Source organism: Megascapheus bottae, chromosome 30 (genome assembly GCF_031878675.1).
Source record: "Megascapheus bottae isolate mThoBot1 chromosome 30, mThoBot2.hap1, whole genome shotgun sequence".
Taxonomy (NCBI): domain Eukaryota; kingdom Metazoa; phylum Chordata; class Mammalia; order Rodentia; family Geomyidae; genus Megascapheus; species Megascapheus bottae.
Window position 1 is genome coordinate 103962 of NC_143538.1, and position 116639 is coordinate 220600.

Genomic DNA, 116639 nt, shown 5'->3' on the forward strand with positions numbered 1-116639 from the left:
GGTTCATTGGAGACTCTCAGTCTCATGAACTTCAATACCCGGACTGGCTTTGAACCTTGATCCTCAGATCTCTGTCTCCCGAGTAGCTAGATCATATCTGCAATGATTAATCAGCAAAAAAAAAAATTGAAGTGGAACTGTGGTTCAAGTGATAGAGTACTAGTTTTGAGTGAAAAAACCAAGCATGAGTGTAAGAGTTCAAGAGAGAGGAAGGGAGGGAGCGAGGAAAAGAGAGAAATAGAGAGAACGCGCAAATAAAGATGCATTGTATACAGGGAGACATGTCTGCACATATCCTAAAACGTAATAAAAATGAGAAGAGAGAGATTGGGGAATTGAGAATGAAGAATGAGTGTCATTAACCGAGACCCATTGCATTCATAAACTGCTTTGTTGAATGATAATTCCTCTGCTTTCAGATGATTTTTTATTTAAATAAAAATAAGTAGAAAAGAGAGTTTGGCCTAGTGGTAGGGTGCTTGCCTAGCGTGCACGAAGCCCTGCGTTCGATTCCTCGGCACCACATACATAGAAAAAGTCAGCAGTGGTGCTGTGGCTCAAGTGGAAGAGCTCTAGCCTTGAGAAAGCCCAAGGACAGTGTTCAGGCCCTGAGTTCAAGTCCCAAGACTGGCAAAAAAATAAATAAAAGTAAAAAAGAAATATAGTACAAGGAAAGGAGTTTCTTTCGCCGTTGGTGGAGAGGTGAGGGCATGGTAGGATAAAAGTATACAATATGAATATATCAATATATGTGCTAACAAAGCCAGGTGCTGGTAGCTCACACCTGCAATCCTAGCAACTCTGGAGGCTGAGATCTGAGGATCATGGTTCAAAGCCAGCCTGGGCAGGAAAGTCCATGAGACTCTTATCTCCAATGAACCACTAGAAAACCGGAAGTGGAGCTGTGGCTCAAGTGGTAGAGCGCTCGCCTTGAGCAAAAGAAGCTCAGGGACAGTGCCCAGGCCAAAAGTTCAAGACCCACAACTGACAAAAGAAAATATGTGTGTGTGGTGTGTGTGCGTGTGTGTGTGTGTGTGTGTGTGTGTGTGGTGTAGGATAGCAGTGAGACTGGAACAGAACAGCTGCTGTCGGCAGGCAGGGAGTTGTGGGAGGGGATCGAGGAGGGAATCTCAAGAACTGCAGGAAAAGATCCTTTGAGGCTTGGGTTTGATGATGGGGTGGGCAGCCCAGCTCTGGCATGAGCACCCCTCAAAGACAAAGGAGTGGAGCACCTGCACCCAGCACCCACACAGGAGCAGCCCGGCTAGGCCTTCCTGCCAGTGAAAATGGTGACAGGAAGAACTGGGTTTTCTTGTCCAGGTCTGTCCCAGCCACTCCTCTAGCCATGGCCCAGGAGATCCTGTGCCACACTGCCACCTTCTCCTGTACCGGCTATGACCCCATCTCCTAGAACACTGACCCAGGGCCAGCCGGCCAGCCTGCCTCCCTCCCTCCCTCCCTCCTCCCTCCCTCCTCCCTCCCTCCTTCCCTTTCTCCCTTATTTCCTCCCTTCCTTCCTTCCTCCCTCCCCGCCCCCACTTCCTTTCTTTCTTTTTGTGCTAGTCCTGGGCTTGAACTCAGGGCCTCAGCACTGTCCGGGAGCTTCTTTACTCAAGGCTGGTGTTCTACCACTTGAACCATAGCACCACTTTAGGCGTGTGTGTGTGCGTGTGTGGTTTATTGGAGATAAGAGTCTCACAGATTTTCCTGCCCAGGCTGGCTTCAAACCACGATCCTCAGATCTCAGCCTCCAGAGGAGCTGGGATGCCAGGTGTGAGCCACGGTGCCTGGCTGGTGTGACGTGCTTTTAACACTGGGACTCCTGGGGCGCAGGCTGGCTGGATCAGCTGCGTGGCCCAGAGGAGCTCAGGGAGCACTGGCCTTGCTTCGGACCACCCCGTTGTCTCCCCTGCTGTGCTGCTGGGACTCGGCAGAGACTCCAGTCTGTCATCCTAGCTACAAAGGAGCCCAAGATAGGAGGATCACAGTCCAAAGCCAGCTGGGGTGGGAAAGCCCAGGAGCCAGCAAAAGCCAGAGGTGGAGGGGTGGCTCAAATGGTAGAGCACCTGGCCTCAACGGGAAAGGCAAATGAGAATGAGGCCCTGAGTTCAAGTCCCAGTGCCAGCACACACACACACACACACACACACACACACACACACACACACACACACACACCGCCAACAACGAAAAAAGGAGGTAGGAGTCACGGTCACATGGTAGAGCGCCACCCTGGGTTCAAGCTTGGGGTCCCCACGAATGGTGACACCGGGGCCCTCCCGACTCTCCACAGGGGTGGAAGATGCTCCGGGCTGCGCCCACACCCGCAGAGGAGCCCAGGTCGCCGCTCCGCGATGGAGGAGCCCAGCCCCGGGCCGGTGGACGTGGACGTGGACAAAGGCCTCACGCTGGCCTGCTTCGTCTTCCTCTGCCTCTTCCTGGTGGTCATGATCATTCGCTGTGCCAAGGTCATCGTGGATCCCTACAGCGCCATCCCCACGTCCACGTGGGAGGAACAGCATCTGGATGACTGAGCCGGGCCTGGCCCCCAGCCCTGCGGCCCCCAGGGCGCCCCGAAACCCCAGACTGGCAGGGGGTGAGAAGGAAGGGGTGCATAGAGCACTGCCTCCCCCACGTACAAACAACAGCACAAAGGCAGGCGGGAGGCACAGAACAGTGGGTGGGTGCTTTCAGTTAAATGGGAAGACAGCTCTCTTTTCCTGCTCCAAATAATACACACATGGCAGAAGCACACAGAAATAGGGCGATCCAAGGAACAAGGGGCGAGCATGGGGGGGCCCGCCCCTCCCCCCATTCCACACGGCCTCTTCCAGTGTCTCACAGACTTTCCTGCTTCGGCTGGCCTCGAACCCACGATCCTCAGATCTCAGCTTCTCAAGTTAGCTGGGATGGCAGGCGTGAGCTGCCGTGCCCAGCCACCGCTGGTTTTAACAGCAGGCATTCCAGCAGCTGCCGGGGTCTGGTTTGCTCATGATTTCATTTGGGCGTCACTAACCTCTGCTTGTACTTTATCAAGGGAGCACTGTTCAGGAGATGCATATTGGACCAGGAGACCTGGGTTCCAATCCTCCTCCTTCAGCCATCCAGAAGCTGTGTGACCCTCGGCAAGTCGGCTCCCCTCTCTGTGCCTCGGCTCCTCACTGGAAGACAGGAAGGAAAGACTTGATTTCTTTGTTGATGTCGTTGTGTATTTATTTCATGTAGACAGAAATACAGGCGAGTGCTCTGAATGTGGGGGTGCCACGGTGGGGGAGGGGAGGTGGCTGCTGGCTCTTCTGTGTGGGTCCCCCCTCTTCTCCCACCCACCCCCCCAACTTTACTCACCTGCATTGAGAACCTTGCAGTGAGAACACTGACCCAGCGGGCACCATGGCTCCTTAATGTCACCCCAAACTACTCAGGAGGCTGAGATCTGAGGATCACAGTTCGAAGCCAGCCCAGGTACAAAAGTCTGTGAGACTCTCATCTCCAATGAACCACAGAAAGAGCTGGAAGGGGCGCTGTGGCCCAATTGGTAGAGTACCAGGCTTGAGCAAGAGTACCCAGGACCAGGACAGGCACACGCGCGTGCGCACGCACACACACACACACACACACACACACACACGCGCGCGCGACGCCTGCAGCTGGGGGAACCATCCTCAGGCCTCCGGTCCTGCAGCCCCAGGTCCCCAGGGAAATGAGTTCCCAGAGAATGGTCACCACCCAGTCACCCCAAAAGTGGGGAAGCCACATGACCCAGCAGCACTCTGGGGTGCAGCCAGCCGTTCCTGCCCCCACACTCCGTGGACTGCACGAATACCCAGGCCTGAGCCTGCATGGGTGGGGGATCCAGACCCCCGCCCCGGGCCCCGCACTGGAACCCCGCTTCTGGGACAGCACAGGAGGCCGCTAGAGCCTCACCGGGGAGGTGGCCTCCCTCTGAGCCCCCAGCACAGACCAGGGCTGGAGCACTGGGGAGCACGAGGAACTGGGGACCAGCCCACACCACAGGCTGGATCTCTGCGGGGTGAGACCACGAGACTGTGGATCTCCCACGTGCAAGAAGCCCATAGGGAGACACCGATGGGCTCTGCCCGGACGCGCCGTAGTCCTGGTCAACGTTTTGCCCATGCATGGATCCATCTTAGCTCATGGACCCTTTTTTTTTAAAGATGAGAAGAAATAAACTTCAGACCTGGCGGGGAGAGCTGGGGAAAAGTCCACCACCACAGCAGGGATTTTTATTTTGTGCTCATAAACCCTTTTTCCAGGTACAAATGCTTCTTCTTGCTTGCTTGCGTTCTTTTTATTTTTGTGTCAGTCCTGGGACTTGAACTCAGGACCTGGGCTCTGTCTCTGAGCTCTTCAGCTCAAGGTTAGTGCTCCACTTCCAGTTTTCTGGTGGTGCATTGGAGATAAGAGTCTCATGGACTTGCCTGCCCAGGCTGGCTTTGAACCGCAATCCTCAGATCTCAGCCTCTTGCATAACTGGGATGACAGGCGTGAGCCGGCATAAACAGGACATGCAATTCACATCCATGATGTCGCGCAGGCTCCACACATGGACACCTCTCGTGTTGTGTCAGGACAGAGGTCAAGAGGACAAAGAAATAAACACAGATGCCAGGGTGTGGTGGCTCGGGTCATCCCAGCCACTCAGGAAGCTTAGATCTGAGGATCGCAGTTCAAGGCCAACCTGGACAGGAAAGTCCAGGAGATTCTAATGTACAGTGAACTAGCCCAAAACCAGTAGTGGAAGTATGGCTCAAGTAGTAGAGCACCAACCTTTGTTCACTCAAGGGGCAAGCCCCCAGGACTTGAATTCCAGCCTCAGTACCAACACACACACACACACACACACACACACACACACACACACCATCATCATCACCGCCATCATCATCATCATCATCACCGCCATCATCATCATCATCATCATCATCATCATCACCGCCATCATCATCATCATCACCATCACCATCAGTCTGGTTACTTGGGAGGCTGAGATCTGAGGATCGGGGTTCAAAGCCAGTCCTAGCAGGAAAGTCCGTGAGACTCTAATGAACCCCTCGAAAACTGCTCATGGAACAGAGCCCAGGCCATGAGTTCAAACCCCAGGACTGACCCAAAAAATAAAAAAGGGAGGAAGGGGAGAGAGCGTTCCCCGTGGCTGCCATGTGGAGAGATGGGGTGGAGGGGAGACTGTACCCTTACTGTCCTTTTCCTCTCCCACCCCCTTTCCTGCACACACACACACCTGCGACCCTGGCCCGAGTGTCATGGCAGCCGGCGTGGCTGGATCCTGGAGGACCGCCGGCTGGCGGTGCCTGCCTGTAGCTCCAGCTTCACCCTGTTGGAGGAGGCTGGCCCTACACAACTGTTACCAACGCAAAAAGAGACTAAGGTGTGGCCCAAGTGGTCGAGCACCCACCTTGAGTGAAAAAGCTAAGGGAGAAGGTGAGGTCTTGGGTTCAAGTCCTCGTACTGGGACAAAACAGAACACAATGTGTGAGGGAAGATGGGACAAATGGGGTGACGTAGACAGGCCCTGGGCCTCCATCCCCCTCTGTGTCCTGGGGCTCTCTCTTCATACCCCCCCCCCAAAACCCGATAAGTCCAGGCCTTCCTGCTTCATAGCCTGAGGACCAAGGTTCAAACTACCATAGCAACCACAGGACCTTTGAACGGGACCTGCACCCCCACCATCCCAGCCAACACTGGGGAAACGTGAAGCATCCCCGCTGTCCAGCCAGCGGCCCCGAGAGGCCCCAAGGCTCCGTCCAGTGTTACGTAGGGGTGGGTGAGGTTGTGCTAACATGCGTGACAGAGAGGACACAGCTCCCCCTGACCCCACCCCACCCCACAGCATGGACACACGGACACCTCTGGACTCGGGGCCTTTATTGCAGCTGCAGGACACGCGGGCCCGCGCAGGCGTCACACGGGAGGCGGGAGGCCAGGCAGCACCTTCCCACGACACTGGCCAAAGCCCACACGGAAGCCGTCTCCTTGGCAGTGACCTGGAGGGGGGTCAGGGCAGAGGGACAGGGTTAGCCTTGGATCTGGGGACTCCCAGGATCCAGCCTCTCTGTGAAGGCCAGGCCATCCTGAGAACACTGTAGCCCGAGTCCCAGGCCTTCCCCAGAGGGTCAGGGTCTAGAGATCAAACTTCAAGTCGTCCAATTAACCCAAGCCAGGCATCCTGAATTCTCAGATCCCGGGGGCCCTACAGGCCTCAGTTTCCCCATCAGGAAGTGGTCTGGTGGAGGCTCTGCTATCTGTGCTCACCTAGCACAAAGCCATCACCTGTTAGTTCACCTGTTCAGCTCCCTCTGAACAACAGTGCCCCTAAGGAAGAGAGGAGGAGCCTGTCCACTGGCCTGCCTGTCTGTCTAGTATCTGTCTGTGAGGAAGTCCCGCCTTTGGGAGCAGCAGCTGTGAACAAGAGGCATCCAATACCTATCAGGTTCTAAGAAAGCCGTGCAGAGGAGGAAGGGAGGTAGTGGGGGAAGCCCTGTCCGCTGGGTTTTGACGGGTGCATAGGAGTTCACCCTGTGGTCATTGGGTGTGGTGAGGCTGCCTTGCAGATGGCAAAGCCTCTGGGTGTACCAACTGGCTAGTGTGTGACTCGGTTTCCCCATTTTCCTGTCACTGTTGGATGTCCACATGCAAATAATCAAGGAAGGGCTTACCTGGCATGCCTGTAATCCCAGCTCCATGCCCTGAGACTCTGATCTCCAGGGAGCCCCCAGAAAAGCTGGGGGCTCAAGTGGAAGCCCAGCAGCCTTGTGCAGAAAAGGCAAGCCAGCGCCCAGCCCTGAGTTCAAGCCCCAGCCCGAGCACTAAAACCAAAGCAATTGACAGAAGGTCTAATTCAGGGGGCTGGGTGCCATGCTCAGTGCCACAGAAACATAAAGGCCACCACAGGTGTCCCCAGGGTCTAGAGGTGGGACTCTCAGGGTCCCAGCAGAAGCGGGGTGCCTGGGTTAGGAGAACCTGGCCCAGGGGCAGCTGAGGGCTGCAGTTCACAAACTGAGCACCAGGTGGGGTGAGAGAGCAACACACCGCAGGGCACAGCGGGCTGGCCTGGGTCAGGTGGTTTTTCAGTCCTTGCTCCACTCTGGCCAGGGACTTCCCTGGTTCCAGTCCTGGCTCTGTTCCTTTAACATCCCCACCAGCACTGGGATTTCATCTCAGGGCCTGGGCGCCACCCCTTAGCTTTTTTCCCCTCAAGGCTGGTGCTCTACCACTTGAGCCACACCTCCATGTCTATTTTTCGGTGGTTCATTGAAGAGTTTCTCGGACTTTTCTTCCCCAGGCTGGCTTTGAACCAGGATCCTCAGAGCTCAGCCTCCTGAGTAGCCACAGGTCCCTGGCACTGCCATTTTTGTGTTCTTGAGGTAAAGTATGGTTTGGGGGCCCTGCTCAGGAGACAGGGGGTGTCACACCCAGACCCCAAGCCTGATGCCCCCTCTCCAATTCCTCTCTTCCCACACACAGCCCTCGGGAGGAGCAGGAGGAGGCAGGAGAATCTGAGTTCAAGGCCAGCCGGCCCCGGCAACATTAGCAGGACTTCATCTCAAGGAAAAAGAACCAAAAGAATGCAAAAAGGAGGAGGGTGCGGTTCAAGTGGTAGAGGACCTGCCTGGCGTGCACAAAGGCCAAGGGGTTACTGGTTCAGTGTTCTAGTGAGCCCCTCCCTCTTACATGGAACTTCCTTCTGTACTGTTGTTAATACATAATTCATGAAAATAGATATTCACGCTGTAATTTATGCCTCTCCTATGTCCAAGTTTTGGGTTGTCTCGGTGCTGGTACTGGGACATGCATTTAAGGCTGCACATTCTTTTTTTCTTTTCTTGCCAGTCGTGGGGCTTGAACTCAGGGCCTGAGCTCCGTCCTTGGACTTTCTCAAGGCTAACACTCTACCACTTGAGCCACAGCACCACTTTCAGCTCTTCTGTGTGTGTGTGGTAATAAGGAATCGAACCCAGGGTTTCGTGCATGCTGGGCAAGCACTCGACCACTAGGCCACACTCCAGGCCCCATTCTCACTTGATGTTCTGGCTCCAGGCTAGTGCTCTCTGCCTTGGAGCCACGGTACCATTTCTGGTTTTCTGGTGGTTTGTGGGAGGTGAGAGTCTTGGGGACTTTCCTGCCCTGGTTGGCTTTGAACTGGGATCCTCAGATCTCAGACCTGTACCTCGAATCTCCTCTTAACAGCAAAAAGCAGAAACGGTAGAGCAGCATCCTTGAGCACAAAAGGCTGAAAAGCAGAGCATGAGCTACTGATTTCAAGTCCCAGCACTGGTACACACGCGCATGCGCACGCGCACACACACACACACACACACACACACACACACACACACACACACACACACACGCCCAGGCACAGGGGCCTCACCTGTGATGGTGACTTCGTCCCCGTCCAGCAGAAAGGTCCTGCTCTGGCCCTCGCCCAGGGCAATAGGCCTCTCCCCCTTCCATGACAGTTCCATCATGGAGCCAAAGCTCTCAGGATCCTATGGAGGGGACAGAGGGGGTGGACGGCCTGCCCGGCCCATGAGGGAGGGGCTGGGGACCTGGGGGAGGGGGAGGAAGGAGGGGGAGGAGGGAGAGAAGGAAGAAGGGGAGAGGTGGTGGGAGAAGAGGAAGATGCAGGCCTGGGCTGGAGTGTGGGGAGCAGTGGGGTGCACCGATCCACTCACCGGCCCGCTGACTGTTCCAGAAGCCAGGAGGTCCCCGGGCCGGAGATTACAGCCGTTGACAGTGTGGTGTGTGAGCTGCTGCAGCATGGTCCAGTACATGTGCTGTGGCCAGGGAGGCAGAGTGCGCATGCGCCTCCTGAGATGGGGACAGCCCAACCCCCCACGGCCCCATCCCACCCTCACCGCCCCAGCCGCCTCCCTCAGGTCCCCCACACACATGACACTCAGGCTCACCCCTGTCACCCCAGCTACTCAGGAGACTGAGCTCTGGAGGATGGCAGCGCCCAGCCAGCCTGACACACACCTCCGGCGAGTCAGCAGAGAAGATGTGTGGGGAGGTAGACAGGGAGGCCCTGGGTTCAAACCCCAGTACTGACACGTAAAAAAGGAGGGAGGGGAAGAAGGAAGGAAGGAAGGAAAGGAGGGAGGGAGGAAGGAAAGGACAGGAAGCAAGTGAATGTCCCAAACCCAACGAAGTTGATGCGGTGGAATACCACATGGTGATGAAAATACGTTCACCACTGATCTAGAATGAATAATGGCCACCCACGCCCCCCCACACACACACAGGCATGTGGGGACATTGCTTTGTGAAAACCCCTTGGTCTGCACACTCAGAAAGGATGTATTTGTGCTTTAAACTTCAATTGAAATTTTATCTAAGGGGGGCCATGGTGGTGCAAACCTGGATTCCCAGCTACCCAGGAGATCCGGGCAGGAGAAGGGTGGCCAGAGGTCTGCCTGAGCAGAAAGAAGCACAAGACCCTATCTGAAAAACACGCTAGAAGCAGAGAACTGGCTACGAAGCCCAGGAGCTCTGAGCGTCAATTTCTGGGAAGCATCAGAGTTCAATCCCCAGTACTTTTTTTAAAAAGATAGTGGCTCACACTTCTTATCTCAGTTACTTGCGAGGTTATGATGGAGAGAATTACAGGTGGAAGCCAGTATCAGAGAAAAAATTAGTAAGATTTCCCCTCCCCATCTCAACAAATGAGCCAGCTGTAGTAGCATGGGGTGTCACCATGAAAGAAGCCTTAGGCAGGCCATGCAAAAATGCCGAAAACCAAAACAAAAACCAGTATTGCCTCTCCAAATAACAGGAACCATTTTTCCCTTCTGGCCAGGGACGCCTGGCTTCTAAGAAACAGCATGGGCTTCGAAGCTTGCCTTAAAATTGGATCTGCAGATGGTGGTGGCTTGCTGCATTCCTTCTCCTGTTAAAAGACAGAGAAGACTCAGCCAGAGCTCAGGGCTGGCGCTCAGCCACTCCAGCCACAGCCCCACGTCTGGCTTTTTGCTGGTTCATTGCAGATAAGAGGCCCATGGACTTTCCTGCCCAGGCTGGCTTTGAACCACCACCCTCAGATCTCTGCCTCCTGAGTAGCTGGGACGACAGTGCCCAGCTAACACGTCGATTGTGTCGATTGTGAGTGTGAGCTTTCACACACATGTAGAGGATTGCAGCGGAAGCCTGCCTGAGCAGGGAAGACCTTGAGGCTCTTATCTGCCACGTGGGGTGTGGCTCTCAGTGGTAGAGCACAAAACACAAAACAAGGCACTGGATGAAACAGTCCACACACCAGGGGGACAGGGGCGGGGTGCCAGGGGAGGAGGAGGCATCAGGGACATGATGGGGGGCAGGGCGTCAAGGGCATGACAGGGGAGGGGCCTCAGGGGTCAGGGGCAGGAAGTAGGGTATCAGTGACAGGAAGTGGGTAAAGCCCGGCAGACCCCTGGGAGACAGTGTGGAGACAGGATTGGGGTGCTGGGCGCCATGATGGGAGCTCTGGGGTTGGTCAGCTCGTGGGGATCAGTTTCCTGACCTGGCCTCGCGCCCCCACCAGGGACACCGCAGTGGCCCATGAACCCGGGGACACCACCAGGCCCCACTCCCGCAAGCCCCATGACACCACTGGCTCCCCACGAACCTTTCAGGGCCACGGCGAGCTGGATGTCAAAGGAGTAGGGCCGGTCGTGGCACAGGTAGGGCAGGGGCCTGGGGACCTGGAGGGGAAGCTGGCACATCATGTCTGCAGCCTGGGCCTGGAGGACGCCAGTGCCACCCCCTCCCTCCCCTAGGGACTGCAGAGGGCAGGGAGGCCATTTACTGGGGGCCATCATGTATTACGTCATGGCATGAGCCTGCCATCCCAGCTCCTCAGGAGGCTGAGATCCAAGGATCACGGTTCAAAGCCAGCCTGTGAGACTCTTATCCACAAAGAACCACCAAAAGCCAGACCTGGCGCTGTGGTTCAAGTGATGGAGCATCAGTCTTGAATATAAAAGCTTAGGGACAGCGCCCAGACCCTGAGTTCAAGCCCCAGGACCAGCACAGATGAAAAGCAAGGCACGTGTGCTTACCTGCTCAGGGTTGGGCAGGACGAAGGGCAGAAGAGCCTCCATGGGGACCACCCACGGGGAGATGGTGGTGGCAAAGCTCTTCCCCAGGAACGGGCCCAGGGGGACATACTCCCACCGCTGGATGTCCCGAGCTGGAAGGAGAAAGGGGTGCTGGCCCCGGGTGCCCGGGCTCTCCCCAGAGCCTGGCACGCCGGCCCTGCCAGGCTGCCCCGAGAGCCAGGGGAGGAATCGCTCTGTCCCAAAGGGCAGAGACCCTCGACACCAGGTCACAATAGAAAGATGGACAAGCTGGTGGCTCACGCCTGGTGGAAATGTGAGGTTGGTGGTTCAAAGCCAGCCTGGGCAGGAAAGTCTGTGCGATTCTTATTTGTAACTGGTACATAAACTACCAAAAAGCCAGAAGAGGTACTGTGGCTCAAGGGGTGGAGCACTAGCTTTGAGCACAAAAAGCTCAGGGACAGTGTGCCCGGGCTCTGAGTTCAAGCCCCAGGACTGGCAAAACTAAAAAAGGACAGATAAATGATGGTGACAATGACACAGAGGAACGGGGGGAAACCCCAAAGCCCACCTAAACCCTAGGACCGACAGCACATGTGGTGTGTTCACCTCGGGGCCCAGCACTTAGTACGTGCTCAGTGAACACCAGTGAGAAGCTGGCGGGTGGTCAGGCCCTCAGAGCCGGAAGTCCATCTGCCACCCACACTCCTGGCCCCAGCCTCCCGCCACCATTACCACTCCAATCGTTCATGAGAACCATTCCAAAGATATGCTCGTGGGCCCTGGAGATGGGGACTGGCTCCCCAAACTGGTTCCCTGGACCTACAAAGAAGGCCTGATGGGGGGATTGGGGTGGGGGGAGAGGGTCAGGGTCTAGATCTGACCAGCATGGCCCCAGGACACTTGGCACCTAGAGGTCCAAGGTCACGGAGATTTTCCAGTTCTCCCTATCCACAAGGGGCCAGGACTGCCACTGAGCCTGGCCTGAACCCATGGCAACTCCATTGGGGACTGCAGCCACGCAGCCATGCAGGGAAGCGTGGCGAAGGCATGCCAGCACTCGGCTCCTCCCAAGCTACCACCAGCGACATGCCAGCGTCACTGCCACTACCACCACCTCCCAGACAGCCCTGCTGTTCTTTCTCTTGGCCCTCCCTCCTTCCTGCTCCTGTATACCCAGAACTAATGCATCTCCCCACACAGCTCACCATTTCCAACTCAATATCCAGGCGTTTAGAGGCGCCGTAGACAGGAGGCTTGGCTGAAATGACAACAGCACAAGGGCTGCCAGAGTGCCCACGGCATGGTGTAGGCGGCTGAGCGGGCAGGGCCAGGCTTTGGGAATCACTTACAGTTGTCAGGCCTCATCTGCCCCGAGGGCCTTCGGATTGGGGTGCCAGATACCACTACAGAGGAAGCCCGGCCATGGTAGCCCACGGGCAAGTGCAACCTGGTTCAGACACAAGCAAAGGGGACAGGGCCATGGAAGGGGTTAGCATGCTGCAAAAGAAACTTGAAAGACACACACAGGCTCACGCCTGGAATCCTGACTACTGGGGAGGCTGAGATTGGAGGATTGTAGTGAGAGGCCAGCCTGAGCAAAAGTTCATGAAACCTTATCTTAGGCAGAAAGGAAAAAGAAGAGAAAGACAGACAGACAGACAGACAGACAGACGCTGGGCATAGTAGTATAATATAGAAGTATCTGAGACCCACGCCATCCTGGGCAGAAAAGTTCCTGTGTCAGAGGAAGAGCCTAGCATGGCGGGATGCGTCTACCACTCTGCGAATGGCAGGAGGCGTGTGGTGGAACGTGGAAAGTACCCAAGCCGACCAGGCAACAAAGCAAGGCCCTATCTCACACAACAACCAGCACCCAAGCTACCAGGATACTGAGATCTGAGGACTGTGGTTCAAAGCCAGCCCGGACAGGCAAGATCCATGACACACTCTTCTCTAATGAACCACCAGAAAACCGGATGTGATGCCGTAGCTTAACTGTAGAGCCTTAAGCAAGAGAAGCTCAGAGACGGGCCGGGAGTTTGGCCTAGTGGTTAAAGTGCTTGCCTAGCATGCATGAAGACCTGGGTTCGATTCCTCGGTACCACATACATAGAAAAAAGCCGGAAGTGGTGCTGAGGCTCAAGTGGTAGAGCTCTAACCTTGAGAAAGTCCAAGGACAGTGCTCAGGCCCTGAGCTCAAGCCCAGGACTGGCAAAAAAAAAAAAAAGAGAAGCTCAGAGACGGTGCCCAGGCTCTGGGTTCAAGCCCCCAGGACTGGCAACTACAACAACAAAAAAATAGGAAGCAAATATGAGCCAGGCACATACTTGTAATCCCAGCACTTGGAAGGCAGGAAGAAGAGTCTCAGGAATTCCAAGCTGGACTAGAAGGACCTGCTGAGACCCTGAATCAAAACACTAATGAAAGCTGGGCACAGGTGCCCACACTTATAATCCCAGCTACCCGGGAGGCTGAGATCTGAGAATAGCGGACTTCTGTGAGACTCTGATCTCCATTTAGCCTCCAAGAAAGGCAGAAGTAGAGTTGTGGTTTAAGAGGTACAGCGCCAGCCTTGATTGGAAAAGCCATGGGAGAATGCAAGGCCTTAAGTTCAAGCCCCACTGCACACACACACACACACACACACACACACACACACACACACACACAAATTCTGAAAATGGTCAGGCAGCCCTAGCTATTCCAGAACCCCAGCCGGAGCCATGGAGACACACCAGTTGGGCATGAGTGCGTTTTCCTTTCCCCGGAACATGATGCCAATGTTGGTGGCGTGTTGTCGGAAGGAATAGAAGTCTGTGTAGTCTCCTAAAAAAAAAAAAAAAACAAGAGCACAGATCATCAGAGCACCCCAACTGAGAAACCCCAGAGTGAGGCCAGGCCCTTTATTGTATTTTTGGCCGATACTGAGGGTTGAACTCGTGGCCTGGTTGCTGTTTCTTAGTGTGTCTATTCAAGGCCGGTGCGCTACCCCTTGAACCATAGCTCCACTTAAAGCTTTTTCTCACACGCTTTTCTGCCCAGGCTGGCCTTGAACCATGATCCTCACATCTCAGCGTGCTGCATAGCTAGAGTAACAGAGGGAGAGTTACCAACATCTGGTAGTTTGTGTTTAACTTTTGGTACTGGTACTGAGACTTGAACTCAGGGTTCTGGTGCCATCCCTGAGCTTTTGTACCCACTTGAGTCATGGCTCTGTTTCCTAAGTTTTGCTGACTCAGTGGAGATAAGAGCCTCATGGACTTTCCTGTCCAAGCTGGCTTTGAACCGTAGTCCTCAGCTCTCTTCCTCCAGAGTGGCTTGAGATGAGAGACAGGTCCCCCAGCTCTCAGCCCCCCCCCCCACACACACAATGGTCACACATTTGTTTAGGCTGTGCCTGTAACCTGGGCCACTTCCTTCTCCCTTGCCAATGGGTTTCCATCCTGGCACCTCCTCCACGAAGCCCTCCAGACTTTCTCTAGCTGACTTCTCCCTTATCTGACCTCTCCTCCGGTAAGCCTTCCTTCCATGGGCCTTCCGGCTCCGTAAGGTCACAGCCACTTTGCTCCACTCCATTCCGTCTCAGGCCTTGCTCAAATAGGTACACACTTAGTGCACAGTAGTTGATGCATTAAATAGTGGGGAGAGGATTGTAGGCTACCAACTCCCTCTCCCACTGCAGAGTGAATCACTGAAATCTGAAGGAAAAGCCACTGGGTACAACTGGCTTGTTGGGTATCTGAAATTTCCCATAAAAAAAGAGGAGGTGCCACGCTGTGGCTCAAGTGGTAGAGCACTAGTGTTGAGCAGAAAAGCTCAGGGACAGTGCCCAGGCCCTGAGTTCAAGCCCCGTGGCTGACAGTGACAACAAAAACAGGAAATACAAAACAGCCAGGCACTGATGGCTCACACCTGTCATCCAAGCTACTCAGGAGGTTGAGATCAGAGGACAGTTCAAAGCCAGCCCGGGCAAGAAAGTCTACACTAATCTTATCTCCAATGAAGAAGCAAAAACTGCAGAAGTAACACTGTGGCTCAAGTGGCAGAACACCAATCTTGGGTACAAAAGCCAAGTGAGAGCACTCAGGCCCTGGGTTCAAACCCCAGTAATGGACAAACTAAACAACAGCTGTGCTGAGAGCCAGAAAGCTGACCCCACAGCCTTCTGGGAGAGGAAGAGGTACTGAGCTACATGACCAGCCAGGACCCCAAGAGATCTGGAGTTTCCCAGCCAGGCCCAATGGGCATGCTTGGGCTGAGACTCCACTCCCAGCCAAAGCCACACTCGCTGATCTGCCAGGTCACGGGGACCGGGAGACCAAGCAGCCAGCGAGATTCCATCCACGTCGACTTAGCAAGGAAAGCAGCACTCACCAATGGTGGTGGGAAGGTGCATGGTGGCAGAGGTCTGGGAGACGAAGGCCCTGAAAAGCAGAATCAGAGGTGTCAAGGTCAAGGTTGTGGGAAGGAAGGGAGGGAGGGAGGACGGAGGGAAGGAGGGAGAGGAAAGGGAAGAGAGCAGAGAACGGGCAGCTGGGGTGGGTGGGAACAGAGAAATGGCAGGCCTGGCAGATCAAATCTAGGCTCCAGGTAATTCCAGGGCTGCTCAGGCCCAGACTCAGGCCAGGATGGCCCCGCCAGCCACCCAGCCCAGCTCCCCTGGCCTCACCTCTTCCGAAGCTCTGTGTCTTCTCTGAGCCTGGCTTGGCTGGTAGACAGCAAGTCCTGCAGGAACGCCCTGGCCTCCTTCCAGGCGGCCTGGCCCAGGCCCATGAAGCTATTGAGAGTAGGCTAGGCCAAGAACAGGAAGAGAGGAACTGGAGAAGCCTAGAGCCCGCACCCCACTCCCCACGCCCTGTCCCCTGCAAGGGCCAGCCACTCCGTAAGAAGGTCTGTTTCTTCCACAAAAGCTCTGGGAGGCCGGGCATGGTGGCTCACATCTGTCATCCCAGCTCCTCAGGAGGCTGAAGTCTGAGGATTGTGGTTCAAAGTCAGCCTAGCAAGAAAGTCCGGGAGACTCTTCTCTCCACTGAACCATCAAAAAGCCGGAAGTGGCACTGTGGCTCAAGTGGTAGAGTGCCAGCCTTGAATGAAAGCAGCTCAGGGGCTAGGAATGTGGCTTAGTGGTAGAGCGATTGCCTAGCATGCTTGAAGGCCTGGGTTCAGTACCACAAACACAGAAAAAGCCAGAAGTGGTGCTGCGGCTCAAGTGGTAGAATGTAACCTTGAACAAAAAAAGCTCAAGGACAGTGCCCAGGCTCTGAGTTCAAGATCCAGGACCAGCATTAAAAACAAACAAACAAACAAATGAGAGCCGGGCACAGTGGCTCACGTCTGTCATCCTAGCTACTCGGGAGACTGAGATCTAAGGATCATAGTTCAATGCCAACCGGGCACTAAAGTCCATGAGACTGTTATCTTCAACTAACCACTAGAAAACCGGAAGTGGAGCTGTGGCTCAAGGGGTAGGGCGGTAGCCTTGAGCTGAAGAGCTCAGGAACAGCGCCCAGGCCCAGAGTTCAAGTCCCATTACCAACAATAACAACAAGTGGGAATGCGCTGTGTCGCCCGGCCTACCTCACGGAACACATGCTGGTGCTGGCAGAGGGCAGGCCCGGTGAAGAGGTGTGCAATGGCACTGAGGTCCAAGATCTGCTCCCCAATGGCCACCCCAATCCGGGGCTGGGGCTAGGAAGAAGACACGGTCAGTCAGGAGCTGGTGGCTTACCTCTGCCATCTTAGACACTCAGGCTAGGATCTGAGGATTGAGGTTCAAAGCCAACCCCGGGCAGGAATGCCCAGGAGATCCTTCTCTTCAATGAACTAATCAGAAAACGTAGGGGCAGGAGTTTGGCCTAGTGGTAGAGTGCTTGCGTAGCATGTACAAGACCGGGGTTCAGTTCCTTGGTACTATACACATAGAAGCTCAAATGAAGCCAGCCTGAGAGAAAAAGCCAAGGGACAGCACCCAGGTCCTGAGTTCAAGCCCCAGTACTGGCACACATTCACACACATTAAAAAAAAAAAGAAAGGAAGAAAGGAAGACATTGTGCTCAGTACAGGGAAATCAGATCTATAGCTCCCTCTGATACCCTGTTGAGGACCGGCCTGGAGAGGGGACCGTGAGCCGGGTAGCATGGAGCACAGCGCCTGTCTCTGCTTCCATGAGAGAGGAAAAACAAAAAAGATTCTGTGTTTCCTCAAAGGGAAACAAACAGCCCTTGGCTGGAGGAAGAGCAGGCAGCCTGGCCCAAGTCTTGTACCGAGGTTAAATTTCCCAACCAGCCAACATTGGTAGTGCACCTCTATAATCTCAGCTGCTAAAAAGGCTGAGATCTGAGAACTACAGTTCAAAGTCAGTCTGGGCAGAAAAGTCCCTGAGACTCTTCCCTCCAACTCTGCAGCAAAATGTCAGAAGTGGAGCTATGGTTCAGGAGTCACAGCACCTGCCTTAAAAAAAAAAAAACCTTGTGTGAGTGACAGGGCCTAATCCTCAAGCCCTGAGTTCAAACTTCACAAAAAGTATCCCTGGCATTGCTTAGATACCTGCACTGATTCTATTGCTCTCCTGGGTGGCCCAGGCCTTCTCTTGAACCAGGCACTTGTGTTGCAGGTCACAGAGTACTCCACATACAGTGCTCAGGGCTGGAGGCAGAGAATAACCAGCTCCCTTGAGGTGCTGGTACTGGAATTTGAACTCAGGGCCTTGCACTTTTACTTGGCTTTTTTTTACTCAAGGTTGGCGTTCCACCACTAGAGCGAGCTACACCTCCATTTCTGGCTTTTTGCTGGCTCCCAGACCTTTCTGACCTGGCTGTCTTTGAACCTCCAAACCTTCAGCTTGGATGACAGGCCTGAACAGCCAGCACCCTTGTGAGGGTGTGAGGGTGTACAGAGTGTTCTGGAAGCTGATCTCATTGGCTAGGTGACAGGAAGCCTCTCTGAGCTTCAGTTTACCAACAAGTAGGGGGCTTTGTGAAGATTCAACCACAAGCTGCAAACCTCTCAACACAAGCACTCACGTCCGCCCAGTGTCACTCACAAGGCTGCGATCTGAGAACTGAAGTTCAAAGTCAACCTGGGCAGGAAAAGGCCACGAGATGCTAATCTCCAGTGAACCCCCCAAAAAGGCAGAAGTGGGGCTCTGGCTTAAGTGATGAGTGCTACCTTTTAGCAAAAGAGCTCCAGGATAGCACCAAGGCCCTGAGTTCAAGACCTAGGACCTGCATCCAAAAAAATAGATGAAAAATAAAATAAGAATGATAAAACAGATATAATCCTAGCTACATGGAGGCTGAGATCTGGGGGTCCTGGCTAGAAGGCAGCCAGCCTCGGGTGGGGAGGGAGACGGTGTGCCCTCACCCCACCCCTACTCCAGACCCAGTGTCTCCCAGGGTGAAATCTGTGAGCAATCCACAAGGGAAGGACCCGCCTTGGCCGCCAGCTCACACCATTCCTTGTGGGAGATTCAGCCAAGGCCAGAATAGCTCCAATGCTTGGGACTTTCTAGAAGGGGAGCCAAAAGGCTAACTTTCCATCCCCATACTTTCTCAGAGGCCAGGTGGAGGGGGCTCCTCTCCCCACAAATCCCTAATAGCTGCCTGGAACATTCTAGCAATAAAGGAGTAGGGCAGTGTCTGAGAGCCTCTGGCCACACACCCAAGAGGGACCTCGATTCGATTCCAGATCTTCCAGGCAGGCACAAGAGTCTGTCTTGTCATCCTCTCTACCCTCAGGATAGTGGGGGGAGGATGGGGGGGTCTTGTCTGCTGAGGGCCAAGGGTAGGGGGTCACAGGTCAGAGGGTGGTTCTGCCCACAGAGCTGGGTTGGCTGGCACAGTTAAGGTTTAACAGGCTTTGATTGCAGAGGGGCTGCTGTGGTTGTGACATACACCAGGTCAAGACCTCTGGTTGTGCAATCGAAGCATTCACCCCAGGCAGAGCCACAAAGGCCAGGCCACTGGGGGATCTGGAAGGAAGCAGGAAACAGCTCTTTCTTCTAACTCCAGACCTAGCGGGCATCCCCCCCCCCCTTGCTCACCGATACCTCTGAGGGGTACCCGGAGTCTGGGTGCTATGACTTACAGAGCTGAATCAGGAGGTTATCGGGGGGGGGGGGGGGGGGAGAGAAACACACACACACACACACACACACACACACACACACACACACACACACACACTTGCATGCATGCACACGTGTAGCAATGCACACATCCATGGCCGGCGCTGGCCGGGCTGGGGAGCCGCTGCCCCCGGCTCTCCCCCGGCTGCCCGCCGCTCACCTGGCCCGCCGTGGAGAAGACGCCGTACGGCAGGTTCTGGATCGGGAAGTCCGAGTCCGCGGGCACCGGAACGAAGGACATGGTGGCGGGAATGCACTGCGCCCTGGCTGGAGGCGAAGGCGAAGGCGACTGCACCGGGCCGGGGCTGGCCGTGTCTCCGGGTCGCGTCCGCCCCTCATTTCCATAACCACGCCCCCTTCACCTCAGAGAAGCCCCGCCCCGCGCCTCATTTCCAGAACCAGTCCCCAGACCTCGCCTCTGCCGTGCCCACCTCCACTTACCGAAGCCCCGCCCAGTCCATGCCTCATTTCCATAATCTCAACCCCCATTCCATCCCCCCAACCCAATAGGCCACGCCCCCACACGGGGCCACGCCCACCTCGGGGGAGGGGGGAATCATGCCACTCCTACCAAGGAGTGACCTTGTCGCCAGAGGCTGGGGTGGGGTGACAGCTGCCGGCTGCCCCCTCCAGGGGCATGAACAGTCCTGCATGAACAGTTGCGGTATCTGAAGAAGGGACCATACATCATGTCTGCATGTTCCCTAAATGAGAATTACAGGCTCGTGTCTCGCCTGTCACTCCAGTCCTGCTTCTGTTTCTGCCTCTGCTCTCGGTGATGATTGCTAAGAGCTGACAGCACACATTGTAGAGCGGCTGGAATAGTGTGCATTACGAGTGTGCGCGCACAATAGAGAGGGAAAAACAGTAAAGGGAGCTTAAAGGGTCAAAAAAAATAAAAAGAGAAAGGTCAGGGGCTGGTAGCTCACAGCTGTCTTCCCAGGCTGAAATAGGTGTACTGGTTCACAGCCTGCCCAGACAGACAAGCCCGGAGAGGCTCATCTCCCATTAACCAGCAAAAAGCCAGAAATAGAGCTGTGGCTCAAAGAGTAGAGCACCAGCTTGGAGTAAAGAAGCCCTGAGTTCCAGTGCCCTTACTGGCACAAACAAAACAAGAGAAGGGAAAGGAGGAAGAGGAGGAGAAAAGGGAAAGGGCAAAAGAAAAAAAAATCTCTAAAAAAAACGTTTTCAATGATTGGTACTTACAGCGAATTTGCCTTGAGACCCACTCTGATGAGAATAAGCCAAGTGTTCAATTTAGGGCAAGTCAAATGATGTCTTCTTATCTCAGAAACAAAGACAATCAAGGAACTAATACTAGAATTGCAGTCTTGGGGCCAGCAGTTTGGCCTACTGGTAGTGTGCTTACCTAGCATTCACAAAAACCCGGGTTCGGTTCCTCAGTGCCACCTATATAGAAAAAACTGGAAGTGGTGCTGTGGCTCAAGTGGCAGAGCATTAGCTTAAGAAAGCTCAAGGACTGTGCTCAGATCCTGTGTTCAAGCCCTGGACTGGCAAAAAGCCATAGAGTGAGCTCTAAGCCACTCTGCTGAGGATAAGCTCCTTTCAGGAAAAACATGGCCTCGCATGGTTTGCCTGAGGAATGATTTAAGTGGCATTATCCAGCTGGAATCCTTGGAAATGAGGGGCCAGGGAAGTGTACAGCTGTGGCATTTAAGTGGGAAGACTTAGTTTTGTGACCCTACCAAAAGAAGAAAACAAAAAAAATGAGCACAGGACATTCAACAGTGGTTTCACGCAACATTGCTGATTTAAAACAGCTTCATGATTAACTATCCATGTTAATACTTTGGATCTCAGGTAAATAAACCTTGGTTAAGTTTCATAACCCTTGCTCAGGACTGCCTGCCAAGGCTCACCAGGGACCTCTTTTGGCATAAATTTTACCGAAGCTTTGCAAATGTGTCTTCCGATGTTTTTATCAGCAAGGGCAGTGCTGGGATTTGAACCTGAGGACTAAAGCAGGAAAGGACTGAAAGACTATAAAGCACTGAAGGAACTACCATTTGTAACTTCAGATCTGCTGGGGGGCAGGAACATGCATATTTTGAGATGTTCTCTGTATTTGTTTGGGTCTTTTTTTTGGTTATTGTTACTGTACTTTTGGGGGGAGGGGGGACAATCCTGGGACTTGAACTCGGGCCCGGGCACTGTCCCTGAGCTTCTTTTGCTCAAAGCTAGAGCTCTACCACTTGAGCCACAACACCACTTCCAGCGTTTTCTGTGTATATGGTACCAAGGAATGGAACCCAGGTCTTTGTGCATGCTAGACAACCACTCTACTACTAGGCCACACTCTCAGCCCCCATTTTTTTTTTTTGTCTTTTCCTTTTTTATTTTTTGGTATTGTGATCAAACCCAGGATGTTGCATTTGCTAGGTAAGTGCTTTGCTAGTGAGCTACATCCATCCCCCACTGATTGTATTTCTAAAGCCAACTACGGTCTGTCACTGTTAACCAGTAGATCTGCAGTAAAGATTTGGCTCACCAGTGTCTGCTATGAAAATTCTTTCATGGACCAGGCCTGTGATTGCAGCTATTCAGGAACTGGAGATCGGGAAGACTGCAGGGAGAGGTTCAGCTCAGGCCAACTTTGCAAGACCCCATCTTCATGGTAAGTTGGGTGTGGTAGTGTGCACCTGTGATCTCAGCCACGGGGGAGGCTGCAGAAGGACCACTATGACCTGAAGCTGGACCTGGCAAAAATGTGAGATCCTACCTGAAAAATAACAGGCATGTGAAGGCTATTAGAAAGACAGAAATAGAGGCGGGGAGTGTGGCTTAGTGGTAGAGTGCTTGCCTAGCAAGCATGAAAGCCCTGGGTTTGATTCTTCAGTTCTACATATACAGAAAAAGGTAGGCGTGGTTCCGTGGCTCAAGTAGTAGAGTGCAAAAGAAGCTAAGGGACAGTGCATCCCAGGTCCCCAGTTCAAATCCGAGGGCTGACCAAGAAAAAAACAATAGAAAAGGCCAATAGAATTAGAATAGTATTATGTCATTTACAGGGAAATGGATGGACCTAGAAAAATATATGTTTAAATGAAGTAAGCCAGGGCCAGAAAGACAAGCATGTGTCTTGTGTAGAAAACATACACACACACACACATTGACTGACAATGGATGACTCACTCACGGAGGAGTACAAGGACCAATTAACAAGAGGGAGTAGAAACATGAGGTTTTTTTGGGGGGATGGAAGGCATGGGGGGACAAGAACAGAGGGAAGAAAGCAATTGCAGCCATTATGTAAAAATGGAACTATGTAATGTGAAGGCAGGGATATGAAGAGCTGACAATGGTCTAACCTCACTTAGACGGAGGGACTTGTAATCTCTGTGTGACTACTTTGGTTGGTACTTTATCAGAACCAAGTGATAATGGCTCCTTCCACCTATTAAGTAATCAATTCCATTTAATAGTAAACCATTCTTGTATATGCACATTATAGAACATATGTGTGTGTGTGTGTGCGCGTGTGTGTGCATATACACAATAAACAATTTTAATCCCAGTGCTAGTGGCTCACACCTGTCATCCAAACTACTCAGAAAGTGGATCTGAAGATCATGGTTCAAAGCCTGCCTGAGCAAGAAAGTCTGTAGACTCTCAACTCCAATTCATCAGCAAAAAGCCCAAAGTGGTGCTGTGGTTCAGTGGTAGATCTGCTAGTCTTAAGCACAAAAGGCCAGGGACAACACTCAGGTCCTGAATTCAAGCCCCAGGACCAGCGCTCTCGCGTGCATGCACACACGCACACCTCCAAAATCAAAACACTTTTTTTTTTTTTTTGTCAGTCCTGGGCTTGAGCTCAGGGCCTGAGCACTGTCCTTGGGCTTTCTCAAGGCTAGAGCTCTACCACTTGAGCCTCAGCACCACTTCTGGCTTTTTGCTATGTATGTGGTACCGAGGAATCGAACCCGGGTCTTCATGCATGCGAGGCAAGCACTGTACCACTCACTAGGCCAAGCTCCCGGCCCTCAAAACACTTTTAAATCAAGAAATTCACTTTTGTAAAATAAATACTTCATGTTTAAACCAGGGGACAGAAGCACCCCTCCCCCCACAAGTCTTTCTACTCTTCCATTCACCCTCTCACTGTTTAAATGTCTCCAATGTGACCTGATCAAGATTTCTGTGAATGCTAACTGGCCATGATGGTGCTGAGCAGACCCACACAGGAGGCCAGAAAATACCACTCACCATCTCACCACTCACTATCTCAGCAACTGAAAGAGGTTCTTGGAATACAAAGCTATTTGTGATGAAGTAGTCATGAATGCTTGTGAAACGCTTGGAAGCACTCTTAAAAAATTAGGAAAATTAGTAAGAGCAAACTCAGGAGAAAAAGAGTGACACGGGGAACATTCCAATTTTCCATTTTATTTAATCAAAGACTGGTGGATAAACATAAATACAGCACAATTACTTCAGATCATTCTTCATATTGTATCACAGACCACTGAACGAAATCTGAAAGAAACTTGCAGTCAGCAGTAAAATGCATTCAGCTTTTTCTTCCCTTGCTCAAAAAAAAAAAAAAAAGAAAAAGAAAAAAAAAAGAAAAACACACAACCTTAAAATCTCACTAGCACATACTCTCGTGTGACAAATGATTCTGACATAAATAGTGGTGCAAAGAAACTATGCTAACGTATGTATAACCTTTGTTAATGGGGGAAACAAACCAGAAGCAGCCATTAATGATTAAGATACATTCAGTTACCGATAAACTAGCTGTGCCCCGGGGGGCCTGCTGGAAAGAGGGCTGGTGTGGCAGAGAAAAGCTCTATCTACAGGAACCACGAGGAACAAACTGCGGACAGCGCATGCGTGTGTAATACTGGAACCCAACACAGCCCTCCAAACTCACGCTTCCGGGCCCGCTATGAGAGCTCTCTGCACACAACTCAAATGAAAGTAATCGTGAAAGGGTAATACTTGCAAAGTTTAAAGTCTTTTCAGCCACAGAAACTGCAATGGAAATAAATGTTCAGAGTCATTTTCAAAACAAAAACAAAAATCTATTCTTCTGATGACGTGCATGATTAAAGGTCTATGCAAGAGAACGCTGCTCTACCTTCCCCACGACTAGAAAAAAACCTCAAGGCAGTTTTTAGTTTGCAGATGGTCAAAGGGTTTTGTATTCCAGCAGGAGCTCAAATCTTCTGGATCTTTTCACCAACAACTACTGGATTTTCTTTTCGGATTTTCTCAGCAGCATCAGCCTTGTAATTGTAAGAGCAGTTGTGCACATCGGAGTAGCGATGCACACCACAGTAAACATTTCCACACCGGCATTCAAACCCTGCAAGCAGCCAACACGCGCGAGTTAGGGGAGAGCAGTGTTCATGTTAATTAGGGCTGAATCACCCTGGGTGATGTTGTTTTGTTTGGGTGCCAATCCTGGGACTTCAACTCAGGGCTTGGGGCCTGTCCTGGAGCTAGTGATCTCCCACGAGAGCCACAGCTCTCCTTCCAGCTTGGTTGTTAATTGTGCAAATGTTAAGTCCCTAAGAGGGCAGGACTGCTTCCGAGTTCATGTTTCTCAGCCTATGATAGGGCCACAACTTCTTCCTGTCAAAACTATACTAAGTCCAACAATTAAAATAAAATAAAAAAACCAAATAGCCACGCTACAATTTTAAACCATTTTGCATTACAGAATGTCTTCGATTATGTCAGCCCCAATTGTAAACAGTACCAGAAGAAAGTAAGCTAATCTGAGACTCCGATCTCACTGGCTAGCGCTCTACCCATGCAGCCATGCTTCCAGCCCCAGCCTCGACTTTTCAAAGCAGCCTCCACTCGGAGGCAGGAGTCCAGGCCCCCACCCACCTGTCTATGGCCCGGCCCTCACTCCTATCACATTTTATGACTGAAATCAATCAGTCACATTTTATGACGGAATATAGAATCAATGCTTTTTTGAGTTCTTTATGGTAACTCAGGAAGCAGGGAATGTGGCTTAGTGGTAGAGTGCTTGCCTAGCATGTATGAGACCCTGAGTTCGAGTCCCTGGTACCAATACACAGAAAATAAAAGGAAAAATAACTATTAAAAATTGTTTTAAAAAACCAGAACCACAGTAGCCATGGTGACACCATCATCGCACCGTTGTTCTTTTTAAGGTCCACGTAGAACTGGAACGTGGTACCTGACACTTCTGCTCACTGGCTGGCATTCTAGCCACGGAGCCACAGGCCCCATCTCTGCACTTTAAGCCACTTCCCTGGACACTTACCAGTAAGGCCCACTTTCTTCCTGCACATGAAACAGCGGTTCTTTTTCTGTTTTGGTTTCTCGAGAGACTTATTTTGCTCTTCAGATGGCTGCTGTGCTGTATCTGCTAGCGAAGCTGCCAAGAACAGGAGAGCGAGGGTGAGTGAGTGAGGTTGCTCCTGGCAGTATTTGGGGCCCTGCCCCGCCCTGGGCCTACAATCCCCAGGATAAAAAGGGGTTCGTCACTCCCATGGGAAGGTGTTCATCCAGCCCTGGGTTTCTACAGCACACAAGTGGAAGTTCACCCCAAGTATATAACCGACGTGAACAGAGCCCTAGATGGTAGCTTTTTTTCTTTCCTTTAACCTGTACTCCCTGTTTCATAATTATATACTTGACCCCCCCCCCCAAAAAAAACCAGGGCTCACCCCAGGATCCTTGAAACTGAAAAGTAAATTCATACGCTAAGGTACTAAACAACAAGACGACTCATTTCCTCACAACTGGCCCTACCTGGTCCCTTAGGCCCCACCTCTGACAGATTCCCACATGACAGGGTTGACATTGCTCTCATTCACCTCTGCCTCCCACCAACCCCTCCCTCTGCCTTACTCAAGCTGCTGCTGTCTGAAGAGGCAGCTTCTCCAGGAACACCCTGAGCTCTCAGCCCACCCCCCGGGCCTCTCTCCACCAATCCTGAGCTGCTCACACTGCAGCCAATCATGTGCCTGGAATGAAAACCTACACGCATGTTTAACACTCGGCCAGAGCCAGGCGCCACTGGCTCACACCTGTCATCCTAACTACTCAGGAGGCTGAGAACTGAACATTGCAGTTCGATGCCAGCCTGGGCAGGAAAAGTCCAAGAGACTCTTATTTCTGAAGGTGGGGCTGTGGGCAAGTGGCGGAGCACTAGCCTTGAACCAAAGAAGCTCAGGGACAGCACCCAGGCCCCGAATCAAAGCCTCAGGGAGGAGGAGGAGCAAAAAAACAAAAACCCTTCTGATGAGACCTAAGGACTAACAAACCTGGGGCCAATGAATGTCAAATATATGCCCCGAGCTTACCTGAAAAGGTGGCTAAAAGCCTGAATTTACGGGCACCATTTGAATCCAGGGGCTATGGTATCAAGTGAATGAATGCGTGAACGCATGAATGCATGAATGCATGCACGCATGAATGCATGAATGCATGCACGCATGAATGCATGCCACACTGCCCTGGGGCTGCCAGCTCCCCATGAGAGACCCCCAGACCCCCGCTAACTTAATGGGAACCCAGCTAGGCCAGGCCTAGGCCCCTCCCTGGGCGGGTGGAGTGTTGGCTGAACTACCCACATGGAGGATCACACTCAAGAGGAACAAGGCCCTCCGCTCTGGGTCCTGTGGGAAGAACAGAGAGAGCCAATCAGCGCAGGCGCACACACCTCTCCTCACACACCACCTGCGTCGTGGACAATGAACCATCTCACCGTACCCTAACTCACCACCTGTCCACATAATGCAGGTGCCCTGCCCAGAGACCAGGTGGCATCCCCTGATCCTTGAGGGCCACACTGAGTTTTTCTCGGTTCATTCTGGCCGTGTGTAGAACCAGGGACCTATCCATGCGAGACCCTAGGGGCTTTCTGTGGAAGCCGGCTATTTCTCCACTCCACTGCAGGGTGGAAGGTCTCTCACACTTACCTGCCTGGGCAGGCTTTGAGCCACGATTATGCACAGGTGTGAGACACCAGCACCTGGTGCTAACTGGCATTTCTTCAGGAGCCACCTTGACAAGTAATGGCGTCCTTAGTGGGAAAAGTTCTTATGAAGGCTCTCCAGCACATGACCACCCTCAGCCCTGGGGAAATCTCTGGAGTGCAGAAGGCTGGTGTCTCACGGCTGTTCTGGAACCGTGAGAGACAGCAGGAGGACATGCGTGGATTTCCCACTGCGTCCTCTAGTCCAGGAGGAAACATGCACGCATGGCCAGGCTTCACTACTGTGCCTTGGATTCAAGTCTGGCACACTGTGAGTCGTCCAGCTTGGCTGTTCTTTTAAGACACTTTTGTGATTCTCTTCCATTCTTCAAAATCGGAAGAAATCCCTCATTTTCAGCCATGCTATGTTTTGCCAAAAGAGTCCCAACCATTGCTGAGAAGTCATGTTTAGACAATTCATCTCGTATGGATGAAGTCCAGAACCTTCCGGCTGGGCGCCGGTGGCTCACGCCTGTCATCCTAGCTACTCAGGAGGCTGAGATCGGAGGATCACGGTTCATAGCCAGCTCAGGCAGCAAAGTCCATGAGATTCTTATCTCCAGTGAACCACCAGGAAACCAGAAGTGGTGCTCAAAGTGGTAGAGAGCTAGCCTTGTGTGGAAAAGCCCTATCTCCCCCCCAACACCCCCCACCTCAGCTGAAGGTAAGCCTTACATGTGATGTGCCAAAAGGTTCACTTATATGGAAATTACAAACACTAGGTCTTCAGGAAATTTAACGTTAATATTCCTTTAACCTAAAAGTCATTCAAATGATCCATGAAAAAAAAAAAAAAAAAAGGCTCTGAGCTTTTGAAATACACTACAATTTCTCCTTGAGGGAGCCATGACTGCCCCCTGAATTCATGGATTCAGGGAAGGTGGGAAACAGTAATGTTCTCTGTATACCAGAATGATATAAAGGCACTATCACCTTACTAGCCCACACTCGTCTTCACACGTATTTTGCGAGCCCTGTGGCTTGAACTCAGGGCCTGAGCACTGTCCTTGGGCTTTCCTCAAGGCCAGTACTCTACCACGTGAGCCACAGCACCACTTCTGGCTTTTTCTGTGTACGTGGTATTGAGGAATTGGACCCAGGGCTTCATGCATGCTAGGCAAGCAATCTGCTACGAGGCCACACTCTGCCCCCCCTTGACCTTTACATATAAAATCTCACCACGAACGGTTTAAATAACATACCATGAATAATATACCCCTCCGAGATTAGCAGCCTTTCTTCCTTCTCACTTCACTCCCTCTCCACCTGGCTCCCCGTTCTGTTCTGCTCTGCCATCCTTCCCCTGCTTCTCCTGGTTCTCATCGATGCCCAGACGCTCTGAATCCCTGCCCTGACACCAGTCAGACCACCCACTTTGGATCCTCTTACTAACTACCAATGACCCACACCATCCTGAAAGTCCATCGCTTACATTGTCACTTGCCAAACACCTCTGCCAGCCTCCCGGTACAGCACAGACCCACACAGCCTCTACAGTGCAACCGAGAGCTCCAGCCCCACTCCTGGCTAATTCCCCAATGCCAGCCCAACATTCAACCGACTTTGTTGTTTTTCTACTTGTGCTCTTAAAATATTACTCCATCCCTGCTCTTCCTTAAAAGTTCTACTTAGGGCCAGGAGTACTTGCCTAGCATGCACCAAGACCCAGGTTTGATTCCTCCATACCATGTACATAGAGAAGCCGGAAGTGGTGCCGTGGCTCAAGTGATAGAGCTCTACCACTTGGGCTTGAGGAAAGCCGAAGGGCAGTGCTCAGGCCCTGAGTTCAGTTCCCAGGACTGGCAAAAGAAAAAAAAAAGTTCTACTTAAGGACTGGGATCATGGCCTAGTGGTAGAGTACTCGCCTCCTGTACACAAAGTCCTGGGTTCGATTCTTCAGTACTACATGCACAGAAAAAGCCAGAAATGGTGCTATGACTCAAGTGGTAGAGCGCCAGCCTTGAGAAAGCCCAAGGACAGTGCCTAGGCCCTGAGTTCAAGGCCCAGGACTAGCAAAAAAAAAAAAAAAAAAGCTGATTATTTTTTGGTCATTTATAGTAATATGACCGCAGTGTAGATCCATTTGAAGAATCTACACAGTTATGTGAAACATTTGTGAAGCTTGAAATTAGGAAAATTAGTTAAAATTAGTTATGTCATTTAAATATAAAAAAAACCTAGTATCACAATAAAAACCCAGCCATCCACAAAGCAGGCGGTGCCTCAGCGAGAGCCGGGCCAGGAGTCCCATGTGACGTAAGGCACACGCATGTGCATACCTTGCAGATCTTCCGTTTCTGGTACTGCTTTGTCCACAGACGAACTGTCCACTTGGGAAGACGCGACAGACTCTGATAAAAGTGACTGATTTGATACAGGGCTAGAAAAGCAAAGATGGTTGCATTTCTTATTTCTTTAATGGAAGAAGATTTTTTTTTTTTTTTAAACTTCAATTTGTCTTGTCTTGTTCTGAAACAGACTCACTATAGTATCTGGACTCGTGGGCACAAATGAAAACACCCTTCCCTCGGCCTTCTGGATTTGAGGACTTATAGGCATGCGCCAACGTGCCTGGAAAGAGCTTGATGTTAAAAGCCAGGCATGGGTGGCTCATGCCTGTAATCCTAGCTACTCAGGAGGCTGAGATGTAGATAGCAAAAAGTCCATTAATCACAGAAAAGTGATGAAAGTGGAGGTGAGTTACTAGCCCTAGGCAAAATGAGCCTAGGGACAACACCCAGGCCCAGAGTTTAAGGCCCGGGACTAGCAAAAACAATTTAAAAAAATAAAAAGATAAATAAAAGATCATCTCCACACATGAATACTAAAGTGAGGTAAATACAATTTATTATCGAATCTACAGACACATGCTGGTAACTTAACATCATCACAGAGCTTTGAAACCGGAGAGCAATCTGCATAGGCCATCCAAAGCAATGCTGCGTGTCCTTCAGGCGTTACATGAAAACGAGGTGACAAGCCCTACTCAAAGCTGTCCACGACGTTTCCGCCAGACAGACCTGAGCAACTCCAGCAGGCCGGGAAAAGTGGAACACAGGGCACAGACTCACCGTGCTTAACTGGTTTCTAACAGAATAAAATGTCATTTAATCAAGTATTTCTGAATGTAGCTGAACTTTGACACCCAGTTCAAACACATGAGTACTGAATCATAGTACAGTATTACACAAACTGTGACAAGAGCTGTTTTTTTTTTAAAATACTTGCTGACTACAATTTTACAAACTTCAATATATATATATAATATATAAATACGTATTATATGATACATATGTATTACACATATTACACATATCATATATACATATGTAATAGAGGAAGAAATAAAATGGGATGTGAAAGGAAATCTAAAGCCAAGAGCTCATGCCTGTTGTCTAAGCAAACTCAGGCTGGGCAGGCTGTGACTTTCATCTCCTACTATCCAGCCACAGGCTGGAAGTGGGTGTATGGCTCAAGTGGTAGAGTGCCAGCCATGAATGAAGTAGCTCAGGAACAGTACCCAGGCCCTGAGTTCAAGCCACCAGAACCTGTCTCTCCCCCAACCCCCTCTCTAAAAAAGGGGGAGAAAAACACAAGACTTCAAAAAACATGCTTTTCCAATATTAAAACAGCAAAAAGCTTTTTCTAACCGTTGGTAGATATAATTTTAGGCCAATTAATTGGGAGAAAAATCCTCTTTTCTATGCAAGAAATGTGCTTCTTCCATCTTTTCACCTTGAGAGAATTGTTTTTCTGGAAGGTTCCTGCTTTGGCTTGGCTCTTATCAATTACATTTTAGTTACATATATCCTTTTCCTGAGCACTTTGATATAGATATCCCATTAGAAGCTCTTCAATTACATCCTGGTTAATTAAGGCCCATCTCTTTGCAGACTGTGAACCTGAGCTCAGCCTATAGGAGCCGGGGGCGTGGCCTGCTGGGTTAGGAATAAAAGGGCGCAGCCTGGCTGCTCTGTGCACTCGCCTACCCGATTTCTGCAGGCACCCCTCTGCAGAGATAAATTGACTTGTTGAATTTCTTTCCACTTGATGTCTTTATTCCTGTGTGACACCCCAACATCACAAGCTGTTCCTAACACCATCCTAAAATGGTTTTGCACAGTGTCTGTCACAGAACTATGGAAACTAGAGCCCTTTCTTCCAACCGCCATGCCAAGCTGCCCTTACCTTGGCTGCACAGACGAAGATGTGGAGTCCAATGCTGACTGCGCTTCTGGGACGCTGCCATCCGTGCACTGAACTGGTAAAGATTCAGACAGACTATTGACAGAAGTCGCTGCAATGCAACCACAGCCCACGTTAGCCACGCCACACCTGAGGCAGCCCACACCTGCCCAGAAAGATCAACACACATGCCACGAAACACAGTGCAGGGACTACAGACTCGTTTTGTTGTTTTTGGTAAAAAGCTCAGCAATAGTTGTTTGAGGATGAGAATTTATTTTGCAGTGTTGGGGCCTGAACTCGGGGCCTATACTGAGCTACAGTTTGGCCCCTGAAATAAGTTTTAAAAAAAAGTAAACACACACACACACATATATAATTTATTTTGGGCACTTGAGCTTTCTCAAGGCGCTAGTACTCTACCCCTTGAGGTACAGTACCTCTTCTCGCTTTTTCTGTGCATGTGGTACTGAAGAATCGAACCCGGGGCTTCATGCATGCTAGGTAAGTTTTCTACCACTAGGCCACACTCCTGCCCCTGAAAAATATTTTATTTATTTAGCCAGTCCTGGGCTTGAGCTCAGGGCCTGAGCACTGTCCTTGGACTTTCTCAAGGCTAGAGCTCTACCACTTGAGCCTCAGCACCACTTCCAGCTTTTTTCTATATATGTGGTACTGAGGAATCGAACCTTATGCCACTGCTAAAGACCAAAGACCACCTTGATTTCAAGTAAACCCCCAAATACACCCAGGAACCGTGTATGTCTTACTTGTGAGTCACCCCACAGTGACAGAGCCAACGTCTGCTAAGCTCTGCTGTGGCAAACCCACATCTCTTCCTTTCAACAGCTACAGGGCAGAGGAGGGAGCCACACCGCTGCAGCCTCTTCCCCGCCTTCCTTTCTAAGATGGCCAGCACTGCATCTCTCTCTGTTCTCATAAAGCAGCGAGAGGTCTGTAGCACAGCCGCAAGACAGGGGTGAGCTCTCAGGTGTTCGGAGGACGGACACGCTGACTGCATGGGACTGTGCCATGCTGAGGGATGACGGACAGATAGACAGACAGACAGACAGACGTGTCGCTGTGACAGGGCTACTCACCAGGTGGGCTTATTCTACCATTACTACTGTTCTGTCTTTGAAGATGTTCTTTGTAGCACACTGAGCACATGCCGTTTGTGCGAGGGTTCCCATAAAATCCGCAGCCAGTGGAACACAGCATAGGCGCCTGGCTGTGATTGGTCTCTTGAGCCATGCTCCTCAGCTGCACACCTGAAACGTGCACACAATCAGCAAGGAACCCAAACCAGGGCTTCCGCCAGACCCCTGAGCCAAAGCCACTTGATTTCTACAAGAGGAAAGCTGGGCACCAGTGCCTCACACCTGTATCCTAGCTACTCAGGAGGCTGAGATCTGAGGATCATGGTTCAAAGCCAGCCAGGGCATAAAAGTAGGTGAGACTCATCTCTCATGTACCACGGGAAAACCAGAAGTGGTGCTGTGGCTCAAAGTAGTAGGGAGCTATGGCAAAAAGAGACACCCCCAGACTTCCACCTCCAACCCAGTGGACATGGGGGGGGGTTCACACACAACGCGACGTCAGTGAGGACAGGACTGTAAGTATGGTTCAGTTCAAATCCTGGTAAAGACGAACAGGCATTATAGGCTTTCCTATGTGTGCCACTAGCTTGGCCTGGAGTTCTTACGTTGAAGTGTGGCTCGCCCTGGTGGAATACAGTAACAGCTGGTAAAGATGGAGAGCAAGGGACAGAACACCTCCTGGCTTTGGAGAGCCACTCAGCTCTGGCAGAAGCTGATCACCAGTTCCAGAACCAGACAAGGCTCTTCTCAGAGCCTCGAGGCAATCAGAGAATGGTCAGAAAGAGAGGAAGGGTGTGTAAGGGTGTGTGTGTGTCTGTGTGTGCATGTGTGAGAAAGACAGAGAGAGACAGACAGACAAGACACGGGCAGAGTGTGTGTGTGTGTCCTGGGACTTGAACTCAGAACTCAGGGCCTGGACACCATCTCTGAGTTCTTTCCATTTGTGCCACTGGCTTTCTGCTGGTTAGTTAGAAATAAGCCTCTCACGGACTTTCCTGGCCAGGCTAGCTTTGAACCTTAATCCTTAGCTCTCAGCCTCCTGAGTAGCTGGAATGACAAGCGTGAGCCGCCGTGCCCGGCTTTATAATGTTATTGCTAAGGTGTTAGGGGGCTAGCACTCCCTATGTCAGGCCGTGAGCACACCTCTCATTTGGACCGTGTCTCCTCCCCTGGCTGACCCCCACCCACGAGCTCTACAGTTCATTTTCCACACAGTGCCATCAAACAGCACCACTGCGCTTGCTCACCCTTCCTGTCCCCTTGAGAAATGTATTTTTAGGAAATTTAAACACTAAGAGACAGCACCAGGTCCTGGAAGCATCTGGAAGGCCAGCAAGGGCAACCATCAATCACAGCAGATGGAGGAGCCCATGAGCCATCGCTCCCACAAAGCAACGGCTCCTTGGAAGTCAGGGCCTGGGCACTGTCCTTGAGTCTTTCTCAAGGCTAGAGCTCTACCACTTGAGCCACAGCACCAATTCCAGCTTTTCTATATCTGTGGGAATTAAACCCAGGGCTTTGTGCATATTAAACGAGCACTCTACCACAAGGCTATACTCTAGGCCTGGTACTAGACTTTTCTTTCACCTAAATTGAGAAGGCCATTGCAGGAGACAGAACTTACAGAGAATTTCAGAACCAGGTATTAGAAAGTACTTGTCTAGATAAGAAAGGGAAAAAGCACACTTTGTATTTCCATTAAAAAGCAACATGCTAGAGTGGTGGTATCAGTCTGCAATCCCATCATGGAGCAGGCTGTGGAAGGCCAAAGAATGTTCGAGAATTTGAGGCCAGCCAAGTTTGGGGTACATTCACAACCTCGAGCTTTTTAAAAACCAAACCAAAGTCCCCAAACTGCACGGACTGTACTCAGACCCTTAGACAGGCAAGTCACCTTAGAATCCATCAGCAGTGTGCCACCAAACAGTAAGCTACTCAGATCTCCATGCCGATTGCACGCTGTAAATATGCAACTAAATCACCATGATGGAATCGGGATTGGAGGAGTCGTTCCTGACAAGACACTGGTTTGTAGCTCTCTCTCTCTCTTTTTCTTTGGTGACAGCCGTGAGGCCTGAACCCTGGGCTGTCCTTGAGCTTTGTTCTTTAAGGTTAACTCTGTACAGCTTGAACCACACCTCTGCTTCTCGCTAATGTTTGGTGGTTCACTGGAGATGAGTCTCACAGGCTTTCCTGCCTGGGCTGGCTTTGAACTGCAATCCTCAGATCTCAGCCTCCTGAGTAGTTGGGTTGACACGTGCGAGCCACCAGCGCCTGCCTCCCCTCTCTCTAAATTAACCTATGTCTAGTTGTAATGGGTTATAAATGCTCAACGAACTGAAGATAACTGGCAAGCCCAAGTGATAGGGCTGGGTTTCTGCTGGGAGCTGGGGGAGGTGTCTGGTGGTTCTCAAAGTGTAAAGCTGATCAATTGCTTATTAATGGCTAGGCTTATAGGTCAGGCACTTCTGTGACAGGGACAGGAGATGGCACCTGTCACTGCAAACAACTGACAGTATTCATTAGCATGGACAAAGGAAAGGGGCCCAGCGGTCTCAAAGATTTTCCATGTTTCTAGTGAGATTAGTAGTGTTTTTTTGGTTCTATTCTGGTATTGAGGCTTGAACTCAGGGCCTCATATGGCTTTTTCAATCGAGGCTGGTGCTTTACCACTTGAGCCATAACTCCACTTTCAGCTTTTTGCTGGTTAACTGGAAAAAAAAAAATATCTCACGGGCTTTTCTGCCTAGGCTGGCTTCTAACCACACAATTTTCATCTCAGCCTCTTGAGTAGCTGGAAATACAGGTGTGCGGTAATAGTAATATGTACAGTAGATAGTGAATGAATCAACAGAAAAACCTCAGTAAGTCAGTGAACCCCAGTTTTCCCAGTAGCCTTTGTACCGTGGTACAAAATTCTTCAGGAACAAGAGATCCATTCAAAGCAAAGAATGAACATTAGAATTAATGTTGACAAGACACAAAGGTTTTATGTGATTCCGAGTCCTCCTTGCAACTTTCCTTGGCAACTAGCAATTGTCAAGATTTGGTCTAATACAAAAGAACAGCAACTCCATTGTTTGAAAAGGTTATTTAAATATTCCTTTTCCAACTAGAGGACCAGATTTGCTTTGTAACACTGTACATATAACTCACAAGAATTTTGCCATTGAACAAGGCTCCGAAGAGATTTGTTAAAATGAATTGACAATGCCACTCTTATCACTAAAGAACTCACAAGAGAGTATCTGCAAAAAAAAACCTTTGAAATGAATTAGTGTTAAATTTAAATTTGTTTCAGATTAATCTGTAATATATCAAATCAACAAATGCCACTACATTTTCATTATACCCAAAATCTCTTCAAATGCTCTAGGAAATATAAAGTCATCAAAGCGAAAAGAGAAGTCATTGCTGCTGCAAAATGTAGTTAAGCAATCCAGACATAGTATTAATGGGCAAACACTCATTTGTATAGGGGAAGAAGAATGAGCATGCACATGTGTGTACACATGTATACACACACACACACCTTCCAGACATAGCATTAAGGGTGCCTATAAACACTCGTGCACACATATACTCACACAACCCAAGCATAATATTAAAGGGAAAATATTCACTCTTACAGCACACATATATACACATGCATGCGTAAATCCTATTCTTCTATTGTATATAACCCAGATATAGGAAGTGGCACTGTGCCTCAAAGTGGCAGAGCGCTAGCCTTGCATGAAAGCAAGCTCAGGGACAACACCCAGGCCAGTTCAAGCTCCACAACCGACCCCCCCTCCCCCCAAAAAAGATACACATACAATATATTAAAAAGTATATAGTATCTGGAGACTTTGAATTTTATTTTATGGAGATGGGCATGGAATAAAATTTTTTTTTTTTTGGTCAAGGGTGGGGGCTTGAACTCTGGCCCTGGGTGCTGTTTCTGGGCTCTTCAGCAAAGCTATTACTTTACCACTTGAGCCATAGTGCCACTACCTAGGAAAAAAAAAAATTAAGGGCTGTTCCTCTTTGGCAGCAATAAAAACAAAAGTTTCAAAGCATTGGCCTACACCCTCAAATACAGCACACTATCTACTAATGGCATTGAAATGAAGTCAGGCAGGAGGCAAACGAACTTTCCCAGTGCAACTGCACAAAGGTGAGCAGTGACAGGTGGAAGATACAGAATACTTCCAGCAGGCACAGATCAAAGTACAATGCTGCCATCAATCATTTTCATAATAACACTATTAGCCTGGCGCCAGAGGTTTATCCCTATAATCCTGGCACGCGCACACGCGCTCTCGCACTCTCTCTCTCTCTTTTTTCCTTTTTGCCAGTCTTGGGCATGAGCTTCTCAGATTTTTTTCTCAAGGCTAGAACCTTACCACCTTAGCCACAGCACCACTTCTGGCTTTTGCTATGTATGTGGTACCAGGGAATCGAACCCATGTCTTCGGGTAGGCAAGCACTCTACCACTAAGCCAAACTTCCAGCCCAATTCTGGGTCTTAAGGAAGCTGAGATCTGAGGATCATGGTTCAAAGTCAGCTGGGACAGCAAGGTCTGTGAGACTCTTGTCTCCAATTAACCAGCAAAAAAGCCAGATGTGGAGTTATGGCTCAAGGTAAAACATTAGCCTTGAGTGAAACAAAACAAAACAAAGCAAAACAAAATCTGGACAGTGTCCAGGCCCTGAGTTCAAGGCCTAGGACTGGCAAAAACGAAAACAAAAAATCCAAGTAAAATTAAAATTCAAAGCACACAGTATGAGTATTCCTCTAAAGCCACACTGCCTTGCACAGGACACACTAACAGGTGATAAGGATTTCCATGGCTTAGGGGAGAATTCCATAACTAACTGGGAGAGAGACAGACAGAGAGAAACAGCAACCACATTTGTGCATTTTAGACACAAAATGTACTTTTTGTGGGAGATTCAGAAAGATTCAGCTGGAAGGACCAAAGTCCAAGGCCGGCCTCTGCCCATGAAGTTCCCAGGCCCCTCTGGAATGGGGGGCTGGACATGGGGTGTGCCCATTACCAGAGCCATGAAGGGAAGCCTAGATACAGGCTGGCTAAGGGTGCATTCCCTGGCCAGCCAGAAGGCAGGGTTCAAACTTCAGAACCACCAAAGCAAATCACCAACCACACGAAAGTTCTGGTTTATGGCATGTGACACAATATGCAAATCTCTAAGGCAACAAGGAGACCAGAAGCCAGTCTACAGGCCAGTCCCTGGCCTACAGGGCCAGCTGGGGGGTGCTGGAAGGCTCGGAGAGGGCAAAGGAGAAGGGAAACACACTAAAACTCATTCTCCAACTCTCTCACATAGTTCCTAGCATCCATGACTTAATTTCATTTACCCTGAATTTAAATCACTTGTGAATCTTAAGATACTGTATAGTTTCAGGTTTTGTGTGTGTGCGTGTGTATGTGTTTAAGTCTTTTTACCTAGTAAGCTCTTGTCAGTAGAAAAGCACAAGCCAGGAGTGGGGGCTCGTGGTAGAGGGTTTGCCTAGCATGCATGAAGACTGAGGTTCGATTCCTTGGTACCACACATACAGAAAAGGCCAGAAGTGGTGTTGTGGCTCAAGTTGTAGAGTGCTAGCCTTGAGAAAGTTCAAGGACAGTGTCCAGGCCCTGAGTTCAGGCCCCAGGACTGGCAAAACAAACAAACAAACAAAAAACCCATGAAATTAAACACTTAAATTCCTACAATAAGTGAGTGCAATACAAACCAGACTCCAAGGGCAAATCCATGCCAAATGAACTTATTTCCCTTTTCTTCATTTCCTAGAAGTCAGTCAGTTATCCGGCTGTAATAGTTTCCCCTGTGAAAAATCTCACATTCCAACTGAGTTTCTACCCTTCCTATCTGAAGACTGGAACTCCCGATTCACTAGTTTAACTCTCCTGAAACATTTGTCTCACCACTCCGAAGGAGTATCCAGCCTAGCACTCACAACGTACTCCAGTATGGGAAGAGAACGGTCCTGGAATGAGCTGAGCGCCAGGGCGAATCCCACCTCAGCTATGTTCCTGCGCTAACACTCAGAATCGGTTTGACAATGCCGGAAGCAGGCTTGTGCTCTGCCTGAATGAAAGAAGACTGGCTCTGGCGTTCACCTAGCACATCAAGCCTAGAAAGAAGGGTTTACCTCACAAAGCTCCTTGTTCACCAAATGGCGACCAGTTCCACGGTCTGTGGCAGGAACTGCGCTGTGTTCCTAGAGAAGTTGTCTGCACCGCTCTCTGGGTCAAGGGCACTTCACCTTGACACTAGGCCACGACCTCATTTTCTGGCTAAATTAAGTTTCTTCAAATAGCCTGGATGCCTAAAATGAATTGTTGTTTTTTTAAAAAAAAAAAATCTTTCTTTAAAAAAATCAATTACATTGTTGTTCTATGTATTTGTGTTAGATTTTTAAAAAAAAGGTTATCTTTCAGTTACAAAAGGGAAATAAGAATATTTAATAGAAATGGTTTTATACTGTAGTATTTATTCATTTTAAAAAAGAAAAACGGAGACAGCATTCCTTGAGAATGACTAGCTTCTCAAGAGGCTGAGATCTGAGCATCACGGTTCAAAACCAACCTCGGCACTAAAGTCCATGAGACTCTTATCTCCAATTAACCTTTAGAAAACTGGAAGTGATGGCCGGGAGTTTGGCCTAGTGGTTAAAGAGCTTGCCTAGCATGCACAAAGACCCGGGTTCGATTCCTTGGTACCACATATATAAAAGCCGGAAGTGGTGCTGAGGCTCAAGTGGTAGAGCTCTAGCCTTGAGAAAGTCCAAGGACAGTGCTCAGGCCCTGAGCTCAAGCCCAGGACTGGCAAAAAAAAAAAAAAAAAAAAGAAAAGAAAACCGGAAATGGTACTGTGACTCAAGGGGTAGGGCGGTAGCCTTGAGCTGTAGAGTGCAGGGACAGTGCCCACGCCAGTTCAAGTCCCATGACCAAAAAAAAAAGAAAGAAAGAAAAAAAAAGATGACTAACAGCAGCCATAATGCAGAGCGGCTGACACCTGGCCAACTTCAGTTTTTAAATTCACCTCAGTCACATTTAGTTGGGGGACATATTAATTTTAATTTGTCTGTCATGGGGCTTGATCTTTGGGCCTGGGCACTGTCCCTGAGCTCTTTAGCTCAAGACTACTGCCTTACCCCTTTAGCCACAGCCCCACGTCCAGATATTTCTGCCTGGGCTGGCTTTGAAGCATGATGCTCAGATCTCAACCTCCTGAATAGCTAGGTTACAGGTGGCACCCTGAGAATAATTTTTTTAAGTACTTCCAATGTTGAGGGTAAAGAATAAGGGTAAGATCCTGAATTCACACCCCAGTGTGTCAGGAAAGGGAATATTACCTATTACAAGACTTGTGCATCTTCTTAAAAAGATAGTTTAGATGTGACACAGCAGGTTTATGTTTTTACATTAAAAATCCATCAGCTAGGCCCTAGTAAGTAGGACCTGTATTCTTCAAGGTCACTTTCATTTATGGATGAACCTTGCTGACACTGATAAAAATCTTAATTTGAGATTTTTAATTTCAGAGGGAAAAAACACCTAACAGTGAGTCAAAAACATAAATTATACTTTATACCACCACCATACAAGGTGATAAGAAAAGTCCTTCTACCCTTAAAAAAATAAAACACAGTTGGGCACTGATGACTCATGCCTATAATTCTAGCTACTCAGAAGCCTGAAATCTGAGGATTGTGGTTCAAAACCAGAATAAGCAGAACAGTCCCTGAGATTTACATCTTCAGTAAACAACATAAAAAAAAAAAAATCCAGACATGGCAGGGGGGGTCAAGTGGTAGATGGCTAGCATTGAGCAAAAAAAGGTTAGGGACAGTGGCCAGACCCTGAGTTCAAGCTCCAGGACCAGTACCAAAAAGGAGGTGGGGGGAAAGGGGGTCTGGGAGCATGGCCTAGTGGTAGAGTGCTTGCATGAAGTCCTGAGTTTGATTCCTGAGTACCATGTACACAGAAAAGGCCAAAAGTGGTGTGGTAGCTCAAATAGTAGAGTGCTAGCCTTAAGAAAATCCAAGGACAGTGCCCAGGCCCTAAGTTCAAGCCCCCAGGACTAGCAAAAAAAAAAAAAAAAAAAAAAAATCACTGGAAAATTAACCAAAAGCGATTGAGAAGTAGCTAATTCTCTTTGTGACTGCATCAAGAGAGATTTTTTTTGAACAAAGTAGATTTTTGAGACTGCATAATATATCCTTTTAAAAAAAATCGTCCATCAAAAAATGGTTCCAATCTGACACAGGTGCTTGAGATTGGCATTTGCTGAGGACAGAGTGACTCCCAACGCTTTCCAACCCACTTGCCATGTGGACACTAGTTGGGGGGGGGGGGCGCACAAGGGCCTGTGTATGTATTGACCATGTTATAGTTCATAAGGAGAAACCCCTCCCCGCCCCCCAAAAAAAGAAATCCGGGGTAGTGCACAGAGCAAACAGACCAGTAAACGGGTTTACGGGAAGCCCTGGACAGACGCTACTCACTCTGATAAAATAGGGGCTTTGGGTTAGGGTTCCTACTGTACTGAGGAGGCTCTGTGGTTCTCTGTATAGCAGTCCCCACTTCCCTAGGTCAGCTTGTCTTTCCTGCTGTTGCTTGGGCTGAAAGACAAAAAGGGTGGGAGTTGGCTAACATGAAGGTAACACCTGTGTTATTACAGATCTAAACATCTCATCCCTGAGATACTAAACTGCATAACCGAAGGTCAGTAAGTCTCCACTGGCTGTGAATCTTATCAAGAAGAGCCTTGTAGCCAGGGCCCAGCACTTGAGGCAGGAGGAACGCCAAGTCTGAGGCCAGCCTGGGTTACCTAGCAAGACCCTGTCCCAAAAGTATTTAAAATAAAGCCAAGCACCAGTGGCTCATACCTATCATCCTAGCTGCTCAGGACACTGAGATCTGAGGATCATGGTTCAAAGTCAGCCCAGGAAGCAAAGTCTCCAAAGAACCACCAGAATACTGGGAGTGGGGCTATGGCTCCACGTGGGAGCAAGCTAGCCTTGAGCACAAAAAAAAAAAAACAAAACAAAAAGCTCAGGGACAGCATCTAGGCACTGAATTAAAAGCCCTAAGATCCACAAGGAAAAAAAGAAAAAATATGTTAATGTGTACAGGGGGATATTGTATACTCAGGACTTGAATATTTACCTAAAATGAGCTAGAAGTTCAGATTGCCCCACTGGGATTTCTAACTGGATAGTAAGCCACTTACTGAAAAGACCCATCCTTTCCCACTACCAGCGGGCAAGTGTTACTAATCGATCCTTTTGTCTGCATGCTTGGTTCAATGCAGGCTCACCCTGGAGAAGCCAGGTGAAAAGGAAGGCCCCCACGGAGAGTGGCTGAGGCCTCTGGCCAAAAGCTCCATGGGTCACACTGGCTGTTGATAGCACACCTCGTCCACATTCCCAACATTAAAACATGGCTAGGAGCTGGAGCTCCATGACCTCATGCTGGACGAGAGGTGGAAGCCCCAAGTTCAACCCCCAACACTGCTAAACTAAACATTTAAAAACTATGGTTGTTGGGGCCGGGACTTTGGCCTAGTGGTAGAGTGCTTGCCTAGCATGCATGAAGACCCGGGTTCAATTCCTCGGTACCACATACATAGAATAAAGCCGGAAGTGGTGCTGAGGCTCAAGGGGTAGAGCTCTAGCCTTGAGAAAGTCCAAGGACAGTGCTCAGGCCCTGAGCTCAAGCCCAGGACTGGCAAAAAAAAAAAAAAAAAAAGATTGTTTAAATTCAGAGCTTCAACCATCATTCACTGTGCAGCAATTACTAACCAATGTACTGCTTCTGAGATCTGTCTTTCCTTCCAGCAATCTTTTCCCAACAGAGCAGCCAGTAATCCTGTTAAAATCTACCCAGCAGCTCACCTGCTGCTTCCTCAAAATCCTCCGATAGCCAGTGCTGGGGGCTCACACCTGTCATCCTAGCTACTCAGGAGGCTGAGATCTGAAGATCACAGTTCAAAGCCAGAGGGGGAACAAAAAGTCCGAGAGACTCTTATCTCCAATGAGCCACCAGAAAATCAGATGGGGTAGAGCGACAGCCTGGAGCTGAAGAGCTTAGGGACAGCGCCCAGGCCCAGAGTTCAAGCCCCAGGACCGGTGTGTGTGTGTCCTCCAGTAAGTTTCCAGCCTCACATAGAGGCTGACCCACTCCCAACAGCGACTCCGGGGTTCCTTGTTGCTTGCTGCCTCTCTTGGGGAGCCGCAGCTCATACACCTTTGTCCAGAGTCTGTCCAGGCTGCAGGGTCTCCCATGGCCCAGCCTCTCCAGGCCTTTGCTCAACTGAAGCTTATCAAGGATGCCTTGTCCCTCCCCCGATGCTAAGTTTAAGTTGCTCCAGTTCCTAATACTTTCAGGTGATATTTTTCTTTTAAATGTCTTTGTCCTAAATATACCATCCTTTTTGTGTCTAACTTCTGAAATTTTACCTCCATTTCAGCAGGGATTGTGTGTGTGTGTGTGCGCAAGTGCAAGCATCTGCATACACACAATTGTCCTGGGGTTTGCACTGAGGGTCTGGGCTGTCCCTGAGCTTTTCACTCAACCACTAGAGCCACAGGCTCCACTTAAATATGAGTCCCCTCCTGGACTCTTCTGCTCAGGCTGGCTTTGACCCTCGACCTCAGTCTCCTGAGGATCTAGGATTACAGGCATGAGCCACTGGTGGCCAGCAATTTGGTCCATTTTATGCTTGGCAGATGCAAGCCATTTACTATTCAGGGCATGAAGGAGTAAAACCAACCTGCCATCAGTGACAACATACCACCAAACTAGCAGCTAAACCATCTACCCTTATTCCAAGACAAAAACAAGAAAGTTCCTTTCGAGGAAACTGAGTTTGCTCTTTAAGCTCAACGTCTGCTGCTTGTGGGAGTGTAATCTGCAGACCATGAGGCCTTCTGACGTTGTGTGCAGAGGTCTAGGAGTAAAAACTATTTTCATAAGAACAACACTAGCATCCAGTCAGGCATGGCGACACACACTTGTATGTCCAGTTATTGGGAGCCTGAAGCAGGAAGATCACTTCAAGCCCGAGCAACAGCAGGCAGTCCTGTCTCAAGGATTAAAAAAAAAAAAAAGTGCTGGGTGTGGGGTCATACCTATTACCCCAGCACTCAGGCAGAAGAAGCTAAGGAGGAGGACTGGAATGCAAGTTCAAGGCCGGCCTACATTATGTATGTATAGCACAGTCCAGACCAGCTTGAGCTACACAGCAAAAGACCTTGTCCAAGAAAATAATGGAATGTTAATTTGTCCTTTTGACTCTGTTGACATTTGTGTGAACATGTCAAAGGAAAAAGAGCTTTTGCATGTATGTCAATGCACACACGTGTGTGTGTGTACACATACATGTAACAATACACTCTAACAAAAGGCCAGCCCTTGACAAGGTATCAAAATTATCCGTTTTATTAAATCTTGATGATTATACTCTGCCGTATTATTCTGGAATACTGGCCGCTCCGGGTAAAGTCTTCATTCCATCTAGTTTCCAATCCACCTACAGCACACTGAAATCTGAACCTCTGGAACAATCCAGCGCATGGTTCCTTGATCTCCCAATTTCAGAAGGAGGTTATCTCATAAACCCATAACCCATGGTCCCCTCAATACAGGATGAAATCTGGAAAGTGAGCAAGTAGTAATAGGAAAGATTGTAACATTTAAAAAGATCAGCAATTATAGTTATTGTTCAGGGTTGCACTTGCAAGCACTTGAAAGTTTTTCTTCCAAAACACCAGTAGAAAACCGTTTAACACTGTGGGCATATAGCCTGTCACAAGCAAGCAGCTATACAGCTCCACTTTTTTTTAACTTAAAAGTCATAGATGATAAAACAAATAAATGGGCATGGCTGTGCTCTGAAAGAACTTCTGTTTATAATCAACAATGCCAAATATACAGATACTCGAAGAAAAGGTGGATGAATAATTGAATGATGGCAAAATTATGTTGGTTATGTTGTTCATCGAGGAAAGACAAAACAAGATGCCACGATGGTAAACCAGCCCTGCTATGCTCGCTCCAGTTTTGTGTTCAGGGCTCAAATTGTAGACTAGTGCCAGTGGCACTAGCTAGACACTGAGATCTGAGGATCCAGGTTCAAAGCCAGCCTCTGGGCAGCAAAGTCCCATGGGACTCTTATCTCCAATGAAGCAAAAAGAAAAGCAGGGGGTAGGGGTGTCAGGAGTTTGGCCTAGTGGTAGAGTGTTGGCCTAGCATGCACGAAGACCTAGGTTTGATTCCTTGGTACCACATACATAGAAAAAAGCCAGAAATGGCACTGTGGTTCAAGTGGTAGAACTCTAGCCTTGAGAATGCCCAACGACAGTGCTCAGGCCCTGAGTACGAGCCCCAGGACTGGCAGGGAAAAAAAAAAAAAGCTGGAAAGGAAGCTAGCCTTAAGCCATAAAGCTCAAGACCAACACCCAGGCCCCTGAGTTTCGAGCTGGAAGACCTGCACAAAAACAACCAACCAACTCCACAAATTGCCTCAAAGCACCATAACCACAGCATATAATACTCTAACCACACGGTTATTTGCCAAAAAGAGCTCACAAATCTTCATACGGCACTCTATTTTGGCACAAAGGAACAGCTTAATGAAACACACAGCACACGCACTGAGAAGAGGCACATTGGGACAACTTGGGCTGCAACAGGGCCCAGAGCAGAGCACAAAGGCGAATGTACAGTAGCCTGAGTGGTCAGAGCCAGGCTGCTTACAGGCGGGGCGAGGCGCCTCATTTCTCTTCCCCAGGACTTGGGGAATGGATGGGAGGGAAAGTCTCCACAGAGAGAAAACTCTGAGGCCTGCAGCTTATCACAATGGTGGCTCCAGTCTCAAATCCAGGCAGCTGGATACCCAAGACATAAAAGGCTTCCTCCACAAGCTCCTCAGTGCTCCTTGGCCAGGGCTCATCTGCAAATTCCTCCATTCCACCAAGGAGAATACATTTTCTGGATTACGAGTATGAGGGAATGGTATCCAACAAAGATCCATCAAATCTAGATAACTGCTAACAAAACCTCACCAAATGCTTACATTTGGCATTTATACACCACACAGGATCGCACATCAACAAGCGGGCCTTCGCCCGGACAGTGTACACCAGCTCCCATGAGTACACTGTGTGTATGCCTGCAGTTCATTTCCCAGGGGAACACCACATTTAGGGGACACGAAACCCCCTAGCTGAGGAGAGCTGTTTCTAGGAAAGGTTGGTGGGAAATGATAAGGATACATCATGAAAGTACCCAGGCTGAGAAGTCCGCATCTAAAATCAGCAGGCCACAGGAATCTCACCACCCTAGAATAGGAAGGGAAACTTAATGCAGAAATACCACCTTAATGAAGGTGATATTAATGGAAGACCGTCTTACAGTCTTTTCAGAATGCTATGCTGTGGCTTTTCATCAAAAGCCACAATGAAGGGGCCGGGAGTTTGGCCTAGTGGTAGAGTGCTTGCCTAGCATGCATGAAGACCCGGATTCAATTCCTCGGTACCACATACATAGAAAAAAGCTGGAAGTGGTGCTGAGGCTCAAGTGGTAGAGCTCTAGCCTTGAGAAAGTCCAAGGACAGTGCTCAGGCCCTGAGCTCAAGCCCAGGACTGGCAAAAAAAAAAAAAGAAAGAAAATGGTCAATACAAAGGAAACATTATTTTTAAAGAACTTCTAAGAAATCAGAAATGCTGTGGATAAACAAAATGCTCCCACTGGAAGAACCCTCAGCTAATTAAAAAAATCATTCAGTTCATGAACCACCCCACCCCCAAATCATTCAATTGAGGGTATTAAAGAAAGTAAACTATGCGATTTGTGGGTGGAAAGGGAAGGATCGGGAGAGGAGAGGATAAATGACACTGTGAGGAAGGAAATGTACATACTATCTGAGGAATGTAAATGAAACCCCTCTGTACTAACAATTACGTAGATTAAGTACATTTTAAAAAATTAAGTAAATTAAAAAAAAAAATCATTCAGGCCAGGCTCTCGTGGCTACCTACTCAGGAGGCTGAGATCTGAGGATCATGGTTCAAAGCCATTCCGGGCAAAAAGTCTGTGAGACTTTTTCCAATGGACCACCAGAAAACAGGAAGTAGCACTGTGGCTCAAAGTGGTAGAGTGCTAGCCTTGAGCAAAATAACTCAGGGATAGCGCCTAGACCTTGAATTCAAGTCCCATAACCAACACAACAAAAGATCATTCAGTTGATGTTATTCCTCCTAGCAGCTGATACAACAGATAGGACTACTTAAAAGGCACAATATTCTAAAGAAGGAAACAAGTTAACTACTCAGGAGAAACCACCTAAATTTTGACCCACATAACACAAAATCACTTCCTCTTGTAGCAGAATATAATGTCTACATGTTTCCCACAAGGAGCCAGAGTTTAAGAACTAAATCTTAAAGAACCTATACCTGTATTTCATTCACCCTTATCACCCTTGCAGTCTTTCATAAATGTTTGATTCTAAATGTGCTTTTGTCCAAGGATCACTGAGGCAGAGGAGGGAATGGTGAGGAGGAGGAAAACGGCCCTAGAGCTCTGCCACAAGTGGGACAAGGGGTGTGTGGGGAGGGGGGAGGAGTATTTTACATGCCAGCTCTCTGAAAGGTTGTTATCCGAACCAAAAAAAAAAAAAATTCAAGTGGCTAACATGTTTGGAGAGTCTATTCTAATCTCCTTGACTGAGACAGAATGTCAAGATCAAGAGCCAATTTAAAATGGGTCAATATACAAATGATCACAAATACTTTACAATCTAACCAGACCAATTAGGCCAGGGAGGCAGCACCAACCAGCAGAAAAGAGATATTCTGAGCAAACAGCCTCTGAAGTTTCCCAACACACACACACACACACACACACACACACACACACACACACACACGTGCGCGCGCGCTCGCGTGCAAAATCATCTCAGATGAAAGGAAATGAACAAATTTACTACTATACAATTTTTCCTCACACGCTCAGTAGTCACAAAGCTTTTTCCTATGTTGATATCTTTTCTCTCCAATCTCATTGTAAAAAACTCAAAAGTTCCATGAATCATGTTCTGAAGGCTTCCTTCACCTTGCATTTTATTTGGACACTAAAAAAGATGAGTGGAGGAAGTGTATCACAACAATGCCAACACAACAGGAGAACCAAATTAAGCCAGTGTGACAAGTTTACTTGAAAGGCTAAGAAGATTACCAAATTTATTTGGCTAGACTGTGAGTTGAATCTTGAACTACAGAGGCTTGGATTATAAAATAAGGAAAATTAGAGTATTTCTTCCCCAGAGCTTCTGGAAGACAGATTATCTCTGCACACAGGAAGCTGCTTAGCTCCTGGCCAGTTCACAAAGAGAAGATACAAGGCAAAACCTTTATCTCTTCCCTGCAGCCAACACTCATCTATTTGCACCACATCTGTGCCTCTTGCACAAGAATCTCAACTTTCAGTTGGGAGATAATGGCCTGTAATTCCCAGCTACTCAGATCTGAGATCTTTTTGCTGCTTTGATCAGCAAAAGAAAAGCTGCACTGGAGGGGCTGGGAATGTGGCTTAGTGGGAGAGTACTTGCCTAGCATGCATGAAGCCCTGGGTTCCATTTCTCAATGACACATCAACAGAAAAAGCCAGAAGTGGCATTGTGGCTCAAGTGGTAGAACGCTAGCCTTGAGCAAAAGGAGCTTAGGGACAGTGCCCAGACCCTGAGCCCAAGTTTCAGGACTGGCTAAAAAAGGTTGCACTGGTGGCATGATAGGACACCAGTTCTAAACAAAAATCTGAGCAAGAGCCCCCAGTACCAGCATACATTACATAAATAGAAACACACACATATACCAAGTATCCACTCAATATGCTCTTCAATATGCTTTATATGTTCTCACGCACTGTTTCTAGATACTTTTTTTTTTAATGGCAGTTTAGTGAAGTCTCACAGACTTTCCTACCCAAACTGGCTTCAAACCTCAATCTTCACATCTCAGCCTCCTGTGTAGCTGAGGAGAACAGGACCTAGCAAGATACATTTTGATTTTCCTATGGCCAACGTTTATGAAATATTGAAGAGAAAGCCCACTCAAGATCTTAAGCATACCACACACCACGCAAATTTAATACCTGCTACTCTGTGTGTCCCTGACAGTTATGAGATGTTTACATCATTATCTGTGCACTCCTCATCCCTTCTCATCTTCTAAGAGTGGAAAGTGAAAAAGGCTATTTAATTTAGTGGTTTACTCCTAAAAATCCATGAGGTAAAAAAGCAGGGAGGGGTAGACCAGAGAAAACAAAAACAGAAAAAGCCTTTCCGATCAGATTCTTGAGGTGATCATTTTCAAGGTGAGAGAAAAATATTGGGTTTTTTTTTTAAACAAGACTATCAATGTTTTTAAAATGAAAATTGGTAAGTTTAAAACATCTCCAACTGACTTTAGGAAATGAGAGCTCTTTTCTTTTATTTTATTGTCAGTGGTATAGGGCTTGAACTATGGGCCTGGTCCCTGTTCCTGAACAATTCAGCTCAAAGCTGGGCTCTATCACTCAAGCCACAGCACCACTTTCTGCTGGTTATTTGGAGATAAGAGTCTCACCTTTTTTTTTTTTGTTTTTTTTTTTTTTTTTGGCTTGGGCTGGCTTTGGACCTCGATCCTGAGATTTCAGTCTCCTGAGTAGCTAGGATTTTTTTTTTTTTTTTTTTTGCTGGTCCTGAGGCTTGAACACAGGGCCTAGGCACTGTCCTTGGGCTTTTATTCTCAAGGCTCACACTCTACCACTTGAGCCACCGCACCACTTCCAGCTTTTTCCATGTAAGTGATGAGGAATTGAACCCAGAACTCCGTGCATGCTAGCAAGCACGCTCCCAGCCCAAAGTGTCTAATTTCTATTAAATCATATTCTTCTTTTTTCCACTTTTAACTTGTCCCAGGCTTGAACCCAGGGGCTCAAGCTCTCATTTGCCTTCACATAGCTTTCTCACTCAAGGCTGGCACTCTACTGAGTCACACCTCCACTGCCAGCGTTTTGTTGGTTAACTGGAAATGAGATTTTCTTTGATCTCAGACTCTTGAATAGTCCAGATTATAGGCATGAGCCACCGGTGCTCCAGCCCAATTTTCTGTAGTAATATCAAATGCCACTGTCCTAAAATACAGCTTTTATGATTGGCAAAAACCCTTATTTTAGCAAGCTGAAATCAAACAGCCATCTAAAAACAAACAAAATAACAAAACCCCATCATCTTTGGCCTCACTATAATAAAAATCAATCATGTACAGTCTAATGCCTAGAATAAGTTTGAAAAAGATTTAAGGCCACTAACATTAGTTGTTTTATTACACAAAAATCTTATTAAAAAAAAAAAACATACCGCCCACTCCACCTTCCATATTCTCCTACACACCATTAGTGTAAAAAAAAACAAAAAAGAATGATTGTTGTCCTTAATGTACTATGTTGTCTCTCATCTCCTTTGCTGTCCCTTGGTTATCTCATATTGTTACAGTATCTCACTTTGTTATCTGATATATTGAATTTATTTGTATTTGGTTATTTGAAATTTGATAGGGAAGGGGGGAAAACCAAGACGGGTGTGGAGTGTGGGGGGGGAGGGAAATGGGTACCAAGACATGTGAAAGGGTATCAATGTATGTGAATTAATGCACCTTCGATCTGGCAAATATCATGTAACCCTTTTACTAATTACAATAAAAAAATAAAAAAATAAAATAAAAAAGAAGAAGAATGTTTGAAAGTCTTATCATGCTGACTTCTGTGCACCTTCAAGCATGTTAGCTTAAAAACCTTAAGTTCGATGCCCATTCCATAGTTCCAGACTTAAGTCTCTACTCACACAGTGAAGGTTGAAGAGCAGACAGCTGTCCTGTATCTCGACACAGACATTAGCTTCCTGCCTTCCCTATCCTCATAAGCAGCTACTTAAAGTTTGAGTTTTATGCAAGAATACATTTTAAAGCCTTCAGTGTTTTACTGCAGCAGACTTCAGATTCATTCCTGTAACACATTTAACATGAGACAGAGTTGAGACAGTTAGAATTCATTTGGCACTACATTTTAATCAGGTCAAGTTTAAAGTTTCACCAGTACTGCTATATAAAAAGGAGTGTGATAACACTACACCCAATGTGAAAATGTAACAATATACAACTTTAACCCACAGGTTTTTCTACATGTAACCACAGAGTGATTACTGTGTGTGTGTGTGTGTGTGTGTGTGTGCGCGTGTGCGCCCGTGCACACACGTATCTAGGCTCAGGGTCTGGATGCTATCACTCAAGGCTGCTTAACTATCACTTGAACAACAGAGTTCTACTCCAGTAGTTTATTGGAGATAAGGAGTCTCAGGGACTTCCCTGCTGGTTTAGAACCACAATCTCCACCTCCTGAGTAGCTAGGATGACAGGCTTGAGTCACAGCTCAGGGCTAAGGGAGATTACTTTTTATCTGCAGCCAACTAAGCAAAACTAGGTAATTTTTTGTTTCCTTAAAGTTTATCCATTTATTTAGAATAATCAGCCAACAACTAAAAAAAACACAGCACCCTAATCAGTAAAGTGCTGCAGTGTCCCAAGAACAATCTTCTTCCAGCTCCTTACTGGGGAAAAACAAAACAAAACAAAACAGGTTTTTAACATTTCCAGTAAGTAAAGATCTGTGGCATATCTGCGCAGATTTACCATTCTGTAGTAGAACTGCTGTTATCAAAACCAATCTCGTTTCAGTAAAAGACAAGACTGCATTTCCATAATTATGTTGTGCAAAGGGCTTGGGTTTAACAAGTCAATTTATGTGTGCAATACACCTGGGTCAATCGCCCTTTTATCTCCCCCAGAATTCCATAATTCTTAATCCAAACTCAACTTCTAAAATGTGCCAGTCCTGGGCTTTGAACTCAGGGCCAAGGTTTGATGTGAGCTTTTTTGCTCATGACTACAGCCTCAGCTCCACCTTTATCTTTTTGGCAGTTAATTGGATACAAAAGTCCCACAGGCTTTCCTGTCCAAGCTGGTTTTGAACTTCAGATCTCAGCCTCTAAGTAGCTAGAATGACAGGAGTCACTGGCACCTGGCTAAAAGTTTGTAATTTAAGAAGTAAATTACAATAAGACAGGAAAATTCTTACTGCTTCGTTTCATTAACAATTATACAGGCAATGACACACACACACACACTCACAGTAACGGTTTGTACTGCAGAAATAAAGAGTTTAAACAAATCAACTTTTTCAAGTTATACGCTAAACAAAATGAAATACTATTTAAAAATTTGACAGAGGGCTGGGAGTGTAGCCTAGTGGCAGAGTGCCCGCCTAGCATACATGAAACCCTCCCTAGGTTTGATTCCTCGGTACCACACATAGAAAAGGCCACACATAGTTAAGGCTAGAAGTAGTTCTGTGGCTCAAGTGGTAAAGAATTAGCCTTGAGAAAATTCAAAGACAGTGCCCAGGCCCCATGTTCCCCAAGCACCAGGACTGGCAAAAATCAATCAATCAATCAATCCATCAACAGATTACTCTTAGCAGCTTATTACTATAACCTCTGTAATCTAATTTTTAAATATCCTTCTCCTGTTCTATACATAATCCATAATGAAGATCAGAAAACAGAGCTTAAGACATTTCCATGGTTTCCTTTTCAATGGTTATTCGTTCCTCAATGCTAAGTAATTCTGAGGCAGAATACAATAAAAATGAAAACTCAAACACTCTTTGATTTCTATATAGGAAAAGCCTTAGGATTTCATAAACATGGCATATTACTAGCATGGTTCAAAAACACCATGAGAAATAGCATTCAACGGCTTCAATTTCACTTGTTCTGAAAGTATTATCTAATGCTAAACTATTGCACATAAGATGTTATAAAAGATGATTAAATGAGTTTATTCAAAATAACACGTTTACAATCTACTTACAGCATACAAATACCAACTAGGTATCATAATTCTAATCCTCTTAAATGCCAGTTTCACAGAGCATCTGGAATGAAGTGCATTCTTACAGCATACACATGGGCAGACAGTGCTATGATCAACTGGGATTTTGAGATGTTATACATTTGTTCAAGACCACAGAGCAGGTGAGCGATACAACTCTGACTTGAAGCCATACCTACCTAGCACCAAAACTTGGTGCTCTTACAAGCCAAGCTAGACAGATCACATGATCCACTATACTGACCTATCAAGCCATATCTGGAACTGGGTATCATATGCTAAGTACAATACTGACCAAGAACCAACCAGGATACTTACAAATTTAGGACAGCTATGATCTTTTATAAGAAACAATGATACGAAACAGGAGCAAGTAACCCAACAAAAGGAAGAAATGTAAAAAAACATGAATACTTTTTTGGGGGGCTAGTCCTGGGGCTTGAACTCAGGGCCTGGGCACTGTCCCTGAGTCTCTTTTTTCACTCAAGGCTACTGTTCTACCACTTGAACCACAGTGCTACTCCCAGCTTTTTCTGAGTAGTTTATTGAAGATGAGTCTTACAGACTTTCCTGGCCAGGCAGGCTCCGAAATGCAAACCTCAGATCCCAGCCTCCTGAGCAGATAGGACAGGCTTGAGTCACCAGTGCCTGGCTGTGAAAGAGAAGAAAAACTGTTGCAGGTGTTACCTCCAGTAGCACAAGAATACACAAATCTCAGGAGACACACCACTGCCCAGGCTGGAGTCTTCCCCGCTGAGGCTTGCCCGAGCTCTGCCTGCGAGCATGGAGTTTGTGCACTAAACATCTGTCTGTAACTGCATGACTACTGCATCACCGCAGTAGCAAGTGCTTGTGGCAAAATGACGGGAGGATATCAGAACTTTCTGTGGATGACAATTTGGTAAATTGCCATTTGGTAATTGTCATTGATAATACACACCGAGTCTCAAAGTCGCCCCCAAATGACTTATTACAAAAGATCGCACAGGTTGGACAGGTGAGCGCACACCTGTCCCACCAGGGTGGAGCCCTGAGTCACATCACAGATGAGGGCGCCTGCCGTGGACCCCGCAGAGGGGACACGGGGCCTCTGCACATGGCACCTGATTCCCTCCAAGAAGCGTGTATTCAACACAGGCCTCTCCCTGACAGCGGCTCACATCACACTGCTACCCACTCCTGCCGCACGAGGCCTGCCTCGCCCGGGCCCACGGCCCTGAGAACAGGGGGCTGTAAGCACCCGGAGCCAAGCCCACCCAGTGCATGGAGGGGACAGGACCGTGAGCTGGCAACCCGCTGTGGGTGGAAATGCATGCGTGGAGGGGATAGTGAGGAGAGGGCCAGCGGACAGGGAGTGGCTGGCCAAGGGGACAGGTGTCCAGGTGTTTCCCAGTACAGGGGGTACACAGGGGGTACATCAATCATTCCTATTGTAATGTGCTACAAATTTCAATTACGTCCAAATAAGACACCTGGAGTCTTGGAACTTGATATTCAAAGGCTTCTGAATATCTGTATTTCTCATCTAACAGCTATACTCAAACTGGAATCTAAGAGCAGGACTACAAACCATAAACCTCAACCTAGAGTGGCAGTGTTTCCTTCCAGAGGCATTGGGAAGGAGAGATTGGGGGGGCAGGAAGGGGGAGGGGGAAGAGAGAGGATGGAGAGAGGAGGAAGAAAGGGTGAGAGGGGGGAGGAAAGGGGGAAGGAGGGAGAGAGAAGGAGGGAGGGAAGGAAGGACAGAAGGAAGGAGGGAAGGAAGGAGGGAAGAGGGAGGGAGGGAAGGAGGGAGATGAAAAATGCAAAGGCAAGTCCACTCAAGTTCAACCTTTTTCCTACAAATGAGAGTGTTAAATAGTGGATATAGTCTTTGGGGAGGTTAAGGAAAAGAGAAGCAGTAACTTCTTTAGTGGGAAGGGCAAACAGAGGCAAAGCTGCAAATTATGTCATTGGCAGAACAATGGCTGGAACTGTAGGCTGGCTCCTTAAGTGAGATAAACCAGGTGCTGAAAGATGAAAATAGCTCGGGTTTCTGCACATATATGGAAACTAAAATAGTAATAATGTAATCTGATGACAGAGAGTGACAGCGAGCATTCTTTACACACGCATGCACACAGCATAATGAGCCAGCACCAGAAGGCGCATGCCTCAAATCCCGGAAGTTTTGGCAGAAAAGTTGGTGAGATCTTCTCTCCACTCACAGCTGGGTGCAGTGATGCAGGCCTGTCCCCAAGATAGAGAGGCCAGCTGGGGCAGAAAGTCCACAGGGCTCCAACTCAAGTCAACGAATCAGTGCTGCACATCTGTCACTCACAGGAAATCAAACAGGGGAAGACCAAAGTCCAGCCACACACCTGGGCCCAGGAAGCAAAATTTCTCTCAAAAATAAACAGGACAAAGCAATCCCAGCTACTTGGGAGGCTAGGATCTGAGGACTGCAGCATGAAAGTTTGTGGGATTCTGATCTCCAATGAACCAAGCACAAACCCAGAAGTGTGGCTATGACTCAAGTGGCAAAGCACCACCCTAGGGTAGAAAAACTAAGGGACAGGCACTTAGGCCCTGAGTTCAAGCCCAGTAATGGTACATACATACACATACATTCACACACACACACACACACACTCATTCACACACAACCCAGACACACACACAAAATAAAAAAAGGGGGGGAGGTTGCAAGCATGGCTCAGCAGTACAGTCCTCAGAAGGCAATTCAAACACCAGTACCACCAAATACAGTCAGAAACACATTAAAAAATGTTAATGAGGCAATTTACTCCCTGAAGTAAATACTAACCTTTGGGCTTCATACACTCAAACCACCCATATCAGAACAAAAAGATAAAATATTATATTTGAAACAGAGCTAATTCTCACTGCTATCTGCACGTATCACAGACTTGTACTCAAAGGCCCATAGTTATTTTGCCATAGCCAGGAAGTGCAAACAAACAAGATATACACGCTAAATGGATAAGCAAAATATCCACACAACAGAGTACTATGCAGCAATAAAGAAGAATGCACCACTGAACATACCATACAACGGTTTTATTTGTAAGAAATGTTACCAAAAAAAAAAAAAAAAAAAGCCAGGCAAGGTGGCTCACATTTGTAATCCTAGCTACTCAGGAGGTTGAGATCTGAGGATCACGGTTCAAAGCCAGCCCAGGCACTAAAGCCCATGAGACAATTATCTCTAATTAACCACTAGAAAACTGGAAGTGGTACCATGGCTCAAGGGGTAAAGAACTAGCCTTGCGCTGAAGAACTCAGGGACAGTACCCAGGCCCTGAGTTCAAGCCCCATGCCTGATTAAATGAAAGAAAGAAAGAAAGAAAGAAAGAAAGAAAGAAAGAAAGAAAGAAAGAAAGAAAGAAAGAAAGCAAGCCAGCCTGACCAAAAAAAAAAAAAAGAAGAGAGAGAGAGAGAGAGAGAGAGAGAATGTAACAACACAGAGGGACATCCAGGGCAGAGGCCTGGCTCCCACAGGATTAAAGGGAGATTTTCATCTGCATTCACCCCTATACTAACGTCCTTCCTACCAGTAATCTCTGTAGAACGGGTGAGGAGTGGGGGGGCACTGATCTGGACTGCTTGCGCCTGTTCTCTTTCTGCATCATCAGTCAGTCAGCAGCTGGCTAACTGACAACACTCTAGATTAACATCACAAGGTGGAGACACATCCTTTTAAGGTTTTCTTATTTGTACTGTATTATCTTCAAGGCACCCACAGGCCATTTAAGAAAATCAAACTCAATCCTCCCCCCAAAACAACACAAAGGCAGTATTCTCTTTATACCACGCTACTGTGTATCTTCACTATTTCTAATGCTAAAGAAGCATAAGTAAGCTGGCCAGTTTGAAGTATCTCTTAATTAGGAGGGGGGGGAGCAAAATACTATTAATTCTGAAACTAGTAGAATCAACTCTGAAACTACTTCAAAGTCAAGAAAAGTGAATCTAAGCCAGGCACTGACTGGTAGCTCATGTCTGTAATTCTAGTTACTCAGGAGGCTGAGATCTGAGGATCATGGCTCAAAGCCAACTGGCCAGGAAAGTCAATGAGCCTGTATTTCCAGTGAACCACCAGAAAACCAGAAATGACACTGTGGCTCAAGTGGTAGAACGCTAACTTGAGCAGAAAAGCTTGGGGACAGCGCCCAGGCACAGAGTTCAAGTCCCATGGCAGAAAAAAAAAAAAAACCCACAGTGAATTTACATTAATCTGGTTTCAACCCTGCATAGAAATCATCTTGATATTAAGTCCCTCATTCATGACACATGTACAGACTGACGACTCTGAAGCGACCATCCCAAGGCCAGACGTCCACCTCTTCTGCTTCTCTGTATAGTCTAAGGGCCACAAGACAAACCCCCAGCAATGGGCTCTGTAACCACACCTCACCTACCGCCCTTCAGCAGGCTGGCTGGACCAACAGCTGGCTCAGGCCAACGACCAAGAAGGGGGGATGCCTAAAATTTCAAGAGGTAAGTTTTTAAGATTGGAGTTTTCCGAAATGATGGATCAATGAGACATCCCGTGTAAACATCAAATGGGTGTTCCTCTAAACTGAAGAACAGCAGCAGGAGCCAGCCAATTCTCTGGCTCAGCAAATTCTCTGGCTCATCACCTGAGTACCGAATCAACCCTGCAGAGTGCATCTGAGGAGAACACAACCTGACTGGGACAAAGAAATTCCAGACATACACACTAACCACAGGAAATTATGGTGACTTCAGAAGGTGGTGACTTGTCAACTAAAATTAGGCCAAGGATGCGCCATCAAAAGTTATCGTTGGGTCAAGCTAATCAGCTTGGTTCTGATTAAATGTCATATAAAAGATGGTGGGTAGCTCATATCTCTCATCCCAGCTACTCAGGAAGCTGAGATCTGAGGATTGTGGTTCAAATCCAGCCCAGGCAGTCAAGTCTGTGAGCTTATCTCCGATGAACCATCAAAAAACTGTAAATGGAGCTGTGGCTCAAAGTGGTAGAGCACTAGAGCACTAGGCCTTGAGCTGAAGAGCTCAGGGACAGGACCCAGGCCCTGAGTTCAAGCCCCACAACCAACAAAATAAAGGGTTCATTTAACACGCCACCGTTCTGATTCACATGACTTGTCTGTACACTTGCATATTCATCCACGTGTATTTCAGGACACACCGTAAGTTTGAACTAAGTGACTGCAGGCACAGGCCATGATGTGGCTCTCGTGGACATCACCAAATCACACTGTGCTCACACAGGAAGTCATGATGCTGAAATGACAAAACAGCCCCCACCCCAGAAGGTATTAGCTATATGAATTAAAATCTCAATGTTTCTTTTTTCTTTTTGCCAGTCCTGGGCTTGAACTCAGGGCCTAGGCACTGTCCTTGGGTTTTTCTCAAGGCTAGTGCTTTACCACTTGACCCACAGCACCACTTCTGGCTTTTTTTTCTGCATACGTGGTACCGAGGAATCGAACCCAGGGCTTCATGCATGCTAGGCAAGCACTTTAACCACTAGGCCAAGCTCTTGGTCCCTAGAATGTTTCTTATTAAAGAGTACTGACAAATCCGTAACGCTTACTGTGATTTTATCTAAAATACTGCACTCGATTTTTATAATAAGAGCATTATAAAAAAACAGATTGACCATTTTACTTAAATGAAACTCTTGCTGAAAGCAAATGAGTAAAAGGTCCTGGTAACCCATTTCCTTCAAAGGGGTATTTGATTATCCTGACCCAACAATCCAAATTATTAAAATACATACGCCTTCTTTATTCATGGATTTATTACACTGTCATGACCATGCAGGAAGAAGAAAGAAGGAAGGAAGGAAGGAAGGAAGGAAGGAAGGAAGGAAGGAAGGAAGGAAGGAAGGAAGGAAGGAAGGCAGGCAGGCAGGCAGGCAGGCAGGCAGGCAGGCAGGCAGGCAGGCAGGCAGGCAGGCAGGGAGGGAAGATCTGCTGAAGTATTTCTTTTCCCTACATATATATCTACCAAAAAGCTACTGGGTTGAGATTGTAGGGAGCACAGAGCAGACAGACAGAGGGTAAACAAATACAGCCCTGGACACTGTGAAAAATGAAGTACATAGTTTGTGGGTGGGGTTGGGAGAGAAAAACTGGGAAAGAGCAAGGAAAGGGTGACACTGGTTAAAAAGAAATGTACTCCTGACCACTTATGTAACTACAGCCCCTCTGTACATCACCTACTAACATTGTGTGTGTGTGTGTGTGTGTGTGTGTCACAAACACCTGAGACGGCCCAGAAAAACAACACCTAGCAAGGACAAGAACCTGAATGCAAACCCCATGACTGCCATGCTATCAAAAAGAGCAGGTTATGCTGTGCTTTAAGTGAAGGCATCCAGTAAACACCTTAGATGTGCTGAAAGGAGGCACAGTTGGCAGGAAGGCCCAGGGGTGGGTAAAAGCACACAAAGAGACCCCAGGGTCCAGGAACAACCAGGAGGGGGACCCCAATTCACACAAGCCAGTAGGCCTCTGAGTCAAGCGGTCCTAAGGGGCTTGCAGCATGTTCCAGGAGAGGACATGTCCCAGCCTGGCTGGCTGCCCTCCTCCAGTCTTGTGTGCCTCCTCCTCTTCCTCATCTCATTCCCATACGAAACTTACCCGCTATTTATTCCAAGTTACAAAGACAGCTTTCTTCCTTCCTTTTTATCTGAATGACCTTGAAGGTCTAAACCTTTCCTTGCCTCAGCTAACCAAGAACCTGGGATTATAGGCCAGGAGTGTGGCTTAGGAAAAGAGTGCTTGCCTAGCATGCATGAAGCCCTGGGTTCGATTCCTCAGTACAACATACACAGAAAAAGCCAGAAGTGGCTCAAGTGATAAAGTGCTAGCCTTGACAAAGTCCAAGGACAGTGTCAAGTCCCTGAGCTCAAGCCCTAGGACTAAAAAACAAAGAATCTGGGATTAACAGGGGTGCCTGGCTGGTTTATGAAATCTTCCTTTGGGAGTTACTTCCTTTGGTGACTTTTCTTCCTATTTGCCAGATAGGGTCACCCTAGCACCTTAAATCGAAACCAGGGTATGAAGAGTGTGTGATCTTCACTTGTTTGGCAAGGGAGGGGGGGTTCGTTATTTCTCTGCTGTTTTCCAACAGACGATCAGAGGCTGGGGCTGTGATTATCTTTAAGACATTCCAAAACTTCAGAATGCTATTAGCAATATCTGAAGCTGGCTGGGCACCAGAGGCTCACATCTATACCAGCTACTCAGGAGGCTGAGATCTGAAGATTGTAATTAGAAGCCAGAGCAGGAAAATCCATGAGACTCTCATGTCTGATTAACTACAAAAAGCCAGAAGTGGGGCTGTGACTCAAGTGGTAGAGCACCAGCCTGGAGCACAAGAGCTCAGGGGCAGCTTTTCAGACCCTGAGTTCAAGCCCCAGGATTAGCCAATTAAAAATAAAAAATCTTGAGGATATCTGCTCAGAGGTGTGGCCCTGATCACAGCCATCCTGCCAGCACACTAGATCAGGTGTCAAGACTCTAAGTCATACCTTTCTCCAAGGCTTTTCTGGTCATCAATGCTTTTTGTAAAATACCATAAAATTAACTGTTCAAGAGAATTTCACTCTATCTCCTTACATGTCTTGAAACAAATTTACCCTTCCATTAACTTTTTTAGTTTTTTTCCTTCTTCTTCTTCAACAGAACTGTCTTCTTTTTTTTTTTTTTCCCTGATCATGGTAGGTGGGGCTTGAACTCTGGGCCAGGGCACTGTCCCTGAGCTCTTCAGCTCAAGGCTACCAACCCTATCCTTGAGGATCAGCACCACTTCCAGTTTTCTAGTGGTTAACTGGAGATAAGAGTCTCAGGGGGGCCAGGAGTTTGGCCTAGTGGTTAAAGTGCTTGCCTACCATGCATGAAGACCCGGGTTCGATTCCTCGGTACCACATACATAGAAAAAAGCCGGAAGTGGTGCTGAGGCTCAAGTGGTAGAGCTCTAGCCTTGAGAAAGTCCAAGAACAGCACTCAGGCCCTGAGCTCAAGCCCAGAACTGGCAAAGAAAAAAAAAAAAAAAGAGTCTCAGAGGGCATTTATAAGGAAATGGAAAGACTGAGAAAAATAGTATTAAGTCAAGTAAGCCAGACTCAAAGGAACATAGGTTCAATGGTTTCTCTCATTTGTCATAATTAGTATAAACTCTCCTAGCAGAGGTTTACAATAAGGCAAAACCTAGATTCATAAGGCCATTTAGGATGAGGCTAAATGAAAGGACCTCTGGGATATGGAAACAAGAGCCATATAATGTGTGATTGTTGTTCTTAACGTACTATGTTATTTCTCAACGCTTTTGTTGTCTCTTGGTTATCTCATATTGTTACAATATCTTACCTTGTTATCTGGTATATTGCATCTATATTTGTTTATTTGAAATAGGATAGAGAAGGGGGGAAAACAAGATGAGGGGAGTGGGTGGGGGAGGGAAATGGGGACAAAAACATGACAAGAGGTAGCAATGTTTGTGAAGTATGCACCTTTTATCTGGCGAATATGATGTAGCCCTTCTATTAATTACAATTAAATAAATAGTCTCAGGGACTTCAGTGCCCGGGCTGGCTTTAAACTATGATCCTCAGATCTCAGCCTCCTGATTAGCTAGGATTACAGGCGTGAGCTACTGCACCCAGTTCAAAGCTGTCTTTTATTCTGCCACTTTCACACACATGCGAAAAACTTGGGTCTTCCCAACAGCACACCTCCGACCACCATCCCATAGTATTATTTTAGCTCTAGCGTGGCTTATCCGCTCAACTTGATAAACTTGACTAAGTTTACACTGTGCAGATGTTTCTCGTTGTCTTTGTCCACACATCAGTGGGTAGTCCTTTAAGACATGTTCTCGTCATGATGTAGTCCACGTTGACCTCAAACTTGTGACTCACCTGCCCCAGTGTTCCATGTGCCAGGGGGACCAGCGTGGGTCACAATCTACACCATCAGCAACGCACTTTTCCAGACTAGTATTAATCCTTTCCAAGAGCAATGCCCTCGCTTACTTCTTTTCTTGGAGGGTTCTGGGGTCCTGGTGTCCTGAACTCAGATCTTTTTGAATGCCTAATGGCTTTGTAACACTTGAGCCATACTCCCCTGCCCAGGATGCTTTCATTACTTTTTTATTATCACCCAGGCCAGTCTGGACTGCTATCCTCCTATTTATGCTTCACAAGTAACTGGGATTATACAAATGTGCCAGTTACGCTCACCTCTTTCACTGGTTGAAACAGAATTTCAAACTTTTTGCCTAATCTGGCTTGAACCACAATCCTTTCAATCTAAACCTTGGGAGATACCAGAGTGACAGGTGAGCCACCCTACTCAACTGAGCCCCACTTCTTAAAGGTTTCCTCTCCCACCAGTTCCACACGAAAACCTCTGGGGAGCACTTCAGATGTAAACCCCGAGAGTCCATCTCCAAAGCCCAAGCCTTTCAGCATGTCGTAACCCCAAGGGGGGAAGGAGTGCTAGATACCAGGGACAAATTATGGTCACTGGTTATTCAAGAGGCCTTTCCCCAGGCATAGTGCCACATGCCTGGGGGAAAAAATCCAGCACCCAGGAGGCCAAGGAGGAAGAGGATGGAGTTCAAAGTCAGCCAGTGCTATAGCCTGAATGTCAGGCCAGCCTTGGGCACAAAGCAAGACCAGATCCTGGGGAGACACACACATGCACTGGGGTTCCAATTCTTGCTTTACCGCTTTGAAGCGATTTAAGTAGGAGAAGCTCCCAAGTTGTATGATTTGAATAAGGCATGGCCACACGTCTCAGTCAGACATACAGATAATCCACAACGTATGGTAAACAAAGCCAAAGTGTGGAGGTGTAATGGGCACACAGTGAATAGCAGGTGTGGCCCACGTCACTATTTCAGTTCACCATCCATCTGAAGACAGGCAAAGCTAGGCGAATCGTGTCTACACTTTACACACACTGGGTTCATCCAAAAAAGGCAAATGTATTGAACTATTATAATTACTGAAGCACGGAAGTATGTCTCAGAGGAATTAAACGGGAAGACTGTAGCAGACAAGAGGTATGTGGAAATAGAAAGGCAGAACCAGAGGCTACTGGGAGAAAGGCCCATGGGCATGGTGCCAGCATGAGAGAATGCATGGGTTAGAAGGGGCAGGAGTTCGAGATAAAATCCATGGCTAGAGAATAAAATCCAATTCTCTGACTGGGCAAGCAAGGGCTGTAGGTGTATTCTCCAAGATAGTAGCCAACAGTCACATCTACTCCTGAGCATTTTTTTTTTTTTGGAGGGGGGTGGCCTGTCCTGGGGCTTGAACCCAGGGCCCTGGCACTGTCCTTGGGCTTTCTCAAGGCTAGAGCGCTACCACTTGAGCCACAGCACCACTTCCAGCTTTTTTTGTGTATGTGGTATGGAGGAATTTTCCTGCAGTATGGGGGTGACTATAAAGACAAGGGGATCTTCAGAAACTACACGAGACGATGACATCACCAGCAAGTGACCTTTGCCAAAAGACATGTGTCCCAGGAATCCACTTATAGGAAGTGTCAGGCATGTCAAACTGACAGGAAGCTGGCTAATCAGGGTTGTGTGAGGAGGCAGGACACAAGGAGTTCATGCTGAATGCTTTGACCCATACCCAACTTGGAGGCAGTGACAAGTGCCTGTAGTCCAGTCCAAGCTATTCCTTACACTGACTGAGACAGGAGGATCCAATGAGGCCAGAAGTTCAAGGCCAGCCTGGGCATACAAAGGCTGGCTGTGTTTAGGGGCCTAGGGATGGTGGCTCCTACTTGTAATCCCAGCCACTTGGGAGGCTGAGATAGAAAGATCCAGTCCAAGCAGACAATTCTAACTTGGAGATGTCCAGCTAAAACCAGGATGTGGAGGCCTGGCTCAAGTGGAAGAATGCCAGCTGTGAGCAGGAGAGTTAAATGAGAGTGAGAAGGCCCAGCTCCCTCCCTAATAACAACAGGCAAGCAGAAGGGGAGAAAATGGCTTAGGGGATGCTCAGCAGCAGGAGGCAGGGCTGGCCTAGCTGGCTCCAGACCCAGGGTCAGATCTCAGTAGGACTGAAGTCAGCGTGCTATGTTCTTTTTTTTTTTTTTTGCCAGTCCTGGGCTTGAGCTCAGGGCCTGAGCACTGTCCTTGGACTTTCTCAAGGCTAGAGCTCTACTACCTGAGCCTTAGCACCACTTCCGGCTTTTTTCTATGTATGTGGTACCGAGGAATCGAACCCGGGTCTTCATGCATGGTAGGCAAGCACTTTAACCACTAGGCCAAACTCCCGGCCCACGTGCTATGTTCTTATCTAAAGTTGCAGTTTCTTTTTTGAAGGTACCAGGGTCTGAATGTGAGTTCAGAGTTACTCCCTTTCAAGCAAGAAAATAAAGCCTTTGCCCTCATTTATATCTGTTTAAAAGAAGAACAGAATGAAGAAAGGACAAAGGAGGCAGCAGGGCTCTGGTCACTGAGCAAACACACCCGGAAACATCTCACAGCCTGGGACTTGTGTTTTCTAGCTTCCTGATCGCCTAAACTGTCAGCCATCTTCCCTCATTCAACTTCTACAGGGCTTGTTTACTACAGCAAGAAGGTGCAATGTAGTAGGTAGTAAAACACTGGCTTCATGAAGAGGAAATACTCAGAGTATCTTAAACCATTGTGTAAAAAATTAAAATGGTGGTCTATTTTACCTATCGGAGATAAATAAAATATTCTTTTCAAATTCTGGCCTATATTATATAAATTATAACAAAGTAGCCTAACATTTTGAATAATAAACAAACTGTTAAAATTTACTTTGGAGCCAGCTACCAGTGGTCTGTACTCCTTGCTGTTAATAAGGCTGAAATCTGATGATCAGTTCAAAGCCAGCCTGGGCAGGAAAAGTCCATGAAATTCTTCAATTAGCTACCAGAAAACTGGAAGGGGCACTGTGGCTCAAGTGGTAGAGCATTAGCCTTGAGCAAAAGAGCTTAGGGACAGCGTCCAGGCCCTAAGTTCAAGCTATCAACAACAAAATTCGACTCTGGAGGGTAGTATGGTATTTTCTTTATCAAAAACAAAACAAAAAAACTTTCAAGTGGAAAACACAGCAAAACAACAACAAAACAAACCCAGCTGCTTTTATAAAGCATGGATTCCCTGGCCTCAGAACTGGAATTTGAACTCTCAACCAGGAGATGTGAAGTGTTGTGTGAACCATGAAGGCTTATGTCTCATGGTGCTGTGTTTCCGCCCATGCAAGCTTGGGTGTAGCTAGGATTACAGGTATATACCACCATTTTCAGCCTTCACAGAATTCTACCTTTATCTGCAACTGAAATTAACAACCCAACCCACTTAAATAAATATAAACGCTGGTAATATTTGCCTATACTTCAAACATTCTAATCATAGAATATGTTCCTTTACCACCCTGCTTTCAAAGGACAATGGAGGTGTTCTGGCTTTAAGACAGGATGGAGGAGGGATGGCAGAGTAAGGTAAGTTAAAAAAATGACTAGCACCCACAGTTAAGATTATCAAGGGGGCAAAAGGAAAGGTTTCCTCCCCACCATTTTTCTTAATATTTTTTGAAATTTTAGTAAATTGTAAGAAGAGGTTACAGTGCCCTAAGGCCTGATCCAAGTCATTCCTCTCACTATCTCCCATCTTCGTACCTCCCATGCCTTTCCTGAAGTTACTAGTCTAATTTTTACAGAATGCACACTCTTCCTTCTCCTCCTCCTCTCCATTCATCTTCCCCCGCACCATCTCCCCCCTACATACTTGAAAGTTTTGAGCAAAGAAAAACCCATGAATACACAGTCAAACTAGAAATGTAGAACAATTAAGGCCTGGCACCTGTGGCTCACACCTGTAATCCTACCTTACTCAAGAGGCTGAGATATGACGATCCCAGTTCAAAACCAGCCTGAACAGGAAAATCTGACTCTTCTCTCTAATGAACCAGAAAAATGCCAAGTGGAGGTGGTAGAAGAGTACCAGGCAAAAAAAGTTTGAGTACCTAAGTTCAAAACCTTAGTAGCACAAATAAATGAATAATGACAATTAGGTGGCCACTGCAGTAAGACATGTATGAAATCACCCTGCACGCCAAACACTGGTGGCTCGCACCTGTCATCCCAGCTACTCAGGAGGCTGAGATCTAAGGATCACAGTTCAAAGCCAGCCTGGGCACAAAATTCCACGAGACTCATATCCAATTAACCACCAGAAAACTGTAAGTGGCACTGTGGCTCAGAGTGGTAGGGTGAAGGGCTGAAGAGCTCAGGGACAGTGCCCAGGCCCTGAGTTCAAGATCCGTGACTGGCCTTCTAAGGTGGATAAAGAAGTGGACAGAGCTGGGCGCTGGTGGCTCACACCTACAATCTCAGCTACTATGGAGGCTAAGATCTGAGGATCACAGTTCAAAGCCAGCCTGGGCAGGAAAGTCCATGGGACTCATCTCCAATGAACCACAAACAAAACAAAACAAAAAGCCAAAAATGAAGCTGTGGCTCAAATAGTAGATCACTAGCCTTCAGCAAAAAGCTCATAGACAGTGCCCAAACCCTGAGTTCTAGCCCCAGTACACATGCACATGCATGCATGTATGCATACGCATGCATACACATACACACACACACACACACACACACACACACACAAAACCCACAGAGGAAGAAAAAAAAAAAAAAACAGGCCTGGGTGTCAGGAAAGACAGATTCTAGAGATACTAAGCATTTACAAATAGCCTGGAATGAAAGAACAGGGCGAAATCCAGCTTCTCTCTGGACTTAGGATTCAGAGCTTGAAACCATGCACACACAGGGCTCATTAAAAGCAGGGGAGTGGAAATTACTAAGAAGGGCAGAATGAGAAGAGTGTTAACTGTTCTGCAGAGGAAACTTCTGTGCAGGCCCCCATACAATACTGCAAAATCAGCCCGGAAGAGACCAGGGCAGCAGGTGTGACGAGGCCACCCTCCACCCAAAAACACTGCTAACACAATAAAGTCTAATGCATCCCAGCACATGTGGGGGGAGGTGGCTGTACATGCATATGCCAGTCCTGAGTCTTGAACTTAGGACCTAGGTACTGCCTCTGAGCCATTTTGCCACAGCTCCATTGCTGGCTCTCCTGATGCTAACTTGACGGTGAGAGTCTCACAGGCTTTCCTGCCTGGGCTAGCTTCCAACCACAATCCTCAGATCTCAGCTTCCTGAGTATCTAGGATGACAGACCTCGACCCAACAAGTCTGATTTTCTTTGCCAGTCCTGGGCTTGAGCTCAGGGCCTGAGCACTGTCCTTGGACTTTCTCAAGGCTAGCACTCTACCACTTGAGCCATAGCACCACTTTTGGCATTGTCTATGTATGTGGTAACTGAGGAATCGAACCTGGATCTTGATGCATGCCAAGCAAGCACTCTACCACTAGGCCAAACTCCGGGCCCTCAACAAGTTTTTGAAAACAAAATCCATTCAAACAGATGCACAAATGAGCCTTCATAAAGTTACCCACTAATATTTACCTACTTTCATAAAGAGGCCACACTGACAAAAAAAAATCCCAAACTGTTAAGTGCACCTAGCAGACAGAACAATGAGATCTTTTTTTTTTTTTTGGCCAGTCCTGGGCTCGGGCTCAGGGCTTGAAAACTGTCCTTGGACTTTCTCAAGGCTAGCACTCTACCACTTGAGCCTCAGCACCACTTCCGGCTTTTTGATATGTATGTGGGGTGCCGAGGAATTGAACCCGGGTCTTCATGCATGCTAGGCAAGCACTCTACCACTAGGCCAAACGCCCAGCCCCAGAACAATGAGATCTTAAAATACACTCAGTTTCTGTGGTCTTAGTTCTTCCAAGTTATAGCAATTTATTACTCAGTACACTTTATCACTGGGAGGAAAAAAAGACATGTGGGGACATGAGGACACCGACACACACACACACACACACACACACACACACACACACACACCACTCAATGCTTGCCTTCTACATGACTTCTACCATTTTTCTGTCTCTATTCTAAAATAATAACAGACAACTATCATTCATACCTTTCTCCAACATTTAGGTCAATTTAAGAGTTCTCCAAACTAATTTTTACTTTTCCTCTGAAGTCAATCAACTAGTAAGAGTTGCAGGCTCCTGTCCGCCAGAGGCAGGTTTGGCAGAGATTCAGCAGAAAGAGCCCACTAAGGGATGTCATTCTGGAAGGTTCACTGCTCCCTGGAGCACAAAGAGCAGGTAAACCTTTACCTTGGGTGGCCATTAAATGTAATCAACATCCAAACTCCAAATGCTTTTACTAAGATTATTACATACAATTATCTCCATCTCTAACTGGTAGCAGGAAGATTAGATTTTGCTGAAGAAAACAAGCTGGAGGCACAGCTAGGTGGAACGTGACTTATATAGCAATGCACAAAGGCTCCAGTTTGAGCCCACCATACACACACACACACACACACACACACATATGTTTTCTCAAGCTTCAGACTATTGAAGGGGCTGGGTGATCCTTAGCGGTTCGATACTTGCCTGGCATGCAAGCATGCCAGGGGTTTAGCTTCAGAGGCCTGCTAAGCAAAACCAAACAAAAGTAACAAAAACCAGAAACACAGAATAGTGGTGTGATACGAATATGGGTAAACTTCTCCCTTCTAATCCAAAGGTTAAAATAATAAAATGAAGTGAAATAAACCTGCCAGCTGCCAGCCTTTCAGGAGGCTGAGATCTGAGGATCACGATTCAAAGCCAGCCTGGGCACTAAAAACATAACATTCTGAATTCCAATGGACTAACAAAAAGCTGGAAGTGGAGCTGTGTCTCAAATGGTGAAGCACCAGCCTTGAGTTTGAGAAAGCTAAAAGCACAGTGCCCCAGCCCTGAGTTCAAGCTCTACTACCAACACACCCAAATACAACTTTCCCTGGAAAGAAACACCATGACACCTCTCAGCACAGAGAGACTAAGTTCTCAGTACACTGGAACTCAAGTCTCCAGAATGTGGGTGAAGTGATGCCGATTCTAAAATGAATACAACCATTTCTTATTTTGGCTTAGTCTGTGCCTCGACACTGCACACACTCAATTTACTAACTAGTATTTATCTTCAATTTTGCTTTAAGACAATTTTAAAATGTGTTCTGCTGTGACAACTACTTTATGCCCTGGTGGCAGTAACCTTTGCAAAACAAAAACAGCAACCTTGCCCCACATTGCAGGCCAGTCCCGCTTGTTATCTTTCTGCATCTAACTGAGAACCTATATATACATACTGGGAGTGTACCCATGTGCCATTTTTCAATCTGCGATCAAACACATTTTCTGTTTAAGTATATTCTGTTTAAAAACCCACGGGCTGGGACAGTGGCTTACTGGGAGAGTGCTCACTAGCCCTGGGTTTAATTCCTCAGTACCACATATACAGAAAAAGCCAGAAGTGGTGCTGTGGCTCAAGTGGCAGAGTGCTAGCCTTGAGTAAAAGAAGCTCAGGGACAGTGCTCAGACCCTGAGTTCAAGCCCCAGGACTTGCAAAACCAATAATAAATTAATCAATTAATTAAAAAAATAAAAGCCCAATCCCGCAGTAGGCAACAACAAGGGCTATTAGAGCATTACATGCTCAGAGGTGGGGGTTGCCAATGTCATGATTCCTCAGAAGCATTCCTTCAGGTGTGTGCAAGTGGGCAGAGGGAAAGTAACACCAAGAGCCACCAAAATAACTACACAACAATATATGCAGTGACTTGCTCAAGTGGGTAAAAGCCCACTTTTCCTTCAGCTAATTTCAGTACCCACAAAATGGACTCAAAGCCCTTTGCATCGTGTTAATGGTGTTTCAAACAGATAATTTATTTAGGAAACACTAGTGACTAGAGGCCACTTCAGAGAATTCTGCTTTACATCTTTGCAATGGAAATCGGTGCAATCTTTTTTTTTTTGGTCTGTTGTGGGACCGCTCTACAGCTCAAGGATACCACCCTACCCCTTGAGCCACACAGCAGCTTCCAGTTCTCTAGTGGTTAACTGGAGATAAGAGTCTCACAGACTTTGGAACCTGGCTGGCTTTGAACTTCGATCCTCAGATCTCAGCCTCCTGATTACAGCCTCCTAGGATTATAGGTGTGAGCCACCCCACCCAACAGGTACAATCATTTTGCAAGGCAATTTTACCAGAAATTATTCACATCCTCTGAGTTATGTTTATAAAAGAAAGAAACCTGTTTGAAGAAAGGAAACTATTTTACAGATCTATTTAGCAATATGTCCAGTGAAATAGGAGCAAAGTAATGGAAACTTTGGAACCTAAGAGAACAAAGATTCATTACAGTCCTAATCAACTTAAGACAAGGGTAGGGCTACAACAATCAAAACAAACTTAAACAAGGATACCACAACTTCGGGGAGGGGGAGAAATATACATGCATATATAAAACTGCCCTTATTCACAATTATCAGGGCTGGGAGTGTGGCCTTAGTGGTAGAGTGCTTGCTTAGCATGCATGAAGCCCTGGGTTAAATTCCTCGGTACCACATACACAGAAAAAGCTGGAAGTGGTGTTGGGGTTCAAATGGTAGAGCTCTAGCCTTGAGAAAGCCCAAGGACAATGCCCAGGCCCTAAGTTCAAGTCCCAGGACTGACAAAGAAAAAAAAAAAAACAATTATTGGGAAAATGTAAAAATAGGGAAGAAAGACAAGAAGGTGAGACTTGTATGTGACTCTTAATATTTTATAAAACTGGAATTGCTTAAGCAACTGCTATAGCTGAAAAGCATTAATTTAAAGACATTGCCTATGAAGTGAAACAAGCTGCAGAGGAAATGCAAGCACCCTGGTTGAAAATTCCTCACAGGCATTCCTATCTATTCTTGAAATGAACTTTTACACCTTAACTTCTTTCTACTAGACCAAGAGCAGGCAGTAACATCATGCAAACAGTTTCCAAAGAAAACTTGACAGTAGTGAAACCACCAAATTATTTCTTAGTAAGAAATGTCTGTACATTCATATACTTTTTTTTCCAGGTCTGGTAGCCCATCTATAGCTTCTAAAACTACAAATACTTCATTTCCTGTTTCAAAAGAATGTTCATTACTTATCTCCACCTTCTTGGAAGAAAGGAAAAGTTTTTGGGGGAAAAGCAGTTTTACTTTCTTCATACAATATGAATCAATGATCTCCTTTTAAAATTTTTTTAAACAGGACTAAAATTATAAGCATATTAAAAATGTCAATATATTGCGGAATTGAGAATACACTCATTAAAAAGAGAGATGAAATAACAGGGGTTAAAAATGAAAGCAAAATTGACATTTCGATTCTTTAAAAAGGAGAAAATTAAACCTACAACCTTGATGGCTCTTTGAGCAACTTAACACCTTTGATTTAAAGAAAATGACACATAGCCCCTCCTCCAGGTGTCACTTGTAGAAACTGACAAATGACTACTTCGACGTCTAGCCCAAGAGAAAGCCTGTCCCTGGAAATGACCTTTAATTCAAAGATCGCGGGTGACATTCAAAGTCCCAAGTAGAAATACTGATCAAAGAAAGTCAAGTTTGAGTCTCTCAACACCTATTTCCTGTCTAAACAAGCCCTTTTGTTCTGTCTGCCTGCTTAATTTTAATGTCCAGTTTATCACAAAAAAAAACAGAAACAACAACAAAACCTACTAGGCAAAGAATCAGAAAAGAGCACAAGCAAAAAATAAATAAATAAATACAGGAGCATTAGAAGATTAGAACAAAAATCCTACCAATAAAACCTCCACAATTTTCTGTCTGCTTCACCTCAGATTAACTTGGAGCTGGACTCCAAAGCAACCAAACCTGATTACCAAGCCCCGCCTTCTCCAACGCTAGTGGCCGGGGAGGGGAGTCCCCGCCCAGTGAGTGAAACTGATAATGGTGATTGGATATGGCTAATATCCATTATTTTAAAGAACTTTTCCTTGCTAGCAGGTTAGGTTAAACACACTAAAACCCCCTGGATAAGCAGGTTTCTTAAAGAAACAGTAGAGAACGCTTCCTTTTTCCCATCCTGTACGATTTGCTTTCTCTTTTGTCTTAGGTGAAAAATAAACTAAGGAATGTTAATGAAAAGCATACAGGAGCTGCTTACACATGAAGTTTAGTGATAAAAACTTTTAAAATATGTGTTCTGAGTATAAGGCATTTGATATTTTTTGCAGGGCCATGAAGTTAAGCTTTAAAAACAAAGATTCCTGTTCTGGAGTTCAGTTTGAAATTTTAAAGCAACTACCAAAACAAAAAAAAAAAAAAAGAAGGAACCATTATAGATTTTTCTAAGACCTACAGAAAGAGCATGCTTTAAAGTAAAAACATACCAGCAACTAAAACTTCAAATCTAGAATACTCATTTCCAAACTCGATCAAGTCCTCAAACTCTTTATCAAGTCCTCAGGAGTCCTGATATCTTTTCAATATCACAACAGAGTAAAATCTTCAGTGACATCAGAGACAGATTGTTTCCACTTAAAAGTGAGGAGAAAATTAAACAGAAATACCACTTCTGTGGACAGCTGGGTGCTCTGCTGCGGTGAATGCCAACTGATACCAACTGAGATGGAAAAAGAAAAAAGTTTGTTCTAATGGCACTGCCTAAGTAAAAGATTACTTATTTTATTTTGTGGTGCTGGGGGCTGAACTCAGGGCCTCACTGTATATGAGCACTCCAGCTCTAGGTAGAAGCTTACAAAGGTTTCCTTCCCAGCCCCCACTCCCTTTTAAGGAGGAAGGAGCCAGGCAGGACTAATTAATAATCCTAGCTGTTGGCGATGCTAAGATCAGGAATGGAGGTTTGAGGCCAGCAGAGCAAAAAGTTCACAAAACCCCAAAGACCCCATCTTAACAGAAAAAATCTGGGCATGGTGGTATATACCTTTTGTCCCAGCAATCCTGGACAAAAAGCAGGAGGCTATCTCAAAAATACTCAAGAGTAAACCAGGAATTAGTGACTCATACCTGCAATCCTAGCTACTCAGGAGGCTGAGAGGAGGATGGCAGTTCAAAGTCAGCCCAGGCAGAGAAGTCTAGGAGACTTTATTACCAATTAACCACCAAAAAAATCTCCAGGTGGAGCCTTGGCTAAAGTGCGCTACATTTGGGGCGTTGGGGGTGGGGGGGGATGGCCCTCAAGGATAGCACCCAATCCCTGAGTTCAAGCCCCAGAAACAGCACCAAGAAATAAAACAGAAACAAAAAAAAAAAAAAAAAAAAACCCACCCGATTATTTTTTAGAAACACAGGTACTAACTTGCCTTGTTATCTGACTGATTCAGCAGCATCTGTTTATTTAGGTGAAGTGTAATTTTCACCTCTACCCAAAATCGTTAACTGTTCATACAAGTAAGTACAATAAAGGCAAATTAGAACAAGTGCTTTGAAATGTTTTCAGTTAAGTTTTACGCAGTATGGAATTCTAAATTCAATTTAGTTTTCAAAGTTCAAAATCTTACCATTTCCCTCGCCGCCCCCCCCCCCGAATATTTATGTATTAGAACACAATCCAACACAACTATTTTGAGCACATAAAGACATTGTTGTGACAGAATGAGCATTCGTGGCATTGCAGATAGATTGTGAATGTGGAGGAAGACTCTGCCGAACCAAACACACACAGCCGCAACATGGACTGCCACCCAGGTACACACACAAAGCACCAACTCAGAGGCCTCTCCCAGGACCTTTCCAGGACTTCCTATCTAAACCGGGGTTTCTTCGCAGTGTGACCCTCCTTACAAAGCGACATTCAAAGCAGACGAGGAGCAATCACCAGAAAAATCAGAGGAAGAAAAACATGGTAAATGAACCCCCCAAAAATGTGAAAGGTTACAGGAAGGAGGGTGGGAAATCTTTTTAAGGTTTGACACACACAGCATCAGAAGACAGTTGTAGGACCCAAATGAACCTCTGCTCTGAGGTCATTTTTTTTTTAATTTCCAAGTTAATTATTTGCATCATCCTCCCTATAACCATACCACTATTATAATAGTAAGACACATCTACAACCCAGAGAAAAGAAGAAAAGATGTGCCTATGGATTGCCAATAGTTTACAGATCACAGGATTTAAATTTAGGTAATATACAGATTAAAAGTTAAGAACAACCTGCTCAGCTATGTTTATCTCTGCACTATTCACAATAGCCAGGTGATGGAAACAACCCAGATGCCCTACTGCAGATGAATGGATACAGAAAATGTGGTATATATATAAAATGGAATTCTACATAGCCAACAGACAAGATAAAATAATGGCATTCGCAGGGAAGTGGATGAATCTAGAGTGAATCATGTTGAGTGAGACAAGTTAAGACCTAAGGAACAAAAGGCACATGGTATCCTTAATATGTGGCTATTAGATCCAACAGTACAAGAGCAAGGACTCAATATTTGCATACCCAATGCTATGGACATGGTATTGGAAATATAAACATAACTACATAGACATAAAAACCTATGACTCTATAGACATAATGTTTTATTTCATAAATTAATGTGTATCTATGAAATACAAATCCTTAGCCTAAATTTGATTATGTTCTAAAAACTAAGTGCCAGTGATTGTATATAGAGATTCCCTTCTTGAACACTTGTTTATTAAACATGTCATTTGAAATATGATGTAAAAATCAATGTTAATAAATTCTTTAATAAAAAAAAGTAGCCTATGAGATTAGACTGGGTCACTCTCTCACTCACATCTTAGAGATGGCCCTGACCGGTCAGCATGATTCTTGATGCTAGGCGCAGAATAAAACTTTGTTTAACTTCAAAAACAACCAGTTAAGGACAGAAGAAAGTAGCAAAAATAGAAGCGATACCCAGGCCGTAAAACTACAATCTGGTTTACATGAAAACAATATTGCTTTGTAGGAACAAAGAGCCTGCATGGAAACTTTCAGACTCTCTGATTAGATGTGAGAATATCATTTTCTGAAAGCCTGGATTCAAAAGACATACTGTCTGTTCTTTCCGGGAGTCAGGACTTATCAGTTAAATATAACTCACTCATTCGTCACTGGACAACTTAGTGTCACTTTATTCTTTTAATATGTTATTGTTATTAAGGTACTGTACAGAGAAGTTACCATTTTATAGGTCAGGTAATTAGAACATTTTTTGTGTGTGGATGTTACTCTTCATTCTGCTTTTGACTAAAAAGATCCAATATGTACAGCTAGCTATGTGTGGTGTCTCAAACCTGTAATCCTAGCTACTTGGGAGGAGGCAGAGACAGGGACTGAAGTTCAAGACCAGCTGGGGAATAAAACATTCAAAGTCCCATCTCAACCAATGGCTGGGTGGAGGGGTACACACCGGCTATGGGAAAGCGCCATCACCAGATTCACGGGCGTATGCCTCTCATCACAGGGACCTGGAGAAGCAGGGCAGGACAATCACAGCCCAAATGGTCAAGGAATAAAATGAGTTCCTACTTCAAAATGACGGGCTGGCAATGTGACTTAGTGGTAGAGTGCTTGCCTAGCATGCATCAGGCCCTCAGTTCAATTCCTGAGTACCACATAAACAAAATACCATAAATAATAATAATAATAACCAATGCAGCTGGGCTACTCACCCTACCTACTCAGAAGCTGAGGTCTGTTTGAGGATCGCAGGTGGAAGCCAACCTGGCAGGAAAGTCCGTGAGACTCTTTCCTCCACTTAACCACCAAAAAGCCAGAAGTAGAGTTGTGTGGCTCAAGGGGTAGAGCACCAGCCTGAGCACAAAAGCTCAGGGACAGGTCCCAAGCCCTGAGTTCAAGCCCCAGAACTGTCACTGTCTGTCTGTCTGTCACACACACATACATACACACACACACGGGCTGGAGATAGACCTCAAGTGATAAGAATGCCAAGCAGAAGAATTCCATTCCCACTGTCACAAATAATAACAGTAATAATAAATCCTTTACAAACCATCAATCCCTAATACCTCAACTACTAGGAATAACGTTCGGCATACTACACGGAGAACAGGGAAAGGGGCTCAGATAACCAAGCCACTAACCTTGGCCAGTCCTCAGACACGCCCGATGGTGAGTACAGCAGGTGATGGGAGGACTTGACATGGCAGGGTCACCTTCCTCTTGGGATCAGCAAGAATGACTCCCTGCCAGGGCAGGGAGCAGGGTCTGAGGCCAGCCTGGGCCAAGAGGCAAGGAGCTATCTCTTTGGGCCTTGTGGTGGGAAGCCGTAATCCCAGACAGACAGGCAGGATGAGAGAGCACAGTCTAGGGCAGGCACCAGGCAAAAACTGTGAGACTTTACCTGAAAAATAACTAAAGCTGGGGGCATGTGTCAAGGAGCAACCTAAAGGCCCTAAGTTCAAGTCCTAAGACAATGTCAGGAGGCTGAGATCTGAAAATCACAGTTCCAAGCCAACCCAGCCAGACACAAAAGTCTGTGAGACTCTTACCTCCATTAACTACCCAAAGGCCAAAAGTGGCACTGTGGTTCAAGTGGTAGAGCACAACCCTTGAGTGAAAAAGCTCAGGGGCAGTGAACGCCCAGGCCCTGAGTTCAAGTCCCAGGACTGACGCTCACACACAAAAATAAATACATATTTGAGTTTGTAACTCTTGGTGTGTCCCTTCTAATTTGTTATCAAGAAAACCGCAGAAGGCATGCATGGGGAGTGGAGGAGTGCAGTGAGGGCCTGCTCAGCAAAACAGGAATGCAGAGCAATCGTTTAAGGCCACATACAGATTAAAAAAAAAAAAAAAAAAAAAAAAAACCAAGGCTGGGAAAGGGAGAGAGCAGTCCATGTAAGACACAGTAAGGTGCTTTGTTTAGGGACTGGAAAGATGAATAAGGTTGCCAATAAAGAAAATCGCAAAGAACCAGGGACCAGGGCATCAAAGGGAAAAGCAGGCATCATCCTTGCATACGCCTCACGCGTTGTTAACGCTTAATGATAATGTTGACACCCAGTAAAACTGCTAGATACAGGAAATATTGGCAGGCTTTTATTTCTCTAACTGCCTAGGACTGAAAAAAATAAAAGGCGAAAGATTTTTCTATGTGCTTTTTTGATATTTAAAACCAAAGACAAAAGAGTTGAATAGTCTCTTATCCATTAAAAAATAATACTCAGCTACATGCTGGTGGCTTGTTCCTGCTCACCCCAGGCTGAGATCTGAGGCCAGCCAGGCCAGGAAAACACACGCTTTTCTTCAATTAAGCACCCAAAACCCAGAAGTGGACCTGTAGTGCAAGTTGGTAGAGCTCCAGCCTCCAGTGAAAAAGCCAAGCAAGAATGCAAGACCCTGAGTTCAAGCCCCAGTATTTACACATCACCCTCACACACACTCTGGACTAGCACTGCCCAAATCAAAACTTCTCTGGAACTGCATGGATTTCCAAATTTCTACTTAGTCACATTAATGATACATTATATGTAACAACCTGTGCAAAATAGCCCATTACTTCAATATGTACCCATTTTTTAAAAAAAACAAGATATTCTGGTTCTTGTTCTGGACTAAAGATCAAGTACACAGCAGACACTTAATGGCCACATTTCTACTGTCAGAGCTGGCTATTTTTTTTTGCCAGTCCTGGGCTTGAGCTCAGGGCCTGAGCAATGTCCTTGGACTTTCTCAAGGCTAGAGCTCTACCACTTGAGCCTCAGCACCACTTCCAGCTTTTTTCTATGTATGTGGTACCAAGTGCTAGGCAAGCACTTTAACCACTAGGCCAAACTCCCAGCCCTGGCTATTTTCTTTTCATTTAAATAAATCACTGTAGCTATCAGAAATGGGACCACATATTGGGATTTGTATTTCTTGCTGCTGGTGTCCTCTCTCTCCCTCTCTCCCCCCCCACTCATCCAGTGCCTCCCCCTCCTTCCACCCTCCCCCCAATCCAGTGCCATCAGTGATAGCCACACAGCTTCTGAGCATTGGACATGACTGATCCAGGTGAGGAATGGAGGTGTGCATGTGCCAAGTATATGTGTGTGAGTTCTGAAGCTTGAACTCAAGGCCCAGGCACAGTCCCAGAAATAAATGCGATTACTTTTAATTACCTCCAAGTGGTAGGGCTGCTTCCACCTCTCTCCTGCCCCGTTTGCTTAGATTTTGTGATCCAATCAGACTGCTTCAGGGAACTTTGTATTACTTTGCCCCTTGGTTTTTCATTATGAATTTTCAGCTAACGCTCTACCACTTAGGCCACAGTTCCATTTTGGGCTTTTTGCTAGTTAACAAGAGATGAGCATCTAACTGATTTTCCTTCCTACTCAGGGTGGGAACTGGGATCCTTAGATCTCAGCCTGCTAAGTAGCTAGGATTACAGATGTAAGCCATCAGCACCCAGCAGGAAGGGAATTTTTAATATTTCATTAAATAGCCACACATACATCATACATACATACATCTCCCAAACAGAAGTTGGGAGATGGCACACTGGAAAACACAGCTATGAAAGAAGAAATGAGACACTGAAATAGATTACATACACTTAATGAACTGCAATTATTACACATTTTTACAAAAGAAAATAGCCAAAATACTCTCACAGAACCAACAGGATCTAGTTTTTATCATAAAGATTCAAGGAAATCACAATTATGTAAAAGAACATGTTGTGTTAATGAAAGTTTTCAAAAAAAAAAGAACATGTTGAAAGGTCTTCTGTAGGAAAAAAAAAAAAAAGCTGAAAATTCATAATGAAAAACCAAAGGGCAAAGTAATACAAAGTTCCCTGAAGCAGTCTGATTGGATCACAAAATCTAAGCAAACAGGGGGCAGAAGAGAGGTGGAAGCAGCCCTACCACTTGGAGGTAATTAAAAGTAATCGCATTTATTTCTTTTATGCCAGTACTGAAACTTAAACTCAGGGTCTGGGTGCTGTCCCTGAGCTTTTTTGCTCAAGGCTAATGCTCTACCACTTGAGCCACAACTCCATTTTCAGATTTTTGCTGTTTAACTGGAATTAACAGTCTCTCAAATTTATCTTCCAGCTTCCTTAGTGAGGACTACAGACATGAGTCACAACAGCCCTTGGCTTCAGAACACTTTTAAATCTGAAAATTCTTTCTTCATTGATTTAATTGCCTGTTTTCCCAAAAAGATCCAACCTCCACGACACGAAGAAAAGATCCTATCTTGTTAGTAACTATACCCTCAATGCCTTGTAATGTCTGGTATGGAGCAGGGGACACAGACTTGTAGAATAAAAATTGCAAATGCAAGGACTCTTTACACAAATGTGTAATGCACGCTGAGGGTGTGACTCAGTAACAGGGTGCTTGACTCAGTCAGTGTACATGAGGACTTGGAGTTGGTGCCTGGCAACCAAATTTCAGGATAGGGCATACATTGTTATGTTCAGTGGTATTGAATAAACAAAATACAATAGAGTACAGGTACATTATAATACATGATATAGGTCATTTTTATCCTTTTTATTTTGGGTGGCTTGAAGGTATTTTGTTGTTTCTACCAATATTTGACTGAGGGCTTGAAATCAGGGCCTTGAGTTTTCACTTAGGGTTTCTACTAAGGCTGGTGTTTTACCACTTGAGCCAGGTCTCAAGTTCATCCTGTTCACTGGATCACTGGAAGGAAGACTCTCTCAGATTTGTCTGCTTGGGCTGGCTTTGAACTAAGGCCCTCACATCTCAGCTTCCTGAGTAGTTAGGATTATAGGTGTAAGCCATGGGCTCCCTATCCTCTAGAGAAAATTGGAAGTGAAACTGTGGCTCAAAGTGGTAGAGCGCTAGCCTGGAGGAGAAACGCTCAGGCCATGGGTTCAAGACACAGGATTGACCCTCCACCCACCCCCCCATCCTCCCAAAAAGTGACATTTTAACAGAAATGTGGCTGCCTGCTGCAGAAAAAGGGACAAATTTAAGAGGATAAAGCTTTGCTTGTTTGTGGACATCAAGATGGCCTGACAAGCAAAACCCAGGAAAGGCAAGAAAGATCCTGAGATGCAAGCAAGCCCCACTTGTCAGTCTACATCTGAAACACATCTGAAACACGGCTGTTCAGAACTGACAAGTTCTACAGGGAGATCACATTCCAGATGTTAAAGCCAATCTAGAAAAAAGGAAAATATCCCAGTAATGATATGTTCCGTTAGGACATGCTGACAACACTGTTTTCAGTGCTTTTTGGAGTTAAAAATCTGGCAAAAAAAATAATAATAAAATCTATTTTACCTGGTTTTCTTTGTAATGTGGCTATCAGAAAATAAACTACTTCCAGAAGGGGCCATTCTTGGCTCGAATTTTATTTCTATTGACAACACTGGTCTACAGTTCACAAACCCCAAGAAAATGTTTGAATATTATTTTGTGCAGTGAAGAGTTATTTAAATGTTCTGAGCCTTGGAGAATCATTATCTAGTATATACATTTAAATGATGGCTCTTCACTAAGCAGAGAGCACTGTAGGGAACAAAAAATAAGGCTATGATTCCAATTACATAAGTAAATGGAACTACATCAAGCAAAGGTGCTAGCTGGACTCTGATGTTCATGCATATATCCGAGCTATTTAGGAAGCTGAGATCTGAGGATTATGGTTCAAAGCCACCAAGGGCACTAAAGTCTGTGAGACTCTTTTATTTCCAATAAACTACAAAAAAGCAAAGCTGGAAGTGCAACTGTGGCTCAAATAGTAGAGCGCTAGCCTTGAACACGAAAACTCAGGGGCAGCTCCCAGGCCCTGAGTTCAACCCCCACAATCAGCACACACACACACACAAAAAAAAAAAAGTGGTAACAGATACCTCTGAGATGAACTTTGAAGATAGAGCCAGGCTACCACTGCATAGAATTAACTTCTAAGCCAGGTGCCAGGGGCTCACACCTGTAATCCTAGCTAGCCAGGAGGCTGAGATCTGAGGATCACACTTCAAAGCCAGCAAGGCAACTAACACCCATGAGACTCTAATCTCTAATTAGCCACCAGAAAACAGGAAGTGGTGCTGCGGCTCAAGTGGTAGAGTGCTAGTCCTGAGCTCAAGGACAGCCCAGAGTTCAATCCCCACAAGTGACAAAGAAAAAAAAAAAAAAAACTTCTAATAGTTTAGAAAAAAACACCGAAGTTGTGTGGTAGTGGCTCACACCTAGAATCATGACTGAGACCTGCCAATCTGGGTCTAAAAATACTCATTTCCACTCAACCAGGAGAAAAAAAAGCTGGAACTGGAGGTGTGGAAAAGTAGCAAAGTACCAGCTGCATGAGCAAGTGGGAAACCCCACTTGAGTTCAAGCCCAAGTAGCAGCATGAATATATAAATAAATAAATCAGAAACAAAGGCAGAGAAGACCAAAAATACATATCAAGCATCGTAACAGTAGATCTCTACGGTGGCATTAAAGGTGGAGTTTGGGTTATAATCCATCCCAAAATTAATAAGCTCCCCTCCTCCATACACACACACACACACACACACACACACACACACACACACACACACACACACACACACGGCTGGTGCCTTTATAATCAATTACAAAAAAAATTTTTTTAAATACAGCCGTACAAAAATGAAACATTCTATTATTTCTCTTGCAAGATGCATATTACAAGTGTTCTATTCTCAAGCTACTTAGGAGACTGAAATCTGGGGATGCCAGTTCAAGCCAGCCCAGGCCCTGAGTTCAAGCCCCAGGACCAACTTGTGTATATATACATGTGTATGTATGCCCACACACAGGTCTATTCTCATGCCTTCGAACAATTTCAAACTGTTCACATACTATCTTTGGGAAATTAGGGAACTATGGCTTCATTGTTTACATGGAAGCACTGAGGCAGTTTCAAACCTAAATACTTATTAATATGTGGCTCCTGAAATACCAATTACACATCTCCCTCTAGAAGTTTTCTAAAAACATACAGGACCTACTTGTGTAGTGTTGCTCTAGTCCTAACATTCTGCCACTTGGCAGCTGATGCCCAAGGCAGAGCGAGTGAAAACCTGGGAACACACACACATTTCTTTCGCAGGACGCTAAGACAAAGGAGAAGTATGTCCAGTATTCTACCAGACTGAGGGGAAGAGAGGGCCAAAGAATGGCTGACTGCTCTGTAAAACATCAAGTGCTTCTCCAGCTGAAGTTGTTGCACTAAGAAGAAATACAAAAGTTCTACAATGGAATTTGAAGGAAGAGAGATTCATCAAGGAACAAAATAACAGGGAACTTTGGTTTCTTACACAAACATTTAAAAACTAAACCAATCACCAGGGCCTTAAACAATATGGAGAAAGTTTGCCCATGTGCCAGTTACTGGATCTTGAATTTGAGACCTCCTATTCTCACTTAGCTTTTTCACTCAAGGCTGACCCTCTACCACTTGAGCCATCCCTCCACTTCTTGTTTTTTGCTGATTAAAGAGGTTTTTTTTTACAGGTTTTTGTACCTGAGGTGGCTTCTAAACACAATCTGGGACTTGTCAGTAGCTAGGATTATAGGCTGGAGCCACCAGCACCCCGCAATACAGAAAATCTTAAGGACTCTCACTTATTCCTAAATATGTTCATCTATTTGACTCCCGACCAGCTAAAAGCATCTCAGGCATTCTACCTTAAGTAGAGAAACACTTGCACCACAAAAGCTGGCAACAAGAAAAGTTCATAGAACACACTGATAAAGGCAAAACAATTAAAAAAAAAAAAAAAAACTAGCTAACCGCCCAGGAGTAAAGATTAGCACCATGTAACATAGTAATGAAATGAACTACATCCAGGCACACACTATTTTTCTAAAGCTCAAAAGCAAAATAAAGGGACTTCACTGTTTACAGGTACAAATAAATGAAAACACACACACAAGTTATTTTTTTCAAAGGCAAGAGAGAAAGAAACACCAAGTCCAATAGGGCAGAATGTTTACCTCAGAGCAGGGAGCCAGTGGCTCGCTCCTGTAATTCCAACTACTCAGGAGGCAGAGATTTGAGGATTGAGATTCAAAGCAGGCCCAAGCAGGAAAGGCCAGAAGACCAATTGACCAGCAAAAAATCCCCAAGTGAAGGTGTGGCGTGGCTCATGTGATTGAGTGCCAACCCTGGGTGAAAATACTAAGGCCCTGTACCAGTGCACGCACGCATGCACGTGCACACACACACACCTCAATACTAAAAAACAGGAATCCTGGCCAGGGAAGAAAACTCCTCAACAGACTCAGCACTTTGTTTTTGCTCCATCTCAGTGGTTTTAAGGGGAGGAGTCATGATGTTTTATTGCTTCATCTTCTTATATGACATCAAGCTGTGTGTTCTATCGTGGTATTAAATACATTTTTAGTGCTTTTGAAAAAAAAAAAAAAAAGCTTTTGAGGTGCAGGTGACACCCGATCAACCGGCACAGATTTAAAGTTCCAAACCTGATATTGTGAGAATGCTCCAACAGGAAGATTATCCCTACAGTCAAGATAATAAATATTTATTAAATCCATCCACTCACAAGTCTTCCTCCTGTATATATGTGATCCCTGACTTCTTAGATATGTTCTTAAAACGTTTAAAAAAAAGAAGATTGGGACGACAACCCGTTTTGAAATTTTACACACGCTCACTCTACAAAATCTTTTTCCCCGGGTTATGTCAACAAGTGTCCCGAAAGCGGGGACACGATTAGTACACGGTTAACCTTAAAAAAAGAGTTTACATTTTCACTTAAACACAAAACGACGTTGTTCTGGACCAGGCCTTTGGCGCGGGGGTCGGTGAAGCCCTCCGGACGAAGGCCCGCGGCCGGCCCCGGGCCCCGGCTCCCCGCACCCCGCGGCCCCTAACTTTGGTAAAAGTTGTTCCGGTGCGACATTTTAACACAAAAGAGTCACAGCCGCCTCACCCCGGGCCCCGACCGCGCGTGGACGGGGCGGACCGGGGACCAACTCGCCAGCCGCCCGGCCTCGGGTGCGGGGAGGTCGGGGTCAGGGCCCGGGGTGACGGACGCGGGGACCCCGCGGCCCGACCCGGCCTGCGGCTGCAGACGGGGTACGCACGGGAGCGGGGACCCCACGAGAGGCCCGCGCGGCCCCGGCACCTGCTGCGCCCCCCACAGCCCTGCGCTTCCGGCCGGGACGCGAGCCGGGCCTCGCCACCGTCCGGAGGGGAAGGGCGGGCCCGGCGCCCCAGGGAGCCGCCCCGCGAACCCAGCCGCGCTCCTCACCTGGCGGCGGCTTCCTCCGCCTGACGCGCTGGCCGCCGCCGCCGCCGCCCGGTCGCCGCCGGTGAGTGGGGGACAGGTGAGGCCGCCGAACGCCCGCTCGCTCCCGCCGCGCCGCCGCCGCCGCCGCCGCCGCCGGCCCCTCCGTCCGCTGTTTATTAAACTTTTCTGTTTGGTTGTTCGGCCTGTGACGTCACTGCGGGAGAGGGCCCCTGATTGGCTAACGCCCGACGCTTACGCGACCGCTCCAGCCCACTGCCTAATTATTACCGGCCGGGGCGGAGCTACCATCTGGAAAAGGAGAGGGGGCGTGGCCAAGGCTCGGAGCTCGCTGCTATTGGTCAGCGCGGAGCGGAGGGGCGGCGCCGAGCGCTGTGGGCACGCACCGCCCGCGCGGAGCGCAGACCCGGGTGGACGCTGGTGCGGCGCGGGCGGCTCTCTGCGACGTCCGGAGGCTTGAAGCGGCACATGGGTGCCCCGCCGGGCCCTCACCGCCCCTTGCACGCGCCTCCGAGGCCTCCCTCCCCTAGTTTGTGCAAGCGCAGTCCGCCGCGCGCTCGGCCCCGTCCGGAGCAGGACTCGGGAAGAGACGCGGGACAGGAGGCAAGTGTGCATTGCACGCGCATGTGCACTGCGGACCCCCCCCTCTCCATCGCAGCCTCTCCGGCGGCGCGGACCCCACTTCCTACCTGCGGGGTGCAGGCTGCATTGCTTCTCCTCCCGGAGCAAGTAAGGAGGGAGACACAGCAACCTTCCAGAAGTTTCTCCGCCGTCTTTCCTCCCCTCCCCCCGCGCGCCCCCCGCCCCGCGGCAGCCCAACAGGATGCACAGGTGGTTCATTCCTACCCAGATTGAAGAAAGAGGTGAACCCTCTCATGAGAACCCTATTTTTGCTAGTCATGGGATTTTTAATGTAAATTTTTATTTTTAACCTTTTTTTTTTTTCTTGTCAGTCCTGGGGCTTGAACCCCTGACCTGGAGACTGTCCCAGAGCTCTCCTGATCAAGGCAAGCGCTCTGCCACGCTGAGCCACAGCGCCCCTTCCGGTTTCCTGGGGGTTCACTGCAGATAAGAATCCCTTGAACTTTCCTGCCCAGGCTGGCTTTGAACCATGATCCCTCAGATCTCAGCCTCCTGAGTAGCTGGGATGACAGACCTGAGCCGGTGTATCCTGAGGGCTGAGTTCTTTGGTTCTCATACATGTGGTGAGGGCTCTTCAGAAGTTTAGGATTTTGAAAAGGCTAGGAGCTGGAGTAGTTGGTTTCTTGTTCTGGGCAGACTGGGACAGGGAAGGAGTTGTTGACGGTGGATCCCTGATTGTAGAGATCATATTTCTTTCTCCTTTTGGTCCAAGATCAGGACTCGAACTCAGTGTCTGACACTTTTGCTCACTGGGTGCTTTTCCGCCTGAGTAATGCTCCCAATCGCAGGCATATTGAATGCATGAGCTTGCTGGAATAGGATAGGAATTCTCCCAAGAAACTCTCCCAAAGTACCAGTATCCATGGCTCACCCCTGAAATCCTAACTACTTAAGAAACTGGGATCTGAGAATTGTAGTTCAGAGCCAGCCTGGGCAGGTGTATCTGACAGACAATTATTTCCAATTAACCGGAATACAGAAAAGCTGTAAGAAAAACATCTGTAATTCTAGGTACTCAGGAAGCTGAAATCTGAAGATCACAGTTTAACCTACCCCCAAGTAGCCTATATGCAACTAACTAGGAAAAAATGCCAGGTCTAGTAGAGAAAAAAACTTAGGGATAGCTCCCAGGTCCCAAGTTCAAGACCTAGTATGTGTACCAAAGTGGGGGGAGAAAAGGGCTAATGCTAGCCCAGTTCTGGTGGCTCCTGCCTGAAATCTTAGCTGATCCAGAGGCTAAGATCTGAGGATCATTCAAAACCAGCCTGTACAGGAATGTCTGTGAGACTCTTATCTCCAGTTAGCCACCAGAAGACCAGAAGGGGCACGGTGGTTCAAGTGGTAGAGTGCTACCAAAACAAACAAACAAACATAGGCTAACTCACAATTAGTTATTAGGTTCATTATAATAGATCTTAAAAAGCAAAATTGAGTAGTTGTCTGTATTCTGTGGGAGATGGAAAGCCATTATAGAGTAAGAAGGGAAGTGAATGGTACATGATAAACAAGTACATAGATACTTGTTGGTACTAGAAATAACTTTTGCAGCCCAGGTTTCTTTCTTTACAGCCTAGTACCTAGTTATCAGGTGACAGAACTATTCCGGAAGAATGCAGCGTTATGTCTGAGCTCAAATTCTTGAATTCTTGCACAGTCACTTTTTTCCTCTTCCTTTTTCAAAGCCCACTGCTCTGTCCATAAATCTACAAAATATTGTCCTAACATGTGTGCGTGTGCATACAGGTGTGTGCACATAGGCATGCTAGGTCCTGGGGCTGAAATACAGGGCTTGGCACTGGCCCTGAGCTTCTATGCTCAAGGGTAAGAATCTGCCACTTGAGCCACAGCGCCACTTCTGGCTTTTTCTGTGTATATGGTACCCAGGAATTGAACTCAGGTCTTCATGGATGCTAGGCAAGCACTCTACCAGTAGGCTATGTTCCCAACCCTTACTGGTTATTTTCAGGGTGGAATTTCACGGACTTTTCTGGTAGACTGTGTAAGGTCCCAGCTTTACAGTTATCATCAGGGATAAAAACAGAGATCAGTCACATCCTTTGTGAAACATGTCACCCCAAACCACTGTGGCCTATCCAAGGGCCCAGCTTCAGTTCATGTGCTGTGTTTGTTTCCTTAGAGCCATGTCTTCCTGACAGTGGACTTGACACCAGCAACTGAACACCAGATGCAGAGGGAGCCGTCATAGGTCCGATCAAAACCAAAAAGGTCCTTTTTCGTTTACAGAGCACCCCAGGCCTTCCCCAAACTTGGATGGGAAGCAGAGCCTGGATACAAGTTCTTGAGATTGTGTGGCTATGAGCCCCATGTTTCTCCTCTGACCCTCTGGCGCCCCAGTAATTGGCTGGTGGTAAATGTGCTCCTTTACAAAGTGCAGGAAAGATGGGGTACTCTCCTTGGAGCTAGGTTGACTATCTGAGCCTGGCAGCTTGGAGGGTGGCGGGGGTGGGGGGGAGAGGGGGGCAAGGATAAGTGTCATTAGCTCAGAGTTTCAAAAGAGTCAGCCTGCAGACTTCCCAGACAAAACCCAGGCTAGAACGAGCTAAGAACACAACTCACTGGAATGCTGCCCAGAGGCCAAACAGTGCCAAGCACTGAACCATGAAAATTCCCGCTGGCACAAAGCAAAACCACTTCTGGGTGAAAGGTTAGGAGAGTTCTTTCAGATCCTAGCCAAAAGGACTAGACAACTTTAAAAGAATTCCCAGTGATATGGAGGCATGATAAATGGGGTGGCATTGATCAAGATGCATTACATCCCATATAAATGGACACCTTGAACTGAAACCCCTTTGTACAATTACTAAATATAATAAATAGCTGGGTGCCAGTGGCTCATGTCTGTACTCAGGAGGCTGAGATCTGAGGATCAAGGTTCAAAGCCAGCCCAGGCAGGAAAGTTGTTGAGACTCATCTCCAATTCACCAGCAAAATAGCCAGAAATGTAGCTGTGACTCAAGTGGTAGAGTGCCAGCCTTAAGTGAAAAAGCTAAGGGATGATGCCCAGACCCTCAGCTCAAGCCCCAATGCCAGCACAAAATAAATAAATAAAAGGAGTTCTATGGCGTGAAACAATAAGAACAATCTAGAAGTTAGGGTCTGGTACTCATGCCTATAAACCTAGCTACTCAGGAGGTTGAGATCTAAAGATCGAAGTTCAAAGGCAACACAGAGAGAAAGGTACATAAGATGTTCCTGTTCATCAGCAAAAAGCCAAATGTGGAGCTGTGGCTCAAAGTGGCAAAGCACCAGCCTTGGAAGTGAAAAATCTAAGGGTCAGCACTCAGGCCCTGAGTTCAAGCTCTAGTAAGGACACAAAAACAAAACAACCCAAGCTGAATTTCAGGAAACATGGAGACCCTGTGTGTTTGTCCCTGGGGTCTTGGCAGGTGTATATATAAGTGGCAATAGGGACAGGTGGCCCATGTCAAGTTCCACTGGACAAGAGACCAGGGCCACAGCTCCCAGCTCATATCTAACTAAGCTCTGGGAGGAATGCAGTATGGAGCCATAGCCAGTCTCCACCCTGCCCTGGAGTGCAAAGCTGCCCTCTGGACCCCACCAGCCAAGGGGAGGTGGAGTCAGAAGACCAGATGTTTGCCTGGATTTGGGGAGCAAGGGCTGGCAGGGTTCCAGACCACAGACCAGTCCTTCCACACAGCAGGTGATTCTCCCTCCCCCCCCACACAGCCTGAGCCGAGGAAGGCACAGACTCCTATTGTGTGACCAACTGTCTTGCTTGTTGTGCATGCATGCGCATGTGTGCGTCCTGGGGCATGAACTCTGAACTTGGGTGCTGTCCCTTATCTTTTTTTCTCAAGGCTGGCACTCTACCACTTGACTACAATTCCACTTCTGGCTTTTTTGATAGTTGATCGGAGATTTAAAAAAAAGAAAAAAATGTGTCATGGACTTTTGCTGCCCTGGCTAGTTTCCAACCGCAGTCTTCAGATCTCAGCCCCCAAGGAGGCATGTGAAAAGGGAACATTCACTTGGCTTCTGTAGATACTGGGCTTGAACTTAGGGCCTCATGCTCCTGCTTTATCGCTGGAGCCATAACCTCTGTTTGTTGAATTTTGCTATGTAGTTGAAGATTATAGTCTCAGATTTGTTCTGCCTGAACTGCCTTTGAACTCAGATCCTCAGATCTCAGCCTTCTAAGTAGCCAGGATTATAGGCATAGTAGAGCCACCAGGCCCTGGCAGAAGTGAGCCATGTGAAACACACAGGCAGGTAGGGCTGGGCCCCTTGAGTGTGGGTGCTACCTAGTTTTTGCTAGTCATGGCTGCTCTGAAAAGACCACACACCTGGGTGTGTGAGCGAGTGGCAAGTGATTAATTAGCAATGTCCCTGACCCAAATACTTCCTGATTCTAGCTCATTAGTCATGCACATACATGAGGAAGTTGATTTAGGAAAAGCCTTTAAAATCAAATAGTACAGGTCAGGCATGTCGGTACATGACTGTAAGCTCATTATTCAAGAGGAGAGGGCAGGAAGTTCAAAGGTTGAAACAAACAAAGCTCAGAATCCCAAGTCCGGTAAACTTAGTGTTCACCACATTGGAACTCAAGGATAAATGCATAAAAATGGCAGGATGAAATAAATAACACCAGTTTCTTTTTCTATTTATTTATTTATGTACATGCACGTGTGTGCATGCATGTGTGCGTGTGCGTGTGCGTGCCAGTCCTGGAGCTTGAACTCAGGACCTGGATGTTGTCCCTTAGTTTTTTCACTCAAGGCTGGCGCTCTACCAGTTGAACCACAGCTCCACTTTTGGGTTTTTGTGGGTTCATTGGAGATAAGAGTCTCACAGACTTTTCCTGCCAGGGCAGGAACCACAATCCTCATATTCAGCCTCCCTGAGTAGCTGGGAATTACAGGCATGAGCCATCAGTGCCAGCAACACTGCCATGTTTGAAAAGTGGAAAGTCACATTGAGAGATCCTGAACCAGTGCTGCAGGGAGTCTGATTTCAAGCAAGGGATAGGATGCATTCAGAAAACAAATATATGAGGTCACGCCTATAATCCTAGCCATTCAGGCAGCTAAGATCTCAGAATCAAAGTTCAAATTCAGCCTGAGCATACAAATCCAAGAAACTTTGTAATCAGCAAGAAGAAAGCCAGAAGTTGAGGCATTGGTTCATGTGGTAGTATGCCAGTCTTGAGCCAAAAAGCTGACAGCACAGGGCCCCAGGACTGGTACCCAGCACATACACCCCCTCATTATTGTCCATAGAGTTGTACGCCAAGTTTCTGTGTATTTAGAGCCTCCTTTCCATTAACCAACTGAGCACGTCTAGTATGCCCCCCTCCCCTCTGCAGGGGTGTGCAGACTAAAAGAAATTGGACATCGGGTTGGGAGTGTGGCTTAATGGTAGAATGCTTGCCTAGCATGCATGAAGCCCTGGGTTCAATTCCTCAGTACCACATACACAGAAAAATGGAAGTGACGCTGTGGCTCAAGTGGTAGAGCTCTAGCCTTGAGCAAAAGAGCTCAGGGACAGTGCCCAGGCTCTGAGTTCAAGCCCCATGATGTACACACAACACACACACACACACACACACACACAGCCATAGTATAAGAGAAACAAAGAGGTGTCAAGTGTGAGGGCCTCTTTGGAAGCCATGGCTGGTGTGACTGATGTCAGGCCCTGAGAGCAGCAAGAAGGATGTTAACCCTGATGGACTGGGGCCCGCCCTGGGCTCTTCACTCACCTACACCTGCCTTCTAGCTTATGTACAAACCCCGTGTTCTCACTTAGCCCCACCCTCACCTGCCCTGTGGCTCACCTGCCACAGTTGTCTCTGCCTACTAACCCATTAAATATTTCTATGTCCTTCATCTGTGGAGGCACTGGGCTGGGTGCTGAGCTTCTGTTAGTAAATAAAACAAGCATACATTACAAGGGAGGAGAAGATACTGACCAGCCAATAATACACAATGGGATAATGCCTAGAATGCCATAAACACCTTCAGCAAACTAGATTGATGGTCAGATGTTCGGCCTAGTGGTAGAGTGCTACCCTAGCATGCATGAAGACCTGGGTTCAATACCACCTATATACAAAAAGCCAGATATGCTGTGGCTCAAGCGGTAGAGCTCTAATCTTGAGAAAGCCCAAGGACCGTGTTCAGGCCCTGAGTTCAAGCCTCTGTCTTGCAAAAAAAAAAAGTTTTTAAAAAAAAGTTAAAAAGTTAACTTTTTAAAATGTATTTTGGTGGCTGGGAGTGTGGACTAGCAGTAGAGTGTTTGCCTAGCGTGCATGAAGCCCTGGATTTGATTCCTCAGTACCACATAGACAGGAAAATCCAGAAGTGGAGCTATGGCTCAAGTGCTAGCCTTGAGCAAAAGAAGCTCAGGGACAGTGCCCTGGCTCTGAGTTCAAGCCCCAGGACTGGCAAAAAATTATTAAAAAAAAAAAGGAAAGAAATTTATTTCGATAAAGCCAGGTTCTTCCCATGACAGGAACTCAGGGCCAGCGAAAGATAAAATGAAAGAATAAGGCCTTTGCTCTTCAGTGATAAAAACAGAAATGTGGCTGGGAATGAGGAGAATCTGGAAGAGGAACAATGAATGAACAAACAAGATGGGAGCTCCTAGAGCCAGGACCTTGAACTAGAACAGCGGCTACAAGAGTCACTAGCTGGAACCAGGAGTGTGGCCTAGTGGTAGAGTGCTTGCCTAGCATGCATGAAGACCCAGGCTCCATTCCTCAGTACCACATACATAGAAAAAGCCAGAAGTGGTGCTGTGGCTCAAGTGGTAGAGCTTTAGCCTTAAGAAAGCTCAAGGACAGTGCTCAGGCTCTGAGTTCAAGGCTCAGGACTGGCAAAAAATTTAAAAAAAGAAAAAAGAGTAGCTAGCATTTATTAAATGTTTAATGCACACCAGGTGTTTGTATTTACAAACACTCATGCAATCCTTCCAACAATCCTGTGGAGTCAGGGCTATTATTATCACCCTTGTTTTTCTTTATATAGGGAAACTGAGTCACCAGAGGATTATAGTAGCTTGCCCAAGGCACAGCTAGTAAGTGGGAGAGGCATGAAGGCATCCGACAGGATCCTGGGTTTTACCAACTATGCTTTGCTACAGCTGATTAAACAAAGCTAATAGCTGGTAGGAGTCAGGCTGGTAGGTTCGAAGACACCTGCTGTAGGGGATATGGAGTGTATGTGTATGTATATGTGCATATGTGTCTGTGTTCAGTGTGTGTGTGTGTGTGTGTGTGTGCGTGTGTGTGTGTGTGTGTGCTTGCATTTGAATCCATCAGTATCTTGGCCTGGTTTCAGATTTTTATTTTTTTTTTATTTTATTTTTTTTGGCCAGTCCTGGGCTTGAGCTCAGGGCCTGAGCAGTGTCCTTGGACTTTCTCAAGGCTAGAGCTCTACCACTTGAGCCTCAGCACCACTTCCGGCTTTTTTCTATGTATGTGGTACCAAGGAATCGAACCTGGGTCTTCATGCATGCTAGGCAAGCACTTTAACCACTAGGCCAAACTCCTGGCCCCCAGATTTTTATTTTAAATAAATAATTATTTTTGTACTGTTCCTGGGGCTAAAATGCAAGGCCTGGGCACTGTCCCTGAGCTCTTCAGCTCAAGGCTAGTAGTCTACCACTTTGAGCCACAGCACCACTTCCAGTTTTCTGGTGGTTAATTGGAGGTAAGAATTTCATAGACTTTTGTGCCTAGACTGGCTTTGAATCACAATCCTCAGATCTCAGCATCCTGAGTAATTAGGATAACAGATTTGAGCCACCAACACGTGATTGGTTTTGGGTTTTTTTTTGTTGTTGTTGTTTTTTAAATAGATAGGTTAATAGATGTAGATATTGTCTTTAAGTAGTTGTACAGAGGAGTTGTAAATCAACAAATCAGTTTATGAATCCAGTGTATCTTTTTGATTGCTGTTGGTTGTGGGACTTGAATTTGGGGCCTAAGCACTGTCCAGGAGTCTTTTTGCTCACGGTTACTGGTCTACCATGGGAGCCACAGCTCTATTTCTGGATTTTTTTTTTTTGAAGTAAAGAATCTCATAGCTGGGCAATTGTAGCTCACATCTGTCATCCTAGCTACTCAGGAGACTGAGATCTAAGGATCCAGGTTCAAAGCCAGCTTGGGCAGGAAAGTCCATGAGACTCTTATCTTCAACAAACCACCAGAAAACTGGAAGTAGTGCTGTGGCTCAAAGTGGTAGAGCACTAGCCTTGAGCTGAGGAGCTCAGGGACAGAGTCCAGGCCCATCCCCCCCATTTCCACCCCCCCTCCCGCACCCCGCCACCCAGCCCCAAGCTGGCAGGTCCACACAGTGCACCTAACAATACTTCCTGAATGCTTCAGACATGTAATCACCTGCCTGCCTGCCCTGGACCTCATACTGTTGTTTACGTTCCATTAGCTTGCTCCCCCAGCCATATGCACCCCAAGTAAGTGCTTCACACTGAACAACCAAGGCCGGCCTGTGTTTCTTCACTCTAGCTATTTAGGAAAAAGAAAAACCTGTTCATGAGACTTATCTCCAATGAACCAGCCAAGAGAGACAGGCAAAGCCCTGAGTTCAAGCCTCAGTATGGACACACACACACACACACACACACACACACACAGAAGTGAGATGTAAAAGGGGTGGGGTGGGAGGTGGCCCTGGACGCTGCAGGTAAGACCAGATTCCACCATTACCACCCACAAAGTCTGCCTATTCAAAACCTCCATGGCACAGCCTGACCTTTCTGTGTCTCCCAGCACCTGGATCCTGCCTGACCTGTAAGCTCACCTTATCTTGCTAATGACCATAATCGTCAGATACTTTGCCAGCCTTGACCCAGCCTCAGTAATGACACTGAATGAGAGCTTGGCGTCAGACTGAGACAGAAAGCTTCTGGACCCAATGTTCACTGGGAAGGAGGGAGAGCAAAACTAGTTAAGAGTTCCTTGGGCCTCCTCTTCTAGAACTCTCTACTTTGGGTAGGGAAGGGAGCATTCTACAGATTCCGGACTACAGAGAATGCCGTTCTCACAATCTCACAATCTCACAATCCAAGCTTCCAAGGGACATGAGGAAGCAAGGCAAGCACTTCCCAGATGTGTCTTGTGCCAGGAGACACATTGTTGGTGTTGGTGTTGGTCATGGGACTTGAACTCAGGGCCTGGGTGCTGTACCTGAGCTCTACAGCTCAAGGCCAGCAGGCTACCACTTAAGCTATAGCACCACTTCCGGTTTTCTGTGGTGAATTAGAGATGAGTCTCATGGAGTTTAGTGCCTGGGCTGGCTTTGAACCGAGATCCTCAGACCTCAGCCTCCTGAGTAGCTAGGATTAAAGGCTTGGCTTCTCACAGACTTTTTGTGCCCAGGGGGGCTTTGAACAGCGATTCTCAGAACTCAGTCTCCTAAGTAGCTAGGATTACAGGCATGAACCATCAGTGCCCAACTAATGTATTCATTTTTGTGCCAGTTTAGGGATTTGAACTCAGGGCCTGTGCTTTCTCTTGGCGCTTTTACTCAAGGCTGACATTCTACCACTGGGGCCATAGCTCCAACTTTGGCTCTTTGCTTGTTGAGTGGAAATAAGAGTCTCAAGAATTTATATGCTCAGGGTTGGCTTGGAACTCTGATCTTCAGGTCTCAGCTTCCTGAGTCGTTGGGATGACAGGCGTGAGCCCTGAGCTGGCTTGTTCTTTCTAACATGCAGACTCGGCTGGGTCGTGCTTGCTGCAAGCTTTGTTCCCCACAGGATGGAGTCACACACCTTGTCAACTGGCCTTTTCTGCTCTGTTTACCCTAAACCAGGATTGTGACCATCTAGGAATTCTGGACTTATTGTCTCAATCTGGCAAAAAAAAAAAACACCAAAACTGGAAGGAAAGGACATCAGCTCAGGGAAAGACATGGAGAGCTTTATCCAGATGGTGGTGGCTCATGTCTGTCCTAGCTTCTCTAGAGGCTGAGATCTAAGGATCGCAGTTCAAAGCCAGCCTGAGCAGGATATCTGTGAGACTCTTTATCTCCAGTGAACCATCAGAAAACCAGAAGTGGAGATGTGGCTCAAATGGTAGAGCACCGCTTTGAGTGAAAAAGCTCAGCACCCAGGCCCTGAGTTCAAGGCCCAGGACAGGCAAAAATAAGAGGCAGAAGCAAGGCTAGGAATGGGTAGTCTCATGTAGCCTCATGGGGCCCCCACTTTTCACAGTCCTGCCCTGGCATCTGGACTCTTCCAGAACAGGGGTACAGGCTCTACCCATCACCCCCTCTCAGCTTTCTCAAGGAAGAAAAGGCAGTGCAGGCTCCATTATCTACATCCCTGCCCTTTTTCCCCACACCCCAGGAAGAGGAAAGAGGGTCTCTTCCTCAGGGCCTGGGCACTTCAAGGCTTGGGCTTCTACTCCTTGAGCCACAGCACCACTTCCATCTTTTTCTGTATATGTGATACTGAGGAATCGAACCCAGGGCTTCATGTATGCTAGGCAAGAACTCTACCACTAGGCCATGCTCTCAGCCCCACAGTTCGAAGTCACAGGAATAGTGACTCTCAATTTGTGTTGACTTGCCCACCCTTTCCCTGTACCTGGATCGTCCATCTGGGCCTCCTTGGTCAGCCTGGCAAACTCCTGCGTGACCTTCAGAGACTCATCTTGCTTTCTCATCTCTACTGCCCAGGGAAGAGTAGCCACTGGCCAGATCAAGTTCCTCTGCAGTTCCATGTCCTAACACCAGGGGATGCTGCTGCACAGCCTTTTGAAGTCAGGTTCTAGTACTGTGTGTGTGTGTGTGTGTGTGTGTGTGTGTGTGTGTGTGTGTGTGTGTGTGTGTTGGAGAGTAGTGGTGGTGGTAATTTGCCAGCTCTGCTGAGCCTTAGCAAGAACCCTAATGCCCAGGGACACTGGGGGGTGTTGAGTACCAGTTGGCAAGCAAGGATACGTACACGAAAATGTGGTTGTATTTATTTGTATCCACCAGGGAATTCTTTAAAAGTATGAATCATTTTATCATTCTGTTTTTAGATGGATATGCTTGGGGTTTTTTTTTTTTTCTTTTGATTTCTCAGCCAGTTCTGGGGCTTGAACTCAGGACTCAGGCACCTGTCACTGAGTGTCTCTCTGCTCAAGACTAGCGCTCTACCACTTGAACCACAGCGCCACTTGTGGTTTTCTGGTGGTTCATTGGAGATGAGAGTCTTATGGCCTTTCTTGCCTGGGCTGGCTTTGAACTGCAATTCTCAGATCTTCCTCTCACTCTCGAGTGAAGCCCAAGGCAGATCTGGCTCCAGGCTGCTTTCTGAACCATCCATTGCTCCTTCCGGTCCAAGGGCTAGGGAGCCCACCCTGAGCAGATGGGAGAATTCACCGTGACCTTGAACTCATGGAGCCTGTCCCCAGCCAGGGCACCCAAGTCCCCAGAGTCACCAAGAGTTTGAGTTCTCTGCCCCTGCCCCTGAGTGTGCCCTCCCTCCCCTCCCCTGCTTGCTTTCTTTGCTGTTGGTAATGGTCCTGAGCTTAAACTCAGGGCCTGGCCTCTGTCCCTGAACTCTCAAGGCTACTACCCTCCCCCTTGAGCCTCAGAGCCACTTCTGGTTTTCTAGAGGTTTATTGGAGATAAGAGTCTCATGGACTCCAGTGCTTGGGCTGGCTTTGAACTGTGATCCTCAGATTTCAACCTCCTGAGTAGCTAGGATTACAGGTGTGAGCCACTGCACCCCGCTACAGCCTTTTTTCCCCCAGTAGTTAACTGCAGATAAGAGTCTCACATGGGCCAGGAGTGTGACTTAGTGGTATAGTGCTTATCTAGCATTCATGAAGCCCTGGGTTCAAATCCTAGGTACCACATACACAGAAAAAAGCTGGAAGTGGTGCCGTGGCTCAAGCCTTGAGAAAGGCCCTGAGTTTTTTTGCTCCGGTACTGGAGAGAGAGAGAAAGAGAGAGAGAGAGGGGGGGGGGGAAGGGGAGAGCCTGACTTTGGTGCCTGGGCTGGCTTCAAACTGCAATCCTCTTGAGTAGCTAGGATCACAGATGTAAGCCACGAGCCTGGAGAGCTTTACTTTATTTATGTGATAAGTGAAGTGACCTGAGAAATGAGCAGTGAGAATAGAAGGTTCTAGAAACCCCGGTCATTCCCTAAGCTGCTGATGATGGAAAAATATGGTTGATGAAGCTGTGTCTTAACAAGAGTACAGTGTGTGTGTGTGTGTGTGCGTGTGGTATATGTTCTGTGGTGTCTGTGGTTATAGGTGCGTATGTGTGTGTATGTGTGTGATTACTGAAGGTGACAGAGGAAGGGGAGTTTTTAGGGGAAGTTACCTTTTAGCATGAATTTCTCCCCCTTGGGTATTTTAAAGCAAAGGTCAAAAAGACATTTGCGTTCAAAGGCGATTGTTTTTTAAAACTTTTTTTATTATGGACTTTTTGGTGTGGGAGTATCAGTCCTGAGGCTTGAACTCAGAGCCTGGGCACTATCCCTGAGCTTGGGTTTTATTTATTTATTGATTGATTGATTTGCTCAAGGCTAGTGCTCTACCACTTTGAGCCACAGCACCACTTCTGGTTTTTGAGGATTGTTTTGTTTCATTTTTGAGATAAAAGTCTCGTGGGACTTTTCTTCGCAGGCTGCCTTTGAACCGGGATCCTCCGATCCCAGGCTCTTGAGTAGCTGGAATGATAGACATGAAACTGGCGCCTGGCTTGCAGCTGACATCTTCTCATTTGACATAGACCCCACGTAGGGATCACCTTTCACATCAGATGGTGCTTGAAGTGGCTTTGAAAGCATCGAGACTCAGGAATCCCACTCCCAGGCATTTACCCACATGACCACAAGCAAGGCCATCCTAAAGCTACCAGCACAACCATGTTCATTGCAGCATTATGCAATTCCACGCCTCCATCAGAAAGAATGACATTGCCCCATTCATAAGGAAACGAAGACAGGTGGGAAAAAATAAGCCAGACCTAAAGAAAAAGTAAGTTGCATGCTTTCCTTCATTTGTAAGAACTAGAATATGTCGATGATATTTTTAACAGGGCCTCTCAACAACCCAATTGCACAGTGCAAAACAACATGAACTCCAAGATATGGAAACTAGAGGTGCTTATTAGGTCTTGTATGTAGTGGGTTTTTTTTTCTTACTTTTCTTAGTTTTTGGTATCTTGTGTCTTATATATAAGATTATTCTCTATGTGGAAGGGAAAGAGAACCACAGAAGGGAATCACAGAACCAACAGGATAATGGGTGAACTAATGCACCATTGTTACTCACATGAGTCTATGTTGGATACAAACAACTTGGGGTGAGAGGAGGGGCGATGGGGGTAAGTGGGAGAAGATGAAGGATGGGGTAACAGTGTTTAAAATTAAATGTGCTCATTACCTTGTTTATGTAACTAACTCCCCTGCTCATCGCCTTTTCGATTAAAAAAAAAGGGGGAAAAATAAAGATAGTAGGGGTGGGGGCAGCAGGTAGAAGTCTTGGGATGCTCACACCCTCTGGAAACCCCCAAACCCCCCTCAGCCACCCTCAGGGCTGAGCCACGGGAGAGCAGGCCCTCTCTTTGAATATCTCATGTTCCTTTTTTTGCCAGTCCTGGGCTTGGGCTCAGGGCCTGAGCACTGTCCTTGGGCTTTCTCAAGGCTAGAGCTCTACCACTTGAGCCTCAGCACCACTTCCGGCTTTTTTTCTATGTATGTGGTACCGAGGAATCAAACCCAGGTCTTCATGCATGCTAGGCAAGCACTTTAACCACTAGGCCAAACTCCTGGCCCTCACATGTTCCTTTTAATGACCTTCCACTCAGATAAATATGACAACTGAGAAGGAAAGGAGGAAGGAGAGAGAAGGAAGAAGGGGAGGGAGGGAGGAAACAAATCACGTTTTTAGCTCCCAGGCCCAGGGTTGAAGCATAGGCTCAGTTGGTAGAGAAAATGTCTGAGGCCATCACAAGTCAATTCTGTGGGCTTCACTTCTGGGTATGCAGGGGCTTTAGCCTCTGTGTGTGCACAGAGCCTGGCTTCTTTCACAGAAGTGGCTCTGAGGGACTGAGTTTTCCTTCTGTCTCTGCTGGGCTGAATGGCCTGTGAGCCAATGGGGGAATGGGTTGGGAGGGTCAAGGTCTCTGCCCTGCCCTGCACAGGCCAATCACACAGCTTCCCCTCTACTCCCCACCCCCCGACCCCGTGACATTAGGCAAAAGAAGAACATTGTTTTTCTATTATTTCTTTTCTTATTTTTTTGCCAGCAGTACTCTGGCTTGAACTCAAGGCCCTGAGCTCTTACTGAACTTTGTGTTTTTTCTTTTTTACTCAAAATGGAGTTGGTGCCATACCAATTGGTTCCAGCTGGCTTTTGACTGGTTAATTGGGAATGAGTCTTTCAGATTTGTCAGTATTGGGCCGGGAGTTTGACCTAGTAGTAGAGTGCTTACCTAGCATGCACAGAGACTGGGGTTCGATTCCTCGGTACCTCATACTAGAAAAACAAAACCGGAAATGGTGGTGAGGCTCAAGTGGTTGAGCTCTAGCCTTGAGAAAGTCCAAGGACAGTGCTCAGGCCCTGAGCTCAAGCTCAAGACTGGCAAAAAAATAAAAATAAAAATAATAGAGTCTCACAGATTTGTCAGTCCTTAGAGTTGGCTTTGAGCCATAACCCACCCCTTTCAGCCCTCCTGAGTAGCGAGGATAACAAACAAGATCCATCAGCAACTAGCCTTTACTTGACCTTGGTTCAGGAAAACTAATGAGAAAAAAACCAAAAAACAAAAATCTATAGGTTGTTGGTTTTTCCTTTGTGACAGTCCTGGGGCTTGAACTCTTGAACTCAGGTTCTGAGTGGTGTCTATGAACTATTTTACTCAAAGCTAGCACTCTTATCAGTTGAATCACACCTCTTCTCTCTCTCTCTCTCTCTCTCTCTCTCTCTCTCTCTCTCTCTCTCTCTCTCTCTCCCTCCCTCCCTCCCTCCCTCCCTCCCTCCCTCTCTTATTTTGCTGTTTAAGTTGAGATAAACATCTCACAGACTTTCTTACCTGAGCTGGCTCTGAACCACGATCCTCAGATCTCAGCCTCCAGAGTAGCTAGGATTGTCGGTGGAAACCACTGGTGCTTGGCCAGCTTTTTTTTTTTTTCTTTTTTCATAACTTGATTTTAATATGATAAATACCCAAACACCGATATGTGTGCCAAGTAAGCCAAGAACTACAGAGGGGACAAAAATGACTTTCTAAGAAGCCTGGCCTCGGAGCAGGATGGGGAGGTTTTTAAATCGTAGAGCCTTCCAGGAGGGCGAGGATTCTGGGAAGAAAGATCAGGAGCAGCCCCGGGGAAGAGCTGGGTGCCCAAGCTGCTTTTAACACAGTGATGGCAGAAATGAGGCAAATAAAAGCTGTTGGGCTGCCCTGAGGCCTAAATGTCTAAGGATGTGCGAGTTCTCAGGGTGGCAGGCGTCCAGTGCTGGGTGAGTTGCCCAGAGTTCACACCAACCAGTACCACAAGACAAATGGTAACACAGAAAAAAAAAGTATGAGAATGCCCCGCGTAGAGCAGGTTCAAGACTGGGGTGGTCTCGAACCCGAGACTGCCAGGGAGCCCCAGTGCACCTCTGGGTAAATAAACTACGCAGGGTGTGGAAGACACGGGCCACTCAGGTCTGCACTCCAGCCACCTGAGCCGCCACTGGAGGCATTATATGGGGACACAGGCATGGCATTACATGCAGAAGGCCCGCCCAATTCCTACTCAGATCATGGCACACAGGCTGAATGTCCCTGTGCCCCACAAACCCTCAAAGGCAGGGTACCCTGGAGGGAGGTGAGCCTCTGGGTCTGTTCCCTTGAAGAAGAGGGCACCCGAAGTCATGCCATCTCTGAACGTGACTCTCCATCTGCCTGTGGATTTTCCAGTCTCCAAAATGGTGACGAATCATCTCTGCTGTTGGTAATAAACTGTGGCACCAAACAGTCTGAACCACCAGTCTTAAAATCTGTAAGACTGTGGGAATCAGGTAATAAACATTTAATCCTACACAATTTGAGTGTTTTCTTTGTAAAACCTCCTAACTTTCTGGTGAGAATTCCAGTGCTGCGGAAATGCCAGGAAATACTGTTCTGTGTTCACATGGAATCTTTTTTTTTTTATTAGAGAATTTATTAACGTTGATTTTTACATCACATTTTAAATGGCAAGTTTAACAAACAAGTGTTCAAGGAGGGAATCTCTATTTACAGTCACTGGGACTTAGTATTTAGAACTTAATCAAAATTAGGCAAAGGGTTTGTATGTCATAGAAACATATTAATTTATGAAATAAAACATTATGTCTATAGAGTCATAGGTTTTTATGTCTATATAGTTATGTTTATATTTCCATTACCATGTCCATAGCTTTGGGTATGGAGTTATTGAGTCCTCGTTCTTGTACTCTTTGGACTTAATAGCTACATATTAAGGATACCATGTGCCTTTTGTTCCTTAGGTCTTGACTTGTCTCACTCAATATGATTCGCTCTAGATTCATCCACTTCCCTGCAAATGCCATTATTTTATCTTGTCTGTTGGCTATGTAGAATTCCATTGTGTATATATACCACATTTTCTGTATCCATTCATCTGCAGTAGGGCATCTGGATTGTTTCCATTGCCTGGCTAATAGTGCAGAGATGAACATAGCTGAGCAGGTGTCCTTATAATATCTTGGGTCATGATGTTCAGGATAGATGCCCAGAAGTGGTATGGCGGGATCATAGGGAAGGTCTATTTTCAGTTCTTTAAGAAACTTCCACACTGCTTTCCAGAGTGGCTGAACTAGTCTACATTCCCACCAGCAGTGCAGTAGGGTTCCTTTTTCTCCACAACCCCGCCAGCAACTGTCATTGTCTGAGTTCAAAATCTTGGCCATTCTTGTTGGGGTAAGGTGGTATCTTAGGGTTGTTTTTATTTGCATTTCCTTTATGACCATAGATGATGAACATTTTCTCATATATTTTTCTGCCATTTTAATCTCTTCTTCTGATAAGTCTCTCTTTAGTTCCCTTGCCCATTTAGTGAATGGTTTGTTGGGTTTTCGGGGGATTCGTTTCTTGAGTTCCCTGTAGATACTGGATATTAAACATTTGTCAGATGTATTATTGGTAAATATCTTTTCCAGTTGGTTGGCTGTCTCTCTACTTTTGTGGCTATGCTTTTATCTGTACAGAAACTTTTTATTTTTAGGTAGTCCCATTTATTGAGTCTCTCTCCAATCTGTTGTGACCCTGGGATTCTGTTCAGCACTCTTTTGCCTGTGCCTATGAGTTCCAGTGTCTCTCCTACTTTATCATGTAGCAGTTTCACAGTTTCCAGTCTGATGTTGAGGTCTTTGATCCACTTTGAGGTAATGCTTGTGCATGGCAAAAGGCTAGGGTCAGTTTTTAGTTTTCTGCATGTGACTGCCCAGTTTTGCCAGCACCAATAATTGAATAGGCTGTGTTTGTTCCATTGTATATCTTTGGCTCCTTTGTCAAATACAAGTTTCCTATAGGTATGTGGTTCTATTTCTGGGTCTTCTATTCTGTTCCACTGATCTTCTGGTCTGTTTTTGTGCCAATACCAAGCAATTTTCGTTATTATGGCTCTATAGTACCTTGGCGAGCATTTTGAAAAAAAAAAGTTTGATTGTTATTATTAAGGTGTTGTACAGAGGGATAATAAGTTAGGTAATAAGTACATTTCCTTTTGGACAATGTCACCACTTAGCTTTTGTGCTTACCACTCCCGCCGCATCTCTCCTGCTGGCTTTCTGGTATTTTATTGGAGATAAGAGTCTCATGGTCTTTAGTGCCTGGGCTGGCTTTGAACTCTGATCCTCAGATCTCAACCTCCTGAGTAGCTGGGATGACAGGCGTGAGTCACTGGTGACCAGTTGGACACCAGGAGGAATTCCAGGCCAGTGACAACACTCTTCTTCCTGAGAAAGCAGTGAGCCCTCGCCAGCCAACAATAGTGTGAGAACTGCAGCGTCAGATGCACTAGGAGACCTGCTATTCACAGCAAAATTCGAGTCCAGCACGTGTTTCCTGAGAGCTAAGGATTGGTGATGCAGGCAGGGGTAAAAGGCATGTTCCTTAGAAAATAAAGCAAAACTGGAAGAAGCCAGGAAAGCCACCTGGCAGAGATGGATAGGCATTGCAAGTGGCAACAGTGAACTGGGGTCCGGCAGACCCAGCCACAGCCTTACCTGAGCTTGGTCCCGGCTGGGCACAAGTGCCCTCACTCGTAATCCCTGCTACTCAAGAGGCTGAGATTGAAGATTGAGGTTCAAAACCAGTCCCAGGGCAGACGGATGGACTTTTGACCTCCAGCAAAAAGCTGGGATGGAGTTGTGGCTCAAGTGACTGAGCACCAGCCTTGAGGGTAAAAAAAAAAAATCAAGTGAGGAGAGGCACTAAATGGCACACATATGCCAAGAAGAACCTTCTTAAGCCTTGCTCCCAAAAGCTGCCCCAAAATCGGGGTGTATGTTGAGGAAATCTTTTTTGCTTGTTAACCTCTACCTGAATTCAACTGGCCACTGTTTGTTTGTTTGTTTGTTTATTTATTTATTTCGAGATCAGTTGTGGGGCTTGAACTCAAGGGCTGAACTCTTCAGCTCAAAATGAGTGCTCTGCCACTTGAGCCACAGTGCCACTTCTGGGTTTTTTGGTGGCTCATTGGAGATAAGAGTCTTAATGGATTTCACTGTCCAGAGTGGCTTTGAACAGGTGAGGACCACTGGTTTGGTTTTTCTTGATGGGGTAGGAAGGTGGGCTTGACTCTAGGGCATTTCCTTTTTTGTTTTTGGTGCCAGTTCTGAGGCTTGAACTCAGGGCCTGGGCACTGTCTCTGAGCTTTCTTGGCTCAAGTCCAGTGCTCTACTGGTGCAGTCACAGCTCTACTTCCACTATAAATTGTATGTGTGTGTGTAGTGGATAAAAAAGAGTCTCACAGACTTTCCTACCTGCGCTGGCTTTGAACTGTGATCCTCAGATCTCAGCCTCCTGAGTAGCTCGGGTTACAGGTGTGAGCCACACATACCCAGTTCCATAATGGTTTTCTGACCATCAAGGCTTGGCTTAATGGACTAAGAGAGAAGAGAGGGGAGGAGAAGGGGAGATGCAAGGGAAGGGGGAGGGGAGGGGAGAAGAAGGAGGAAGGGAGGAAAGAGGGGAGGAGGAGGGGAAAGAGAGAGAAGAGGAGAGGGGAGGGGGGATGGGAGAAGGGAGGGTTGGGGAGAGAGGAGGGGTGTTACATGGCTTCTTTTACACAGTCCATCCCGCTCTGTTCAGTTTCGAAGACCATTCTCTCCACAGAATTTTCTCTGTCTGGGCAAGGTCTTTAGAACAGGGAAGTGATTGGGCAGAGGAAGTGCACACCAGGGGGCGGGAGTTTCTCCCCAGTGCCATGTGTCAATCATGAAAAAGCCCAACTGACTTCAGGTTCCGCCTTTGGGGAAAAGAGAAGTTGAGTCCCAGTGCCTTTTGGGGGTGATGCATGTTGGTTCCAGACCTTGCAATTATTCCTGGTAATCACCCCTCAGGCTGACCCTCAGGCCCTGCCTTTGGGGTCTGCATCTGAGCTTAGTACTCTTCAGGGCAAAATGGAGCACTGGTGCTTAAATCAGGGTCCTAAATCCCGGCCATCAGTGCCAGCGCAAGGGGAAGGCTGCCAGCACGGGCCATGCCCCCTCATACTTGTTCTGTGCCATGAACTCACAACGTTCTGCCTCACGTTGTCTACTCAAGGCTGATTTCTTTACCAATGGAGTCAGTTTTTTGGAGATTAATTGGAGATCAGAGTCTTGGATTTGTCTGTCCTGGCTGACTTTGAACTATAATCCTCAACTCTCAGCCTCCTGAGTAGCTGGGATTACAGATGTGAGCCACCAAGCCTTGATTTGCTTGTGTGTGTGTGTGTGTGTGTGTGTGTGTGTGTGTGTGTGTGTATTGGTCCTGGGACTTGAACTCAGGTCCTGGATTCTGTCCTTGAGCATTTTCTTTCTCTTTCTTCCTTCCTTCCTTCCTTCCTTCCTTCCTTCCTTCCTTCCTTCCTTCCTTCCTTTCTTTCTTTGAAGGCTAGCACTCCATCAATTGAGTCACAGCTCCATTTCTGGATGTTTTTTTCGTTGGTGAATTGGAGATAGATTATTCCTCCCAGCCCACCTTGGAATCTTACAGGCATGAGTCACCAGTGCTTGGCTTAAATGACCCTTTTTTTTTAATTTAACTTTTATTTAAGGCAGGTAAAGAGTACATTTCTTTCTGAATTTTTTAGGGCAGTGTTCAATGACCTTTTTAAAATGAGCAGTTGAGTGGTATTTGAGTCATACATCATGAAACTGCTTACACTTCCCCAGCCAGCAGCTCTCAGTCCTGGGGTTTCAGAAACCGAATCTGATAATAAGTGACTTTTTCTTCTGCCTCCTTTCATTGACCTTTTTTTTTTGGTTGTTGAAGTTCATCCATATACTTATTATAGCATATCTCAGTACAGAATTCTTTTTTTTTTTTTTTGCTGGTCCTGGGACTTGATCCCTTGGTACAAGATCTTGAACGACAGGCTTCATCCACTTCCAGCTTTTTTTTTTGGAGTTTTTCATGGGACTAGGAGAATCAGGGACTTTCTTATCTGGGCCGGCTTTGAACCATGATTCTCAGACTTCATTCTCTTGAGTAGCTAGAATGACAGGTGTTTACCAGCATTCCTTTTTAATGGCTGAATACTGTCCTATAATTTATATTCATCCAAGGATGAACTTTGCACTGCTTAGAAACAATGCCATGAATATTCATGAATAAGTCTCTGAGATCCTGTTTCTGATTTTTTTTTGGGGGGGGGGGACCTTCTACTTCGTGTGTGTGTGTGTGTGTGTGTGTGTGTGTGTGTGTGTGTTGTCTGTCTGTCTTGAGTCTTGAACTCAGGGCCTGAGCACTTTCCCTGAGCTTTTTTTGCACAAAGCTAGCATTCTACCACAGCTCCATTTCTGGCTTTTTCATTGGAGATCAGAGTCTTTAAGATTTTCCTGTCTAGAAGATCATTTAGGGATCATTTCTATTGTATGTTACTAGAGAAACTTCACTGATTGTGTAGAGTACCGAGAGTTTCAATTGTAAAGAAAGATGACTAAATAAAATATGATTCCTAGTTAAAAAAAAAAAAGACTTTCCTGTCCGGCTGGCTTCGAACCATGATCCTCAGATCTCAGCCTCCTGAGTAGCTAGGATGACAGGCGTGAGCCACCAGCACCTGCTTTCCTCATCTGCTCTTTGACTAGCTTAAGGAACCTAACTAATGTAAGGCTGACTAATAAAAGAAAAAGTTTCAAGTTTAAGTTTCAGCTGGGCACTGGTGTCTCATGCCTATAATCACAGTTACTGAGGAGTCTGAACTCTGAAGATCATGGTTCAAAGCCAGCCTGGACCAAAAAATCCATGAGACTCTTATCTCCAATAAACTATTATGAAAAAGTTAGAAGTGGTGCTGTGGCTCAAGTGGTAGACCCAAAAAATGCTCATCATTTTCAGATAAAGGACATGGCATTTATGAAGAAATGGCAAAACAAATGAAGGCTAAAGGAGTAAGCTGTAGGAATTTATGTGTGAAGAAATCTATGGCCCAGAGCTGGTAGCTCACACCTGTAATCCAAGCCAGTCAGGAGGTTGTTGACAGAGAGCGAGAGAGTGAGGGGGGGGGGAGGGAGAGAAAGAGAGAGAGAGGAGAAATGGATTTGTGGTGGTGGTAGAATGTAGAAATGTAGACACTAGTTGAAGGAGCCAAGAGCTGGTGGCTCAAACTTGTCATCCCAGCTACTCAGGAACCTGAGATCTGAGGATTGCGGTTCAAAACCAGGCTGGGCAGGAAAGTCTATGGGATTCGCATGTCCCTTTAAATCATGGAGAAAGTCAGAAGTAGCTGTGACTCAAGTGGTAGAGCACTAGCCTATGCAAAGGATCTCAGGGACAGTGTCTAGGCCATGAGTTCAAGCCTCAGGATCAGGGGTGAGGTAGGGGGAGAAAAAAAGAAGAGACAGAAGGTATGTATTGCTCCATAATGATACAGGCTAATTTAATATCTTGGCCTGTGCAAATTATCCCTCTCTAAATAATCAGCTTGGCATTTTGGTTGTTTTGGTGTAGGGAGACCGAACCATGGCACAGGCCTCATACTTGCTAGCTAAACTCGACTATTTGAGTGACCCTCCATCCTTGAGCTCTTGTTTTTATTTAATTTTTTTTTTGTGCCAGTCCTGGGCTTGAGTTCAGGGCCTGAGCACTGTCCTTGGATTTTCTCAAGGCTAGAGCTCTACCACCTGAGCCTCAGCACCACTTCCGGCTTTTTTTTCTATGTTTGTGGTACTGAGGAATCGAACCCGGGTCTTTGTGTATGCTAGGCAAGCACTCTACCACTAGGCCAAACTCCCAGCCCTTAATTTTTTTCTATTTCTTTTTTCCTTCCTTCCTCCCTCCCTCCCTTCCTCCCTCCCTCTCTTCCTTCTTTCCTTCGTTGTGCTGGTCCTAAGTCTTGAACTCTGGGCCTGGGCACTGTCCCTTAGCATTCTCACTCTAACCTGGTGCTCTACCACTTGAACCACTCCTCTACTTCTGACTTTGTGCTGGTCTAATTGGAGATAAGAGTCACTGGGCTGACTTTGAACCACAAACCTCAGCTCTCAGCTTCCTGAGTAGCAAGGATAACAGGTATGAGCTGCTGGCACCCAGCTTTGTTTTGTGATAGGGGCTCATTAAATCCCCAGAAGTAAGTAAGTGTGTGTGTGTGTGTGTGTGTGTGTGTGTGTGTGTGTGTGTGTGCGTGCACACGCGCCAATCCTAGGGCTTAAACTCAGGACCTAAGCACTGTTGCTGAGCTTTTTTTTTCTTAAAGCTTCCACTTTACCACTTCGAGCCACAGCTCCAAGTCTGGCTTTTTACTAGCTCATTGGAGATAAGAGTCTCACAGGCTTTCTTGCCCTGACTGTCTGTGAACCTCGATCCTCAGATCTCAGCCACCTGAGTAGCTGAGAGAACAGGCGTGAGCCACCACTCCCCAGCTTGACCTCAAACTTGTGATTATTCCATCCTCATCTCCCAAGTAGCCCGGACTACAGAGCTCTCCCCGCCCCCATGCTTCCACATGGCTTGGAGAAGAACAGCATATTTCAGTGAAACTATGCAGACACAGGAAGGCAAGAGTCACATGTGTGTGTGGGGGGGGGATGTGTTTTATTTAGGTGTGTGTTTTATTTAATTCTTCTCATATGGGGAGTCTAGGGTGGGTGGAAACAAAAACCAAAGACATGAAATTAGAAAGGGGAACATGAAATTAGGAAGGGGGTATGGGAGAAGGGTGGGATAGGAGGAGGGGCGGGGCGATGGGCGTGAGCACAGGACTTTTTTTTTTTTGCCAGTCCTGGGCTTGAGCTCAGGGCCTGAGCACTGTCCTTGGGCTTTCTCAAGGCTAGAGCTCTACCACTTGAGCCTCAGCACCACTTCCGGCTTTTTTCTAGGAATTGAACCCTGGTCTTCGTGCATGCTAGGCAAGCACTCTACCACTAGGCAAAACTCCCAGCCCAAGCCCGTGGCTTTTTCTGAAGTTCAATTTCCTCAAGCAATTCAGCTAGAGTAAGCACTGTACCAATATTGCTTTTTTTTTTTGCCAGTCCTGGGGCTTGAACTTCGGGCCTGAGCTCTGTCCCTGAGTCTCTTTTGCTCAACGCTAGCATTCTACCACTTGAGCCAGAGCTCCATTTTCAGCTTTTTGAGTAATTTATTGGAGATCAGAGTTTATAGACTTTCCTGTCCAGGCTGGCTTCAAGCTGTGATCCTCAGATCTCAGCCTCTAGAGTAGCTGGGATTACAGGCGTGAGCTGCCCCATTCAGTTTCTCTATTTGGTACTGACTTGACTTCAACAATTTCCAAATTCACCCAGTGAAAACACTGGGTAGTTCAGCCATTCTATTACTATTATTAGTAGTATTGTCATCATCATTTTAGTTGTGCAGCTTGAATTCAGGGCCTGGGTGCTGTCCCTGAGCTCTTTTTGATCAAAGTTGGTGCTCTCTTGCTTTGAACCATAGCACCACTTCTGTGTTTTAGGCAGTTAATTGGAGATAAGAGTCTCAACAAGGATTTTTATGCCCAGGCAGGCTTTGAACCATGATCCTCAAGTCTCAGCTAGGATTACAGACATGAGCCACCAGTGCCGAGACCAGTTTTTGTTTGTTTGTTTGTTTTGTTTTGTTTTTGTTTTTTCTTTTTCTGTTAATTGGAGATAAAAGTCTTACGGATTTTCCTATGTTCCTTAGAACATAACTCCTCGGATCTCAGCGTTCTGAATGGCTAGGATTACCGGCATGAGCTACGAACAGTGCCTTTGCTAACCTTGCTGGCTTTGTAACCAAACTGAAGCACAGGATGAGGAAGTGGCTTCTGTCTGACAAAATTTTTTTTTCTCCCTCTTCGATGATTTAAACTTTTTCTTTCACCTCCAACCTACACAGACAAATCATAAAGAGGAAGGATATTGTAAACGTCATGAGAGTAGAAATTCCACCTACCTCAGCTGACTTAAATATTGCTGCAGTCTCAGCAAGCTCCAGGAACCCCTGCTGCACACTGCCTCAGTTTCCCCAGGCGAGCGTGTCCAGGGCACACTGCCTCGGGGAAGATGACCGATTCAGAGTTTGCCCAGACCCACAGGCTGGTACAAGACTATTTAGAGTTTGTCCTGCAGGCTTCGTCCTCAAGATCCAAGCCCAGCAAAATCACCAGACTCCTGCGAAACCTGGCATCCTCCGTGCAAAGAGAAGTAGAAGAGAAGCTGCAGAGTTATGTGGCCAGCTTGACGGTGGATTCTCTGGAGACAGCCAGGGCTGTCTTTAATCAAGTAATGGCAGGGGAATTTGAAGATGGAATCGTGAACTGGGGACGTATTGTGACTGTCTTTGCCTTCTCAGGGGTCCTCATCAAAAAGCTGCCCCCGGAGCAGGTGGTCCAGAGGATAGATATTGACCAGATTTCCTTCTTTGTGGCCGAGTTTATCACGCACACTGCCGGGGACTGGATGAAACAGAATGGAGGCTGGGTAGGTACATAAGGGGAAACCTTACTGTGCCCAACTCCATCATACGAATCTGGAATTTCCTTGCCAGGCCTAGGGATTTCATTGGCTTTGGGTGATTTTAGTTTAACTATTATTGGATTGAATGTTCTTACTGAAAATCTTGGGGTTTGAACTCAAGGCCTGGCCCTGAGCTTTTGCTAAGCCACAGCACCACTTCTGGCTTCCTCCCCACACCCCCTTTGTAGTTTAGTGGAGTTGAGAGTCTCACAGACTTTCCTGACCAGGCTGGCTTTGAACTTCAGTCCTCCTGAGTAGCTGGGGTTACAGGCATGAGCCACCAATGCCAGGTGGGGAGTTTTTGAACAAATGAATAGAAATGCCTTGAGTATTTTAGATACAAATTCTCTTTCTATGTGGGTGCTTTCTTCTAGTTCATTAGCTTTTTTCTTTTTCCTTCTATTTCTCTGTGGGCATATCATTGTGATTCAATTACAGAAGGCCCTGACATTCAGAACTGACAGGGGACACAGTCCCTGCAAGGGAATTTCAGGCTTGAAAACATTTTGGCCACAGTTCAAAGCAATTATGAGAGTGTGTGGGAACTTCCAAAATATTTAAAGATAAACACCCACAGTTCCTATGAATACCAACAGAAAGCCCCTTTGAAAGTAGCGGGCTGTACAGAATTGTGGTATTTCCCAACCCACTCTATTAAAGCTTGGGCCTTTTTTTAATTTTAAAAAAAGCTTGAACTCGGGGCTTGGGCACTGTCTCTGAGCTTTCGTTCAAGTCTAGCATTCTACCACTTAGAGCCACAGCACTACTTCTGGTTTTCTGGTGGTTCATTGGAGATAAGAGTTTCATGGACTTCCCTGCCTGGGCTGGCTCTGAACTGTGATCCTCAGATCTCAGCCTCCTGAGTAGCTAGGATAATAGATGTGAGCCACCAGTGTCTGGCTAAAGGATTTCTCTCCTTCCCTCTCTCTCTTTCTTTCTTGGTCTGAGACTGGGACTTGAACTTGGTACTTAATGCTTTCAACCACTGGCTCCTGCTCTACCAACTGAGCCATGCCTCCAGCCCCTAAAGGGTTGGTTATTTCTTCTTTTTCTCTCTGTTTTTGTTAGACTGGGGTTTGAACTTGGTATCTGATGCTTAGTGCTCATTGGCAGGTATTCTGCCCCCCTGAGCCAAGCCTCCAATGCCAGGGGATATGTGTGTGTGTGTGTGTGTGTGTGTGTGTGTGTGTGTGTGTGTGTGTGTACTGGGATTTGAACTCAGGGCCTAGGCACTGTCTGATTTTCAGTCAAGCCTGGTGTCCTACCACTTAAGCCACAGTTCCACTTCTGCTATTTGCTGGTTTATTAGAGCTAAGAGTCTCACAGACTTTCCCTCACAGGCAGGCTTTGAACCACAATGTTCAGGTCTCAGCCTCCTGAGTAGCTGGGATGAATCCTGAGTGCGTTGGCCGCCTCTGTTTTCAAAGGCCTCCTCCTCTTTCATGATAACACTTGATGACCGTTGCTTGGGTTCTTTCATGGCTGATGTGTGCCTGTCATTCACATCCCCTCGGGAAGTGAAATGAATGTAACATGCTGACACAGCTCCTGAACGGCGAGCCCACGCCACAGCCATGGTCAGAAGAGAGAGTCAGTCACGGAGTCTCTGAGTGGTGAGGGTGTGGGAGAAACATGACTGGGTCACCAGGAAAGAGGAAACAGAATTTCCTCAGCAGGTTCCGTCAGCCAAGCTGTACCCACAGGGACACCACTCTGGGCACGTAAGCAGAAATGCCTTTCTTAGGCAATTCTCTCTTTCTTTTTGCCACTGCTAGGGTTTGAATTCAAGGTCTTGGCACTGACCTTGAGCTTTCTCAAGGCTAGCGCTCTACCACTGAAGCCACAGTGCCACTTCTGGCCTTTTCTGTGTATGTGGTACCGAGGAATTGAACCCAGGGCTTTGTGCATGCTAGGCAAGCACTCTACCACTAGGCCACACTTTTGGCCCTCTTAGGTAATTCTTCCCTTCTGTTGTGGACCTGACTGTAAAAAATAATGTTAAGACTGTTAAATTTCGCTGACTCTTGAGTTCTTCTTGACCAACGTGTGTGTGTGTGTGTGTGTGTGTGTGTGTGTGTGTGTGTGTGTGTGTGTGTGTGTGTGTCCTGGGGCTTGAAATTCAATGCATTATACTCTTGCTTAGTAATCAATGTTGGTCTTCTACTAGTTGAGCCAGACCTCCCGTCGTTTTCTTTTTTGCTAGTTCATTGGAGATGGATTCTTTTTTTTTTTTTTCTTTTTTTGCCAGTCCTGGGCTTGAGCTCAGGGCCTGAGCACTGTCCTTGGACTTTCTCAAGGCTAGAGCTCTACCACTTGAGCCTCAGCACCACTTCCAGCTTTCTGTTTTTTCTATGTATGTGGTACTGAGGATTTGAACCCGGGTCTTCATGCATGCTAGGCAAGCACTTGAACCACTAGGCCAAACTCCCGGCCCCTTCCTTCCTTTCTTTACACTCAGGTCCTCACTTGATTTTCTCACTTACGTTGCCACTCCACCACCCGAGCCATGCCTCCAGTCCTTCTTTTTCCTGGAGAGAGGTTTAGAATTGGGGTGGAGAACACACACTGAAAACTCAGAGAAGGGCATTTGCATGATTTAAAGCAACACCTTGACTCTTTCTGTGAGCCCACCAAGACATGCATGCTTTTTACAGATGTGAATTTCATTGCCTCCTTAGGAAAACGGCTTCCTGAAGAAGTTTGAAACAAAATCGTGCTGGCTGACGTTTCTGGAAGTTACAGGGCAGCTGTTTGAGATGTTTTCTCTTCTGAAGCAATATTACTGACCATGACAACGAAATCACAAAGATTTCCACAAGATCACAGTAACTCTTAAACTATTTGGAAACAACATTGGTGATGCAACTTCCTTAGGAAGTGAGCTGTATCTTCACCTTACTTGTACGAAGATGTATATTTTGTCTCCATGGGAATGAATAAACTCTACTTATTTGTCTCTATACTAGATTTTGGTTTTCCTTTTTTTTTTTTTTTTTTTTTTTTTTTTTTTTTGAGTCTGCTAGGAACTTCAGCCAAAGCACAGAGCTCAATATTGGGGACCAGATTCAGTGAGGATGATGAACAAAAAAAGGGTGGTGTTTTCCTGCCCTGTAGTAGGCTCTTTTTTATGTTTAATTTGTGTGTGTGTGTGTGTGTGTGCCAATCTCAGGACTTGAACTCATGGCTTTGTCTGAACAGTTTGTTCAAGGCTGGCGTTCCATTTCTTGAGCCCTACCCCTTCACTTCTGTTTTTGTTGTTGTTGTTCCTGGTAAATTAAGAGATAAGAGTCTCACAGTGTGTTCAGGGGCATGACCTCGTGGTAGAGTGCCTGTCTAGCATGCACAAAGCCCTGGTTCGATTCCTTAATACCACATACACAGAAAAAGCCAGAAGTGGTGCTATAGCTCAAATGGTAGAGTGTTCGCCTTGAGAAAGCACAAGGACAGTACTCAGGCCCTGAGTTCAAGACCCACGACTGCAAAAAAAAAAAAAGAGTGTAATGCTATTTCCTGTCCAGGTTGACTTTGAACTGTGATCCTCAGATCTCAGCTTCCTGGTGTCTGGGATGACAGGCTTGAGCCACTGCCTCTTTCCTGTTTGGGTTACTCAGAGCTGGGTGATAGGGATCATAGCGTGTGCTTTTCTACCTGGAACAGATTTACACAAGAGTACACATAATCTGGTTGTCATACCCTGGCTACGGATTTTGCAACGTGACATGGGGCAATTGGTCACCCTTCCCAGTTTGGCCTACGACCTGGACTTTTAAACTGAACCTGCTTGTTTTGTTTATTAAGTTAGTTCTGAAACCGATTTTCTTAAAATTGAGAGGGGGTGTGGGGAGGGAAAGGGGGACAAAAACATGAGAAGGGTTATCAAGGTTCGAGATGTAGCCATTACCTGATGAATGTAACTGTAACTCCTGTATACATTATCCTGACAATAAAATACAATAATAAAAAAATTGGTTTAAGTTAGGTGTTAGTAGCTCAGGCCCAAAATCCTAGCTACCCTACCTAGGAGGCGAAATCTGAAGATCCAGATTCAAAGTCAGCTCAGGAGAAAAATCCATAATATTAAGACTCTTCTCTCCAAGGAATAGTGAAAAGCCAGAAATGGAGGAGTGACTCAAGTAGCAGAGAGACTATCCTTGAGTGGAAAAGCTAAGGGGATGGGGGCCCAGAGTTTGGCCTAGTGGTTAAAGTGCTTGCCTAGCATGCATGAAGACCCAGGTTCGATTCCTCGGTACCACATACATAGAAAAAAGCTGGAACTGGTGCTGAGGCTCAAGTGGTAGAGCTCTAGCCTTGAGAAAACCCAAGGACAGTGCTCAGGCCCTGAGCTCAAGGCCAGGACTGGCAAAAAAAAAAAAAAAAAAAAAAAGAAAAGCTAAGGGGAAGAGATGAAGCCTCAGTAATGGCACTAAAAAGAAAAAAAAATACATGACAAATGGAAATGAACATTTGCTAGGCTTTGGATTAAGTTGACATCTTGAAGCTGAAATAGCCTCAGATGCCACAAGAGAGAGTAGTGATACTTACTGGTTACTGTCCTTGTCCCAGAGACTTTTCGTTTCCTGCATTATTTTATTTATTCATTGCTTTTTTTTTTTGTCAGTCAGGGGCTTTGAACTCAGGGCCTGAGCCATCAGGACCCAGTTTGTTTTATTTTGATGTTTGGAATTGAACCCTAAGACCTCACACATGCTAAGAAATTTGAGATTCAGAATGTTCTGCATTCCTCATGCGAGCATCTGGAATAGACATTGTCCCCACTCCACTGAGAAGGTTAAAGAAAGCCAGTGAGAAAGTCACCCCATTTCACAGGCACAGTACATGGTCACAGGCCCCACGTGGCCCTGGCTCCACCAGCTTCTGCCCTTTTCTCCGTGACTGTTTTTGTGTCAGTCATGGGGCTTGAACTCAGGACCTAAGCACTGTCCCTGAGCTCTTCAGTTCAAGGCTAGCACTCTAGCTTTCTGGTGGTTCATTGCGAATTAGGGTCTCACAGACATTTGTACCTGGGCCAGCTTTGAACCGCAATCCTCATAGATGTTCCTGTCTAGGTTGGCTTTAAATCATGATCTTCAGATCTCAGTCTCCTGAGTAGCTGGGGTGACAGATGAGAGCCATCAGCATCTGGCTCAAGAGACTCTTTTGTCACAATTAAACTATGGGGGCTTGAACTCAGGACCTCTGTGCTGTTCCTTTGTGTTTTTGCTAAAGGCTAAGCTCCATCTCTTGAGCCACAGCTCTACCCTCAGCTTTTTTTTTTTTTTTTTTGGCCTGGGCTGGCTTTGAATTGCAATACTCAGATCTCAGTTTCCTGGGTATTATTATTCTTATTCTTCTTATTATTATTATTATTTTGCTGGTCCTGGGGCTTGATCTCAGGGCGAGCACTGTCCCTGAGCTTATTTTGTTCAAGGCTAGCACTTTACTACTTGAACCTCAGCACCACTTCCAGATTTTTCTGTTAATCTGGTACTGAGGGATTGAACTCAGGGCTTCATGCATGCTAGGCAAGCCCTCTACCATTAAGTCACATTCTCAGCCCTCAAATGATTTTTGCAAACCCTTGTATCATCCTTCTTTCCTGCTTAAGTGTGGGGTGGGTATGGGGTGTGGTAGGTACAAATGGTAAGAAAACCTTTCAATTATTCAGAGTATGAGTGAAGGAAAAGAGCAGAAAAGTAAACACAACAGGCTAGTAGGTTTTATTGGGGATGAAAACCTGGAGACAGGTACTGGTGGCAGTGGATCTGTGGCTCAAGTAGAAAAGGCCAGCCTTGAGTGAAAAAAAGGTCAGGGGATAATGACCAGGCCCTGAATTCAAACCCTGTGACCAAAACCAAAACAACAGAAAACCAAACCTGGGAAGGCCAACCTTCCGCCTGACTTAAGAGGGTCCCCTTCTATTTTTGTCTGAGCAAGACAAAACTCCCTTCTGCAGAAGAGGAAGCCACCAGAACACACCAGCAGGCAAGCTGCTCTGTTTTGATCCCTAACCCAGCAGGCCCACGCCCCTCTGCTCCCATTGGCTGAGCTCAGGCTCACACTCTGCTCCCATTGGCTGGTTTGAACAGGGTAAATTAGGGTCCCTGTCCCTCAGGCAGAGAAGGGAGGGGCGGCCTGTGGGTGGGGGGATCTTGTATATAGCTGCTCGAAGGGCTCCCGGCTTCATCAGGAATATCACATTTGCCTGTATATTCACCAGTTTAAACGTCTGTGGTCGGAGGGGAGAATGCTGGGAGCGGGACTCTGCCCTGTACACAGAATGGACTCATCAACTTGATCCTCCTCATGCAAATCTTTGAAGATGATAAAAAGTAAATCTGGGGTGTGCCACAATCAGAGTGTAAATGATGAACATTCATGTATACATTTAATATGTTTTGTGGGGCTTAGATTTTTCTGTTCAAGGCTGGCCCTCAACCACTTGAGCCATACCTCTACTTTCTGCTTTTTTGCTGGTAAATTGGAGGCAAAAGTCTCATGATCTCTTATTTGTCCTGGGCTGGCTTCAAACCAAGATCCTCAGATCTCAACCTCCTGAGTAGCTGGGGTGACAGATGTGAGCCACCAGCGCCTGGCTTTCCCTGAGGTTTTGTTTGCATTTCTCCAGTACCTAGTGATGCTAAGATTTGGTCATGTGCTTTATTTATGGTGGCTTACATGACCTGGGTAGAAGAATGTCTATAAATCCTGGGCCCACTTGAAAATTGGATTCCCTGCTGAATTTGTAGGCTTATACACATATTCTGCATCTTGTCAGGTACAGGATTTACAAGGAGCTTCTCCCATCCTACAACTTGTCTTTTTATTATCATACACTAATATGTTTTACTTAGAGGTGCTATTCTTCCCCTTTGCTGTTGTTTTTTTTTTTTTACTCATCCTGGGGTTGACCTGGTCTTCGTCCCTGACTTGGTCTTTATTTTCACTGTTTGTCCAACTATTCCTCAAGGCTTGTCTCCACCCTCCATCCCACCTCCAAATAAAAACTTCTGAAAAGTTCATTATTAACATAAAACTCACATCACATTGCAAAACTTTTATTACTTATTTATTTTTAGTGGGCCTGGAGTTTGAACTCTGGACCTCATGCTTGCAAGGCAGGAGCTAATTTACAGAACAGACCCTGGGTTATAAGGGGTCACACCAGGGAGGGAGGGGAGTCTGATACCCAGGAGGGCCTCACAGCTGCTCACTGCCTCGGGTTCCCGGGT

General features: G+C 46.8%; 4 protein-coding genes across 11 annotated transcripts; 2 read left to right on the forward strand and 2 right to left on the reverse strand.

Moving 5' to 3' along the window:
- Positions 1 to 2347: 2347 nt before the first annotated feature.
- On the forward strand, positions 2348 to 3310 carry Ctxnd1 (cortexin domain containing 1). Its single transcript, XM_090321509.1, has 2 exons — positions 2348 to 2596; positions 3038 to 3310. The coding sequence occupies exon 1, from the start codon at positions 2355 to 2357 to the stop codon at positions 2532 to 2534; it is 180 nt and encodes a 59-aa protein (XP_090177635.1). The 5' UTR covers positions 2348 to 2354; the 3' UTR covers positions 2535 to 2596; positions 3038 to 3310.
- A 2579-nt stretch (positions 3311 to 5889) lies between these two features.
- Fah (fumarylacetoacetate hydrolase) lies at positions 5890 to 19500 on the reverse strand. Its single transcript, XM_090321463.1, has 14 exons — positions 19361 to 19500; positions 16653 to 16763; positions 15745 to 15866; positions 15450 to 15499; positions 13811 to 13901; positions 12425 to 12522; positions 12281 to 12333; positions 11808 to 11907; positions 11076 to 11206; positions 10643 to 10718; positions 9882 to 9928; positions 8715 to 8816; positions 8411 to 8528; positions 5890 to 6023 (listed from the first exon to the last, which is right to left on the reverse strand). The coding sequence occupies exons 1-14, from the start codon at positions 19439 to 19441 to the stop codon at positions 5941 to 5943; spliced, it is 1263 nt and encodes a 420-aa protein (XP_090177589.1). The 5' UTR covers positions 19442 to 19500; the 3' UTR covers positions 5890 to 5940.
- A 4081-nt stretch (positions 19501 to 23581) lies between these two features.
- Positions 23582 to 83746, reverse strand: Zfand6 (zinc finger AN1-type containing 6). 6 transcript variants are annotated; one of them, XM_090321795.1, is made up of 10 exons: positions 83634 to 83746; positions 50368 to 50528; positions 40985 to 41101; positions 38627 to 38803; positions 32467 to 32637; positions 31370 to 31478; positions 29461 to 29561; positions 26778 to 26822; positions 25463 to 25576; positions 23582 to 24526 (listed from the first exon to the last, which is right to left on the reverse strand). In XM_090321795.1, the coding sequence occupies exons 5-10, from the start codon at positions 32618 to 32620 to the stop codon at positions 24378 to 24380; spliced, it is 672 nt and encodes a 223-aa protein (XP_090177921.1). In that variant the 5' UTR covers positions 32621 to 32637; positions 38627 to 38803; positions 40985 to 41101; positions 50368 to 50528; positions 83634 to 83746; the 3' UTR covers positions 23582 to 24377. The 6 variants fall into 6 exon arrangements, with proteins under 6 accessions (XP_090177921.1, XP_090177923.1, XP_090177922.1 ...); XM_090321797.1 differs by lacking the exon at positions 50368 to 50528; XM_090321796.1 differs by lacking the exon at positions 38627 to 38803.
- Positions 83747 to 96891: 13145 nt separating this feature from the next.
- Bcl2a1 (BCL2 related protein A1) lies at positions 96892 to 112370 on the forward strand. 3 transcript variants are annotated; one of them, XM_090321567.1, is made up of 4 exons: positions 96892 to 97251; positions 108791 to 108923; positions 109024 to 109374; positions 112089 to 112370. In XM_090321567.1, the coding sequence occupies exons 1-4, from the start codon at positions 97157 to 97159 to the stop codon at positions 112194 to 112196; spliced, it is 687 nt and encodes a 228-aa protein (XP_090177693.1). In that variant the 5' UTR covers positions 96892 to 97156; the 3' UTR covers positions 112197 to 112370. The 3 variants fall into 3 exon arrangements, with proteins under 3 accessions (XP_090177693.1, XP_090177694.1, XP_090177695.1); XM_090321568.1 differs by having other exon boundaries at positions 96897 to 97251; positions 108596 to 108923; XM_090321569.1 differs by having other exon boundaries at positions 96900 to 97251; positions 108596 to 109374.
- Positions 112371 to 116639: the final 4269 nt, after the last annotated feature.

Excerpts from the sequence above, each read along its gene's own strand:
- Fah (XM_090321463.1), bottom strand. The coding sequence starts at position 19,441 with ATGTCCTTCGTTCCGGTGCCCGCGGACTCGGACTTCCCGATCCAGAAC. Across the intron at positions 16,764-19,360 it reads TCTTCTCCACGGCGGGCCAG|CCCCAGCCCCGGATTGGGGT; the intron begins GTGAGCGGCGGG and ends TCTTCTTCCTAG. Across the intron at positions 15,500-15,744 it reads GACACAGAGCTTCGGAAGAG|GGCCTTCGTCTCCCAGACCT; the intron begins GTGAGGCCAGGG and ends TCTGCTTTTCAG.
- Bcl2a1 (XM_090321567.1), top strand. The coding sequence starts at position 97,157 with ATGCAATTCCACGCCTCCATCAGAAAGAATGACATTGCCCCATTCATA. Across the intron at positions 108,924-109,023 it reads CACTGCCTCAGTTTCCCCAG|GCTTCGTCCTCAAGATCCAA; the intron begins GCGAGCGTGTCC and ends TTTGTCCTGCAG. Across the intron at positions 109,375-112,088 it reads TGAAACAGAATGGAGGCTGG|GAAAACGGCTTCCTGAAGAA; the intron begins GTAGGTACATAA and ends TTGCCTCCTTAG.
- Zfand6 (XM_090321799.1), bottom strand. The coding sequence starts at position 32,620 with ATGGCTCAAGAGACCAATCACAGCCAGGCGCCTATGCTGTGTTCCACT. Across the intron at positions 31,479-32,466 it reads TGGTAGAATAAGCCCACCTG|CGACTTCTGTCAATAGTCTG; the intron begins GTGAGTAGCCCT and ends GTTGCATTGCAG. Across the intron at positions 25,577-26,777 it reads TCTTGAGTGTGATCCTCCAT|CTTCGCTAGCAGATACAGCA; the intron begins GTGGGTAGTTCA and ends TGTTCTTGGCAG.
- Ctxnd1 (XM_090321509.1), top strand. The coding sequence starts at position 2,355 with ATGGAGGAGCCCAGCCCCGGGCCGGTGGACGTGGACGTGGACAAAGGC.